This window comes from Coptis chinensis, chromosome 9, assembly GCF_015680905.1.
Source record: "Coptis chinensis isolate HL-2020 chromosome 9, ASM1568090v1, whole genome shotgun sequence".
Taxonomy (NCBI): Eukaryota; Viridiplantae; Streptophyta; class Magnoliopsida; order Ranunculales; family Ranunculaceae; genus Coptis; species Coptis chinensis.
Window position 1 is genome coordinate 77,699,798 of NC_141464.1, and position 128,208 is coordinate 77,828,005.

Consider the following 128,208-nt stretch of genomic DNA (forward strand, 5'->3'; position numbering starts at 1 on the left):
TCTCATTCAAATATATATAGTTCTCTTTCATTTGAACATCGCACTATAGAAAAAAATTCAAAGATCAATGAATCAAATACCTTGTTATGTGTTTTACTAAATATCCATTTAGTAACACATTTTTCAATGCAATCAGGCTGCATTATCTCATTCTCTCAATTTGGTTTCCACACGTACTTCTCATTTGATTTCCATATGAACATCTCTAGTGTGATTCTTCATATTGCAAATCACCATTTCTAATCTGTAAACCAGGAAAGCAAGATGCTAGGCCGGACCATTCTATTGTGATTGATTTCATAAAGACCTCCATTTCTACGCCTCTACTCTTTGAAGCAACAGACTTTGATTTTATTTCTTTCCTAGTTAGCTGACACTAAAGGAATGATATGATTCGGAAGCAAGGGCGAGAGCAAAATACAGTTAGTAAAAATGACAAGATCATCTATCTACTGAAGGGCTTGTGGCACCCATTGGGCTTGGAATACGGCCTTGTCTTTCAGAATAATAGGTTTGCACAAATGATTGAAGACAATAACCCAAATCTTGTTTTCTGTGTTTCCTTGTTTTCTTTGATGATACCTTTTGTGTGTGTGTGTGTGTATGTTTTTTTTTTTTTTTTCAGTTTTCTCAATCGTTCCTTGCGTAGTTGCTTGTGTTCTCTTTTTTCTTTGGAAAGTATTTTCCGTTTTCTTGATGAATCTGATTTTCCTTTTTTATGATGTACCTCCATTTTTGTTTTCTTGGTTGGGTGTTGTTAACGGAGGTGTTTAGGAAGATAGAGAAGAGAAAAAGGAGAGATCGAATTGTTGTCAAGTGCTTTACGCGTGTATGAATTTTAGCTTATTTGGCAAAATCACTAACTTTTTAGTGCCACATACTCAAATGAACAGACACATGTTTCACTCCGGTGCCACATGAACAGTTTATTGACCGGAAATGAACTATAATCCCAAAGTGCAACAAAACTAAAAGTATAAGGTACTGCAAGTGCATAGAAAATTGTATAGTAGCCAAAGTGCAAAAAAAGTCTAGTACATTGTATACTATGCTTATTAAGTGTTGTTTGATTGTGCAATGCAATCCTCAAATTCCAGGACTACTTAAACTGAGCATGTCATAGGCATAGTTCGTGATTCCGAACGAAACTCCGGAATTCCGCCCGGAATTTCGGTTTTCCAAAAAAACGGAATTCCGAATATAGCGTCGAAATATCGGAAATTCCAAAAGAATTTGAAATTCCGAATATAATAGGGTCGAAATTTAATAGATTTCGGTTTTTAAATTTATCGGAATTTCGAGAATTCCGAAATCCCGAACTATGGTCATAGGTAAGTCTGTTTTGTTCATAAACTTCACACAACTTGCTATATCAAGCTAAAACTGTTGTTTCGATATACAACAATTGTCATACCTCAAATTTCCAGACAATATTTAAAACAATAATATTCAATCATCTGGAACCCGGGGTGAAACAAAACCCAATACCATGTTATCAAACACGATATTAAAAAAAAACTAAAATCAAAAGAAAACTAAAAGGAACAACTCTTCATCACATTATTAAACTACAAATAAACTAAACAACTCTATTACATCTGTCTCAAAACAAAACCGTACACTTCATAAAACTTAAACCAGAAGACTCCAAGAGCAACTCCAAATCACGTGTCCTCATCCACTGCACTCCACCATCTATGTTTCCAAGAACACACCCATGTTGCAAAACAAAGCAAACATAGGTCAGCAAATTGAATTTGCTGGTATGAGTAAGACTAAATATAAAATAGCAATACGTTCATATCCTTCGAATAAAGAAATATACTATTTAATCATTTCAACTTGGAAGACAAGTTAGTTATGTATTCTCAAAACAGCATGCAGTTTCTTCCCAAGTAAAATTTCAGCCCCCAATATACATTTCCAAGAAATCTCATATAACAGTATTCATCATGCTCACTTTCCAAAATAACTCACAATATAATTTCCACTTACATTCAACTTATTACATACACATATGATAACTTATTTAAATATGAGTTTGATACACTTTATCTTTAAGTCAGCACGTCGTCTTAGGGTAAGACAACGTCTCTGCATAAAAAGTTAATAAGTCCTACTCTCCTGCAAAACAAAGTTAGATTTCCCAAACGTAATCATTTATAGTATACATCTATTTCACTCTCATTGCAACCATCATGGGTATATATAAGCTGGCATAATATATCACCAATATTAACTAACATTCATATCACACCACCATATCCATCATATCACGCTAACCATATTCACATTCCTTCCTAAGAATTTATATGTATCATATCATAATATATCACCAATCATATCCAACAACTCGCTCATACTTAAAGCCAATATTTTTCTTAAAAACCACTCGTCTACTGATGAGAACGAGGAACTATATCACAACTGGGGAGTACATTCATCCCTTGTGAGTATCAACTCATACAAACCACGTATACATTTTCTTGTAAGAAATCATGTAAATCATAATACATAAATATTCATATGCAATAACTCAATCACATGTAAAATTAATGTTTTACTTTAATATCACTGGTCTACTTATGAGAACGAGGAAAAAGTCACAACCAGGGAGTACATTCATCCCTCGTGAGTATCAACTCACACAAACCACATAAACATTTCTCATAAGAAATCATATACATCATATGCAATAGCTCCATCACACGTAAAATCAATATTTTACTTTGCTTATTAATTATCTCGTTGACTCATCTATTAAAAGACAAAGCCCAACCTTTAGTTCCTACTCCACGATTTGCACTACACACATTTGCCAAATCACACATATTCGTGTGCCACTACAAGACATATGTCCCAAGCGGGATATCGCCTCCAGGAAACATACTTTCATCTTGTAAACTCGTAACTTGTGAGTCACAGCCATCTCTGGGTTTTCCATACACATAATCACAAAGCTTCTTTGGGCATTCAATATATCAGGTCATTCATGGCACATTCAATTAATACCTTGGGTCATTCCCGCCACATTCAAGGAATACTCATCATAATACTAACAGGTCATTCATGGCACATTCAATGAATACCTTAGGTCATTCCCGCCACATTCAAGGAATACCCATTATAACACTAATAGGTCATTTATAGCACATTCAATGAATACCTTGGGTCATTCCCGCCACATTCAAGGAATACACACCTACATTTCCGTACATTCAAGGAATACAGCCAACCCGCAAAGCGAATGCATTAGTTCCTCTCTAACGCAGCTTTTCACATAACATCATTAGTCATAAACATTTCATTTCTTTTCTTTTCATCAAAGAGGCGTGGAGAGATCTAGAGATGTGGGCGACACATTAAATTTTCATCGGACGCTTTTACACCGGATTTTAACACTCAAGAGTTCTCATTTATTATAATATTTTCATTACAAAACAAATATCGTCTCAAACAATAGAATCATTACTAAATATACCAAACACAATAACTAATCAACTCACCTCATTATCAATTATATAAATCATAGATATCAAAAGGTTCAATCATGAATAATGCATTAGTTAAATGTCTCGTGAATACATTTTAAACAACCGCAATCACGTACACAATTAAGTACTAACATTCTACATATATAGTTATCACAATAACTAATAACTAATAACTAATATATAATATATAATATAGTGGCTGCACTTTTGCTCAAAACTGCCTACGTATCCAAATCTTTCAGGATTGGAATCAAGCCTTCGTAGTTCTTATCAGCCACATAGTCAATGCTATAGTTTTTCCTACATTCATCTAAATGGTATGTAACTTAATTATTTAGAAACTAAGGTATGTAGATATACTTTTTCATGTAGAACTCGAAGTCCCAACCTCAGCCTATCTAGAAGAAAACTTAGGTCGAAAACGGTAAAAATCATAATTTTCAGCAAACTAGATTTCTGACGGACTATCTTCCGAATGACACAACTCTTTTCACATGTATCCAAACGCATCGAGACTTTTTGTGTTGAAAATCTGACACACAGAACTTACTTTCTCATGTTTTACAAAAATACTCAATCTCATTCTAAATGTGCCAAAACTAGGCTCGAACACAATGCACAGAAACTGATTTCTGACGCACTATTTTCTACCAGTCAAACTTCCAAACACCATAATTAATTACACAGGCCTCGGAATGTGATGAGGCCAATTGAAACAGAAAGCAGACTTACAAATCTTACTTTTTAATGTTTTCATAAAAATCTAGTTCAAACTCTAACTAAATTAAAACTGGACTTGAACACAGTGCGTAGAAACTGATTTCTGACACACTGTTTTCTGTCAACCAAACTTCCAAACATCATATCTACCACCACAGACCTCAGAATGCGACGAGACCAATTGGGTTGGAAAGAAGACACAGAAAACTCACTTTTTCATGTTTTGGCGAGAGTTTGAATCTGACCCTAACTATTTGAAAACTCAATTCCAAACCAGACATAGACCGGATTTCTGCAGTCAGAAAATTCTGACATGCTAACTTCCAAACACCGTAACCATATCCACAAACCTTGGAATGCAACGAGGTCAATTGGGTTGGAAAGCAGACTTCCAGACCTTACTTTTTCGTGTTTAGAGGAAAATCTAACTTAAACTCGAAGTATAATAAAATCAGCTCCAAAACAGGACATAAGTATAAGTGTTCTAGTTTTTAGTTTCATGAAATAAATATATGTATGAACCCCAACAATTAAACCCACTAAGCAATATTCATTGATTCGAATACCATCTCCACCTCAGTCCACATTTCAGTATGACAGTAACCATATATAGGTAAAGGCAAATGATATATGTAAACCCAAAATTTCAAATTTCAAAATCCACAAGAAATTGGTAAAATGATTACTCACAACTTCACCAGCGCCATTCTACCATATGGTGTGTCAAAACAAAAGAGACAACATTGAATAAATACATGGAACGGGATAAAATGCATGTGCATCAGTAAATCATTTATACTCATGATCCATATCATTAATTGAAATAGTATTCGGTAAGGTTTGTTAGCAGAATTGATAGCTGGATATGTGCGAGCTAGTTTATTAAGGCAGCATATATTCTATCTTATTTAGTCTAGCTATATATAGAAGAGTATATTGTATATAGACATAATTGATTGGCATTTATTCTTACCTTACATAGTCCGATGTAATGGCTGATTTTCAGCCTTGTAATTAGCTCGACAGTTTCTATATAAAAAGAGCAACTCTCACAAGGAGAAGATATTCATAACAAAACTCAAATTGAAATGGTATCGGAGCCACAAATTATTTTCGTGGTTTTCTCTTGGCTTGGCTGAATTCTTGGTTTCTTAGAGTATTCTGGTTGTGACGAATTCTTGGTTTCTTGGAGTATTTTTGGTTGTGACGAATTCTTGATGGTTATTATGTCTGGAGAAAGGGAAAATTCTATTGTTCGCTTTAATGGCAAGAACTACACCAATTGATGAGAATTCCAGTTTAGGATGTTTGTGAAAGGGAAGGAGTTATGGGGACATTTGGATGGGTCTTCTGAGGCTCCAACTGATCCCAGGGAACTTAGTTCATGGGAAGGCAAGGATACCAAAATTACTTCCTGGCTACTCAGCTCTGTTGAACCTCATATGGTCAACAATCTTCGTGGGTTCACTAATGTTAAGATGATGTGGGATTACCTTCGTGAATTTATTATCAAGATAATTCTGCCCGAAAGTTTCAATTAGAGTTAGACATCGGAAACTATCGCCAAGGGAACCTCTCTATTAAGCAATTTTATTCCGGTTTTATTAATTTATGGAGTGATTATTCTGGGTTGGTGCATTCTCAAGTTCCCAAAGAAGCTTTAGCAGCACTACAAGCGGTTCACTATGAGAGCCAGCGGGATCAATTCTTGATGAAGCTCTGCCTCGAGTTTGAAAGTGCACGAAGGGTTAATCAATCGCACACCGTCCCCATCTTTGGAGATTTGCTTGGGTGAACTCTTGCGTGAAGAACAAATAGCCTTTGCCTCACAGCTTGGCCTTGCTCAAGACGCCGTGGTGGTTCGAGATGGTTAATATGGCCTACGCTGCTCCCAAGGCAAAGGCGATCCGGATCTCCACCACGTGTTATAGTTGCAAGGAAATTGGGCACATTGCAAAACATTGCAGCAAGAAATTCTGCAATTATTGCAAGCAAGAGGGTCATATCATTAAGGAGTGTCGGTATGCGCCCTCATAATCGATCCGCTCCTCGCTTTTCATCTTCTGCTGCTCACCCACTTTTGTGCCTACATCTTCTGCTCTACCTGCCGTTACGGGTTCTACTTCCAACATTACTCCCGAAAGGGTTCAACATATGATTATTTCCGCTCTTTCTACTCTTGATCTCCAGGGTAAGAAACATCTCCTTACTTCTCCTTGGTTAATTGACTCTGCGGCTTCCAATCACATGACTGGCAGTCCGGTAGCTTTACATGATGTTCGTACGTATGGTGGTAAACAACATATTCAGATCGCAAATGGCAGTACTCTTCCTATTATCAGCGGTTGGAAATCAGGTCTTCCTTCACTAATGTTTTCGTGTCTCTCGATTTATCCGCCAATCTCATTTCGTTGGACAATTAGTAGAAGAAAATTGTTATGTTCATTTTGATCGTTTTGGTTGTCGTGTGCAGGATCAAGCGTTGGGACAGGAGATAGCGAAGGGGCCTAAAGAGGGACGTCTTTTTCCTCTTCAGTCGTTTTCTGTTCCTCGTTCAATTTCTGTTAGTTGATCTGCTATTGCTAATAATAATAGCCATTATTGGCATAAGAAATTGGGTCATCCCAACTCTGTAATTTTGACACATCTTATGAAACATGGTTATTTGAGTAATACAAATGAGTTTTCTTCCTTGTCTTTTGATTGTGCTCCTTGTAAACTTGGAAAAAGCAAATCTTTACCTTTTCCCTCGCAGGGTAGTCGTGCTTCTACATGTTTTGAAATTATTCATTCTGATGTTTGGGGTATGAGTCATGTTCTTTCTCATGCTCAATACAGGTATTTTGTGACATTTATTGACGATTACAGCGTTTCACGTGGGTCTATTTTCTTCGTTCTAAATCTGATGTGTTTTCAACCTTCAAAACCTGTGTTGCCTATGTAGAAACCCAGTTTTCTACCTGTATTAAGATCTTACGCTCAGACTCTGGGGGAGAATACATGTCTCATGCCTTTCAATCTTTTCTCCAACAGAAGGGTATTCTCTCTCAGCGTTCGTGTCCTTACACCCCTCAACAGAATGGTGTTGCCGATCGTAAGAATAGACATCTTTTAGATGTTGTTCGTACATTGATGCTTGAATCGTATGTCCCTCCGAGATTTTGGGTAGAAGCATTATCTATGGCTGTATATTTGATTAATCGTTTGCCTTCTCCTACCTTGCATCTTGATTCCCTATATTCTCGTTTGTTTGGTGTTCCTCCTGATTATAATTCTTTTCATGTTTTTGGTTGTGTTTGTTTTGTTCACTTACCTCCCATTGAACGTCACAAGCTTGCTGCTCAATCAGTTCAGTGTGCTTTTCTTGGCTATAGTAACTCTCATAAAGGGTTTGTGTGTTATGATGCGGATGATAACAAGCTTCGTATTTCTCGCAACATGATTTTTTTTTGAACATCAATATTTCTTTCCATCTCGTACTAATCTTGTTTCTTCCTTTATTTCACTTCCTGATTTTGATGATGTGCCTAGTACTCCTTGTTTTAAGCCAGGTATTGTGTATCAGCGACAGACACGACGTCATAATCCTCCTCAAACCTCCACCGATCCTGTGTTGCCTCAACCCCGCCCGGTCTACTCGGGTTCCCAGCTCCGGATTGGTATGGTTTCTCTTCTTCGCTCTTCGCTACTCTTGATACTACTTCAGGTGCCTAAGTCTTATTCTCGGGCTTCCACTCAAGAGTGTTGGCGCCAAGCTATGCAGATCGAACTTCGTGCTCTTCAGACAATCACACTTGGGACATCGCCCCTTGTCCCTTGGAGTTAAGCTTATTGGGTGCAAATGGGTCTACACCATCAAGCTACATGCTGATGGCTCTATCGAAAGATATAAAGCTCGTCCGGTGGCACTTCGAATCGGCAGGAGTATGGGCTGGATTATGACGAAAACATTTGCTCTCGCGGGCCAAAATGACTACCGCTCGCACTATTATGGCCATTGTTGTTTTGAAAGGATGGTCGCTTCCGTCGGATGGATGTGAAGAATGCATTTTACATGGTGATCCGAAGGAAGAAATATTTATGTCACCTCCTCCGGCTTGTTTCCTTACTCTTCGTTGAGGTTTGTCGCTTGAAGCGGTCTCTCGATGGTTTGAAGCAGCACACCGCTGGCTTGGTTTGAGAAGTTTCGGACTACTCTACTTTGGATTTCACATTTACTCAAAGTCAATATGACTCCTCTCTCTTCTTTCGCGCAAAGAGTGCCCTTGGGATTGTTATACTTCTTGTGTATGTCGATGATATTGTGATTACCGGATCTGATCTCCAATTAATTGAACAACTTCAACAAAGACCTCAAATCTTCATTTCATATGAAAGATCTTGGTCCACTACGATATTTTCATGGCCTTGAGGTTCAACATTGTCCTAATGGCACACTCTTACATCGGCATAAGTATACCCAAGAACTTCTTTCTTTAGCAGCGGGCCTTCAAGACAGAATTCGGTTCTTACACCTATAGAGGTCAATTTGAAGTCGCATCGGTGGTGGTGATCCCTTTATCCGATCCTTCGATGTACCGGCCACCGGTGGGCGCTTTGAATTATTTGACCATTACTCGACTGATATCTCGCTTGTCGCTCAAAGAAAGCCACCAATTTATGCGAGCACCGTGTCACACACATTTGTCGGCGTCCGTCGCCTTCTTCGATATCTTAAAGGGACATCCGGTCGCGACTTGCTTTTTCCTTTAGGGAATTCTTTACAATTGGAAGGTTTTAGTGATGCCGACCGGTTGGTTGTCGCAGATACTTTCGCCGCTCACTACGGGTTGGTGTATGTTTCTTGGCAATGCCCTCATTTCTTGGAAGAGTCGGCGAAGCTCGCTCGTCTCAAGTCATCCATCGAGTTTGAATATCGAGCTATGTCGTCACCGCTCTGAAATTGTATGGCTTAGAGGGTTGTTAGGCTTAACTTAGTGTTCCACGCCTTACTCCTACCCCTCTTCATGCCGATAATACCGGTGCTATTCATATTCCCCAATCCCGCTTTTCATGAGCACACCAAACATATTGAAGTGGATTGTCATTCCATTCGTGAAGCATTTACTTGCAAGGAGATTACTCTTCCACACATTTCCACCGAACACCAAATCGCTGATGTCTTCACCAAGGCTCTCTCGCCCTCGCCATCGGTTCATGGTTGACAAATTGCTTCTCGATCTTCCAACATCAATTTGAGGGGGGATGTTAGCAGAATTGATAGCTGGATATGTGCGGGCTAGTTTATTAAGGCAGCATATATTCTATCTTATTTAGTCTAGCTATATATAGAAGAGTATATTGTATATAGACATAATTGATTGGCATTTATTCTTACCTTACATAGTCCGATGTAATGGTTGATTTTCAGCCTTGTAATTAGCTCGACAGTTTCTATATAAAAAGAGCAACTCTCACAAGGAGAAGATATTCAGAACAAAACTCAAATTGACAAGGTTTGCACCTGTCGCCATCTCATGCATAGCATTCATATCAATCATTACCACTTATACAATTCATTAATAGTTTCAACAGTAGCTATAGTCGAAGCCTTACAAAAGAAATCTAAACTTCTCACATATATAATGAAATACTTCAAAGCAACCAATAGCCTACAGAACACCCATGGCTACAACAATATACCCAAGAATATCTAGATTCAGCAGAAGTAAATCGTTTTGGTCTTTTCTCATGTGTAGGAAAACAAAAACCAAATACACGCTCATATTTGAATTATACGTCGGGGTAATTGAGTAATTAACCACCGAAAATAGAAACAAAACCTCATCCTACTCCAAACTCTCTCAAAATATCAACATATCTCTAATCTCTCTCTCTATACAATTTCTCTGAAGAAGAAGATCTGAAAAATGGCTTTGGACATCAGACAGAAACCAATAAGAAAAGAGATAGAGATCTCAAGAGATAAGGACCCCACCCTCACGGCCTCACTACTTGCCTTGCAAAAAGCAAACCTCATCAAAAAAGGTTATGGAGGAGGAGAAGAGTACTGCAAGTAATGTTGCACGTGCGATAGCTGCAATGATGGATTGGAGTTCTTCTTCAGAAACTAGAAACGCTTTTTTTCTTACTTAGAATCAGAACTTTTTTTTTTTTTTTTTGCTTCAAATCCTTCAATAGTGCTTTTTAATAATAGACTGATCAATACATTTGTTTGTTTGTAGATAAAAGCCGGAGATATTCGGACTCTAGCAGGTACATCCTTTATTTTAGTCAAGAAAGATTGGTCTTCTGAGATTCGGTTGCATGTGTTCAAAATGTTGCAGGTTCCTCCTGTTCCACTATTCTTTCCTGTTTTATTATGATTATTATTATACTCCAAAATGCTGCAGGTTCCTCCTGTTCCACTATTCTTTCCTGTTTTATTATGATTATTATTATATTCTTGTTTTAGTATTATACTCTTTGCTTTTGCTGATAGTATCTTTTCTTACTATGTACACTGTATATTGTGGTTCTGAAACACATTCAAATGCTGAACACTTTATGGAACTAAGGAAGTTAGTATTTGCTGAATGACCCAATTGCCTTTTGGTTAGCTGACAGGAAAATTATTTAGTAGCAGTGAAGGATTCTTTTTTCTCCTTAAACCATTCCACAAAGAAATAGCAGAGGAAAGTAATACTAAGGAACATCGCTTAAGGCTTCCAAAACAGTAAGTGTATATGTACACTATCACTTCTAATTGAATCATCAAATTCTAGATAAAATTAGAAAGTATGTACGTAAGAAAATAAGTCATGCAATGAATAATTTGATGTTTTCTCATAAACATTGTATGGGTTTCCAAATCACTTACTTAGTGGCCAATGACTTGGACAGTAGTGGTGATCAAGATGCTCCTGAGCGTATGAATGGCTTGGAATTTACTACTGCAGACACGAACGCTATTAGTGAAGCTCCACATGAACATAGGACTGTTGTGGTAACTATGAATAGTGATGATTATGAATTTGCTGAGTTTCTTAATGGCGCACTTAAAGATAATCCTGGCACAGAGTCTTCTGCTGATGACCTGGACAAGAATAGTAAAGCTTAAAATGAAGATATGAATGCCACGGAATCTCCCACTAAAATGGACATATTACCATCAAATAAAGGCACTAATTTAGGAGCATCTACTTACAGGGCCAGTGGACCACTACGAATCTGACATGAAAGAGGGATTTGTGAAGTAGGATTTACCTGTAAGCTGATAGATGGAAGTTCACATCCTTACAGAAGACGCAATTCTCCAAACCAAAGAAAGGGAAGTGTTGCAGGTAGTCATAGAAGGTATGTTGACAGATGGCAAACAGAACATACTTATAACATCAACAGAAATTGCGAACGTGCTGCTTGGGTAACTCAGAACAGTGTTGTTGTACCTGAGGTAAGAATTCAGATTGCAAGAGCTTTTGGTGCTCGGTATTGGCATAATATTTCTGTATCTGAACTAAGTTCTCTGCTGGTTTGTGCGCAGTGTTGGAACAGTACTGCTGCAGCTGAAGCACACTCACACCAGATTGTTGCTCAACATAGGAATGATATTAATGCTCCATACCAAGAACACTCGCATTGAGTTTCTCAGTATAGGAACGTTGCTTCATCTGTAATGCATCCCCAGCGGGTTGTTGGTCAGGATAGGAACAATGGGGTTGGGGTGTTTGATCAGTAAGAGCTCATTCGTATTGATCATGGCTATATGAAGCCAAAATGGCTTAATGTTTTTGGACACCATATGGCCAGGTTATTCATGCTGATTTATATTTGTATTCTTTTATTTCATTGTAAGAACTTATGACATCTTTCTTCAACACAAACTTATGAGCTTAATAACAAACATACCCAAAATATGTATCTACTAACGTGGTCTAATCTCTATAATAGTAAGCCTGGCCATAGGACAGGCAGATTAGCTAGTAATAAATTAAAATTAAGTTCTCTTCATATTGCATCTATTGTATTCATCCATCTCTGTTTTTAACATTTGATTAGAGGACACTTAGGAAACCAACACATGGTCTCTTATTGGAGAACTCGCTACATTTTGTCAAACACAATCTCGAAGAACATTTGCAGTACAGTTTCTTGTGAAATTCCTCGCAGATTTATGTACAAAAATCAATGATGAATATATACTATAAAGAACTGATAGGTAAACTTCACCTATATGTTTTTTCCTCTGGGACCACGACCGTCGCAGATTACCATCAGAACAAATATAGTTCTATCTATCCTTCCATCAGTTCCATGGGCCATTTTACCTACAGAAGCTTCAGTTAAATTGTCAAAATGACGGAAACAAATTTGGTGCATATTCAATTGAGGTACGGTAGGATGTTATGTTGTTTATACATAGACTATGACATCAAGTTTAGAAATAAAAATCAAATCGGGTCATGGACTTCCCAAGGATTCACAGCACCAGATGCACGAAGAACCTCAAAATGGTTAATGCGATATGCAACATTTTCCACAGTAAGGAAAATGTCCTTCAACTTCAGTTTTAGCGTGAGTGGTATAGTGTACGACATCTCGAAGTGCTATATTGCATATCTCCCCATAACAAAGTACATAAACCACAAAATGAGTGAACGAGCCATAATGATCGATACCAGAGAGCACTTGATGAGAGTGAGGCTTAATTTGCATATATAAGGCAGAAACGGAGTGGACTTAGTATCATGCCGAGACTTGGTAGCAATAACAAAATGTAATGAATACTGGAAAGCTACATTTCACTCTGTTTATCAGTAAGGAACAAAGGGTACAACTTTTGCTAGGGGAGCCTCAGGAAGGCTATTTATTTATTTTTCCTCCATTTTAGGATCATAGTCCACGGCATTACAGGCCTTCAACAGTAATTTACCCAAATTTCCTAGGAATTAGGTTCACTAGGGTGGTGATACTAGCAACGGGTCGCATCGTGTACTCGTGTGATAACTTCGAGTCAAGGATCCAATCAGCAAACGCGACATTCGGCTATGGTTCACTCTCTTTTCTACCGAAAGGTAGTTGGTCATTTAAATCGCTCCATGAAAGAATTTTTTTGAGTTTTGGAAGATTACTAACTGGATTGAGCGGGCGGCCTCAGAGAGAGCATGGAAGAACTTATTGAGCATGCTTAAAAGTATTAGTGAATTGTCAATGAACCAAGGTAAGAGGAGAGAAAATAATAAAGAAGGCACCAGGGGTTTAAGGTGTGTTTATCAGTTTATATTCTATATCATCACATCAATATTCCATGCATTACAGATATACTTAAGGGTTTGTTAGGGAAGTTTCTGTTGGGTTTGTTGGAACCGTCGAGCTTTGCTCCGGTGTCCGTATACCACACTCACCCTGGTTCTGATGAAGAGGGCGCTATCTGCATGATCGATTGAAGAGGGCGCCAAGCGCCATCTACGCTCTATGATTTAATCGAAGAGGGCCAAGACCCATAGAAGACAATTGAGGCCCAAGCCCATTTTACTTCCCCTTTGTCTATGTACACATATATAAAGAAAATAGATTAGGGTTTTGAGGTACAACTTTGAGAGATTCATTTCTAGGGTATTGTGGGAGCTCATTGAGCTAGGGTTTGAGTTCTTCTTATTGATTCTTGATCTCTTGTAAACTCTCCAATCTTTGTTATAAAGGAAACTCGGCTCTTGTGTGTGGATGTAGGTAACATTTACCAACCACCTAAATCTTTGTGTCTCTTTGCATATTTACTTCCATTATTTATTGTTGCTATGAAGGGTGATGATAAGTTAGTGGTTTTGCTTTGTTGAGGTTGTTGTGATAACTACCAAAGTCTTGGGTGGGTGATTTCCTTGGTGTGAACTCCAAGTTGAAATCATTTGGGATAGAAAGTAACTAGATTGAGGTGTGACTTTCTAGTGAAATCTCCCAACAAGTGGTATCGAGCACGGTTTTGAATCATCGAACAAGGTGTGTGAGGAAAGACTCCACCTTTAGCAATGAGAGAGCTAGGTGTTTGAAGAAATTCCTCCTGAGAAGTTCTCCACCGTTGTTTTGGTTCGAATGGGAGTCATGACGACCGGAAAGGAAAGCTAACAGAACAAACTTCGCTATTGGAAGATGCAAATTGAGGATGTTCTCTATCAAAAGGATTTGATGGAAACATTGATATGTGAGAAGCCCGATGAGATTCCGCAAGATAAATGGGATTTGCAAAGATAGAAAGGCCTTGGCCACAATCCGATTGAGTCTTTCAAAGTCGGTAGCCTTCAATATTAAAACCGAGAAGACGGGCGGTCTCTCATGGAGGCACTTACTACGATGTATGAACAACCCTACCGCAAAACAAAGTCTATTTGATCACCAAGCCGCTTAGTATGAAAAAAATTGGAGGGGACCTCCTTCATGATCACCTAAATGAATTCAACCAAACTAAGGACCAATTGAGTCGGTTGAGATTACATTTAGTGATGAGGTGCTAGCTTTGGCGATACTTGGACAATTGCCTCCAAGTTGGAAGGCTTAACTATGGCGGCTATTAGTGGCTCTCGCTGAATGACCAAGTTGAAGTTTGAGCACGTTGTTAGTATGGTACTAACCGAGGAAATCCGAGACAGATTGTCCGTCATCTTCGGATCAACTTCGTGGTCGGCATCGAAACAAAGTCAAACAGAGTCGAAAAGAAGAAGTGGAGGGGAGATCAAATCTCAAGCCTCCCAATTGCAAAAATTTGAACACAAACCTCGAGACATGAGTGAAGTGGTGTGCTATAATTGTGGTAGGCCCGCCACTATAGCCCCAATTGCCCGCACCAAGAAACAACAACAACATTAATAAGAACAAGAAAAAGAATCAAGAAGCTAATGTTGTTGAGATGGTAGATGACGCTTTGATATGTTCATGGAGCACAAGAAGGAGTCTTGGGTACTTGATTCCGGCATCTTTTCCATGCTACCTCACATCGAGAGTTCCTTGAGAACTACACCGGGCGTGACCTTTGAACGGTCTTTCTCGGTGATGACCAACCTTGTGACATTGTCGGCAAGGGTGATGCGCATATCAAGATGAATGGCTCGCCATGGTTATTGAGGGACGCCGACATGTTCCGGATTTGAGGAAGAATTTGATTTCGTGGGGCACCGGCGTGAAGGATTTGTTACGCCTTTACCGGTGATACTTGGAAGGTCTCGGGCGGTTCATTGATTGTTGCAAATGGTAAGAAAGATGGTACTTCTACATGACTGCACATGGTTGGTTGAGTCGATTGCCGCGGGCACATGGCAAAGAGGATCCAATGTTTGGCACCGCAGACTTGGTCACATGAGGAGAAAGGAATGAAAATCCTTCACTCTTCTCCTTAAACTCCCAAAGTTACAAATGACCGAAATTGACTTCGGAGAACTGTGGTATTTGAAAGCGTGACGGGTGAGTTTTCGAGAACGGGTCGACCAAAGCTAGAAGGCTCGAGTTGATACATACAGATGTCCGGGGCCAGACTAATGTCTCTTCACTTGGCGGAAAGTCATATTTTGTGACTTTCATTGATGACCATACTAGGAAGGTGTGGGTCTATTTCTTGAGACACAAGTCGGCTTTTGAAGTGTTCAAGACTTGGAAGGCCATGGTTGAGAATGAGACAAGCTTGAAAGTAAAGAAGTCTCCGACAACGGTGGAGAAAAGTTTCAGGTTTTAAGAAGCATCGCGGTCGACAATGGCATCAAGATGGAAAAGACTTTGCCGGGACACCTCAAGAGAATGGGGTTGCAGAGCGGATGAATAGAACAACGACAGAGAGAGCTAGGTGTATCACACTAGCAGGCTTGCCCAAACAGCTCGGGCGTAAAGTGTTAGCACGAACCCGATCAATAGAGGACCATCATTTTAAGATTCCGGGAAGTGTGGAGCCGGGAAGGATGTGAACCTTTCCCATTTGAAGGTGTTTGGTTGTGTGTCCTATGTTCACATTAGTGACCAAGCTAGAAAGCAAGCTTGATGCTAAGTCACTAAAGTGCACCTTCATTGGCTATGGCGGTGATGATTTTGGGTATCGCTTTTGGGATGATCAAAATCGAAAAATCATTCAGTGCATGTTGTGGTTTAATGAAAAGGTGATGTACAAGGACGAACAAACCAAGGAATCGGGTACGAGAGAGGCATGAGTATGTTGAGTTGAAGACTTCGATGTAAGTCGGTGGTATAGTGGAGCCCCACGACCGAGGATGACAATAGTAGTGACTCGAGAATGACGAGGATACTACACCACCGAGTCCACCTCCACCTCATGCCCCAAGGAAGACATCCAGCCACATGTACCGAAGTTCGAGATATCCGCCTCCACCTATGTGAATTACTTGCTACTTCATCGATGGTGGCAATGCTATGATGAAGCATTGAGGTGAGTGATGCAAGCAAGTGGGAGCTTACTATGCAAGATGAGATGAAGTCCCTCATCTCTTGTGGGGCACGTGGGGAGTTAGCCAAACTACCCATGGGCAAGAAGGCTCTACGAACAAATGGGTGTTTAGAGTCAAAGAGGAACATGATGGTTCCCGAGAGATACAAGGCAAGGCTAGTAGTCAAGGGTTTTCAGCAGAAAGCGTGCATTGACTTCACAGATATTCTCCCCAAAGGTGAAACCGAATACTATTCGGTCAATGTTGAGTATTGTTGCATGCCGAAGATTTGTATCTTGAAAGCAAATGGATGTTAAAACCGCCTTCCTCCATGTGACCTAGTTGAGGAAATTTATATGCAAAGAACCGGAGGGTTTCATCAAGAAGCGGTAAAGAGAATATGGTATGCAGTTGCTTGTATGGTTTGGAACAAGCCCCTAGGCAGTGGTACAGAAGTTTGATAACTTCATGCAAGGAAATGGCTACTATAAGTGCAACGCTGACCATTGTTGCTACTTCAAGAGGTTCGACTCCAGCTACATCATCCTGTTGCTATATGTTGATGATATGTTAGTAGCGAGTTCTGATATGTCAGAAATTGGGAGATTGAAAGAGAAGTTAGCAAGTGAGTTCTCTATGAAGGACTTGGGCAAAACAAAACGATTCTAGGGATGAGGATCAAGAGATAGGCGTAAAGGTATTCGAGTTGTCTCAGTAGTATATTGAGAAGGTATTGAAGAGGTTCAAGATGGGTAGTGCTAAAACCGGTTTGCACACCTTTGGCGATCACTTCAAGTTGTCCAAGCACTCTCCCAAGATCATCGTTGAGGAAAGAAACTTCATGGCTAAGGTACCATAGCCATTGGAAGTCTTATGTATGCCATGGTTTGCACACGTCCGATATAGCCCAAGCAAAGGGGAGCCGCCGAGATTTATGTCTAATCCCTCGCAAGCAACATTGGGAAGCCGTGAAGTGGATATTGAGATATCCGAGAGGTACTACGAGAAATGCCTTTGTTATGGAAGGGGTGTTGTGAACCCCGCAAGGGTATGTGGATGCCGACTTTGCAGGAAGTAGATCGCGAAGAAGCACTATTTATGTCTTTACAAAGGTGCTACCGCAGTGAGTGGATTTCTCCATTCTGTAAGATTGTTGCTTTGTCTACCACGTATGAGTATGTGGCCGCTACGAGGCAAGCAAAGAGATGATCCGGTTACGTGGATTGATGGAAGAGCTTGGGATGAAGCAAGAGAGAAGTGTGTTACACAAAAATCCGAAAATACATCTTGCCAAGAATTCCGCTTTTCATTCTAGGACCAAGCACATTGGTCTCCTGTGATCATTTTATCCGATCTGTTGAGGATGAGGTCTTGGCACTTGAGAAGATCCAAGGGAGTGAGAATCCGGATATATGTCACCAAGGCCGCGCCTATCGAGAAGTTGAAGTTGTGTTCAATCTTCGCGGGTCTTCTTGCTTGAAGACCATGATGAATGAGCCGAAAGTGTTTCTTTAGTTTTTGGATTTGATTGAGTTGTTACAATTGAGATGTGATATGCATGAAGAATCTCGGCGTTCCAAGTGGAGATTGTTGGGTTTGTTGGAACCGGCCGAGCTTTGCTCCGGTCCGTGATACCACACTCACCCCGGTTCGATGAAGAGGGGCGCCATCCATCTATATCCACCACATGATCGATTGAAGAGGGCCATCCATATCACGGAGTTTCCATGATTTTAATCGAAGAGGGCGCCAACCCATAGGCACAAGGCCTTCGTGGTCGTAATTGAGGCCCAAGCCCATTTTACTTCCCTTTGTCTATGTACACATATATAAAAGAAAATAGATTAGGGTTTTGAGGTACAACTTTGAGAGATTCATTTCTAGGGTATTGTGGGAGCTCTGTTGAGCTAGGGTTTGAGTGAGGCCTCTTCTTATTGATTCTTGATCTCTTGTAAACTCTCCAATCTTTGTTATAAAGGAAACTCGGCTCTTGTGTGTGGATGTAGATGTAAACATTTACCAACCACCTAAATCTTTGTGTCTCTTTGCATATTTACTTCCATTATTATTGTTGCTATGAAGGGTGATGATAAGTTAGTGGTTTTGCTTTGTTGAGGTTGTTGTGATAACTACCAAAGTCTTGGGTGGGTGATTTCCTTGGTGTGAACTCCAAGTTGAAATCATTTGGGATAGAAAGTAACTAGATTGAGGTGTGACTTTCTAGTGAAATCTCCCAACAGTTTCATTGGAGTGCAGCACTCCCTCCAGATCAATGAAGAAGACATAGTTTTATTCTTAAATGTTGAAGAGAACGTTCAAGTTTAATTCGTTGTTGTCATTTCATTTTGAACTAAAATTGCAGGCAGCTTTAATAACAGATTGAGTGGAAAATTAAGCAGTTTTGTTATAAAAGAACCAATTTCATCAGATGAAACCAATTAGGATTTACTGATTGTTCTTATCGAGTGGCTCTGTGTTTTCACAACAGATGAAGAGAAGGCAGATTTTATGATGTCTTTTTGGTATAAGATTTCAAGTTGCGCCTACCACAGGGCGTTGGGTTGCAACAGAAAACATCGAAAATACTTAAAACATTAATCCTATAATGAATGAATCGATGAATTTCTTCATGGTTCTACACTTTACAAGTATATATATCTAAACATACTCAACCGTCCTGCCGAAAAATCGTAATTACAACCAATACAGAAAAACTGAACATACAAAATTTTGTAGAATCAAGAGTGGAAAAGAAGGATCGAAATTAATGACTGGCTCCAGGACTTGAAACCGACTCTACTAAAATCCAGTCGATACTGTCTAGACGCATTTTGAAATGCTTGTCATCTAGGACCATGGCCTGCTCTTTTTGACTGGGGGAAGGTGGTAAAGTTTCCCTAGGGAGAGTGGAAAAGAAGGATCGAAATTAATGACCGGCTCCAGGACTTGGAACCGACTCTACTAAAATCCGGTCGATACTGTCTAGACGCATTTTGAAATGCTTGTGATCTAGGACCATGGCCTGCTCTTTTTGACTGGGGGAAGGTGGTAAAGTTTCCTTAGGGAGGGAACTTGGTATCAAATTATCCTTCAACGAAGGAACTTCAACGTGCTTCATTTCCACACTCACAAGCATTCTGGCTTGTAAAGAAGGAATTAATGAAGGCAATGCAACAGAGAATACGAACAACAAAATGAGTAAACGCGCCATATTGGAATTAGAGAAGAGAGAGTACTTCAGTTGAAAGTGAGGCTTAATTTGCATATTTAAGGGAGATATGGAGAGTGGACTTAGTAGTACAACGCGTGCGGAAGAATCTATGTGGGATCACAGGTTGGTTGGTTAAGTGACTAAGTCAGATAGTTTGTTTTTTGAATATGTTTATGTTGTTGGTTTTGAGTGTTGACTGTCCCTAGTTCTTTGAAGCATTGGAAGCTAAGTACATGTATGTGAGTTAAGTTGCCGGCCATTGTTTATTTATTTATTTTGTTCTTTTCGCAAATTTTAGATGCATCAGTAGTGGTAGGTATAGTCGAAATCTCGATGCCCAATCGATCATCAAATTGCCAACCTCTAAGGTTAGAGTTAGCAAGGATATGATGTGCATTTTGCGAAGTAAAATTTTAACCCTGCTTTAGAGTCGGCGAGTTGGTCCATCTTCTTATGGAGATTTATGACTTTTAGTCTTGAATATTTATTATGGAATCTAGAATAATGTAAAAAATAAATTGAAAAAATAAAAAACAAAAAAGAATAATGTAAAACATTTTGTATCAATAAAAATTAAAAAACAGGCTTGCTCACATCACATTTTTTTACAGGTTCTAACAAGCAAAGTTGGTAAAACTTTTGGGTGATGATATCAGAAGTCTAGTTCAAACCCTGCCAATATCAAAGAGTTAGTGATCTCATTTAAAACAGGTTTGTCAATCGAAAAATAATAATAATAATAATAGTAAAGGGGAGGGATACAGCCACTCCATCGACTTACAAATTGAATTACCCCATTTTTTTTTTTGTGTGGATATGATCTTCTCACAATGGATAGTATGCCTTTTAAATTTCATTATATTTATATATGTCTAACCTTACGAAAACTAGTGTTCATTGGATATATTTAACCTTGCGAAAACTAGTGTTCAATTTTGAACGTTTACGTAACGGTTCAAAATTTTCCGATCTCATAATAACATTTGATTAGGTTAAACATATTTGAATCAGCCAAAATTTATTGGGCATGTTATTTATGGTGGGGAGATCATGTCTACAAAATATCAGCCTTTTAATTCAACTTGTAGGATAAGATATGGCGCGGCTTTGTACGTTTTGGGAGTGACTCTATCCCTCCCCAACAATAAATGAAAAACACATGAAAGGAATTCACACTTAATTAGCTTTTAGGGAAAATCGAACACCCTCATTCTTTTGTCAAAGTCAAGTTTCAACGCAAGATGATTCCAAAGTCTTACCGTCTGGGCAGGTTAAGCGCCTATTAATCGCTGCTTAATCGGCGCATAAGTATTATGCGTCCCTCAACCGATCCAATCAAGAAAAAATTTAGAAGTCTGAGCAGGTGCCATAAAACGGGCGATTTTTTTCGCTTAATCGGCGATTAATCGGAAAATAAGTATAAAAAAAACCCGATTAATATGTTTACAGTTTTGTTTGTTTTTTTTAAAAAAAAATTAAGTCCACAAAAAAACCGAAAAAAAAAAAAAAACCCACAAATATATATATTGAAAACGTTTCGCTTCACTGAGGAAAAATAATCAAAACTGTAAAAAGTGAAAAACCACCAAAGAAAACTCTTAGGCCAGCTAGCACTCTACCACTCAGGCTTGTGTTTATTTTGTTTTAGGTTGTTATATTACTTATATGTGACATATGTATTATAGGTTAACTAAGGCGATTAATTCCGATTAATCGCTATAAGCTCTTAGAGCGATTTGCTCCCGATTAGCGCTTAAACTACACAGCTTACCGTATATCACAAAAGTTTCGACTATGTTATAGTGTTTGATTGCAAAACTTACAAATTTGAATGAAATTTCAATCAGATAAAACGTCCACACATATGGAATGCCAATTTATGAAAAGTGGCAGGTATTGCCATTGTATGGTCGTCGTGATCTCAAGTAACAATTTTTACTTGCTCAAAAATACATTGAGTTGTAAACAATTTCACAATTGTCTTATTAGAATTGAGACAAATGCATCCAAATATATTCAAATTATGGATACTCCAGTTTTGGAACTTAAAGCAGCATCATTTAAAACAGTAAAACAGGCTTGCCAATCAAAAAACAAAAAAAATTATTGCTTACAACCAAAACAACTAGATATTATCCCTCCCTCCCATTTTTGTAGCATCCAACGATAAACTTTTTTTCGTCTCTTAAGCAGTCCCATCCCGGTCTATATAGTACGAGTCATCACGGTGAAAATGTGCTTAGGTTTTGTCCACCTACGCATCCACGTAAATGTCTACCTGGCCGAAATAAGCTCTGAGATTGGTCGATATAATTATTATACGAACAATATATAAGTGTTTAGGTTCCACTTAATCATCTCAAAGAGTAAGAAACACTTATCTGCGCGCTTTCGATACTAAGTTGATAAGGACTGAATTTATTTATAGAGCACTCTTTATAGACAAAAGGGTTGGTAGAATAAAAAAAAGTCATACTTGAACTAGAGCTTTTGTTAATAGATAGATAATGTGTAGGAATTTCAACTATGGAGTAACCATCCTATTTTCCTAAGTTCTTTCAATAGTATATAAGGGGAATGACAAAATGGGACAAGAATCCACCCTTCCTTTTTTTTTTTTTTTTTAAAGGTTACGAGTTTGAGGCAGACCCGTACTTGTTGATTAAACTTCAAAGAGTTATATACCTCCCTAAGAGTATGATCAGTGGTGGGGACAGGGGGGTCCCAATGTACACCCTGGCGTACCCTCAACATTCTATAAAAAAAAAAAAACTAGTTATCACTTAAGACTTAATCACTGTACTCATCCAAAAAAAAAACCTCAAACAAATAGTAAGCCCATACGTATTTCTCTCCTCCTCTCTTTTAGTTTTCTACCCGATCTCCTTTGCTATATCCCCCCCGCCCCCCCAACACACACACACACAAAAATAATAATACACACACACACACACACACACACACACACACACACACAACAATTTGTCATTGATCACTTTAGATTTTCCCACTAAACTACTAGCCTACTCGTGTGTTTTTTTCAAACAATTAACATCCTTATACGGTTTTATTTTCAATTTTCTTTCATCTCAGTCAAGATTTTCCTGGCGTGAATTATATTTTTACTAAAGGGGTCATTACAACACGTACTAACTAATAGGGTCACAATCTATTAGCATATATACTATGTTTGTGAAAACGGTTTTAGGGTTTGAAGTTTGTATTAATGAGAATCTATCTTATTTGGATGTGTTGGTCGTGGCATTTCATATGTAAATTTTTTTAATCATATACATATGCAAGATTGTTATTCTCATGTGATCTCAAGTTTGGTGTATACAACTTCAGCTTGTATTAATCCAAGCTTGCTTACTGTTAGTTTATTCTTTCTAGTTGGATACATAGATTCCTCCAAAATACTTACTATATATACAGCTTAAACACTGAAACTGTTTTCATTTAAAGGGAAACATAATTGAATTTCATTACTGTTGCTTGTGCGGGTAGGTGAAACATGTTAGATACTACATGCAATGAGCTGTATCAGAAATTTAACTTTTGAAATTAGGATTGTGTGCATCCGTGTATAGCAAATTGAGCTTTGGTCTTGAGAAATAATAATATCATATTTTTAAAGGGCTGGTAGTATTAATCATATTAGAATTGCCATTTTTTTTTCTTAGTCATATATATGGTTCTCTAGGTGTGATTGTGTTGGACATATAATGTAAATGGGGCAGGTCGGGGTTGGCTCACCCTCACTCGATTTCCTGGCTCTGCCACTGAGTATGATTATTAGAGGGAGAATCTTCACTACAATAATACTAGGCTCTAAGTCTTACAATCATGAGAAACTCATGAACATAACTCATTTGGGTATACCCACAAAGAGTTAACAATATAAAAAAATCTAATGTCTGCCCACCAAACAAAAGTTGATCATTCCTTAGATGTTTCTATGCATGCTTGAAGTTGTAGAAAAAAGTCCCACTTTTATTTAATACTTAAAATTACTTCCTCTGAATTACACAAAAAAGACAAGCGGGCCAATCTGAGAAAGCATTGTCCAATACAAAGAAGAATGTGCAGTACTCAACATTGCGAACGAGTCTATGCATTATAATTTATCGAACCAGTTTAAGACTAAAAGTATGTTAAGTTGGGCTAGCTGACCAGCATAGAAGCTAAGACCCCTGTGGACATACTGTTAAATATTGCGCGTGTAACCCAGGGCCTCGTCATCTGCTCAAGGAGTGAGCCCGGTCTGAGGCAGAGACTAATAAAAGAGATTATTTTATGAATAAATAATGATTATTATCAGAGACTGGGAGTTTTTGAGCTCTCATAGTCTCATGTAGACCTTGCAATTCACAACTCCCTAGATTCACATATGGTAGATTGGCAGCCTACCTTACGTTGTATGAAAACCACGTCCCTCATTTGCTATAGCCATACTTGAATCCATCTCTTTTGTATGGTAAACAAAATAATACATGTAGTTGTTGTTTGCTGGGATTATTCAATATATACATATGAACATATTCCTAATGGTTTGTCATCTTGTTAATACTATGTACCTTTACCTTGTCATCATCTCATAATAGTCTGTTTCATGTACTATGGACTAGTTATATTGACATGTTGTTGGCTCTTTGCTAGCTTTACAACAAACGTAGTCTGAGGCCCTCTCTAGATGATTTAATACATGTGTAGTTGTTGTTTGCTGGGATTATTCAATATATACATATGCACATATTCCTAATGGTTTGTCATCTTGTTTTTTTGGTTTGTCATCTTGTTAATACTATGTACCTTGTCATCATCTCATAATAGTCTGATTCATGTACTATGGACTAGTTATATTGACATGTTGTTGGCTCTTTGCTAGCTTTATCATCATGTCTGAGGCCCTCTCTAAGATGATTGCTAAAACTGGGGCTAAAGAGCAAGTATATGGGATTAAAATCAGGAGAGCCTCCCCTATATCTCATCTTCTCTATGCTGATGATTTAATTCTGTTCACCAGAGGCAATCTTGAGGAGGGGGTCATCTCAAGAGGATCCTTCAAGAATACTGTGATGCCTCTGGTCAGCTTATAAATTTTGATAAATCTAGCATGTTTTGCAGTAGAAATATCAAGTTTAGAAATAAAATCAAGCTGAAAAAGTTTTGGGAAGATGAGATTGTTTGACCCAAAAGATAAATATTTGGGCATTCCTATCATGCTTTCACAAAAGAAGGCAGAGAACTTTGATTACTTAGTTGATAAAATACATAATAAGATTAAAGGGTGGAAAGCTAAGGTTTTATCTCAGGCTGATAGGGCTACTATGATCCAGTCTGTGATACAAGCCACCCCCTTGTATACTATGGCTACATATATGCTTCCTATGTCTACTTGCAACAAAATTGACAAAGCTTGTAGAGATTTCTTTTGGCATGGGACTGAAGATTCAAAAAGTGTCCATACCATTGGGTAGGATAACTTATGTAACCCAAGTCTGAAGGAGGCTTGGGGTTCAGAAAGATGAGGGAAATGAATCTAGCAATGCTAGCTAAACTTCCCTGGAAAGCAGCTATAGATATTAACTCTATATGGACAAAAAACCCTAGCAAGCATTTATGGGAAAAACTGGATTTGGGATGTTTGGAAACCTCCTGGGTATGCCTCTTTCTTTTGGAAAGGTATACACAGAACTTTCAATCTCATTAGTGGTGGTTTGATCTGGGGGATACATAATGGAACCTCCACTTTTATATTGGATGACCCTTGGGTTGTTAGCAATGGAAAATCAAAGACTCTGAGAAAGTTAGGAGTGGAGGATTCCAGACTAAATGATCGCCATGTGGCTGACTTGTTAAAAGAGGACAGGACTGGATGGGATGAGGCTAAGCTTACAGCCTTTTTCCCTCTTTTGCTAGCTGTAAGAATCAAGGAGGTGGTAATCAAACCTTTGGGCCTTGGAAAGGACAAGATGGTCTGGAGTGAAGAGAAGTCTGGGAAGTTCACTGTGAAATCTGCCTACAAGTATCTTACCAAAGATAATAATGTAGGGAAGAGTTCCAGTTTCAACTCTCATTCTGCTAAGCTCCTCTGGAAAACTAGATTACCAGCCAATATCCAAATGTTCCTTTGGAAAGTCTATATGGAGGCTTTACCAATAGGGGATAGGCTGGCATCTAGGAAGATGTTGGGGGACTTCTCCTGTCCTTTTTGTTTAACTCTGTTAGAGAATGATGCTCATTTGTTCTTTGAATGTGAATGGTCAAGAGCCATGTGGTTCTCCTCATGCTTGGGTCTGAGAATGGAGACTCATGGAAAGAACATTGTCAAAGATTGTGTTTCTAAGTTCCTAAGTTGGAGCAACAGCAAGAGGCAACATGTATCCCAAGCTGGGGTACAAGCATGTTATATGTTATACAACATCTGGAAAACCATAAATGAAACCAAGTTCGAGCATAGACCACCAAACAGAGAAAGAACTATCAAAAGGAGTGTGATGGAGGCAGACAAGTGCTATGCTAGCTTTGCTACAGGCAACCTTGAGAATAGAACTTCTATTGCTCATGGACCTACTTCTAATCAATTTGATTTTGACTCTGTGTTTCCTATTATACCAAATGAATGTATTAACACTAGGTTTGATGCTTCTTTCCAGGTTGCAACAGGATAGGCAGCAGCTGGCACAATTGCTTGGAACAATGAAGGAAAGATAGTATGAGCTGGCACTAGAAGGTACCAAGCCAGATCAGCAAAGGAAGCTGAGATGGTGGCTGTAAAGGTAGCAATAGGGCTGGCTCTAGCTTCAGGATGGAATGATGTTTTGATAGAAGGGGATTGTTCAGAAAGTATCAAGGCACTTAATAGCCAAACATGTTCATGGCTTTATGAGAGCTTAAGAGACTATGTGATTAACTTAAGTTCTTTTTCTCTTTTTGTAAGTTTAAGTGGATAAGCAGGAGAGACAATGGAGAGGCACATTTTTTGGCGAAATGGGCTTACCATCAGCAGCAAGCCAGCAAGTGTGTCAACTTCCACAGTGTATTCTGACAAACAATGTAGTGCCTGTTATGGTTTAGTTTTGATGATATATATATAGGTATTAATGGGGAAAAAAAACAACAAACGTAGTCACAAAAATATCTGATTTTTAAAAAAAAACGTAAAAAATCTCTGAATTAACAGATTACTAAATTTCAAAACAAATAAACAATAAAAACGGTAAAAGTCTCTTAATTCTCAATGTTTACCGATTTTTAGCGATTTTTTTCAATTTTTTTTTTTTTTGATAATGGATCATTTTCAATTCATTTATTGTAATATTTTATTTTCTAAATTATAATTATCTGTAGGATATCGTAAGATATAACAAGACTTTATATATACATTTGCAAATTTTGAATTTGATATATGCTTGAAGTAATCCTGACATGATACATAATTACACATTGTATACTATTTTATATTTTAATTATTTATGGTTTTTCCGATTTTTTTTTAACGAATTTGTACGACTTAACGATTTCATCATTGTCGAATTGATGCCGAATTCTGAATTTGTGACTATGACAACAAGTGCTTTAATTTGTCTTGGATTGTTTAGTAGATAGTTACATGGCCATTGGCAAAGGAGTCCTTATGCTCGATTTGACTACGGCCCAATGTTTTGGCACAACAAGTAACAATATTTTTAGTTTTTGTTTTTTTGGGTAAAATAATATTTTTAGTTAAAAGTGAGTTTGTCACACTCCGAATTTCGATAAAATTATAAAAACAATATTTGTTTCCGACTCCTCGATTTTCGAGGTGTGATGTATTCTCAACTTCCAAAAACCCATAATCTGTTTAATTATTCCAATAATTTGAAACCAATAAAAAATTTAAATAAACAAAAGTCATCTTCATTACAAAAAATCACAAATATGATTAAGTCGCAAATTTTCTTTCAACAACTCTTTAATTATAATTACAATTGAAAATACAAAAATATTGTCTCAACTGAAAATCTATTGCACCTCAAGCAGCAATCAACCTTCTTCAACATTAATCCTATCAAGACTTATCGACTATGTTCATTTTATGAACACACCCGATAAACAAACATGCAAATCGGGTCAGCATTATAAATAATGCTAATATGAGTAGCCCTAAAATACAAATCATACTTATACATATATATACACAATCAATAAGGTAGTTAGTTCCTCCACCGAGACGCCTTAACATCCAACGAATAATACAACATTCTTAAGTACAGTAACTGTAAAGTCCTGAATTATTATTAAGGGTATTTTTGTAAATTTCATATTAAATCTAGGGTCATTTATGTAAATTGGTCGTCGGGTTTATATTTCAAACGTACGAAACTTAAGGAAACTTAACTCCGACTCCTAAGCCCCGTTAGATAAACAAATCATATGCGAAAATTTGACAAAATGCCGGTTAGCGGTTTTCTGCGTGCGAAGCTGGCACGAGTTAACAGCTTACACGCATGAGTGGGTTATTGTTATAGCTTGCGGTGAGATAGAATATAGAAGATTAAATTTAGCGGGATGGGCCGGAAAAATAATTACGACGCGACGACAAACGAGTTGGCGGTTAGGAGTATTAGGACCTTAAGCCTAATTGGAATATATTGGGCTTGGGCCTAAATATATCGGCCCGAATAGAACAAACGAAATCGCAAAACAGGAAAACCAAAAATCGTGATACCGAAAAATCGCACTTAACTTCTCCTTCTTCCCCAATTTGATAATACCCAAACCCTAGGAGAGAGAAACCTAAATTCTCTCAATTTCCATCGATCCAACCCTCAATTCTTCACACTCAAACCTAGAAACACTAAAATGAAGTGAGAGAATTCGAAATCTCTTGGAAATTCGAGCATACTGAAGCCAAATCGCGGCGACAGGTGAGTGAATTCCTCTCCAATCGATTCAAACCAACAATTCTTCGCACCAATCTTAAGAAACAGTGAATTCAAGTGTGGAGATTCACAAAAATTCGGAATTTTGCCGTAACACAGCGAAAGGTGAGTTTCATTTTCGTTTCAAATAATTATTTAGACTCGATTTAGATAGCTTGGGATTGTAATGCTGAAATTGATTGTATTGGGGGTGTTGAAGGTCGGCAGTGGCAGTTTTGAGGAGCTAAAGTGGAGGGAATAGTGGTGGAGCCGAAAATTCTTGGAGTGCGTCGGGTTTTCGCGAAAGGTCAGTGAATCTCGCCTACAAATCGATAGTGTAAACTCGATTTCGAAGTTAATTAGTGGTATTTGATGAAAGATAATTGAATGGGTGGTTGTTATGTCGACAAATTTGTGGGTGGCGATAGAGTGGAGCAATTTTTGGTGGAGCAAATGAGCTAGGAGCCGATTTTTGTCACTTGACTTGGTAAGAATTTGGTTATTCATTGCAAATTCGAGAGATTCATGACGATTTATAACTGTTAATGTGAAGTTCGAGAGATTCATGTCGATTTATAACTGTTAATGTACATTTCGAGAGATTTAATATGAATCGAAGGGCGTGGGATTGGTTGTAGTTGAATTTGGAATTTGAATTGAGATGTGATAGGATTGGCGTCGATATGAGGGCCTGCCATGGCCCGAAATAGCCGTAGAGACCGTCAGAGTAACATTGCCAGAAATGGCATGTAGCTCTGTTAACGGTAGTTAGATGAAAATTTATCCGAAACCAAATTCTTAACGTCGGGATTTCTTCTCGGCCTACGCTAGATAATAATTCCTCGTTGTTCGATCAATTCTAATAAACGATGTATATATATATGCTGTTATAGGAGTGAATTCGAGTTGACTCGGTTAAGAGGGCTTGATTCGGATAAGTGGGCTTAAGGAGAACGGAGCTTGCTAAGGTAGGAACCTACATACCAATATATGGTCTGCTTATTTTCATGCATGATTTGAATTGTTTAAAATAGGAAATAGATAGTTGTGTATCAACCATGCATGTATATATGATATTCATGTTTTGCACTGTATTTCCTCGATATAAACTGTATATATAGATAGCTTTCATGTGAAATATTTTTTTTGGTAAAATCGGGGTAGCGGAGATTTGTTTTCTTTGTTAAAAGAGAAAAACTGGTTTTGGGAAGGGTTCGCGTCTCTTGTCTCAATAAGGAGACAGAGAGATGGATTTTGTATGCGGGTGAGGATTACCCGGGTGTTTGTAACTAGGTGTGAGGTTCTGGATTGTTCCCGGGATAGGTGTTGTTATTTACGATGATTCGCCGTTTGGGAATCATCGGTTGTTATTTAATATGACTAGCCCGTTTGGGAGTCATAGGTTGTTTTTAATCGATGGTGGGAAATCCAGGAACTCATACCTACAGAATCAATGATTTAAAAGGAAAACTAAATATGTAATTATAGTATTTTAAAAATAACTGGTAATACGAGTATATATATATATATATAATACTACGCTTATCACGAGGGGATTTGGAAAAGAATTGGTGAATTCCTATAAAGAAGGAACTGTTGTCGTATTTCCGGAGACGGCAGTTCGCTCTAGGATTCCAACTGTGGTGTACACCTTTCGAGGTGGTGGACCACCTTTAAAGGGATGCATCACTGGATGTAGTCCGGGAATTCCTTTTCTACTTTTCTAGATAACCATGCTTTATGCGTCACCGTATGGTGATTAGCTTGTGGGTTACATGCTACCTCGATGAGGTTTAGACGCCGGTGAGTGAGAGTTTAGTCCACTCCGGATGTGTGTCGATCCCGAAAGCGATCTGCGGTCGTCGAACGGTTGAACCGTAAGTTAGGTGACAGCCCGTATGGGGGTCGGGTCACAGGCCCACCGAGCCCTAAAAACTTTGGGGATTTTGTGTGTACGAACACAACAACGGTATTTCAGCTCCCCTCACCGGTAAAATCGGAAAACAACGGTGCATGGTTCACACTTTGAAAGTAATCTTGAACCGAGATTGCTCGCGGATCGGGCGACTACCGGTCGTACCCTCACCATTCTAATAGGATGCAAATGACCACAATAGTTGTATGATGATGACCGTGAAAAACTATATTTTGAATATTCAAGAAGCATGCCGATATGATTTATGCTAGCTAGTGATTTATTGTATAGTCAATGATATTTGGATATTATTATAAAACCTGCATGTTTTAAATGTTTTGTTATAAGTAGTCTAGTATTGGTTATGTGCGCTTCTCTCGGGGCATAGTTGTTTGCTCATCCTACTTAACATTTCAATTTGAGCCATTCGTTGGAGAGGGTTTCCCCTAACCCTAGTGATGACCGGTTATGGTGATTTGGGAGGATTTCCTTATGCTTGACGAGGACAGAGTCAAGTTCATACTTTTGGATGTATAGAGATAGTTTAGTCATTTTGGTTGTATATATATAGAGCTCCGCTCATTTTGATGTAATATTTGATGTATTTAAGTAGCAGTTACACTTACATAGTTGGTGGATGGGATGTGATGTTGTTTAGAAGGTTGGTTTGTATATATATGGTTGTTGGAAGGTTGTAGTTTAGGATTTCCGGTTATGACAAGTTTATGACAGGTTTTAGGGTTTACGAACGTCGATTAAACAAAAGAAACTCTGCCGAAATTTCGGTAGAATCAGGGTGGTGTCGGCCTCGAGATTCATTCCACGTCCTCGGGATGTGTGTGTCTCGGGGCGTGACAGTAACTAATGTAGATAGTTCCTCTACTGATGTGCCTTAGCTTCCAATTCAATAATAATAAAGCATTTAGTTCCTCCACCGAGATGCCTTAGCTTCAAACCGTACTAGATCAACTACATCTAATAATAAAATAACAACACTAAAACTTACTCTATACTTACACTGGTGTAGTCCTGATCACAGAGTGGGTCATACCTGCATAAATAATCAATTCAACCCACCCTTCTGCAAAACCATTGTGAATACAACATAAATTACAATAAAACAAACATATCATATACATAATTATAATCATCTCATTGAACCAACAAGAACAATCTCAATGACCAATTTCACAACCACAATTCATAATTTATTATAGATTTAACGTACACTTTGATATATCATCGTAATTATTGTTTAGAGTTTCTTCAAGTGTCTCTAGAATCACGTCGTCTCTATGTTTTACCTAGTTTTCTGTCTACCACAATCGCTCCCCTCAATCGAGCCAAACATGCACATCCGCATGCCTCTCTCATATAATGGAACCACTCCGTGCGAAGTTACCCTAAGCGGATATCGCATACCAGGTAACCCCCACACGACGCCAAAACTATGTGAGTAAGCCTTCATTAGGCATAACATATCGCGCGTCTTGTACTAATAAATTGGCGACGAGATAAAGAAAACCATCATTTAGCTACAATGGCTCCAAGTTCCCTTGAAACAAAATCACATTCCCTTTACAAGGGTAAATTAGCATCATATAATCAAATGAGTTGTGGTAACTAAAAACTAGGATTTTTGTTACGTAACTTATTCAAATATAATTTGCTTGTATCTCATAACCATTTCACTCTATCACGTGCATGCCAATTAAATTATTGCAATAAGCCACAATATTTAGAAATATCTCCATGCATCTTATAACAACTTTCATTCTTTCACGTGCCAAATAAATCGTTGCACTAAGCCACATGATTAGAAACATTATTATATCAATACATCTCATAACAATTTTCATTATTTCACGTGCTAAATAAATAATTACACTAAACCACAAATCCTTTAAAAATATTACAAATCTCCATAACCACTACAATAACTTTTAGTAACATCTCAAAAATATATCTAATCATTTATTTAATTATATCATTATCAAACAACAGTATAACAGAGAATAATATTTAGTACATAAATTCCAACTTACAATGAAATGTCGTAATCACTCCATAAAAATATTGCACAATACTTTTAAAGCATTTTAACAATGTCATAATATTACACCAAAAATATACTTACATTTTGATTCATGGCTAAATAATTTCTAATCCATTCCAAACACCTTTTAAACACCAAATACATGTCTTTACACTTAATACATTTCCCATTACAATGTTTCTACACATATCACGTTGTAACAAAATAAATATCATTTCCCATACGAAAACAACACCTAATGCATATATTATAATAAATCTAAAAATCTATCATTTATTCATTTCATCGTTAAAACAAATCGGCTAACTACTACGTACACATTTTTCTTATCTTATCCTCTATTTTATATTATACAACGGTAGTAAGGACTATGGACTACTAATTAACTTCATGTAATTAAATGTAAAAGGGTTATTTAGGCTTTAGTCCTACTTTTTATGGGGTATTTAGGCTTTAGTCCTAAAATTATCGATTATTAGGTTTTAGTCCTACTTCCATCTTCAATTTTCTGAAATAACCAAAATACCCTTAGAGCATGTTTATCACGTGACTTGAAATTGCATAAAAGTAGGACCAAAACCTAATTTACCCAATTACAAGAGGGGTAAATCCTAAAAATGATATTCGACTACGCAACACAATGTTGTGTTCATTGAGTCCTTTGAATTGGAGTGCTACATTCATGGGATTGAAATCCGTTCTGTCTTGGAAGACAATTGTTCATCAACCTTGAGCACCGAGAGGGAGCAAATTTGTCTTAGTAAGGACACAGTGATTATCACTAGGATCGAATTTAATCATTGGTAAATTAAGTTAGTTTGTTGAACTAAAGGTTTGTTCATGACATATTTGTTATATCAATTTGATATTCTTGTTTACTTAATATTAATAAATATAATTTTATAATAAGTTTCCTACATAAATTACATCTGCCATTCGATCATTGATAGTTTTCATCTTGATGAATTAGGTGAGATAATGAGGGAAAATTCTTCTCACTCCCCTCATTTCGTTCAGATTACCAGTGCGTGAGAGAAGACGAGTGGGCGGAGATTTTGATTTTTTTTCCCCGTTTGTTTAGCCCTACTGGAGCACTAGTTTAATACATTAATGTCCATTTAGTTTTAATCATAAACATTTTAAAAGCGGGGCTATACTTGTAAAACCAACTCTGTGTAGTAGATTCTGGGCTCACTAAAACCATTTATAGGCTTGGGCATTTTTGAGCTGGAAGGTCTCTCTATCTATGTAGCACTCTCTTTAAAGAAGAACCTCAATTCGAGCGGTAAATTATTCACTATATATTTGTATAAACACGCGACTCGTCAATATTTTTATTTTTATCCTATGAATATAGCACTCCAATTCAAACACGCGACTCCAATATTTGTATTTGTATGTGTTGCGTAATTGAATCTCATTTTTAAGATTTACCCCTCCTGTAATTGGGTAAATTAGGTTTTGGTCCTACTTTTATGCAATTTCAAGTCACGTGATAAACATGCTCTAAGGGTATTTTGGTCATTTAAGAAAATCGAAGATAGAAATAGGACTAAAACCTAATAATCGATAATTTTAGGACTAAAGCCTAAATACCCCATAAAAAGTAGGACTAAAGCCTAAATAACCCAATGTAAAACAGGATTGACTCCATCATTTCATGATAACTACAACTATACACAAACTAATATTTAGCATTCCACGTACCAATATAAAATTAAATCGTGCATCTTTGTTTCTCAATTTAATTAAATTGAGAATCAATAACCAAATAAATAATTAATTAGTAAGGTCTACTTACTAATACAATTTAATCATTTCCTTTTATCTTATTAAATTGAGAATCAATAACCAAATAAATAAATAATTAATGAGGTCTACTTACTAATACAATTTAATCATTTTCTTTTATCTATTTTACGTTATTCAACGTTAATAAGTACTTTGTAATATTAAATTTGATTCATGCAAATAAAATGTGAACCCTTATAATTAAAACAACTATTTCAAGACTATTAATCATACACTAATATTTAACATTTCAAGATATGCAACATATATTTCTTTGTTTTCTAATTAATTGAATGTAATATATAGGGATCAACAACCAAATAATTAAAAATAACTAATTAGTGAGGTCTACTCACGTTTTTATTGTTGTCATCGAAAGAACAATTATATAAAAGAATCCACGCCACGTAAAATCTATATCACCAAGTAATAGAAATACTCCCTTTCTTCATTATCTCTTTTTCCTTATTCCTTATTCCTTCTAATCTTCTTTTGATTTCTTTTTCTCTTTTATATATTTTTTTTCTTTTTGTTTTGTTCTAAGTAAACTATGTTCTTATTTAGATACAAAGAAATAAACTAAGACAATTCCATAATTTTAACTTATCTACACATTAGTTTCTTTAACAACTAAAAACTTTTCATTACTTTCCTTTGAATAAAAATTAACTTTCCATAACAATAAAATTCTCTACCATATTATCTCACCTTAATAAAGAAATTTTCCTTTTTACCAAATACCTCTATTCATAAATATAGAATATTATTCTCTATTAAAATTACTCTATTTATTATATACCTTATATTAACATCTCTTTTGAAAACTTTCCAAATATTAAAAATCTCTACAAAAACTTAAAATTCAAAATATTAAATTCCTTTAATACAAATTTCAAAAATATTCTCTTGTTTTTCCTCCTTTATCTTTTTATAATAAAAGTCGAACCAAATTTTCTAGCATATTGACCATGCATTAAATATCTAATCCAAAATACTAAATATTGTAAAATAATAATGTACAAAAAAAAAAAAAAAGGAGCTTTACAGAGTTCTTGAGTCCAGACTCTAAAATGGAGTGAACAGGTAGAACTAATTTTTGAGTTTTTGTTGGGTTTTTTTTTTTTTTTTTTCCTTATTTTTCCCCTTGATTAATGGGAACTTGTTGAATGTAGAATCTAAACTTTGATTCAAACCACAAGTTTTGATGTGATTGGTTCGTCTTGATATTTTCTTTAAACAATCTAATTGAGATTTACGCAGTAATTTGCATATACCAAAGTCCATGCGATCACAATGTCATGTCTTATGTTGCACAAATTTCAAATAAATAATCAAATTGCGTTGCACAAATTTTGAAATTACTATTGGTCCTTACACAAAATATCCACTATTATCGTATGAATCAATTATAAGACCTTCCTTTGAATTCACTATTTTTTGTGAATTCACTATTTTTGAAACTATAAGACCTTCCTTTGAATCCACTATTTTTTTTTTTTGCTGGGTTGTTAAGCAAAATATCACAACACCATAGTCCTACTTCTCCTTTGTTGCTATAGTTCCTAGAAAACAAGTCGTTTATCCGTATGATTAATCACTACACCATTTGGGACAAATAGGAATGGATAGAGTCCGGTTCTGTTAGGCCCGTCTCAAAATTAGGCTACAAATCCAGCAGTTTTCTTCATAATTTAAGAACGGGCTAACATAAACGAGATTTAATCCTTAAATTACCACTATTTTTTTTCCTTTTTATTGCTGGGTAAGTTAAATTGTATTAAAAAGAAAACAAAAAAAGGACAAAAAGTGTTTAGGGAGGCAATAGGCTGCCTCTCTAAGGTCAGACTCAATCAAGCATCTGTTACTTCCATTTATAACTATGGAGTAAAGTACATTTCACTGAAATCTATAAAAAGTTTGGAAAGACCCTTCCTATTTGTGAATCCACTCTGGTTTGCCTTCACAAACAACTCTCTCATTCTTTGTAAGGATTGTAGCTAGGGGCGGAGCCAAAGGGGTGCAAGGGTGGGCAGCTGCACACCCTGAACTTCCAAAAATAAAAAAAAAAAAAAAAAAAGTAGTCTAATGTGTGTTGCCGTGTTGGTGTTGGTTTTAAAATTTGCCACCCCTTACCCCTTAGAGCACCGTATCAAAACTTATTAGAACAAAAACAAAACCCCTCGCTTCTTTCTTCTTCGTCAGTTTCTGTTTCCAAATTAAATCAAAAACAAAACTTGCTGCTGGTTCCCGTGATTGATTCATCAAAATCTTTGGTAAATACTTCTTCTTCCTTTCTCTGCAATTTATATTCTTCCTCAAGTTCACAATTTTCAATTTACACACTTCATCTTTAATTCCCCAAATCTTCAACTTGAATTGGAAAACTAATTCAGATTGTGATTTTGATTATTTTACTAGCTAGTAATGGTGAACACACTGGAGAAATACTTGAACAAACGGAAAGCAACCATTGATGAACAAACTCCTAGCACATCGAGAGATGGAAGCGGTGAAGCTCAACCTATTCCGAAGCAAACTCATAGAGAAATTGACTTGCTGAACCTTGCTATAGATCCTGGGTTGCGATACCCAATGTCTAATTATCATCCCAATGATAGAGAAACTATTGGAAGAGCATACTTGTTAAGAGGTCCTTGTCAACCTCGAAATCACAATTTTTCTGTTACTACTCATGGTCGTGCTAATCGAAAGTTCAAGTGGGAATGGTTTGATGAGTTTGGCGACTGGCTAGAGTATAACATAGATAAGGATGTTGCATTTTGTTTGTATTGTTATCTCTTCAAATGTAGTATTGGATCACAAGGGGGTGGAAATTGCTTTACTCTTAATGGATTTACTAATTGGGGAAAGAAGAACATATTGCGAGAACATGTTGGGAAATTTGGAAGTGCTCACAACCAAGCTTACAAGTCAGCTCAAGTCTTGATGAATCAAACTCAGTATATTGGAACCTTTCTCAATAGGCAATCAAACCAAGCTCGAAGTGACTATCGAGTTCACTTAAATGCAGTTGTTGATTGTTGTAGATTTCTTTTGCAAGAAGGGCTAGCGTTTCGTGGTCACAATGAATCAAAGAAGTCAATTAACCAGGGACATTTTCTTGAACTTTTGAAGTATACAGCTAGACATAATGAAGCTATTGACAGTGTTGTTCTCGATAATGCTCCTGATAATGACCAACTAATTGCTCCTGAAATACAAAAGGATATCGTAAATGCAGCTGCAGTGGAGACTACGAATGTCATTCTAAAAGATTGTGGAGATTCTTTGTTTGCTGTTTTGGTTGACGAAGCTCGTGACGTATCAATCAAAGAACAAATGGCTGTTGTCATCCGTTATGTTGACTCACGAGGTTGTGTGATTGAAAGGTTTTTGGCCATGGTACATGTAAGTGATACAAGTGCTATTTTGCTTAAGAACGAGATCACTCGAGTGTTTACAAAGCATGGGTTGAGTATTGCTAGTTTGCGCGGGAAAGGTTATGACGGTGACCAGCAATATGCGGGGAGGGTTTAATGGCCTCAAATCACTCATCATGAAGGAAAATGGAAGTGCATTCTATGTCCATTATTTTGCTCATCAGCTCCAGTTAGCTCTTGTATCTGTTGCAAAGAGTGAAAAACTAATTACATTACTCTTTAGTATTGTTTCTAATATGACAAATATTGTTGGAGCATCATGTAAGCGTCGTGACACTCTTCGAGAAAAGCAAGCTAAAAATATTCTTGATACACTTTTGAAAGGGGAAATTTCAAGTGGAAAAGGTAAGAATCAAGAGACAAACCTGAAACGTTCAAGAGATACTTGTTGGAGCTCGCATTATGGATCACTTTTGAACTTTATTCTTATGTTCTCTTCAGTTCTTGATGTCCTTGAAAATGTTGCTGAAGATGGCTCAAACACAGAACAAAGAGGTGAAGCATATGGATTGTTAAATTCATTGCAATCTTTTGATTTCATGTTGAGTTTGTACTTAATGAAGAACATCTTAGCAATCAGCCATGATTTGTCGAAAGCTTTGCAGAAAAGGACCAAGACATTGTTAATGCAATGGGACTTGTTGAAGTAACTAAAACACGATTACAAACAATGAGAGATAGTGGGTGGGGTTCTCTCCTAGATGAAGTGTCTTCAGTATGTACTAAGCATAACATTTATGTTCCTCAGATGGATGATAAGTTTGTAGCTCCTGGGAGACCTCGACGTAATACTGAAGAAATTACAAACTTACATTACTACTGCATTGGACTATTTTATGCTTGCATCGACAGACAGAGACAAGAGCTAAATGACCGTTTTAACAAAGCAAATACTGATTTGCTTCTCTGTATGGTTTGTCTCAGTCCACGTGGGTCATTTGCTACTTTTTATAAGCAAAAATTGGTTCGTTTCGCCCAATTTTATCCCTCTGACTTTTCTGAATTGGATCTCATGGTACTTCATGATCAACTTGAGACGTATATTCTTGATGTTAGTAGCTCTAATAATGAGTTTCTAAATTTGAAAGGGATCAGTGACCTTGCGAAGAAGATGGTTGAGACTAAAAAGAACATTGTGTTTCCATTAGTTTATTTGCTCATTACTTTATTACTTATTCTGCCAGTCGCTACCGCCACTGTTGAGAGAGTATTTTCAGCTTTGCATATTGTGAAGAATCGACTCCGGAATCGTATAGGAGATGAGTGGTTGAACGATTGCTTAGTAACATACATTGAGAAAGACATATTTAAAAGCATTGATTCTGAAGCAATCATGCAACGCTTTCAGAAAATGGATACTCGTCGTGGAAACTTGTAATTTTTTGTTTAATTTCAAGTTTTAGGAAAACTTTCTTTTTTGGATATGAATGTACACATGTTTGGAATTTCCAATTTCTAGTGTAATGAATTTTGAGTTGCATATTAATTTGCCCACCCTAAAATATAATCCTGGCTCCGCCACTGGTTGTAGCAGTCTTTGGCAAGGTGTCAGCAGTGAAATTGCCTTCCCTAAAGATAGTGGTTATCTTAAGTTGATGTGTGGCAGCACTGTTTTTTTTCCAATTCCATCCATTCCTAGATTTTTTTTGTTCTTATTCTCCCTTCGTTCTCGATCTAGTGGCCAAAATTTGAGGTGTGTGTAATGATCGCAAAGTCGTATAGCATTAACCCTGTCTGTCCTACACTCTGCACTGATTTCTCTGTCTTCCTAGGTTCCTTGGTAGTTCTTTGCAACATATCCTCATAGTGTATGTACTTCTCGACCTTCGGATACAACGCATGTAACGTAGTGACTTCGATTTTGGATACAGATTCGTGGACTCTAGTTTCCTATTTCAACCCATGCTGGAATGCTATGACCGCGGTGTGCTCATCCAAATTCTCCACCTTCAACGTCTCTTCCTTGAATCTACACAAAAATTCCCTTAGTGTCTCGGCGGATTTCTGTTTGACGTTGAAGAGGTCTGCGATATCCACTACCCTCCGTTTCTGATGAATGAAATGGTCCACAAATGCCTGCTCCAACTCCTCGAACTTATTTATACTCCGTGATGTCAATCAGTAATACCAATCCGAAGCTCCCCCTTTCAAGCTGGCAGGAAACATCATGCAGCGGAGTCCATCATATTTATTCTCTTGCCACAGTGGCATCTGCTGCCTGAAATGGTGTAAGTGGTCCGCAAGATCACCCTTACCGTCATATCGCTCGAACCTCGGCTGCGAGAACCTTTTAGGTACCTCGGAGTTCCAGACAACATTTGCTAGCGGGTTCTGATTGAGTTCTGCCACCACCTTCTTCACCGCCCCTTGGTTCTCCTTTTCCGCCGCTCGATTTACTTCTCTATCCTTTTCGATCATTGCTTAGACCACCTCCAGCATGACCCCTCCTTCTAGATCACCTCTCAACCCCTGAAATGCTTCCTCTTTTTGGCCTCCCACCTCACTATTCTCTGGCTCTCTAGTCCCCTCCTCTCTTTGTGTAGTTTCTCTCTCTCTTCTAAGACCATCATTCTCCTCCCTCAGTCTCACTATCTCTTCCTGCAGAAGTTTGGTTGCCTCCACTACCGCATCTTGAACTTCCTCCTGCGTTTCTTCCATCTCTACACTCAGGGTTTCTTCCTCTCCGATTTCCGCTCTCACTTTTTTTGGTCTCCCTCTTAATTTCTTAGCTATCGTTGCCATTCTGTAAATTTCTCTTCCTATCACTAGATCGCAGGTCACCTCGTTTCCCCACAGACGGCGCCAAATGTATAATCAGATTTTACAACCCTTGAAATCATAATGTAATCTCTGATCTTACAACCTCTCTTTCTCCTTTTCTCTCTATGTTTCTTTTTTCTTTTCCTCCTTTTTTTCTCACTTTCTCTCTCTCCTCTTATAGCCTCTAACCGCTAACTGCTTCTTGGTTCCATGATCTCCACCTCTCTCTCCCCACGATCGCTAACCGCCCACCTACCATCTTAGGTATCGCGGCCTAGATCCCCTACTCATGACGTCTCTTCTACTAACTTGCATCCACTCTAGCTCATGAACCCTCCTTTTTCTTCACGTATCTCTTGAGTCCACGTCCTTCTAATATTTCGTGGACTCGATCCTGTGCTCTCCCTCTCTCCTGCCCTATACTACCTCGATCCATGAGACGTGTCATCCTGTTGGTCCTGAATTTGGCTGATACATTATCCTCTATTTAGGCTTTAGTCCTAAAATTATCAATTATTAGGTTTTAGTCCTACTTCCATCTTCAATTTTCTTAAATAACCAAAATACCCTTAGAGCATGTTTATCACGTGACTTGAAATTGCATAAAAGTAGGACCAAAACCTAATTTACCCAATTACAAGAGGGGTAAATCCTAAAAATGATATTCGACTACGCAACACAATGTTGTGTTCATTGAGTCCTTTGAATTGGAGTGCTACATTCATGGGATTGAAATCCGTTCTGTCTTGGGAGACAATTGTTCATCAACCTTGAGCACCGAGAGGGAGCAAATTTGTCTTAGTAAGGACACAGTGATTATCACTAGGATCGAATTTAATCATTGGTAAATTAAGTTAGTTTGTTGAACTAAAGGTTTGTTCATGACATATTTGTTGTATCAATTTGATATTCTTGTTTACTTAATATTAATAAATATAATTTTATAATAAGTTTCCTACATAAATTACATCTGCCATTCGATCATTGATAGTTTTCATCTTGATGAATTAGGTGAGATAATGAGGGAAAATTCTTCTCACTCCCCTCATTTCGTTCAGATTACCAGTGCGTGAGAAAAGACGAGTGGGCGGAGATTTCGATTTTTTTTCCCCGTTTGTTTAGCCCTACTGGAGCACTAGTTTAATACAATAATGTCCATTTAGTTTTAATCATAAATATTTTAAAAGCGGGGCTATACTTGTAAAACCAACTCTGTGTAGTAGATTCTGGGCTCACTAAAACCATTTATAGGCTTGGGCATTTTTGAGCTGGAAGGTCTCTCTATCTATGTGGCACTCTCTTTAAAGAAGAACATCAATTCGAGCGGTAAATTATTCACTATATATTTGTATAAACACGCGACTCGTCAATATTTTTATTTTTATCCTATGAATATAGCACTCCAATTCAAACACGCGACTCCAATATTTGTATTTGTGTGTGTTGCGTAGTCGAATCTCATTTTTAAGATTTACCCCTCCTGTAATTGGGTAAATTAGGTTTTGGTCCTACTTTTATGCAATTTCAAGTCACGTGATAAACATGCTCTAAGGGTATTTTGGTCATTTAAGAAAATCGAAGATAGAAATAGGACTAAAACCTAATAATCGATAATTTTAGGACTAAAGCCTAAATAACCCATTTTATATTATACAATAGTAAGGACTATGGACTATTAATTAACTTCATGTAATTAAATGTAAAATGGGATTGACCTCCACCATTTCATGACGACTACAACTATACACAAACTAATATTTAGCATTCCACGTTCCAATATAAAATTAAATCGTACATCTTTGTTTCTCAATTTAATTAAATTGAGAATCAACAACCAAATAACTAATTAGTGAGGTCTACTTACTAATACAATTTAATCATTTCCTTTTATCTATTTTACGTTATTCAACGTTAATAAGTATTTTGTAATATTAAATTTGATTCATGCAAATAAAATGTAAACCCTTATAATTAAAACAACCATTTCAAGACTATTAATCATACACTAATATTTAACATTTCAAGATACGCAACATATATTTCTTTGTTTTCTAATTAATTGAATGTAATATATAGGGATCAATAACCAAATAATTGAAAATAACTAATTAGTGAGGCCTACTCACATTTTTGTTGTTGCCCTCAAAAGAACAATTATATAAAAAAATCCACACCACGTAAAATCTATATCACCAAGTAATAGAAATACTCCCTTTTTTCATTATCTCTTTTTCCTTATTCCTTATTCTTTTTATTTCTTTTTATTTCTTTTTCTCTTTTATATATTTTTTTCTTTTTGTTTTGTTCTAAGTGAAACCATGTTCTTATTTAGATACAAAGAAATAAACTAAGACAATTCCATAATTGTAAATTATCTACACATTAGTTTCTTTAACAAATAAAAACTTTCCATTATTTTCCTTTAAATAAAAATTAACTTTCCATAACAATAAAATTCTCTACCATATTATCTCACCTTAATAAAAAAAAAAAAAAACTTTTTTTACCAAATATCTCTATTCATAAATATATAATATTACTTTCAATTAAAAGTACTCTATTTATTATATACCTTATATTAACATCTCTTTTGAAAACTTTCCAAATATTAAAAATCTCTACAAAAACTTAAAATTCAAAACACTAAATTCCTTTAATACAAATTTCAAAAATATTCTCTTGTTTTCCCTCCTTTATCTTTTTATAATAAAAGTCGAACCAAATTTTCTAGCATATTGACCATGCATTAAATATCTAATCCAAAAATACTAAATATTGTAAAATAATAATGTACAAAAAAAAAATAGGGGCTTTACAGAGTTCTTGAGCCCAGACTCTAAAATAGAGCAAACAGGTATAACTAATTTTTGAGTTTTTGTTGGGGTCTTTTTTTTTTTCTTATTTTTCCCCTTGGTTAATGGGAACATGTTGAATGTAGAATCTAAACTTTTATTCAAACCACAAGTTTTGATGTGATTGGTTCGTCTTGATATTTTCTTTAAGCAATCTAATTGAGATTTACACAATAATTTGCATATACCAAAGTCCACGCGATCACAATGTAATGTCTTATGTTGCACAAATTTCAAATAAATAATCAAATTACGTTGCACAAATTTTGAAATTACTATTGGTCCTTACACAAAATATCCGCTATTATTGTATGAATCAATTATAAGACCTTCCTTTGAATTCACAGAGGATAAGAAGAAAAAATTATGAAATTAAATGTTAAGCAAAATATCACAACACCATAGTCCTAGTTCTCCTTAGGGCTGCTATAGTTCCTAGAAAACAAGTCGTTTATCAGTTTGATTAATCACTATACCATTTGGAGCCAAACAGGCCCTTTCTGTTAGGCCCGTCTCAAAATTAGGCTAAAAATCCAGCAGTTTTCTTCACAATTTAAGAACAGGCTACATAAACGTGATTTAATCCATTTTTGTTTGGCTCAAATAGTGTAGTGATTGCCCATTAATGCGGTCTAAAATGAATAGCCTTACCAAAGAATTAATCTCTTAAATTACCACTGTTTTTTTTACCAATTCCATCCCTTCCTAGATTTTTTTTTGTTTTTGTTCTCCCCTCGTTCTACTCTAGTGGCCAAAATTTGAGGTGTGTGTAACGATCCCAAAGCCGTATAGCATTAACCCTGTCTAAAAGCATCAAGAAATTGCGTTCAAAACCTTATGTTGAAAACAAATCAAATATCTAAATCCCTAGTTTAGTGATGGACATGACTTTAAAGTTTAAACTAACAGATCTTAACTCTTATTTTATTATACATTTACATCGAAAAATCACATGACTTACCCACTCTTGAAACACAATCCTTGTGTGAAATGAAATAAAAATGCAATATGAACCATTTGGAAATTAATGACAAGATTAAAGCATTTTTAATTTCACCAAATTATTATTATTAAGTAAGAAGAAAAGAAAAAAGAAAAGAAAAGAGCATAATAAAGAGAAGATAGAGATTCTACATGGAAGTCCAAAGCAGTGGTAAAGTGGGGAAAGTGGTCACATGATTTAAGGCGGGCGTTTCTTTTAAATGCAAAGCCAATATCAAGCCCACGTCTCTAATAACAACTTAATAACTACCTCCCATAACTGCTACCCTCTCTTCCTCTCCCTTCATTTCCAAACCTCTTCCATTCTCCCACTCTATCCTGTATATTTCAGAAGAATGGATTGGAGAAGAAAGAGTCCATCTTCATCTTCATCTACCCTTTCTTCACTTTCTCAAGTTTTCCCTATGTCTTGGTTCTCTAAATTCAAGCACCTTGGCAAAAAGCGCAACCACGGAATGCCATAACCAAGCGAAAAACTAAGTCTCATTCACCTTTAAGTCCATCTCTAAGTCTCAAGTCCAAAAATACTACACAGTTTGTAGGGGAAGACTATAATGATGACGACGAGGCTTACTCAAAAATTTCTTTTGGTAGAGTTGGTCCTAAAGGTAAGAAAACTAGAGGGGTTTCTGATTCTGTTTTGTATGATTTTTCTAATGAGATTGAGTTCCCCACTTCTAGTTGTCAAAGTTGTAGACAAAGTGTTAGAAATGTAGCTGTGGAAGAAGACGCTCGGAATTTTGATGACATGGTTAGCAATGTGAGGAAGTTAAGAGATTTCGGCTGTGTAGATCGAGAAGAGACCGTGGTTGAAACACCGCGAAGAAGAATTCAGAAAGGTCAAAAGTCTATTAAAATGAATAGAAAAATGTTGGAAGAATTCTTCTTGGAGTCGGATAGAGAATCCACTGAAGCAAATAAAAGGACTAGTGAAGACTTGGTAAAAAGAAACTACTTGGATGTCGAGCTAGTAGAAAATTTTCGAAAACTTGAGAATGAGTACCAGTGTTCTAAGGAGCTTTATTCAGAGAAATCTCAATACATCTCACCCCCAAAGTCAAGAAATACCAAGGAAAGAAGAAGAACTAGTAGAGACGATCAAGAAATAAATCGAAGCTTCGAGAAATTAGACATTGTCCAAGAAGAAGTTGTGTTGGAACAAAAGTCAGCAATAGACGCAAAAATCAAGGAACTCATGTTGAAGAGCGAGAAACAGAGGAAATCAGTCTGTGTAAACAGAGAGCCAAAGAAAAGCAGAGCAAAACAGAGTTACAAAGTCAAAGTTCACTCTCCTAGAACACCTCCCAAGGCTGAAATTTGCAAAATTAGAGCATTGGAAGAGATGAAGAAGGCCAAGACCAAGAAGAAAGATTTAAAGGTTGAAAAAGGACAAGTGTTAGACAGTTTCGCTGTGGTGAAATGCTCGTTTGACCCTCGAAAGGATTTTAGAGATTCTATGGTGGAAATGATCATGGATATTGGTATTAGGAAACCAGATGAGCTTGAGAACCTTTTGGCTTGCTATCTTTCTCTAAATTCAGATGAGCATCATGATATCATTGTGAAGGTCTTTCAACAGGTATGGTTAGATATGAATCAGTTTATCTCATCTTCTGAACTACATTAGGATTGATGTTGTAAATGTGAACTGCTGGCCAATGAGTAGTCATTGATCAAATTGTAATTTTCTTCAAGTTGTATATACCATCTATTATAAATTAAGTCACTAAAATCAAATTCGATACTTTTGCTTTTTCCGCCATCAATGCTTGTATTAATTGTAGTCTCACTCCCGGCTAGTTCAATTTATGACAAGTGTTGCTACTATCGTGCAATAATTATATACTTTTGGGTGCCAAGATGTCGAGGTTATATGTCCATTGAGGAGAAGAGTCAGCTTTGAGTAGTTGGAAAAACTCTTGCCATGCATGCTTAATGACGAATATGAAAGACCGATTAACTTGCTTCCTTCAGTAGATCTTTCCAGCTCAACATACCAAAGGCACAAGCACAAAAGCAATCGAAAAGTTGATTCGTGTCAGTCCCAAATTATTAAAGCATCAAAGCCATTCATCAATTTTTCTCACATGGTATCAGAGCGAGTTCTAACAAAGTTCTTGAGTTAGAACTAGTCTAAATCCATGTGAGAAATATCAATATGTTTCTTAGCACACTGGAAACATCTATGTGACAGTATTAAAATGTTAGTATTGTGTCGATGTGGGTATAACTATAATGTAAAAAGTACTGCACGCTATGCAAACCAGTACTGGCTCAATGTTTATTCTTATGCCAAATTCTCGTTAAAGTACCAGTGTTTGGCGATTAAAATCAAAACAAAAGGACAATGCTCAAAACAAGCTTAATATGGTCTCTGGCCGATGACATTGCCATTGATGCACGACAATAAACTAGTATTAGTTTCTATTTTCTTCTTTAGTTCTAGAATTAGTCTTATATATCTAAATAGGTTATGAGTTCTAGTCTTATATGTCTAATAGGACAATGACACTGATTATGCAACCTCATGGTTATTTATAATTCTGGACAATACTTGTAAATGTCAAATGCTTAAAATGTATATGTTAGCCATAGATTGGCTGCAAAATGGTCAAACAGAAAGAAGCTAATGATTGCACGAAGACCTCTTGCATGGTAATACATGCAGTTTTATTTAGCTTTTCGGATAATCTAATAACATTGACAACGGATTAGACTCTATAATTTTGTTTTCAAATTCAAGGTTTAGTCTAGCAAGTGCTAATAAGAATATAAAACAAAACTGATCTGCCTACGACTCGTTTATTCAGAACTGCAATGGAACAACCTGTGCTAAGCTTCCCAAGTACATGAATAAGATGTTTATCTTGAGTTGGAGTGACCACCTCAAATTGGGAGTGTACAGGCTCTAAGCCAAGTTAGAATCAAAACTGGAAATTGTTGGTTCTTCCATACATTGACCCAGTTAGCAACATGTCTCGAACTTTACTTTGACTAGGATCTGATCGACATTGCTTGGTTAGACTTGGAAATTGCTTTACCATTAATACCGATCCCTTTCATCGAAGTACAATATGGTCTAGAGTAGAGCAATGCGAGCCAAGTTCCAGTAATGTACTTTAGTTAGGTTTTTCACATAAACAGATTTAGTAGTCATTGGTGGTTTTGGAGTATAGCATCTTCCTCCGCCATGAGCTTATGCCGCCAAATTTGCCAAGTTCTTTAGAATAGTTGTATGAACACAGCAACTAAAGTAGAACAGAAGGAACAGTAGCAATAAAGAAACAAGGACAAGATGGCGGAATAACCAAGGCGCTGGATTAGGTCACCCTTAAGGAAAGATTTCCCCCTTCCAATGGTGCGTAAAGGCAAAAAAGCGTCTTCCTCACAAACAAAGACTGACTTTGCACTAAAACGTACTACCCTCTAGAACAAAGAATATAACTCTCTCTCAAGAAGAGAAGAAGAAAAGGATTTAATTTTAGTTTTCGTTTTTCCGAGTTGAGTTTCTCATCAAGTCTATTTTCTCTATGGACTCACAAATCCTATTTATAGAGGTTAGGAGAAAGAGAGACCAACTCCTAATAGAACACCAAACTTGTTTGCTCAAGAAAAAGGCAAAACAAGTTTAGGCTATTGGTCAAACCACTACCCACAACAAGAAGCCCAAGCCCGGGCCCAACCTTACCCGATGTGGTGGATAACCAATGTAGGACTATCTACTATGCACTAAAAGTGGAGAGAACACATATGGTTCATCTCCTCCACTTTGCACACACTCACAAGTATTTCAAATACACTTAGAGATTCCAACAATCCCCCACTATTTCAAAATACTAATAGTCCCCCACTATTTTGGAATAGGATATTACAAAAGAAAAAGGGTTAACGAAATGCCGAGAGAAATCGAAAAACAATGCATAAGATCTTCTTTTAGTTGAACCTTCATCATAGGGTAACATGTCTTATAATACATTGAAAGTGGTGGATTAAAAATCTTTGAACCAACATTCCCTTGTAGTAAAATAATGAGGACATGCACCCACATTGCTCTTTCATTATATGCTTACTTAGCGGTGTTTAACGGAATGCCATAACGTGTTATGTGAATGCTCTAGAGTACTTGCACGAATACTCATAAGAACCGACCCAGTTCTACATTCACGTAGGTGGATATCCATCAAGTGTACATAGCGGTTAAAATACACTATCTCATAAAAATAATGGACCATGGATTCCATTAAGAGTAAAATAACTCATCCTTTTCTCATTGCTATTCAAGTTATACAAAGTATACAATAATGCTATCTAGTCATAGGGTGGGGCGTCTCAAAGAAAGACAATAGCATACCGTAGCTGACGGGTGACTTGTTTTTCCCTTTGAACCTACTTCATGGGATCTCCAATCACATAGGTGGGGTTCTTGTCCGGTCAAGTCCCTTTATCTAAGGCAAAAGTCCCATCCCCTCGACGATAACCACTTGCCTCCAAAGAAGTGGTGCGGTTAGACATGTGGCCAAACTAAGTCCAACCTAACATAATCTCGTGGTTGATTAAGTTATATCTCAACTTACATGTATTCTTTTCCATTTGACATAAGTTAACATGTCTTAGCTATTGCAATGAGAAATGTTGCAAAGCATATACACATTAGGAGGTCTTTAGAGCCAATGGGAAGATTTGCCAAGAGGTTGCTAACCCACTCAGCATCATCACATGCCTTTTCTAAGGCGATTAGCTTGGATGATATCCAAGACACTCAATTTCCACCAAAGGTAAACACATAAACATTACTGGATCCAGTTTATAACATATTACCCTTCTAACAATGATGGAAATCTACTAAATATCAGTCCATAATCAATGGCTCTGCTATAGTACTTGGATAATCTGACAATATACATCAAAGTTCCTTATAAGGACACAATGGGTTATCAGCTCAGTATGCCATTAATGTAGGCAATGTCATGTCTCACATACATTATCCATCAAGTACCAATGAGTTTATCATGGCTACCAATGATATTGACTTATTTAGTATGAGAAAACACAATGAGATTATTTTTCATAAGATGGATATTTGCCACAAAAGGTGTTAACACATGCTTACTATCATAATATCCATACTTTTCAATGAAAAATATTTCTACTAAGTGCTATAACAATATAATGAGACCAACATGAGTTTTAATTCCTATATTCACCGGTCATTCAATTACGTAGTGCCCGAAATTCCCTATACCATCCGGGCCGGTCCGGTTTAAAAGGTGGCCTTCAACCATATTCAAACGTCAACATCTTGACAACTGAATATAGCGATTCTGAAAATGAGTTTAACAACATAATAAACTATCATTTTCAATGACGGTTTATGATGTGTTTTAAATAGGAATTTCTCTGTCTCATGCACATTCTCAATGCTAGCACTCATGATATTAAATCATCTAAACAAAGAGAGATTAACACATATGTCTTGCTTTGCTCTAAAGAAAGTACACATTTTTTTTATCAACAACGGTGCTTTGACATCCATATGACACTAATATGTTGTTGAATTGCTCATGCCATTTATAGGCGCTTGAATCAACTCATACAAAGATTTAACTAAATTGTATAACTTCAGCTCATCACCTGGTACTACTTAGTATTGTAGTTCCGCACAACTACTCAACTAGAGTCTTTAGAATTCTGTAGAAGAAATTCTAGTTATATGAGCAAGGTTTCAAAATAGTATAAATCTTGTCTCTGATTGAAACCCCCTCGCTATTATTATTATTAGCATTGTATTTTGCAATACAACTATCACGTTTTAGTTTTCTTTTGAAGATCCAATTCAACCTATAGATCCCCAATAAATCAAGAGTCCAGTTTAGAGGAGTTGTATCCTTCAAAAGGACACTTCTCATGTAGGTAATTTCCTTATAGGTTAATGAATCTTCCTCAAAAACATATAAACATCATCACCGTGAATGGTGGAAATACTCATTGATAGTCTTCCAAATTTCTTGTTAATGGGATTATCTTATGTAGTTCATTATGCCAATTTCTCGGAAAGCACAACCTCAAATAAAATTAGCATATAAGACATTCAATAATAGTGTGGTATCTACAAAATTGTTATCACTTGACAACCTAAAACAAACATCACTATTATGAGTTTCCGGCAATGAATATCTACTAGATAATTCTAGGTCTCAAAAGACTTCTTTTAGATTCATTCACTATAGCCTTGGCAAGACACCCCCACATTTTGAAGCATTTTTTGGATAGGCCCAAGACCTTTCCATACTTTGTAGTTCAGTGTCTTTCCAATTATCTTGTGAGATGAACTATGGTAAAACAGTGTTATGCATATGGGTCACCACCCCCACAGTTCAATAGTTACTCAACCTAATCAAACTTTCATGCAAAACACATTATACCGCTATTAACACTAAAAGAAACAACAACAATAAAATGCACTCTTATGACAAGAATATATTTTACTCAAGTCTATGATTATCATATAAACATAGTCATATTATGTTCATGTTATCTATATGAAAGGAAATCTACAAAAGATTCTAATGAATCTTAAAGAATAGAAGAATCAGATGAAAAGGGTTTTACCCGAGATAATATCATTATCATCCTTCTTTTCATCATTCAACATTCCAACTATCATAGGGGAGACAATCCACACTTGTACATCACCTTAGCTATTTATCCATAGTCATAGGAGGATAATGCCTAATAAGACAATCCACAAACATCTCTTTGTCTAAAATAGTCTTGGAGGATATTGTCTAAGAAGACAATCCATAACCTTACATCTCCTTGACTAAATTAGGTTTAGGAGGATATAATTGTTTCCCATATTGTTTCCTCTCAGTGAAACAAAGTTCATTACTTAATAATATATGACATGGTTAAACTTCATGTCAATGTTAAATAATGCATTCATGCCAAACATGGTAAATATCATATCATAGGTTCAGGAAAAGTAAACTTTAACTGTACCCTCACAACAAAAAAGTATACGATATTTAAGCAAATCTAGCCAAGTAATATGCAAAACAACTGGGACTTCACCTCCTCTTTTTACATGAGCTCAAGCAAGATAGGATACCCTATTAACAAGACCTCAAGTACTACCACAACATCTAATGGCTCAACCCATTAATGTCTTCAACTAGAAAAATTTACCAATAAACTATTATCAAGTTTAAAGTAAATCCATCCACGATGATTAATATCCAAAACTAGCATGCTACACAACTTTTAACATATGCTATATTAGATATAAGCTACAAGTTACTTCATCTAACATGTATTTTCACAACGATGACATTACAATTATACCCATCGTCTAACAACATTTTCTATTTTAAAGGTAAGTTATGCATTGAATACATTATAATTACTATCCAAGATTTGAGTGTGGTTTATATATTAGCTATCTTAAGGTCACTCTTAGACCATCTACATACATCTACATATGTACAAAGAAAATAATATCAAACTACTTCTAGTCAAACCAATTAATATCTTAGTGATAAACACATAATTTGTTGACTAGGTTATTAAAGAAGTTTAAGCTTAGGGATTTTCCTCCTAAGAAAAACTAGCATGCAACTCAATGCAAGAATATCATCATATAATCAAACCAAAAGAATTGCAATGAAGAAAGAATAATACCTAACCGATTGAAAAATCGGATTACCATATTTTCCTCCTTCTAGAAAAAACAGCTCAAAAGAACTGTAATTCGGAACCAGCTCATGAAGAATTGGGTTTTAGCCTTATACCTATGGAAAGCTCTTTGAATCAGCTATCCAACACAAAAAGCGGATTGCAAAACCGAGCTCTAGCTGAAAGTTATAGCAGTTTCCGTAAATTCAAAAAAGACGAACTTTACGTTTTTCTTGATAGAAATCTCATATTTGACTCCCAAAACGTAAGAAAGGTCTACAACCATATAGGGTTTGATAAACCACAAAAGATCAATAAATATTCAATCTTTAATTGGTTTCCCTACAAAAACTTATTAGAAAATTTCTAAAGTCATAACCCAATAACACAAACAATAACTCAAAGTAAAAGACTTTATTTTGATTGTTGGAGTGAGCCTCTCCTTTGTTCTACTACGTAAATCTTTCCTTAAGATTGTTAGAATAGTTGTATGAACAGGCTAAAGTAGAAACGAAGGAACGAAATAAAAAACAAGGACAAAGATGGCAAATAACCAAGGCAAGTTAGGTTCTTCCAAAAACATTTAAGCCCCCAATGGTAGCAACATGCCTTCCTCACTTCAATGGTTAACAGCTTTGACTTTGATCTGAACGACTACCCTTGCAAATGAATATAACTCTCTCGAAGAAATTTTTAGTTTTACCGATTGAGTTTCTCATCAAGTCTATTTTCTCTATGGACTCCACAGTCCAATTTATGGTCTAGGAGAAAGAGAGACCAACTCCTAATAGAACACCAAACTTCCAGAAAAAGGCAAAACAAGTTTAGGCTATTGGTCAAACCATAAACAGATTTACCCGTGTGGTGGATAACCAATGTAGGACTATCTACTATGCACTAAAGTGGAGAGAACACATATGGTTCATCTCCTCCACTTTGCACACACTCACAAGTATTTCGAAATACACTTAGAGATTCCAACAAGTTCTACCTACCAGCTGTCAGTAGTTAGTGAAATCAGCTAAATATGTTTAATGTGTCGTGTCTAATGTAAGAAGCAGGGACGGAGCCAGGAATTTGGGTTAGGGGGCGCAGTAGTACACTATCCTCAAAAAATTTGGAGGGGCAAAGCCTTGTAGAAAGGGATTTTTGCACTGATTGTAGGGTAAGAAGCAGTCGTAGACCTAAAGTGCCTGTTGAACATGGTATGTATCACTGAACTCCCTTGAGAGTAATTTACAATACCCATAATTTACTCAGCTGTCTGAAAAATAACTCCAGGAACATCTGGAGAACCTTTGAGCTTACCCAGGTGTCCTCAACAATTTTGGTGCGTAATCCACAAAATACTCGTCACATTTAATCTAGATTTTCTCCTTTGCTCCTTCACTTCTGACAACAATAGCTTGAGTTTGCATAAGATAATCAATCCTCTGTTCTATAGAAGCAAATTCACCACCAAGTTTCACCATAGCAATAAATCAATATAATGTTTAAGACCAAACCTCACGCTTCATTCAGAAAATCGCATTATTGCCAAACATTGTGAGAGACTAGATTGAGTTGCCAGATTTTTCAAGACCATGATCCTTAAATTTGCATTATAAATTTAGTCATCGAAATCTTCCAAATCTACTGTCATGTTTCTATAGTATTGTTGCATTCTGTGAATGACATATTGAGATCGGTGGACACTTTAATTTGAATCTAAACTATAGTTTTCCAATAGTCAAGTACCTTAGCATTTTCAAATTTTTTAGTAGAATTGTATATCGAATGAAATACATTATCTGCCGTTCTTTTCCCCTGGGAATTTATTTCCATCCAAATGCCTAACTTGTGTAGGTAGTAATGGAGGACCTGTGTTCTATATCTTAAAAATCTTTGACCAACAAAATAGGCACTACATTGTATTTGCTCCCACCACATTCTCATTAACTGTCAAGTATCTGATAAATCAGTATACTGTTATGCTCAAATGCTTAGTAAAATAGATTAAATGTAATGTATTGCGGAGATCAGTCAACTCAATTGAAATGGTATGTTGTTGATTATAGGGAACAGATTTTAATTCGTTGACAGCAAACTAGAAAGTATACCATTGTCTTCATTTCTGTCACGCACGCAATAATGAAAGATCAGATAGACGAAAAATAAACTGTTCATAAATTTGAATGAATAATTCAACATACAATGCTTAGAGAAGGGTGCTACAAAAACAACACGGGTAACTATACAGAATGTCTAGATGTAGTGACCACCACTTCTTCTCTCCTAACAGAAAAAATGAATCCTAACGTACAACTTGTTACTGGATATTGCTATAAAAATTGAAGCCAATATGGTCTCTGGCCAATGATATTTCCGTGAGGATCATAATTGCAAGTAATATAAGTATCACCACTCGTGCATATAATCTTAGCACAACCAACCCTCAATGTAGTCCTCCAGACCAATTGTGTAAAATGCAAACAATCTTTTGAGTTACAATTAATCCTATTGTAGTCATAAGGAGACCTCTCGGCAAACCAAGCAGCAACAGCGTCAGCTGGCTTCCATCGTTTTCCCTTCCCCCAGAAGATATTCTCACCATAGTTTGAGTTTGAATAAATAAGCTGACAATCCCCTCTCCTCTGGTTAGCATACCACCTGGCATAACTGGCGAGCTTTGCATCCCATTGAAGGGGTTTCAAATGGTACTGTGACCTGATAATGTTGTGTGGAGTTAGAAAATCTGATACGGTACGACTAGATTGAGTACTAATGAAAAATGATGAAAGAAAGAAAGTAACCATGAGTAAATATGATACGAGACTGGCGTCTGCCATGAACAGAAGTGGTTATGCCGTTATGAGAAATGAGGTTGTTGTAAAATCAAGTTTCTCTATGGTTTTTATAAGGACTCTGAGATTAAGAAATAGAGTTTTGCAATAAATTAGTTTATAAAATGTTACAAGTGTGATAAGTGCACAAGGCATTCTATGTTGAAACGAGTTGTCTCATGTTGTCATGTGTGTTGCTCCTAAATGAAAGGCTAAACATACAGCCTCTAGCATGCAAGCAATCATTTGAATGATGGAAAAGATAATTCTTCCAAATAGATAAAACCAGAATTGAACTTCCCAAAGATGATATCAAGAGAACTAGGGAAGTCCATAGTCCGTACTATGGAATAAAGAAATGTTCAGGCCCTTCAAGTTTCTGGTGCCGTAAGGAAGAGGTCTCTGAGCCTCTGAGGGTGGGTGTTTGCCGTATGGCGCGACTATTTTGCTCACCTCACAAACCGCTATGTGGTTTCAAACAATCCTAAGCAAAAGAATAAACGGTACAGTAATAACATGGAATGACTAGTCATCTACCATACAACTTGTCTTTGTTAAATAATAAGTACTTTCACAGTTTCACATCTTATGCATTCTGCCTAAGAGTTTCCACATTTTATAAAACTACAGTAAAATACATGAGCATGTCTCGGCACAAATACAGCTTTCAACACCAATTCTATTGAGTGCTTTTCATTTCTTCCATTTGATTGTCAACACAAGATTCCATTGCTGCTAATATTTCTGTTTCTTTAATTATCTTTCAAAAAATGAAAAACATTTGGTATTACGATCATACGATGGGGAATTGGGCTTAAAAGGCCGGGCCAAACGCTATGGGCTGGGCCTGATATTGGACTTTCATTTTCTACCCGACCCAGATCCATAACCCAAAAGTTTTCTCTCTCAAGCTTTCATGGCTTCTTCTCCTTCATCTCACTCCCCATCGCCTTAAACCTGTACTCAAAACTTACTCACTCTCCAACATGGCTTTACTCAAAACTCTTTCTTCTTCTCATCACTTGTACACATTCCTCAAACACCAACACCCTTCACTTTGTTCTAGAAACTCTCTACATAGTCCATCTTCAATTTTCATCTCAAATGTACCAGAAAGTATTACTACTTCAAAATATCCAATACCCTTTTCATTATTTCAAAGAAAGATTACTTCTTGTGCAGAATTAGTTTGTAGAGAAGTCACTGAAGATCTAAAACCTGATGTCAAAATGAAGAATGAGAAGGAAATGAAGAAAGAGAAGTTTCCTATTGATTTGAAGTTGATGGAAATAGATGAGTTGAAGAAGAAAGTGAGGAAATTGGAGATGGAAGTGAGAAGCATGAAAACTAAGAAGAAGGAAATGAAGAGTGAAGAACAACCACGAGTTCAACTTAAAGGTATTAGGTTATCTTCTTTGTTTGAATGTAAAACAAATAACAAGCAATATGTGAATGTGAAGAAGATAAGTGGCAACAAGCCTATTGTTCCTAAGGAAATGCAAGTGTCTAGCAATGTTGAATGTACTAAGCAAGAACAGAAAGTTTCTAGGAATGTGAAATCAAAACGTTTGAAGAAGGATGAGCCAATGTTTAAAGACATTTGGCCAGAAATGCGTTTGTTTGCGAATCGTTTGTATGAAGAATGCTACTTAAATGAATTGAATTTCTTGAGAAAGAAGGAATTCGATCTATGTACTCTCGGGAACAGAAATTACCGCGAGTTCTTGAGGTTCGCTGCAGAAAAGTTTGGCCGGGATCATCAGGAGATTGCAAAGTAAGGACAGTTATTATTTAGCTTGTTATTGTAGAATTTTTTCTGTTCTCTAGTCCACCATGAATTAGTCGTTAATGTGTGTTGGATTATTTGAAGCTTTAATTACACAAATCCACAAGTATAAATAAGGTCAATGATGTTGTTGATTTTCATTGTTCGAAAAGAGGGTGACTGAAATTGGGATAGACTATACATGAACACGTAGGTCCTTGTTACACTTGTGGAGTTCCCTACTTCCCTCAAAGCAATCAAGCTTTCCATGATACTTAGTAACTAGCAGGTTGACTTGCTTTTGACCGATTATTTAGGAGGCTAGGATGACAGTGCTGCTTGTTTCTGTCATACGATGTTTTACTGGGTTGGTCTACTTTAAGTTTTCAGACTCAAACCTCATGGATATAACGTAACTTGATACCTGTTAAGCACTATCTTTGGTAAGTAGAAGTTTGTTGAGTAGTTAACCCTCTGCAGCTTTGTGGGAGGGGGTTATCTCCAACTTGTACAAAATCATGTGCAGAAATTGTATTGAAGTGGGAGTTTTAGCCCAAGTATAGGAATATTGTCCCCGTCCCTATCGTAGTATTGAAGTGCTTACAGAGCCTCTCTTTCAGTTGTCGTATATTAATGTTATGAATTGTATGCATGAAAATTTGAAAATTTGGGGAATGATCTTGTAGAATTTAAGTTACATGGGGGGAAGATATGATTGGGTCAACTTTACATAGAGAGACAGATAGTAATGTAGATTGAAGTGGCGGAAGCAACACTTAATCGAAATCTACACTTTATAGAACCCTAAAAGTCTTAACCTTTTATTGAATCTCACTCAATAATTCATAAACACAAACACAACTAAACAACTCCGAGGACCCTTTTTTTTTTTTTTTTTTATCAGCAAGCAAGGTTGTTAACGGGGGCCCCTACCCGGCTACCCCTTTATTCATAATAAAAAGCTTCTGAACTGGATTACAATCTCTCATACTCTCTTCCTATTATATCATCATCTATAATTTTCATTACATCATTAGAAAAAGAGTATATACTAATATCTACATGTGCCTCATCAGGAATAGTACTAGCTAAAGAATCCGCTAGTTTGTTCGCTTCTCTGTAAATGTAGACTATACTGAACTCCTCCAATTTTGTCTCCATTCTTCTAATGTTTCTCATCATCTTGTTCGCTTCCCATGGAAAAACAGATTTATGTATAAAAGCTATTACATTTTGAGAATCTGTTTGTGCCCGGAGTTTCCTAATGTTCTGCACAATTGCTAACTTCATACCTTGTTCCACGCCTTGAAGTTCCACCAAAGCAATAGTGTTATATTCTGACTTTCCTTTTGCTGCTGCCGTGACTCTCCCCCTTTCATCTCTGAGCACAACTGCCCATGCCCCTTGCTGCCCTTGCATAGTCCCTAACTATAAGCCCTTATTTATAATAACCCTAATAAACAACAAACCAATAGAAAACAGACATGTGGCAAATAATAACTAAAGGACTCCTAATTGCACACACAAAACACGACCATGGGCTTGGACTTGAGCTATAGGCGCACGCCAATGTCTTCAAAACAACGAACTCATGTTCTACATCAGATGGACTCAACACAACTGGCACCAAATAGTTAACCTTTGCTAGTGTCTTAAGTAGGATCTGTACATAAACAATTTGGAGCTAACACACAATCTTTTTCAAACTCAGAAACTCAAAGCAATTAGAAACAGTTGATTGGAAGTCTTCTAGTGTTTAAATGATCAGTAAAATACTAAAATAAATTTCACTTACAGAGAACGAAGGAGCCTGAGAAAAACGGGAGAGCTGCAGAACAATACGAATTTAGCAAGAATACAGAGGAGGACCACATGCAGTCCATGCCAACAAAATACACCTTAAATCTAATATGGTTATGTTGAAGGAACTGATAATGGTTCCCATGTGAAAGATGATGGTGACCTCCTGCAAATATTTCATCAAACAACCACCTGCTTAAAATTTATAGTCACCTTGCCCAACTCGTAAGTTCTGTTGTTACTAAACCTTTTATGTGTTTCTTCCCTAGGACCACAACAATTGCATCTGGGATATGCTCTGCTCCCAGACTCATAATATTTAGGGTACAGTAGAACTTTGGCCTTTCAGCCAACAGATAAAGCAGTCCAGGTGGCTAGATTTCAAAAGAATGGAGAAACGCCTTAGATTCCCCATAATATATTAACTTATTTCGGAAGTTGCTTATAAAACTACCAAATCTTTCATTCAAGACCTAAGATGCAGTATAAACACTCATTCTAGATTTGTGAGATACTCTCAATAAGATAATATGCTAGAGAGTGTGTCACTTTTCAATTGTACATAAGTTTTAATAACAACATCGTCTTACATGTTCTATTCTTTTGTTTGTGAATCTAAATATCAACGTTTAATACATACCGGATTTGCAAAAGTGAATATCGTTATATAACCCCCCCCCATATATGGCTATATTTTCGAAATTTTTTCTATTTTGTTAACCATGGTATGTGGCAATCTAAAAGATATGTGAAGATAAGTGATTAACTTTGGTATCAGATATCCCAAAAACATTATATATACTATTGCTTTATCTTCTGCTAATTGTCTTCTCATTCATACTTGCCAAGGAAATCAAAATCGTGCTCAAGCAGTTCACTTGTAGGCAACTAGTGCAATAAGTTTAGATTGAATTAGTTTTGAAGATTTTGTGTATGAACAAAAAAGGAATGAATAGGGACAGCCCGTGAACCCTGTGGTCTATTCTCCCTTTTGTTTGTTGATCCAACTGTGCAATCTGGTTATGCAGGTGGTTGTCAGGCAGGGACTTAAAAAAAGTTGCCCTTTTTGGTTGTCCTTCTGTTGATAAGAAATCGGTTTTTGCAGCTAAAAAGTTACGTCATTTCTTCAACATTCAGGAAGACATTGTAAGCTAAATTTCACATGCATATAATTTCTCATTGCTTTCTTTGTAGTCTGACAAGGATTTTTTAGTATTACCCCCCTACTAGATGAGCCAATTAGGATTTCCCCCAACTAGATGGGGAAATTAGGGTCTCCCCCATGAGTACACACAAAAAAAGTCAACTTGGGGGACCGTGTTTTTTTTTGTGTGTACTCAGGGGGGGACCCTAATTTCCCCATCTAGTTGGGGGAAATCCTAATTGGCTCATCTAGTAGGGGGGTAATACTAGTTAACCTGTCTGACAATTGTTAGCTCAAGAATATTTCAATTGCTTTTGTTTGTGTCCTTTCAGGTATGCCGTGGTTGCAAATTGAATAGTTCGTGCAAATTTGTGAATAAGACAGCATGGGATAAAACAAGTAATTTGAATCTAGCCGATGCATTGAGAACCCTTACTTCATATTCATTGGACTTGACTCTACAGTTGGCTATACCTAACGAAGTAAAGGTTTCCATAAGCAAATTGCTCAAGGAGGTGGTCGATCTGAATCAGTAAGATATGTAGAGGTCCCTGGTCTTAGTGTTCCAATTAGTGAAGCTTTTCTGAGGTTGGTTGATTTCACTTCATGCTGCTCTGCAGTGTTTGCTGTATTTCAAGTAGCAATGGCAGCAGGAACACCTCCTGTGAAGTGTCTTGCTAATGGAATATTGGAATAGCTTGCACATACACAATGGAGCTGGAGTTCAAGGTGACTGAAGAAAATCTGGTTCGTTTTCCATCTCTAAACTAGCTGCACTTTGTTACAAAATCATTTACAGTTGGTGCACTGTGTAGAAAAGCATGGATCGTTTTCACACAAACTTCTAATTTGAAGAATCCACAGTATATTTATTTCTACTTTTTCGTAAAATAAGCATTGATAAGTTAACATGAAGCTCACAAGCGGAAACTTCCTCTCAACCCCAGGAAAAAACGTAACTCAAGGGAGTTCATTCTACCAATTGGCGATTACGAATCTTTGCTCCATCTTTAGCAGCAATCAGCTGCATAAACGATAGACTTTCTCAACTAACTATTAACAATCTCCGGAAAATATATCCCGACAGTCTGACACTCACTATCGTAAGCTGACAGTCACTCTAACAAACTAACAATTGCTGCAACGGTATCCTATACAAACCTTTCAAGGCTGCCATAGTTACTCAGAGTTTTGAGTTACATCTGTACCATATCACACCAAAAATTATGTTACTTCAAGGGGCTTTCTTCAATTCAGTGAAATTTCTAGCTTGGCATGAAAAGTAAAATGTCAATAAAACTTTGTTATCCTTTTGTTATTCATGTTGTTTACTACACCACGAATCCATGCTATATGCAATCACAAGAAGTGTTCCATAGGGTTAATCATGTACGTATGTTGTACCATAACACTGAGATACAAAAATATTCTTGAAAATGCATTATACTTTTTTCCAAACAACTAAAATCATGAAAGTGTTCAGTGACTCAGTGTGGTACTGTTATCTGTTCTGTGGTCCCTGTTTGTTTTCCTTCCCCCTCATACTTTGACAAGGTCATCATGACCAAACCCAAAAAGCCCTTCCAAAACAAACCATCGTTCACGGAGATCAAACCGTAGTGGTTTCACACGAGTTAAAGCAAATCTTATGCTCGTGTGGGGAAAAAAAAGTAGGACCCACTTCCCACGTGAGTAGAAACTAAGAGTAAAGAAAGCATGAGCAGAGGAAGAGAAAGGAGCATGAAGTTTGCACAAAGCATCTTCGTGCACCACGCCCCAAAACGCCGAAACTAACCTAGACCCCACCACCAACTTTTTTTTATCTAACCGTACACGTGACATTACACTGACACGTGTAATATGGACCCCACTTTTCATCATCAAGTGTACTGGAGGCAGAAGTATCAGAAGCAGTTTTAAAGCACAGGAGACACGTGGCAAAAGCTGGTTGAGGTGTATCTCAGGTTGGAAATAGAATCTGGTCAGAGGAGAAAACGTTTTTTTCTTGCCAGAATTTGTCAGTTAATAAGGACTGGAGTGAGAGAAAGAGTTATTATTGAGTAGCCGATTTCTTGTAATAAGAGGATGCGCCGAAAGTAACAAGTCAGTTCTTGGGATTATTGACCCTGCTGCTGTAGTTGTGAACTTACATGGGCATGATGTATTAATTTGGTTTACTAAGTAAAGTGAAAGTGATGATCATTTGGACATGTGGGAAGAACTACTTTTTGCTCCTAACACCAAATGCTTTCCTTTGGTACTTTGGATTTTGAGCCTAATTATGGATTTGGTTATTATAGAAAAAAAATAAGCAAAAACCACTTGGTCAAATGTTAGCCATTGGGGTTGGGGCGTAAAATTACACCTCAACATAAGTGTGTCATTAGGATTTTACAATTCCCATTGTAAATTATTATAGAATCTATAAATATCCATTCTCTATTATTTCTAATGGAGAAGTATAAAAAAATTCAATTTTAAATTCGGATAATACTTACGTTCCTCTTTAAATTAAAGTGGGATGTCGTCCGAGTTTAAAATTTTCAAATTGTGATTTTATAAATAGATAGGGATTTTCCACGTTATCCGATTTTTTCGTTTTTTTTAGAGGAAGAAATTTCTCACTCTATCAACTAATACTATATTATCTATGGTATAATACCCATATTAGAAAGAATTTTTTTACATTTGGAAGGTAAAATTTCCACTCTATAGGGTTTATACTCCTATTGGAGATGCCCTTAGTTTTTTTATGCTTTTTTTTAAAACTAGATGTGTCTCCCGAGTTAACAATTTTAAATTTTTTTTTCATTAATTTATCTGTGATCAACTAAAAAAATAAAACAAAAATATAAGTTGTAATAATTGTGTTTGGCATGGTATAATACCCATATTTTCTTTAAAGAATTTTTTTATATTTGGAAGGTAAAATTTTATTTTATTTTATTTTATTTTTTATTAATTTCTAGATGTGAAATGCCCTTAAAATAAAAAAATAAAACAAAAAAATAGCATAAACTAATGTGTTTCCAAGAGTTAAGAGTTATGCTAGTTTCTTTTATAAGTGGTTAGTTTGACTCACATGAGATAAATTTAACTACAACTTTTTTGAATTATTACAAATTTTAATTCATTAATTAACTAGTTTAATTAGACTGAGAACTACCAACTCAAACTTCATCAATGGATCAGATTTTAAAATAGTGTTTGTTTCATGCTACATTTAGCAAATTCACGTGACGAACAATTAACGTTCTTTCTTTTCTTTTTCTAAATTTTTTGTCAAGAAATTGATCCACCAAATTACAGCTTATATAAACATCTCATACAATTTTAAAATTTTGAGATCTTAACTAACCCTTCAAAGTCCACTAAAACACTCAGTAGATCAAAGAACAAGTAACACAATCAATCTATGTCTCTCCAAAACTATGGCCAATATAATCATAGAACCAAAATTTATATAAACAAATCAAAGGAAGAACATGATTCTGTCTCTTAAATAATTAACCAAGTGCTTTGACTAATCATTTTAAAAAACCATTAATGTTCAACTTGTTAATCTAATCATAACAAAAAGCCAAGCCAGTCTAAGCTGACTAAAACAACACCACTCCCGCCAATTTGCTAAATATTCTCCACTTTTCCACATCACTCCATTTTACTTATCTACCCCTCTGTCTCACTCCTTCCATCCGTTTTTAAACAATGGTACTCTTGTTATTAACTCTCATTACAAAGGCAAATAAAGTCAACTACATATATTTAGCTCACTCCTCATTTCTCACTCATTTCTTCCTTACATTACTCTGCAACATGAACACTGTCCTTCCATGTTTTCCGAGCTGTTTTACTTAAAACCCATCTTTGCCCAGTGGTTTTCAAGTTGAAAAGAGTGGTTTTTTATAAGAATGACGTCAGGTTCAAGACTACCAACATGGAAAGAAAGAGAGAACAACAAGAGAAGAGAAAGAAGAAGAAGAGCAATAGCAGCAAAGATCTATGCAGGCTTAAGAATGTTTGGAAACTATAAACTTCCTAAACATTGTGATAACAATGAAGTCTTGAAAGCTCTTTGTGATGAAGCTGGTTGGACTGTTGAAGAAGATGGTACTACTTATCGTAAGGTACAAAAAATGTTAAAAATCATTTCTTTTTTTTTTTTCCCGTCTATTTTTCTTATGATAGTGTTCTTCAGTTTTGCTAATGTGCGCTGCATATAGGGCGCATATTAGTATTTAAGTTAAATTGTTAAACTACCATGACTAAAATGCACCAAATGTTTATGCGCATGTTAGCACGTCTATTTGTTTATGTATGTTAACATGAGCTGAGATTCGGCGTATTTTAGTGTATATTTGGTATAACATGCTTGAACCGTTTGTTGTTTGTTTTTTGCGTGCCGGCACACGTTAGCCAAAGTCACACACTACATAGTGTATAGTACTGTGTTGTTGTTTCAGTTCTTCTGAGTTCTGAGTGAGTGGTTTACTCTTTTTTCTTGGATGCTTTTGGAAACAAGATTCTTTCTGCTATTAGTTCTGAAACTGCTCAGATAATTTTTCTAGACTATAATGGCCTTAATTATTGTCAAAACGATCTTTATAACTAAATAAGTGGTAAGAATCTAGAAAATTGGGTTTTGGGGTGGGTAGTTATGCCATTTTGAGCTTTCATCTGTGTCATGGATTGAAAGAACTACTTTACTGATGTTTCTGTTTTCAGTCCTGGTGAACTTTCCTTGATTGTGAAGGGTAGTGAGTTCTGGACTTGAAATTACGTAGCTGCCCTTTGAATTGGTAATAGATTTTGTTCCAAAAGTGGGGTTATTTTTGGTATTTATGAGAAAGAGTCACAAGTCACAACAGTACATTAACTGGGTCACTGGTCAGTAGTGGTTTTGGGGATTGAAGTTTGAACTGTTCTTTGGTCTTAAAGTTGAAGAAAGTGAGATCGAATCCTTGGATCCTCACTTTGCATTACTTTTTTTTTTTACTTTACTTATTGGGAAATTGACCCTTTAAATCCAATCCAACTGCCATATGATGGTCCGAAAACGCTTCATTTTGGGAAAGTTGGAGACAACAAAATCTATTGTACTGGGATTTCTAGGGATTTGCTACTGTCTCATTGAAAATTAACAAAGTGGCCTTGATTAATTTGTTGCTTTGGGTGTATTGAGTATTAGAGTTTAGTTGCGTTGAGAACTCGAGGTTAAATTAGCCGTTTCTGCTTGTGGACCACTTGACTACTTGAGTAACTTAGCAAGCAATCTTAAGTTCTTAAACTACAAGCTTATAAATAGCATGCTTTAAAATCCAGATTCTTATTGACAAGTGTTAGGGTAGAATAATTTCATAAATGAAGAATCAGGGCAATGTAAAATGTTGAGTTTGCATCTAGCATAACATAAATACCACAGCATTTGTCTTTCTACCTTTACACTTAATCAGCCAATATTAAATTCTGACTTCTAAAGTTTCTAGTTCATAGTGAGGAGTCAGTGCATATTATAATCCAGAAACAATAACACATTTAACACATGGTATAGATATTACAATTAGTGCAACTGTTTTCAATCACGCTCTCAATCTATTTTCCCATATGTATTCCCATGCTCATAATCTATTTTTCCTAGCTTTTAGCGGAATCTGCATTTCAGCACCATTTACTGAATATGTTAAACCTTTTGACCTCTTGAAATATGTAAGGCAGATGATTATTATTGTTTTGTCTACCAAAATGAGCAATAATCTTGAGTGTGTAATGTCTAAACCCTGAAGGAAGGAGAGTTGTATTGTGTTGAAAACAGGGGTAAAACATTGTGAGATTTGTAACATGATTGCAAAATTGTAGGAAAATGGAAATGTATTAAATAAAACCATTGGACCTGTAATATGAAGTTACTTTGGTACTTCTCCAGCTTAGTTGGTTTATATTTCAAGAAGTCTAATGTCTTCTCTTTCTCTGCAGGGATGCAAACCCTTGGAGCGCATGGATGTAATTGGTGGATCTACTTCAGCAAGCCCTTGCTCATCATACCACCAAAGTCCCTGTGCGTCCTACAATCCGAGCCCAGGCTCATCCTCCTTCCCTAGCCCAGCGTCATCATCTTATATTACCAGTGTCCAAGCTAATACTGATGCCAATTCCCTCATTCCTTGGCTCAAAAACCTTTCATCTGCATCATCCAAGTTACCTAACCATCTCTACGTTCATAGTGGGTCAATCAGTGCCCCTGTTACTCCACCACTGAGCTCCCCAACCGCCCGTAGCCCTAGGATCAGAACCGACTGGGCTGATTCCACTGCTGGACCTGCCTGGGGCGGACACCGTTTCTCCTACTTACCCTCTTCCACCCCACCAAGCCCAGGTCGTCAGATCATTCCCGACTCTGGATGGTTTTCGGGGATGAGAGTTCCAAATGGTGGACCAGCGTCTCCCACATTCAGCCTTGTCTCCTCAAACCCGTTTGGCTTCAAGGACGACGCCTCAGCAGGAGGTGGTTCTCGAATGTGGACACCAGGGCAGAGTGGAACATGTTCTCCTGCTGTTGCTGGTGCATCTGACCAACATGCTGATGTTCCAATGGCCGAAGGATTTGCAGATGAGTTTGCATTTGGCAGTAGCATAACAGGCCTAGTGAAGCCATGGGAGGGAGAGAGGATCCATGAAGAATGTGGATCAGATGACTTGGAGCTCACCCTTGGAAGCTCCAGGACTAGGTAAGTTGTGTGGTCGTGGTAGATTTCAACTAGCAGTTCTTGGCTCGGCTACATAATCAAAAATTAAATGAAATCTATAATTGAAACCATACCAAAAGATATCTCGCTACAAAATGGGGAAAAGGTGGACTAGTACTAGAAAATATTGTTTTTTTGTATGTGTGCATGCTAAAAATCTTTCAAGCGATCGTGTCTAGTAGATCAAGAGGCCCTACATTGGTTGATTTTGTTTTCAGTGTTGCTCACTTTGCCCATGATGAATTGCAGATAAGAAAGTGATCAGCAAATGAGAGTTGAAATTCACCATGCTTGCTTGAAGATCTACATGTAGCCTTCAAATTCTCTAGTTCATGGTGGTGGCATGGTGTGGAGTTATCGAAGTTCTTTGTTTCAGTGTTACATCAATTTTGAGCTTCCCATACTTGCAAGTGCTGGATCTGAAAATTTTTGTTTTTCCACTCCTTTGCAATTCTATAGGAGAGATATCGTTGAATGGGTTTGTTGTTTATCTATTTAATGAAACTGACCAAAGATGGTTTCCTTAACAATTTTATGAACGTGGAAAATTTAACACTCAAGTTATTCTTGTTTAAAAACAACTTTAAGCATCCACAATGGTGTACTTACGAGTTTTGTTTAGACCCAAGGACTACCAATATTGCGAATCCTAAATCAAAACTCCAATCCTCAGTCAAAGTTTAAGGCCAATGGCTTGCTTCTAGATATAAATTTCAGTAAAGCTGATATTTATCCAAGTTAGCCAGGAAGTTTCTGAAGTTGTGTGCAGATAGCAGACTGATTCTCTATTTTCAGTAAAGCTGATATTTATCCAAGTTAGCCAGGAAGTTTCTGAAGTTGTGTGCAGATAGCAGACTGATTCTCTATTGATGCTCTCGCTGTCTGCGAATACTAATTTACAGTGAAACAGTAGTATGCCTTCTTATCATCTTTGTCTAAACTCATGACTAGGAAGACTAGGATGTTATCTTATGTATGAAGCCTGTCGGTATAGTGTCCTTGTGTTCCTCCTGCTTGGAAGGTTTAACCTTTTGCAATAATAACAGGTGGGGGTCTGTTTTAACCCCAGCTTAATTTTTCAAAAAAAATCTTTGTCTAAACTCCTAAATTTTCCTGGAGATATTTTCCATTCCGATTCTCAAACATATTCTTATCACGTCTGCAGCTGCTGGTTGAAGCAACAATCAGGCTCCTAGCTTTTACCTCAAAAATTCTAAGGTGATAAAACATATATAAAAAGTTGTTCAGTTGATTGCAGAAAATATAATTCACAAAGAAAAAATTGGGTATTAAGTACTAAAGCAATGAGCCAAAAAATTTAGATCTACGTTGATCTCTCGATATAGCATAATACATTGACCACTATAGCTGAAGACAAAATGAACATATAAAATGATAAATGGCGCGACATATGATGTCACACCAACTCGCTTAATCTAGCAAAACTCTCCTTGTGATTCTTGATCACGACAGAGCGTAGTCCAAGGCCAGTAATCTGAATCCTCTCGATTTGGCCACTCAGAAAACTAAATAAAAATAAGTATTCGATGTTATGGTCGGAAACTGCTATTAAAATTTCACCATTCCTAGCCAAGAAGCGGAAAGCTGATTGAAATTCAAACAAGTTTGTGCCTTGCAAAGGAAGTGCAATGTCCTTCTTGTTAACTTCCTTCAACATCCACACCCTAATAATATCTGTATCACACCACATTTCCCGTTCATTTTCTCTTACAGGCCAACAATGCCTACATGTTAGTTGTTCTACCAAGCACAAACATCCTTCGAATTCGAACATAGTGTGATGATTTATATAACAGCCCTTCCAGTCTAGAGTGTTGTCTGGGAATTCAATTTTTCTAAATTCCTCAGTAGCGAGATTGAAAGAAATAATTTCCTCGTGTCGTGTTAACCAAAAAATTGTTCCATTTGCAGTAACAGACTCGCTTCTCAGAAAGTCAACGAGAGGTTCGTTACTCATTGGTCTCCACGCACTTCCCTTTTCAAGAGTAAGGACCTGGAAACTCCAATGAGAATCATCATCTCTATCCATGTCCATCCAACCTAAAACTTTATATGTCTTCGATGAGGGATCAAAGCCAAACTCAAACCTGTAACAATAAAATCTACTATCAAAAGTATCCATATCATTGCTATCATATTGTGGTGGTAGATCCTCCCACTCTTTGGTAAGGGTTACGAACGCTTAGGTATGCTGAAATATTATAATGAGAGTAACAGACTAAGCCATTGCAATACTTTAGACGGCAATATTTAAATTCTTCATACGTACGCCGATGTGTTGATATTCCATTCACATCAACTGAATAAAAATATATACCCTTATCGGAAAACTCAGTACTCAATCTACATATGATATCCCATTCAAACGGTGTTTTATCAACAAACACTGGATCCTGGATTAAAGAATACCAAGACTTGGAGACACACTTAAATCGACAGAGAGACTTGATGGGGAGTTTACTCAGTATCTCTATAAGTAGGTCATAGGGAAGGCTGCAATAATTTTTCGTTTCCTCCATCTTTGCTGTAGTTTTTCTTGTTGCCCAAGCCGTTATATTAGCAAGGATTATTTTAGGACTCCTATCGTCTTACGGGAACTGCAAGTCCTATATTTTGTAGAGTTCTGTTACTGACGGACCCATTTTGTGTTCGGCAGACCCGGCCCAATTTGGGGCGGTTTGTAATTATGTTGGGCACGCCATATAGTGTTGGGCAACCCCATCACCAAATCCCGAACAAAAATAACCAGTAAAATTTCATTTCATTTTAATAAAAAAATTCTCATTCGATGTGGTTGGGAGACTCACCCAATTCGATGTGGTCATATCGTTTGGGACTGAAGCTAATCGATGTGAGGGGCTCGTTTAAGAAATATTGCCTCTGGAGCAGTCTGTTCACATTGTTTGAAATTATTGGTATATACGATGTGGTTGGGTCGTTTAAGACTCACCCAATTCATTGTGGCCATATCGTTTGGGAATGAAGAGAAACGATGTGAGTGGGTCGTTTAAGATTTCCATCTGGAATTTTGTCTCTGGGCGGTCTGCTCACATCGTTTGAAATAATTGGTCATACGATGTGGCTGGGTCGTTTAGGACTAAGAGAAGTCGATGTGGCTGTGTCGTTTGAGATGACCAAATGCGATGTCGTCAAGTCGTTTGGGACTGAAACTCTTGGGTAACACAACACATAATCTAGGTTTACCTTATTAATTAGTTGTCTTGGTCGTCGACGATTTCTTGGCATCTCCATTGTCTAACTAATCGTATCATCTTCGTCTTCACTTCCCATTACAACTTATTCACTTTGGTTATTTTTCATTCCTCTCTCTTCTTCATTATCTCTCATTTCATATCTATTTTCCTCTTCCCTCATTTTTCTAATTTGTTTTTGTACATCAAACATTTGTTCATTAAATGGTTCATCTTCATGTTTAGAAAAGTTGGAGTCTTCCATTTTAGTGTTTCGAAGTTTAGGACTTAGGATATAGTTTAGCGATTAGGAATGTGGGAGAAGAGAAGAAAAAGGATAAATAGGTTGGCAACAGGTTATCTTGATGCAGGGATAGGGGGTGCCCAACACAAAATATAATTTTTAGGTCAGTGGTAAATTTGTAATAAAAACAAAATTATGGGATCGACCCAACACAAAATGAAAGGTGCCCATAGCGAGTACCTTTTTTTTGTAATGTATACTTGACTGTAAGGTTACATGGAAAAAAAAAAAGGAAAAAATGAAGGATAAATAATGGGGTTTTTTTACTTAACCCCCCACAGATGTACTCCCTTTTGCGATAACCCTCCATTTTGAAAATCATTAATGATTGCCCCCCACTCCGTCTGTTTTGTGAGTACCATCAGTTGATATTTTTCATATTGGCCATTTTATCCCTATTATAAAGCGGAATATTTTGGGTTAATTTTGAAAGAGAAAGAGAAAAAACCCACAATACAAACTTTAATTTTGAGAGGTAGCCTCAAATTGTAAAATGTCAACAACACCATTACCCAGAGCTTCACTAGCTCCAACAACACCACCATCACCACCAGCCCCCAATGCAACCTCCTCACCACCAGCTACAACACCACCCTCCGCCTCTCCACCGCCACCTACGGCAACACCACCGCCCATACCTCCTGCCACCTCCCCACCACCTCCTACAATGCCTACAAGCTCTCCGCCGCGCCTTCGGTGACACCGACCCCGACCACGCCTTCGCAATCTCTACATACCGCCACCTCCTAGAAATATAAGCAGTCCACCATCACCTCCCATGCCAGTTTCTAGAAGACCACCACCCTCGCCACCATCGCCATTGTCGGGGCTATCACCACCATCTCCATCTTCAAATGGGATGTCGATTGAAACGGTGGTTGGGATTGCTATTGGTGGAGTAGTAGTGCTTGTTGTATTGAGTTTGTTGCTTGTTTGTTGTAAGAAGAAGAAGGTAAGAAGAGATAATAGACCATTGGATTATTATGGTGGTGCTCCTCCTCCTGGACCTAAATGTTGGATTTTTTTTTTTTTATATAGTTTGGGTCTTGATTGCTTTTGATTTTACTTCTTTTGATATGTTAAGTTAATAGTGAATTCATAAACTTTAACATAAATTTGGGTTTCAAGCTTCATTAATTTCTGATTTTTTTCCTAATTTTTTTATTTTTTGAGAAGGTTGGTTAATGGTCAAAGACATATGTTAAAAATGGGAGGTTTTTACAAATTTGAAGTAGGGGCAAAATTGTCAATATAGAAAATATCAACTGACGGTACTCACAAAACAGACGGAGTGGGAGGCAATCAGTAATGATTTTCAAAATGGGGAGTTATCGCAAAAAGGGGATACATCCGTTGGGGGTTAAGTCAAAAAACACCATAAATAATTAAAAAGAAAATCTAGCAAAAAGAGTACTTCTCATAATTAAATAGAGAAAAAGACCAAAAAATACATCGAACTTTGCAGTTGGTTTCAAAACAGACAACGTATTTTTTTTTATTCAAATAAACATTATACTTTCAAAACATTTCAATTTAGTCATACCGTCCAATTAATTGGATGGCGTGCTGACGTGGGATGTTAAAAATTTCCCCAAATCTAATTTGCCCATTTGGCATTAGTTTCAACCTTGAGGTGGCATTAGTTGTATATTTCACCGGCACATTGTCAATCACTTTTCCCGCCTAAGCTCTTGGTAGGATTAAACTGGAAAACTTGGAGCCCACGGGTGATGTAAACTGAGTCTTCCCAAACCCTTGACCTTTTGACTTGCAAGAATTTCCCAGATAATACAGAACGTACTTGAGATCGAAGTCAAGGTGGCGAGATTATTACTAGGGCGAGGATGATTCAGGTCAAAACCATAAGCAGCTCCATGAAAGTCGACGGCATAAAATGCATCTATATTATGCACAACATTGATAATCGATTTGTACTTTCGACAACGACTAATGGAAGTCTAAGCATTGTCACCGGGCTTCCAAAAGGCCAACACTCTTCGACCACCATATATTGCCATAACTTAATAGTTGGGATCCAACATTGGATCTGCTGACAAAACTGCCTTGTACATTAACATACCGTGGATTACGTCGTCTTCATCAAGTTCAAAAGTTGAGAAAGGTGAAAGCTTAATTTCACTGTTCAAAAAAGGATTAAATATACTAACATCAAAAGTAACATCGCGTACTATCACCAGCCACCCATAACTGGAACCTTGGCAGAAGAACTTGTAGTTTGGAACTTGTAATTTTTTTTTTTTTTTTAAAATTGGAACTTGTATAACTTGAAATTGTAAACTCTCTTCTAAGAGGGAAGATGAGTTTCTCTGGTCAAGTGTCGGGTTTTAATTTTATCTCGCCTTTTATTTCAAATCTCAATTTCAAGCATCTTAAATTTTGATTTCACTACAGTATCGGATTTTCAGTTGACATTTCAGGAATTAGTGTGTTGAAATGGTATGTGGATGCCACCTCAAGGTTGAAACTAATGCCAGATGGGCAAATTAGATTTGGGGAAATTTTTAACCGCCCACGTCAGCACGTCGTCCAATTAATTGGACGGTATGACTAAATTGAAATATTTTGAAAGTACAATGTTTATTTGAATAAAAAAAAAATACGTTGACTGTTTTGAAACCAACTGCTAAGTTCGATGTATTTTTTGGTCTTTTTCTCTAATTAAGTATCTTTGCTGCATCCACGGAAGGAAACCAAAAAGAAACGTTGAGCTATAGCAATATTTGCAGGAACGAATTTATTCAATGTTCCCGTAAGAACAAAAACCACTCTACAGATTACAGAACCACCTCCAACATTATTGATTAATGGGCGATAATGTCATCGAACTCGTTGATATAGCAAAAAGCAGAATTTCCTTTTGTTTAAGCATCTACAAAAGTGTTGTTCTCGTATAATAAGGATTTATCAAAAGCGAAAAAATATTGCTACAAAAGCAAGCATACTGTTCAAATTTTACTCTCGTTCCTGACTAAGATGGTTTGGAACTTGGAAGTGATGGAGCCATTAGACATGAGTACATGAATTCGCATTTTTGCAATGATACCCTGTAAGCATAACCACGTAAAAGCCACAGGCAAGATGCTATATATAAGAGGATCCTTCTTGAGTAAGCAGACTTTACTCATGAACACAGACAAACAATGTTAAGTATGAAGTACATCAAGAGGAGTGAATCAAACATTTAAATCTATGTTGGTTACTCATTCTAGTTGAAGGCAGAATAAACAGGAAATTATGTCACACAAACTTGCTTAAACAAACATAATTCTCTACGTGATTCTTAATCGTGACTGAGGGTAGTCCAAGGAATAGTCGTTCAGAGATTTGAATCCTCTTGAATTGTCCATTCAGAAAACTATATAACAACATGTCCTCTTCCTTGCCATTAGAAACTGCTATCAAAATTTCACCATTCCTAGCTAAGAAGTGGAAAACTGATCGAGGTTCAAGCAAGTTGGCGAGTTGCAAAGGTAATGTGATGTTCTTCATCATCATGACCCAGACATTATTGTTAATATCTTTCATCATCCACATACCAATTAGTTTTGAATTTTCATATTTTTCTGGTTGCCAATAAATTAGGTATTCTACCAAGCACAAGCATCCTTCCAACTCAAATATAGTGTGTTTAACGACATGACTGCACTTCCGATGTAGAACGTTGTCAGGGAGCTCAGTTCTTCTAAATTCCTCATTAGAAAGGTTGAATGAAATAATCACATCTCCAGCATCTTCTCTCCCATCATATTCTAACCAAAAAAGGGTTCCATTTGCAGTAACTGCGTCTCTCAGATATTCAATATCGGGTGTGTTCCATACAGATCTCCACACACTACCTTTTTCAAGAGTAAGGACCTGGAAACCCGAAATAGCGTAGTCTTCCAACCAGTCTTTATTTTTAAAAATTCTTGGCCGTTCCAACCAGCCTAAAACTTTAAATCTCTTCGATGAGGGATCAAAACCAAACTCAAACCCGTAAAAACAAGGGGGGTGATCATCATCACCATACTGTAGTGGTAGGTCCTTCCGTTTCTTGGTACTCAAGTTAACAATGCTTAGTTGTGAAAAAGATCTAAAATAATCATAACAGACTAAGCCATTGCAGTACCTTAGTCTACAATAACTAAAATCTTCATATCTCTTCTGATCTGTTGTTATTCCATTCTCGTCAATCAAATAATAATGAAGGCCACCGCAAACTCTACCTATAATCTCCCACTGTAATGGGGTTTTGTTACGAAACATTGGATCTTTGATTGAAGAACAACAAGACTTGGAGACACACTTAAATCTACAAAGAGATTTGGCAGGGAGTCTACTGAGTATTTCAATAAATAGGTCATGGGGAAGGCTGCAAGAAAAAGAACTATCTCCATAGTTTTTCCTTTTCTCCATCTTTGTTTTATCTTTTAGTATGTTAGCGAAGGTAAACATCGATCTTATATAGAGAGAGAGTCCGGTTTTGGTAGTGCAAGGATTATATTGTCAAAGAATTTATTAGTCGAGCCTAATGATGTAATGGATACTTGCCCTAAGAAAGGATAAGTAGCAAGGAAAAAGGATGTTGAGCATATTACAGTCTAGTAGTCCACCAATAGGAATATCAAACACCAATACAGACCTCAAACCTAAATGTTAAAGCCGTTTGTCATAATCATATACCAAAGAGCAAACTTTGTTGAACTGACCAGAAACAGTATGGCTAAATAACGATGTATTCTTGCATGGTGTTGCTACTAGCAAGGGGGTTCATGTCTATATCAAGAAATTTTCACCCAAAAAGAAAAAATGTTACTTCTGCATCAGTGCAATTGTTCAGTTAACTCTATGACCATCAAGGGTTTGACGTAACGGAGCCATTAGCTAAAGAATGAACATGCTACGCAATGATATCCTGTATAAAAACAAATGTTTAAGCCATCAAGAATGTATAAGATCATCATAGCTATTTTTAATTTCACAGTTAAAAGAGTTTTTCCTTCTCTTTTAATTTTTTTCTTCTGAATTTACACCATTCGGATTAAAAGTCGGAAAAGGAACATCATGTTCGATCAACACCAAGTTCTATGTACAACGAAAGAGTTGTGGGCTAATGTAACCCAGGAGAACCTTTCTCCTCAAATCCTGAGTTTCCAACTTCAATTTTCATCTGTACTCTGTACACAATCACTTATTTCCCAATTGCTTTACATGAAACCACCGAATACAGCTGATTCTGTAGAGATGAAAGCCATTGCCCCCAAAATATCTACAAGTCATGGGTCCATGAACAGATGGTCTTCAGTAGTATTGGCTGCACATTTGTGGCACAAATCCAACAGTTAAGAAGCCCTAAGAAGCCTAGAGCTTCTTAAATAAATCAGAAAGGGCATTATAGAGGATTGCAGCTGCAGGGGGCTTAGGTAATGAACCAAGAAGAATATCTGATGCACTAATGGAAGAACTGCCATAGAATCGAGAGTTCTCTAGTGTGCGGGTGGTAACTATACTCCCTTCCAATGAACAACCCACAAATGCACCTGTATAACAAATACCATAATTGTAAGAATCTAACAAGAATACCTAGCAAGAATACCTAGCAAGAATACCCAAATGCATAATTAGGAATATCCTAAAAAGAAAGTAGCCTAATTAATTATTGTGAACCTAGGTTACATGGACACGCCATATTTTGAAAAAAATCCGTGTCGGATACGTATCCACGTGCCCGTGTCGGACACATATTGCATGTAATTTAACTCGAATTTTGATATTTTGCCGTGTCCGACAATTCGTATCTGTGTCCGATACGGTGCGTCAATGTAACCTAGTTGTGAACCCTAAATCACATCACTAAGAGACGAACCTAATAGTCAATAGTTAGCAGTTAACTATTGTATTATAAATAGCCGGAAAAATGACAACAACGTTTTACCATCCATATTCCTTGTCTTGAACCATCAATAGGTCAAGGCTCGTGAATATTGACTGAACCATAAACATGTCATCTGGAGTTGTTTTCTTTACTTTCCTTCTTTTGTCATTTATTAATCAGTTCCCTTTTCAAAATTTAATAGGATATTCTTGATCCTCTCTAAGCGAAGGAAATACAGCTTTATGAAAATTAATCGCTTAATGAAATTTACAACATTTGTGATCTTCAATCTCTCCTGATTTTATTTTCAAAGTCTTTTTATTTTTGCTTGGAATAGACCAGGCTACACAGACTTGAACAAATTGAAACAGCAACAACTACCAGTCTACCAAGCACGATTAAGAGTGGGCATTTCTGGCCTGCCAACCAGTGCTCGAAGGTGAATTAAGATATAAATGTAGCACATTTGTTTACCTTTACTGCAACTGTATGTATAACAAGCAGCATAACCACCATCACCGGCTCGGACATCAGCCCCAACGGCTCTTCCAACAATGCCAGCAGCTGCACTCAATCCTGCTCCAACTGAAAAATGTACGTTCCCACTAAATGTCTTGACTGCATCTTCCGTTCTCAATACAATGATAAAATCAGTCAGCTCCCCACCAGCCTATAATAAAAGCAACAGAGTAAAAAACGGGAGTTTTCATCAAAATGGAATGCAAACACAAGTAGATTGTAGAAGATAGCGCCTAAGGGAACAAAGAAAATGAGAAAATACTCATGATTTTAGATTTGTCCTAATTTCCTAAAATACAATCATTTCGATGGATAAAAGATTTATATAGGTGCAAGACTTGGTATACTCAATTAAGGAGAAGGATGTCTCACAGACATTTATAGACAAATTGAAAAGTTATAACTACTTTACCTGAGCTCCCCATCCAACGCCAAATGAAGAAATTGCAGAGGGTGGGGACCATGACCCATCTTCTCTGCGTGCTATCACAATCCCCGTACCAATATTGTAGGTAACAACCACACCAACCTTTGCAACAGTAAGTATGGCAAGGCCTTTTGCTCGTTTTAGAATCACATCGGGAATCAACCTTTCAGGTTGTAGGGAACCCACCTGAAAAATAAATCCAGCCAATTGAGGGCCTTACACAGTTACGAGCTTCAATCAATTTCAATGACAAAGTCATTGTCAAACATGAGTGAGGAGGGGGGGAAAGACCCTCGAGGTTGTTCCAAGAGATTTTGAGGTCGAGCTCAACCATGATGAGTAGGAAGAGGGCATGGGTAGGAGTTTAGAATATTTCAAAAAATAAATAAATAAATCATTGGCAAACATCAATATTTCAATTTTTGTGAACCATTCCCAATACATCTAATTCTGAAATGCTTCTAACTTGATATTTATTATGGGAACGTGGAGCAACATGGTTAGCCAAGACCACATAACTATGACTATGCCAAAAGCAAGAGAAACTCCATTCCTCTCTTTCCTATATGAGATCAGTACTTTTTTCTCTTATAAGTTTCTAAATACCAATAAGAATCCAAAAAAAAATACTAATAAAAAAAGACAGGATTTTCTAAATTGTCATAATCTCTAACTAATCGGTTTAGTTCTTTTGGGTACGAGAATGACACTATATTCTAATCTAAAAACTTAAAATGTTTCCAAGCTTGGTGAAATGATCAACAAAGTAACAAACAACAAGAGAGAATATTCTCAGATTGTTCTAATTCTATATAATCTTTTGTTATTTCAAGCTTCACAAGTGTCATGAAGAAACATAAGACAAAGGAGTACCTTACTGTAACCACGAATTGTATTTGCAGCCTTGTAGATTTCATATTCCATGGATTGCCCCCACGGGAAATTTACCCAAGATCTCAAAGTACTTAGGTCTGTCAGATCATGTGTTGGCAACTGTGCAGCTCGACTTACTTGGTCCATTAAGTGTGACTGAACCGAATCAAGACGAACACAGCAGACATCACAAACACGTTTTGGGTCCCCTGAGCGGAACTTCACTGGCAACAAGCTTCTGCCTTTGGAGCACTCACCACAAAATATACCACCACAAAACCTGCAGTGATGCCTGGAGCACATGATTGGATGGAAACGCACATTACAGAGCATACATGAAGAGGAAGCACTGTCGGCCAACCATTTTGGAGGCTCAGTTTCAATAATTTCTTTCACCTTATCAAGGTTCGCCTGAGATAAGGTTTGAGAAACGTCTTTCCAAGTCTGCTCAAGCAGATGGCTAGATGCCCAGGATATCATACATCCTTGGACATCACCTGAAGCAATAGCATTCACTTTCCCCCTAGCTGCAAGCAACATCTCAAGTACCACATCCCACATGGTTAGCTCCTTATCTTCTCCAACATACTGACTCCATCCCATGTCTCCATCTGGGAAGTAAGCACCACCATTCGAACAAAAACCTCTATTCCACTCATCATGCTCACTTTCTGACATGGGTGGAAGTGAAACAGGTATCCAAACCCCAGTTTCTTCCCAAAGTGGTGATTCATAATAAAAGTATTTACCATGCTTCTGCTGTCCATCATCTGAACTATTATGCTCTTCATTTGCATTCCCACTGTCTTCAGGTATACCATTATCACAATCTTCGACTTGAGTCCTTTCTCCATTCTGAAAATCACTTCTCACCGTTGTATCACCATCCACAATTTCATCCCCATCATCTGATTCCGAATCGTGAGGCACAGAAACATCGAATTCTTCATGACGAGGATCAATATTCACCGTGGAAACAAAATCGTTAATCAGACTCCCCGTTTCTACCGAAACCTAAACACCAAATACCCAATTAATCCTACTCAATAACACAGTATTACCCAAGCTCTAAAATGTATGAAAACACTCTCAACTCCAACTTTTCATCAATAACACATCAAAACAAAACACAACACTAAACAAATTTTACTACAATGAATAACCAAAGCTCAATAAAACCAATATAATATTCTACTGCATAAATCAAAAAAAAAAACAAATCCCATTAAAATTGCACTAACCAATAACAATAAAGTAATAAACTTTGTCTCAAAAATTACCGTTTTTTCTGAATCAAACTTTTGGTCCACTTGTTTGGACGAAATTAAAGACACCCTTGATTCCAATTCTTCATATTCTGTCTTTGGGTACATCTTGTTTTCTTCTGTTAATTACTACGTAGATTATTATACAGAATCAAAAAATTTGTATCATCACCATAGAAAGAAGGAAAAAAATTGATTGATTGATTGATTGATGTTGTTTTAAGGAAAGTACTCAAATAATAATAATGTTGATAACGTGTTTCATATGGAAACGTAATATAAAACCAATTCATCTCGAAATATCGTTTATATACCGGAAAATAACTCATATCGGTATATATCGTTCTTTGGATTTACAGATTTACTATTTATAAAATTATAAGTAGTAATAACTGATAAGTCTTTTGTTTATGTTCTTCTGAAGATGGATTTAATAAAGCGATGGATAAGCTGGAGAAATCAAGGCTCAAAATATCAATATCGATAAATATATCGGTGTACCTATATCAGATATATCCTTTTTTTTTGGTAACAAATCCAAACTATTTAAAATATCGAGAATATTGAATATATCGGAAATATAATATCGGATATATATCATAAATATATTAGAAATATTGGATTTATATTAAAAAATAGTCAAAAAATCAACTGATATATATCAAATATATCGATTATATCGACAATATAAAATTTTATATCGGAAATTCCAATATATATCGGAAAAAAAAGGATTCTATATTCGGTGGATATATGTCAGAAATATCAATGTTGGTATACCAAAATATATATATATCCAAGAAATTGGGCTAGAGAGTCTCATTTAAAAAAAACAACTTATATCCATAATTTTTGGGTTTTAAAACATTGTTTTTATTCGCCATAAGTTTTTTTTATAGAAAATCTTTAGAATCTAAGCTTTTGACTCGAGACTAGGTGCCATATATTTTTAATATAAATTATTCTCTTTTTCACCCTTCCAAAATAACTACTTGTAGATAAGATACTACCGAATAAAGATTGAATAAGATAACTACTTTTAGATAAGATAACTACTATTTTGGGTTTGAATAGAATTTAGCAAAAAGTAATGCGTGTATTGCTCCAAAAGTTAAATTTGACACTACTACCGTTTTCATCCTAATGTGGGCGTATAAACTTATACATTTTAAAAATGCACCATGTTATAAACTTATATATTTTAAAATCAGTATATTTTAAAATGATAAACCTATATATTTTTTTAAATGCATACACACCATTTTTTAAAATATACAAAATGCATTTGATTATTTATTTTGTGGGTTTGATTAACTACTATTAAATGAAACGGGTTGGTTTAGAGTTTATTGTTTATAAATTTAGAATATAGGGATTAGGGTTTAGTGTCTTAAGGTTTAGGGTTTAGGCTTAAAAGGGGTTAGGGTTTAGTGTCTTAAGGTTTAGGGTTTAGGCTTAGGGTCTATTTATAAAGATTTTGGGTTTAATGTCTAGTGGTTTGGAATTTAGACTTAACGACTAATGTTAAATGCCTCCACAAAATATTGGAGACATAATATTTTTAGTTTTTTCATTACCTAAAAGCTAGTCTCATGAGGGGTGTACTTTCCAGATAGCATCCGGGCCACTCATATAGGCACAAGGCAAAGAAAGAAAGTATTGTCCATATTTTCATTATATGCATTTTTAAATGTGAAGGCGTAGTTATAAGTGAATTTTTGTGTGAAATTTAATTTTTTATTTTGTATCCCACTATATTACTTCGGTAGATAGTCGGTTATGTTTGTTTCCAAGTGAGGATATTTTTAAATCTATTCTTGGTAAAGTTGGATAACAGGGGTTAGTTCCATATTCTGGTCAAATTGGGGTATTAAATTCTAAACAAATTTAAGAAGAGTCTTAGGACTACTAAATATTTATAACTAAGTCCTCTAGACTAATTTTCTGTATATATATCTTGGTGCTGGCATTGAAAGAACCAAAAAACATATTAAGCGTTTAAGTTTTTGGCTTGGTAGATTCATGGTTAGCTTTACGTCCATTAAAATTTTAAGCTATGCTTGTTCAAGTTGTTAGATTACAATGCTTTTTTTCGATGAATACATATTATGTGCTGCAATGACGCATAGCCTTAGTTGCCAAGTACTTTAAAACTGCCTAAAAATTGACATTTCAAAAGACCATGTTTTTTACTGAATTTTTTTTGAAACTTACTGGAAAGGGTTATATAGTAGCAACTATTGTGTCCACACTCCAGAGGTGTTGTGAATCAATGTGGACATCAAAATAAGCCACACACTGGCAGGTTTCCATAATCACTGCAAACTTCACTGACAAAGATCTGAAATGTTACCTCTAACAGATTAACTGATGCACACAATTAGAAAAATCTACAACAATTGCTACGCTTATTGTCATCTCGAGTCAATCATGGAGAAAGTAACAATGAAGCCCAAACACCATTTCATTTTCCCCATTAAAGCAATTAGAATTGTAAGACAATAATTCAGGCAAAACAGTGGCTCATATAACAACAAAAACTGCCAAATGGGAGTCTGCACATATTTAATAGGTCAAAATTAATGACAAATCAACGGATCAAAACACTATAACATATATAGCCTTTACGTGCAACTGTGGTTCAACTTCAGATAAGAACAATCTCTTTAAGTAATGCCTTCAATCAATTGCAATGATGAGAAATCCAACAGAGACATACATGAGGAAGACAGGATAGAGTGCAAGGGCTTTTCTCCCAGGGCTTACAGCTGAACTCATGAATGGATAAGCAGCCCAAGAGCTCCAAGCCAAAGCCACAGACACTACAACCATCTTTACTATCACATTTCCCTTCAGCATGCAGATTATGGCTCCAACATCGAGAGGGAACAAGCAGTAACCAAGAAGGCTAATACTCTGGAAAAAGATTATGTGCCCACCCTGAAAAGATAAACAATGTATAACCTAAGCACTTCGGTATATATAGATAAGCAACTGTGGATTTGATAATTCTACAATTGTGGTTCATAAGAATAATCCTGGGTCAATGGAGGAAATCATTTCTAACCGTGACACCCACATTGAGAGACATGGTCTCACAGAAATAGAACCTGCCCTTTTTGGCGGTTGAGAACAAATGTATTCCCAATCTCTCCTTCTGAGAATTCTTTCACCATATGTCATCTAGATTAGATGAGAAAACCTTGTATTCATAACAAAAGAAATAAAACCGATAAAGTTCTTTTGGATTGTTGCACTCCATTACCAGATACCAATTGGTCTTAAGTTGGTTTAATGGCAAAAAGAAAAAAATCATACAAGAAATTACCATACATAAACACACGAACTAGAAGAGAAAAGATGCATACCAAAAGTAAAACATTCAACGTCAGTATTATGGCACCCGCTGCAAGGAGTGCAAATGCCACAGCGAAAACCTCAGACTGGTAAGAGGTCAACAAAAAACACATTAGTTCAAACTTTTAACACAGATTTGTGACCTTCTTAGAAAAAATTATATAAAAGGAAAATCCAAAAGTCAATATCACCCATTAATTACTTATAGAGAGACCCATTTAATTCCATATACCAGTTGTGTTTACTACCGAGGTTCTTTATGCATAACATAGCATCACAAGCATTTGATCTTTAAAACAAGTGAGAGTTGATTTGCCTTTTTCTAAACTTTCACAGCATTGACAGACAATCATTATATCTAGAAAACATTCGGTAGCCAGGACCAGAGTATCTTCACAACAGAAGTCTAATTGGACAAGTACAGGATCCATAAGCACACTGTAATCTCATGGACACAAGTTAATTCCTAATCGTCTCCCACGACATATATCAAAATTACCATATCCTATATAATCATAGAATTGCCGAGAAATACATCAGTTTCCTACTTTTCATTTGTATATGAAACAAGCCTAATCCACTAAACTAAACAGATTAGCTAAAAAAAATGTTTATACCTTTTTAACAGATGCAGACCAAGACAAAGTAAGTCCAAGAAAAACAATGAAAAAAAAAGGACCCCAAAGATCCCAATCTCTCATAGCTTTACCAGGATCTTCTCGAAACGGATTCGGAAACACAACAAGTTTCAAATTACTAACAATTCTAGCCAAATCTCTTTTCACCGTATCCCATACCGGTTCCGTCAACGTATTAGGAGCTGACCCAAATCCAGTAACCACAATATTACTATTATTATTATTATTATAGTACCATTATTTGTAGGCAATGCTGCAGGTGGGACAGGGATGGGAATTTGAGTTTGAGCTTGGGGTTTTTGGTAATTTGGGGTTGTTGGTTGAATGTTTGAGGAAATGAATGGGGACGATGACGACGAGGAAACTGGAATTGAAGCTCTTTGGGGGGGTTTTGCTGGTAGAACAGATGTTTGTTGATTTGATTGAATTGAAGCGTGGATTAAGTTTTCTATTTCGTCTATGTCGGATTGAGATGATGGATGGAGTGGTACTGTATCATTGTGTGACATTTTTTTTTTTTGGATCTGGTGTGATTTTGAGAGGAACAACCCTATATTTTGATTTATTTGGAGGGACTGTTTGATTTTTCGTTTTTTGTTTTTGTTATTTGGGTTTTGAATTTGTGGGTACCCGTTGACCTTTAGTGGGCATGGGTCTAAATTCTAAAGTATGAATTGGGCTTGGGTCTAAAGTTAAAACGCTGTGTAGAAATGATGGAGATAAAACAAAGTATAATTCATTATATAGCATCTCTATTCTCTAGGTGGAGATAAAATTCATTCCAAATTTCGTAAAAAACCATTTTTAGGTAAAGATAAATGTGGAAGTATCACCTGTCACAGCCACATACGTGGATGCAAATTTACAGTTTTGGATGCGGATGGGGATGCGGCGCGACAGTGACAATGTTGTGTGGGTTTTTTTTTTTACTTTTTCAATTTGGCACGACTTGGGAATGTCGCATTTGGTTGTTGTGTTTTTTTTTTTAATTTTTTTCAACTTGGGGCGACAGTATCAATGTCACGCATAGTAGATCCTACTCCAAATTTGCGACTAATATTTGCCTCCATCTAGAGTTGGTCAAATTTTGCAAATACTTGCTTCAAATTTCAGCCTCAAACATGCAGGTGATACATCCACCACTTAGAGATTCTCTTAGTAGTATTATACAATTATCATTCTCTTCTCTAAACATTATCCATCCAACAATCCTTTTGTACGTGTATTGACAGTTCAATTCTAGGAAGATAAAAAATATTGTATTTGGTGATATAAATAATGTCATATATTTATCGCATAAGCTTTAGATCTCATGAACATTAATAATGGAAATGTTTCAACACAATGCATTTCTCCATGTCGTATGTGTACTCCACCTGCATAATGCGATCACTTATTCATCTTTGATTCATTCATAAGTTATTACTTTAAGTATATTTGGTTTATGTTTTTTTCTCCAATTGATCAAAAGTATTTTCATTTGCGTAATTTCAATGTTTTAGTTTTTTTTTTTTTTTATATAAAGCTACATGCTAGTGAGCTAACCCAGTCCCTACTACAATAAAGCTTTGCAAACTATATCCATGGGGATGGTGCTTTAAGAGATTTCAACAAGCTTTCTTTGCAAAACACGGATATGTTGGAAGAGTCTTGGTTGGACAAAATCATTTGGGACACAAGTGAAGTTGTTTCGAAACCCAAAATGATTCTCAATAATCTTCGAGACGAGGATATGATTTTTGAAATTTCATAATCCAAGGAAGCCCTACATCCAATACCAGCTGCCCCGAAGTTACAGCTCATTTCTGAAGAAAATGAGAAGAAGCTACCAACTACAACTACATAAACAGTGAAACCTATTAATATTGGTATTTGCGATGCTTCGGTTCACATGGAGAAATCTGGGGAATCTATTGCCTCATTTGGGTTGGCTGTGTTTCATAATACTGGAGAATTTGTCAGTCTGTGGTTTGGGGGCCTTGTGGCCATCGACAACAACGCAACTGAGGTGGATGCCATCGGTTGGTCCTCTCTAATCATCAAAACCAATTTCAAAGACTCCCCAAGCCTAATTTTCAATGACAATGATACCATGGTTACAAAAATTAATGGAACCGGGAAAAAACCTAACAAAATATCAAAAGTCGAGAGAGAATAACAAAAAGGTTGAGCAACTTAAGATGATGAAGACTCTCCTACCGTTTCAATTGGAGATGTTACCTGGAGCTTTGATGCCTACAATCGCCCACGACTTGGCAGAGATTGTAACTGCTAAAAAGGAACCTGTGAGATTTTTTCCAGCAAACAAGATTGTTGCATTAAAAAAAAAGTACCCACAGCTGGTTCCCAAGGTAAAGATGTGGCTGAAAGATTTTGAAATTTTTGTGAGGAATCTGGGGATGTAGTTAGGAGCATGTTAACTATTCCATTAGACATTACATAGTTTAGGTACTCTAAGATGTTCATTTCTAACTATAATGCGCATGGCAGTTTATTTTTTTGTTTGCCATGCACATATATCGGTATAATTTACTGTGCGGTAAGATTTAATGTAGAAATGTGATTGATAAATCATTATGAATAAATCTTGTATGTTTTCTTTTGAATTGTCATTGGACTTATTGATTATATTTTTATTTTTAAAAGCTATGCAAAACCATTATAGCTAGAGATCGATGTTCATTCTTACTAAAAATTATATACAGAGCCTTTAGAAATCTAATATATACCTTGATCAAAATTGCATGAGCATATTTTATTCTTGTTGACTGACGTCATTTTGCATGGTCTAGTAAACTACTAGTGTTTTATTATTTGTTCTCGTTTAAACAAAAATAAAATAAAGTAATAAAATGAATTAAACTTGATTGTTCAGTATAAAGAATGGCCTTAGACAAATTTCACCTGATTAATCCATGTTTAGAAGTAAAACAAACAATCTTCTAAAAAAAGAACAAAATTTCCTTAATAGTGACTTACCTCCACACACCTTATATACATCTTGCAAATCAAACCTTATGTCCAAACAAACCCTTCGAATAAATAAATTCCCAATTCTTTCTCCCCTCTCGTAACTCTAAATATTTCAAATTGACTTAAAACCCATATAGCTTTCGCATAAGAGGATGTCTAGTTTACTTAAAATCCATGAAATTTTCATGTAAGGAGATGTTTATTACTCTTGATTTTTCTTTTTGGGGGTAAACATGTAAGAGGATGTCTAGTTTCCCCTCTTGGATATTAGAACCTGGTTCCGGCCGTCCCGCCACTTAGGTAGTTAGACGGTTTTGTGTAGCAAATATAGTACACACCACTATTTTTTTATTCTTCTATTTTTATTTGAAAGGGGTTTACATCTTGAATTGGGTAAATGTATGACTATAAGTACTAGCTACTGCATCGTCTCTACCATTTTCAATTTGTACTGTATTATACAATCATCTTCATCGTGAAACAAACTCTCTCCTTCTACATTTTCTGTATGGTATTTGCAATTGTGGTGGTGACATAAGACTAATTTTTTTGCGTGTTGCATTGACCGTTCAATTATCTTCTTGTCTAGCAAGATGAAAAATACAAGAAGTTGCATTAGTCTAGCTTTGTATCTGGTAACGAATGTCACACATGTTACGAAGCTTTAGACCTAATAAACATTAATAGATTAGTGTTTTAAGAAAATGCATTTTTTTCATGTTGGGCGTGTACTTCACTTGCAGCGATAACTTATTCATACTTAATTCATTCATAAGTTATGACTCTAAGTATATTTTTTCTCCCCGGTTGATCAAAAATATTTTCATTTGTGTACTTTCAATATGTTTTTTTTTGCAAGTGCTAACCCAATCCTTACTACAATGAATCTTTGCATACGTGTGTGTTACACTTTACATTTTGGTATTTATAAGTTATATGCGAAGGTTGAGGAGAACGGGAAACATGTTTGAATGGTGGTTGCAGAGAATATGTGTCATATAATATTCTAGAATGTATAACTATTATAATATCTATTATTTCGCTAAAGATAAAAGCAATCTGAAACACACTTACTTCTCTTAACGTATATATTGTCATTATTCTACATAAATTACAAATTACAGAGGCTGAAAAACATATTTCATTATTTGGTTTGTCTTTAGAAATCTAAACATATTTCACTTATCATTTGACTCAATTATCTTCTTGTCTAGCTAGCAATATGAAAAATACAATAAGTTATATTAGTTTAGTTTTGTATTTGGTAACGAATGTCATACATGTTATATATGAAGCTTTAGACCTAATAAACATTAATAGATCAGTGTTTTAATAAAATGCATTTCTTCATGTTGGGCATGTACTTCACTTGTAGCAATCACTTATTCATACTTAATTCATTCATATGTTATGATTCTAAGTATATTTTTTCTCCCCGGTTAATCAAAATAAAGTATTTTCATTTGTGTACTTTCAATATGGTTTTTTTGCAAGTGCTACATACTAGCGAGCTAACCAATCCCTATTACAATGAAGCTTTGCATGCACGTGTGTTACACTTGACATTTTGGTGTTTATAAGTTATAGGTGAAGGTTGAGGAGAATAGGAAACAAGTTTGAATGGTGGTCGCATAGAATATGTGTTATATACTATTTTAGAATGTGTAATTATTATAATACCTATTTCGCTAAAGATAAAAGCAATCTGAAACACTCTTACTTCTCTTAACGTAGATATTATTACTATTACTATACATAAATTACAAATTACAAAGGCTGAAAAACATATTTCAAAAGTATTTTCATTTGTATACATTCAATGCGTTTTTTTTTTGCTAAAACTACAAACTAGTGAGCTAATCCAATCACCACTTCAACGAAGCTTTGCAAAGCTGTGGAATGTGTTTGACATTTTGGTATTTGTAGATGTTTGTTGTTTACTGGACAACAATTTGGTGATTTGTGTAGTAGGGAATGGTTGCACTCTTATTGGGACAAAAGTTGCCTACGTATCAAATTTTTTGGGATAAACTTGAATCAAGCCTTACGTAGTTCATCTCTCTCTCTCTCTATTTATAGATGTTTGATCTGACCTTCTATATTTGTTCTGGACCGTTATGAAGTGTAGATCTACCTCATATGCTATCTTGATGATTCGTCATTACTCTGCTGTTACAAAGTTAATGTCTCATTGATTGAGGCGATTGATTCTAAGATTAAGCTAGTTGACTTTCTAAAATTGTTATGAGTTGACCTGGACCAACTATAAATGGTAGTATGTGGATACATCGAGTGTAGTGTGGAGCGGAGGATACTTAATTATTTTTAAGCTAAAAAAAAGTGACCTAAGTAAAACTTTGGATACATTGGGGAAATTATGTGTTGTATGTATCTTGTTTATGGAATGGAGGATAAAAAGAAACTTTACATTATTTTTAAGCTATAAGTAAAAGTTGAGTGGAAGGGGTAAAAACTTTGGAGGGCGGTTGGGGAAATTATGTGTTGTATGTATACTGTTTATGGAATGTGTAATTAGATGTACTTTGCTAAAAATAAAAAGAAACACTCTTACTTCGCTTAATGTATATATACAATTATATACGGCGCGAATGCTTATTCTTATCAACTTTCGTACGTATCTCTTCTTCATTATTGTTCGACTGCTAAGTGCTAATCATCTCCCTTGGTGCAACGTCAGGCTGCACGGTCATTTTTTTTATAGTTTTCAACCAAAATAAAATAAACCCAAATGTTCGGAATAAAAAATGGCCTTTCACAACTTTTATCCTGATTGTTACCAAGTAAAACAAGCCGTCTTCTGAAAAACAATGGCCAAAATTTCCTCTCTCTAATTATTAATCTTAAGTCTTAACACTGACTTACCTCCACACCTTATCTACAAATTCTACGCACATCTCGCAAATCAAACCTTTATATCCAAACAAAGCCTTAATAATAATAATAATAAATCCCAATTCTGCCCCCTTTTTCCTCCTTCGCCCCCACAATCACCCCCTTCAATCCCAAATGCAATTTCCATTGCTAAACAAGCCCAACCACTAAATTATTCATTCCTTTCATCTAAAACCATCAAAGAACTGTTTTTTATGATTTTTTATTAGTTTTTTTTTTAATGGAGAGATCAATTGATGCATGGGAAGAAGTACAAAGACAAGGGCATGATTTAGCAGATAGATTTACACAAGGATTGAATGGTTTTAATGGTTTGATACACACTCATATTAATTCCACTTCATTTTCATGGCCAAATAATCAAAAACCAAAACTTTTTGATATTGAATTGCCTAATCAGAATTTTGGAAGAAGGGGTGTTGAATTAAAGTATAATAATTCTGGTGTTTCAGCTATTTTCGATATTGGTAACAGGTTAGGACAAGCTGGGGCAGAATTTGGTGCTAGTTTGAATGCTGTTGTTCAGCAAATATTTCGTAGATTGCCTATGATGCCGTTTCGGCATGATGAGCATGAGATAGGGAAATTAAGGGTGGATTTGGATAGTCAGAGGAAAGATTTGGTAGTGGATAGTAGCCCAACGCAGGAATTTGGAGATATGGCTGAGAAGTTAAGGAATTATGGATTTTCGGAAACATCTACTTCGGTTGGTTCAGAGGATTCGGGGAATGAAGGTGGTCTTGGTTTGGATTTAAAGTCTTTGGGACATTTAGGTAGACCACAGGTAACAATTTTAGTCCATAATTGTATTATTTTTCAAGTAATGTTGTGTTTTAAGTTCTATTTATAGTAGCTTATCTTGACGTATGAAATGTTGTTGTATATCATAACTGGGGACATTGCACTCCACTCCACAAACTTCAATAGTAGGAATTAACTTTCATTCATTATGGAACATGTTATATTTATTGGTTTATATATTGAATTATCTACAGTTTAATGAGGCTGGTTATTGCTTTGCTTTTGTTTTTCGGGTGTCAATTTATTTTCTATAATACAATGTGTAAGTTGATATAACCCGTAAAACCTTGTGTGCATCAATTATAATAGCAACTAAATTTTTTTTTATTTCTTGTTGGTATTAATTAGTCTAATGTTAAGTCGCTTTATCTGGAAAGGAAGTTGTTGGTTAATTTTGAGGTATATATTTTCTTCAATGGACATATGGCATTAAAACCAAAATGTGAGCATGGAATTAGCCATTTAAGAATATGAGGATATGAAATCCCATAACATTATTAATTAGCACTGCCCTTGAATGGTAGAATATATATTTTTTCTTTTTTGGGACAAACCGTTAATCATTTTGTTTGACTATCTATTGCATAGCATTGCACCACTCATGTAATGCAATGGAAGGGTTTAGGCATTAGCTAAAATTTCAACTAAATTAATCAAGGCCTTCATAGAGTGAATTACAAGAAAGATTTCTAATTGAGATGGAGAGGAAATAGATCTCTTCCACACCATCCTTTTGGATAGGTACTCTACAGGAAATCCAAGGAACAAGGACCCTGAGAGGTTAGAGCTAGCCAGTTGCGGTTTATAATTTATTTTAGAGCTTCAGAGGTGGATAATTGGATCTAGTATCTTGCATTTGTGATTCAGCGCTGACATAATTTCTTTCGATGGACATATTGACAATGAGTTTTTTTAGATGGATCAAGATTGACATTTAAAACGAAACAGTCTAATGTATATTGATGCTAAAACATAAGCAACCTTCGCCATCTTGAGTGTGGCTTCGATGGGGGGACTTTGAGGTGTGGTTGGGTCTTCCTATCATTTACTGACCTTTCAAGGAGATGGATATCTTTTAACATCTAAGATGCTATGAGTGTGTCTTATTTCAATTTTGGTTACCCCAGAGCTCACCAAATATTTGGGTTACACTAGAGCTCTCCATAAATAACACTTGCTTTGGTGTTTCAGTTTCTGATTACTGATGGTCTCTTTTTTCTTCACATTTAGTTGTCTCTAGGTGTTTCCCATCTTCTCCTGCATCAGTTTTTTTTTTTATCATGTTGTAGTTATTTAATTGTGAAAGTTAAAGCTTTATTTTTTATTCATATCCAATTGTTTTAGAAGTATTACGGTGTGCTGTCTTAGAAATTCGTGATATTCATTATGTTATGCATATGTCCCCAAGGAAATTGCCAAAGTTATTGATAAAAGAGAAACTGAAACATGGGAGAGTACTGTATGCCTCCACAGCAATTTGATGTGGTTTGCACTGGATGCAGGCTACTGTCAATATGACATCAACGTATGATAGTAGAACACGTGACATTGAGAATTCTTTAGTTGCGAGGGGAGACTTGTGGAGAGTAGAGGCTTCACACGGTGGTTCTACCTCTGGAAATGGAAATTCATCTCTTTTTCTTGTTCAACTTGGGCCCCTTCTGTTTGTTCGTGATTCAACAATTCTTTTGCCAGTTCATTTGTCAAAGCAGCACTTGCTTTGGTATGGGTATGACCGTAAGGTATGGCTACTGGTTCTGTTTTTCCAATATATAGTTCTACAAGTTAGTTGGTTTATACTTGCTTACAGTCCATTATATTTGAAGTTATTATTTTATTTATTTATTCATTTTTTTGCATCTTGCATAGACAGTAAATCTTTGTCTTCATTGTCTTGCATGCACTTGCTTATGATTAATGATTAAGCCTGTATAAGTTGGATTCATGGAATCTAGCACTACACAGAAAAAACATTTCTCATCACTCAAAAAGTGATGTAAAAAATATAAGACATCACTTTCGAGAGTGATGTGAGTGGTGGCGATGTGAAAAGTCTAGGTTTTTCACATCACTTTTTAATCGATGTCCATAAGTGATGTTATTACTTTTAACATCATTTTCTAAGTGAAGTCAGGAATGCCTATTGACATCACTTACAAAGTGACGTTTGATTCACATACTAAATTACTTGTAAAGTGATGTGAAATAACTTCATAAATCATTTTAAAAGTGATGTCTCATTTATCAAAAAAAAAAAACATAATAATAATAATAATAATACTAGCAAAGTTGGTAAAACCTTTGGGTGATGATACCAGAGGTCTGGGACTCGAACCCTACCAGCATCAAAGAGTTACTGATCTCATTTAAAATAGGCTTGCCACAAAAAAAAAACATAATAATAATAAATATTGCTAATATCATTTCATTATAGTACCATTTTCCTGGTCATTTATCATCAAATAAAGATGAAATGTATATTGAAATTATTTTCATCACTAATATAATCTCCATTACAAATATCACAAATATCACGCTAAATACAAAAAAATTGTAATGTCAATTACATATGTACCACCTGATCACCACTTCTGACCCAACAAAATCTAAACTGCAATACCAAAATGAGCCAAGGATAACCAAGAGAACCACAATCACTCAACTAAGAACCTATCAAATTGGTGTGCGATGTTGCCTAGGTTGATGCAATCAAAGTTGAAACTCAAGTGCTTGCATGAACCCTCAAAGATAGACCTGTTGCTATCTTGCCATCTGGGCTTCTTCGTCATACTAATGTGATCTTAGGCGTACAAAGGCATGACCATCCATGCGAGACTAGATTTATAGATCATTCAATCCCATCTTATATGCATTCATCACCTAAACTGCAATCAGATTGATAATCAGGCATGAGCAGGAAGCTAATAGCTAGTTAACCTACTATTTATTTATATTATTGTGGATTACAGAGGATGAGGAGCATACCTGAATTCACAAGCTAGTTGTTATCAGCACCCTTCATTCTTTTATTTTACCGAATGCTGGTGTTATAGTAATACCACTTGTTGATTCATGGTTAAGTTATGTTCGAACATCAATGAGAATCCATGATTTAAATCTCACACCATAAGGCAAAAACAAATAAGCAAGCAATGAGAATATTATCCCATTGTCATTCAAGTGAACAAGAAACAAAGACTACGGAGTTAGAATTTCCCAATTTGATAATATGAGAGATATTTCAGCAATATTATAGATATCCATAGATTTCAATTCTTCAAACCAAGTATTTCAACATTCTAAAATCAGCAACTACCAATGTAAACTTCATCCACAACCAAACCCCATTGATAAAGAAGTAGACATACTTCAATAGCATTAGCAGAAAACTATGCATTATACTCATTCGACTTAAAGCAAGCGGTTCACAATCAAATTGATATACCTACATCAAGGATGTACAATAGAAGGTCCCTGTTTGAAGGTACTTACTCCTGTTAAGTAAAATAGAAAAAAGGTCAGTATGTGGCACAATAAAAGCTTACAAAGTGGAGAATCCATGTCATATAAAACAAGTCAAACAAAGACTCCATTTCCAAATTAAAACGCCACTTGTATGCCCTAGGATCAGACTTACCACGTAAAACAGAAAATAGTGATCATAAATGGTGAATTAATTCACTCTTCTTGGATGTGCGCCATATTGTTACAATAATAAAGAACGAAACATACACCTTGATGCTCAACCAATCAGTTGAGTAAAATTTCAATGGAAGCAATGATGTTCTCTACCAAAATAGAATTCGCCCAAGAAACACAAGCCAAGGAATCTGAATTGGAGTCCTCAAGTTTCGCTTCCCATTTACTGAACTGAAAAGTGTTGGGCTTCCTGAAATGAATTCATGCTCACCTGAAGCAACAACAACTTGGTGGCAAAAACTGTATAAGATTTAAGTAATTGTACGTGACCCATTACAAAGAATCTAATAAACCAGGGAGTTGTTGGTGTTCTTAATTAAGTACTGGGGTTAATTAACTATGTGAATAGGTTTGTGCAAGTGAGTTGCGTAGCAACCACTAGTTGGGTATCTTGAAAATAGTACGTTTTAACACACTACAAAACCCAAAACAAAAATATATAGCTGTTAATCGAAAGCTTTAAAATTATTCCATGAACTAGTGACAAAGAAAATTACTTTTGCTTAAAACACAAAAGAGCAAGGATTCATTGAAATCAGTTCAGTCCATATTCAGCGAACTCAATTGATCAAACAACCAAAAAAGTGCGCAAGGCCAGTGTATTCGCACAATTAACAAATACCACTGTTTGTTTCAACTAATTAAAAGGAAATCAAATTCAATCATTAAAAAAATGAACACACCCATACTATGCTTAAACGATGAAAGAGAACTGAAAATGTAAGCGGTATACCAATGTGGAATTTGAAATATACCAATGTTATCGGAAGTTAAACCCTTAAAACCCCAATTGAAAACCCTAACAACCCAATTGAAATTGAAAAACAATTAATGATATGAAAGGGGAGAGACTTGGGAGAGAGAGAGGTCTAAACCTGTTTGCCTTGCTTCTTCGTCAGTGACTCCTTTAAAAAGCCACCAATAACAATTCTTCATCATCTAGCTGAGAAAATAAAATCAATCCAGCGAACTCAGGTTTGGAGAGAAAAGCGTGCTAGAGGGAGTTAGAGAATGGGAAGAAAGCGTATATGCAGACTGCTGAATCCGTTCGCGTAGAAGGGGGTTTGGGTTTACCCATAACTAATGTCTAATTGACCTAGTTAACCCTAAGTTTCCAAGCTCAATCTTTCGCGAAAAGAAAAATAGTAGTGCCAGTTGACCAGAATTTTAAGTTTTACTTTGAACAATGGAGTATATGGTGCACTTCATATAAAAAAAATTCCATTCAAACAGAATATCACATTTAAAGTGATCATATATTTCTAGTCAGAATATCACTTTTAAAGTGATCTTGTACTTCTAGTTTTAACATCACTTTTAAAGTGATCTTATATTTCTAGTTTTAGCGTCACTAAGCAAAGTGATTTAAGAAGTGATGTTGAAGTATAAAACCACATCACTATATTGATGTCACTTTTAGAATTGACGTTAAAAATCCTTACCAAATCACTCCAAGAAAAAACAATCTAAATGGGATTTAACTACCAATTTTTGACATCACTTTTTCTACAAGTGATGTCATATTGTATATACCACATCATTTTTCTGAAAGTGATGTTAAAAAAATGATGTTATAAGTCTAATTTGTTGTAGTATATAGTGTCATTAAGTATCATTATTATTAAGTATGGGCATCCAACTCAAAACCAATTGGTGATGAGTGGAGGGGCCCCAGAATTCATGTACTTATTGGAGACTCCCAATGCGGGATTACTAATCTCAACAATTTCATTCATTGAATCTTGAACACACTACTCTATCATATTCATAGTACCATGCTCTGTAACATACCATCTAAAAGATTTTATAAGTATTTAACTATCAATGAGTTAATATTGATCTCTGCTGGTCACTATTATGTATATTTGTTAATCTAAATTTAGTCCACCAGACTCTACCCCAGTAAGTTTTACCTAGAGTGTTGCCTATAAGAAAGAAAGAAAGAAAGAAAGGACAAAAGATAGATTGAGAAAACCTGCTAAGCATAAAACTCATACTTTTAGATGCATTATGTCTCATCAGAAGTTGGATGTTTGCTCAGATTTTGAAATTTGTATTGTTGTTGATGTAATTTTTTTTTATCGAATCGTTGTTATGCATAATTTATGTGAATTTTCTTTTGTTAATAATTGTCAGAATGGACTGCATTCTCTCTGTCCAGCTGTATGGTCGAAGCATAGAAGGTGGTTGTTGATGTCAATGATCTGTCTTAACCCATTGGCTTGTGTAAGTACGAACACTATTATATATAAATTAGCATCTTTGCAGTATTCTCTTTTCATTGGTAAAATGTTCATTCTCAAATGAATGCAAATATGCAATTCTTGCAATTTCAAATCGAATACTTTCATTGGTACTTCTATATCTAAATTTTAACGGGAAGCATTTGGTTAAGTTATATCTTCCGTTAGTGTCTGATAGATAATAATTGGAAAAGACAAGCTGTTTAGCTGAATTCAGACTTAGAAATAGGAATTATTGCGTGCTTCCTAATGTACAAGTTAATTGTGCCGTTTGAGTTGATTCAACTTCACATTTTTGTTTCAGTCTTTCATGGACATACAGTTTCCAAATGGACAGTTTACCTATGTATCTGGCGAGGGCTTGACTTCCAGTGCTTTCCTTCCTGTTATGGGTGGCCTCCTTCAAGCCCAAGGTCAATTTCCAGGAGATATGCGGCTAAGTTTCTCATGCAAGGTTAGATAGAAATCTGAGGATCAACTTAATGTAGTAGGTAGAATTTCTAATGTATATGATATCCATTATTTTATTGACCCTTCACAATTTTGATTGTTGGAGTTTGTTACATGCTTTGATGATCTTCTTGCAGAATAAGTGGGGAACATGCATTACGCCATCGGTGCAGTGGCCCGATAAATCTTTTTCCTTGGGACTTGCACAAGCTTTAGCTTGGCAAAGATCTGGGCTCATGGTCAGACCGACCATCCAATGCAGGTATATTTTTATCCTTAAACTCTCTTATTTAGCGAGGTAATCTCCAGGGTGAGATGTATGGATCAGCCGTATAACTTTCTCCTGTGGAACCGATGAAATATGTCATTACTTGAGTCATAATACCTGACCCTACACGCACACACATCATACAATAAAAAAAAAGGACGAAAGATCGTGCAACCTTCAGTAGGCGTTACCTAGTTGGTTTGGTGATAACTATTTCCAGAATTTGACAATCAAAGTTGTTTGCTAATCAGTTTATTGTTCTGTCGTATTTCCATATATTTGAAAAGTTCATGCTAGCTGAAACTATGACCTGGATATGACCGTATGTCAGCCCACTACTATGCATCTAGATACATATTCTGTTTTTGATAACTCTGTTTAAAGCACCTACTTGCCTACTTGAACATGTAGAACTGATATTTTTGGTTTTTTTTTATTTGCTAACAAATTGGCCAATTGTTTGCTCATTTTTGGTCATATCCTAAAAGCCAAAACTTTTCTGCTTCTTTAAGCTGCTTTTGTCTGTAATCAAGTTCAAGTATTTTGATGTTTAAGAGTGCACCGTATGTTTATACGTTTGCATTATGTTACTTTTGTTTGTTTTTATTAGGTTAGTGATCGCATGTTTTGCATCTGTTATTTCTTCATGGCTATTTTTCTAGAATTTGCATGTAAGCGTTCATGTTTATTTATATATAATATTGGATAAAATGTGCAGTGTATGTCCTACTTTCGGTGGAAGTGATCCTGGGATGCGAGCTGAGCTTATTCATTCTGTAAAGGAGAAACTCAGTTTAATATGTGGCGTTGCTTGTACCACACAGCCTTCTGCATTTGCTTCAGTTGCTGTAAGTTGTGTTTAACTGTTTATGCTATACGAGAATAGGAAATTTCACTTGTGCTAAACTGCTAATGTTGTCTGTGTTTTTTTTGAAAATATGATGTACATTTTGCAATGTTAAATAGACATGTATGTCCTGAAAATGAGGATTAATACTCTACATTTCGTACATATTTGGGATTTTTATATATGTTTAAAGAGGATTCTTACTACGTTCAACTGGTAAAGAAAATAACATATCATGCTTCAAATCTCCAATGTTATCTGTTCATCTACCAATTTCACTGTCATGAAGTATTAAAATATTCTGCCAATTGATAGTATATAGAAGGTCCTTTTCCATATATAAGGGGTCAATCGCTGCTATGAGTAATTATTGTTCATTTTTGCTGTTATGCGGCTCGGATTTTGGAGCAATGAGTCGGCAATTATGCTCAAAAGATGCTTGAAACTGGTAGTTATTGTTAATTCACAACCTTCAATATCAAGTAGGGTAAGGTCAAATCACTTATTCAAGGTGGTTCCTGGCATACTTTTTAGTTTATTTATATTTTTCCCAAAAACTTGCCCAGAACAACCATGTTTTATAATCTAGCCTAGAATAATAACTACAATTTCAAAAGGCTATAGCGCTTTGTGTGGATTTTAAAAAATCTTATCATGTTGTATTCTTGATTTTGAACAATTTTCCATTTTGAAAATACAGATTGGCAGGTCTAAGTGGAATGGCAATGTTGGGAGCTCTGGGATAACTCTTAAAGTCGAAACTCCTATTGGCAGCTTTGGCAGGCCTTCATTTTCAATTCAACTGAATAATGGCGTCGAGTTTTGATACCTCCTGACATGTATATAAAAAAGTGTATATATATCTGCAATCAGTTAACAATATTTTTTTTATACACGGTAGTTAATCCAAGTGTATTACAGTCTAATATTTTGTTTTAGATCTTTGAAGTTAGTGCATAAAATCTACAAGCCCATTATATGAACTCCAAATGTATTCCACTACCAAAAGTGAATTTATAAGATGAATTGAGGGCTGATTTTTGGTGAAGATAGTCTTCTCATAAAGGAGAATCTCTTTATTAGACGAAAATGTTTAATTTTGTCAAAAATTATTTTGAAAATTTAAAAATCAGGACTGTCGGATAATTTTATAATATTGTAAGTTATTTTGATACGTCTGAGTATTTTCAAATGTGTTTATTTTTCTAAATATGATTTATATTGTGGGGGAGAACGTCTAATTTTTTTCATAGTGGATTGTTTTTTTGAGTTAATATAAGTGGAGTTCATCTATTACAAAAAAAACAAATCCCTGAGTGTGTATATATATATAAGTTGAGTTCAACGGATTTTCACCCGTTCATTCTTGAAAGATTGAAGTGAAAATCCATAGATTATTCCATTTCATATATGGTGGTCTTGCTTATTTGATGCTAGTTAGTTAAAGTTGAAACACTATATATTCATAGAACAAAAGTTAAAAGGTGGTCTTGCTTTGATGCGAGTTAGTTAAAGTTGGTCTTGATAGGTTTTATGTATGTGCGTAGAAACTGATCACATATTGTGTGCTTGATTCACTAATACTTGTACGATTTAGTTACAAAAAAAAAAAAAGTATGATTCAATCAATTAAGTATAATGACGCCCTATTATAACCCATAAATTTACATCGCCAGAGAGATTAAAGAAAGGCACCACTCGCATAACAAAGTAAGTGGTGATCTCTATGAATTGTGGTGAGGACACGAGAGGGACATGTTATCCTAACAAAAAAATTAAATGAATGAGAAACAACAAAATGGAGATGATGTTGCTAATGATCAAAGAAATTTTGTTTGTAAGATTTGTTTGCACGGATTTGAACACTATCGTGGTTTCATGGCCCAATGTTCTAAACAACGTTAAAAAGCAACTAAAAAATAACGTGACAAGAAAGATTATTCTCGTATCTGTAAACAATATTATAAAATCTAAAAACGTTAAAAACTTAACAAACTAAATCTACTAATATTTAAAATTAAAATATCAATAGTAAACATATTAATTAATGTAACATTATAGAAAATGGAGAGGTTCTAGAGACATATTTTATCTTGACATGTAAACAAACTCAAAATTGTCGGGGTATTTATAAGTTTCGGATTAGACTAATATTTTGTAGATATGATCTCTTAATTATTCTAAATATTGTTATAAATAATAAAAAAATAAAAAAATTTAAATTTGAATTTATAAAATTTGGCTAATTGTAAACCGTTCATTTTCACTATTTTTGATACTATATTTGACAAGTTTAGAATTTTTTAATTTTTTTTGATTATTTATGATAATATTTAAAATAGTTAGAAAATTATATCTACAAAATATTAATATAATCAAAAACTTATAAATGCCTAACAATTTTAAAATTCTTTACCTGTCAAGATAAACCCTTCTCATTAGTGCAACTTAAGGGCTTTCGGACAAAACAAAGAAAGAAAAAAAGCCCAAATAATACATATCTGCTTCACCCTTACGCAATTTAATGGTAAAATGATTAAACAAACACAGTGTCTTTTATTTTTTTTTATTTTTTTTAATCTCTGCTTCAATCCCACGCAGAATGTAAAACATTACTATATAAACACCACTTTCCTCTCTCTCATAAAATAAATTCTCATTCCTCATTATTTTCCCGCTACTCAATTTCTCTCTCCACAAAAACTAAAAACCTCTCCTCTCCACTCTCTCTCTTCAAATTCCAGTCAAGGTAATTAAATTCATCTCTTATTTAATCACTCACTTTGTTTATTAATGTTTGATTATGTTTAATTTGTGTTTTGTTGCAGTGATTAAGAAGAGCTTGTTTGATTTGAATACTTGGTTGTTGTTCTGGTAATTGTTCTATAATTTAGTTTACTTATTTGACCTTGGAGTTTTATTAATTTTAACGTTATTATTGTATTAGGGTTTTCTATTGATTGAATTATTACAATGTTGTATTGTCTCAAAGATCAGTTTTGTCAAACATGTTATATGCAATATATTATGGTGGATTTGATTATAAATAAACAAAGTTAACATTGAATGTTTTGTTGTTTTTTCTACTTTATTTTGGAATTACAGTTTTGCAATAGGGTTTTTTGTTGCAGATTGAAAACTGAGTAAAAGATCTTTTAGGGTTGCAAATAGCACGCGATAATATGACAAGTTTTACTTTGTTTTGAGCTTTTAGGTTTCTGTCTACTTATTATATTTGTTTTGGTGATTTCAGAATTAAACAGAAAGATGTTTGGTTCAACTAGTGGTAAGTTTTTGTTATTATTTTTTTGTTTTGCTTTAGAATATGTTTTCAGTGTGTGTTTCTAATGACTAATGTTATCCATTTATTTTTGCGTCTGATAGCTTTTGGGCAGTCATCGACTAGTCCATTTGGATCCCAATCAGTTTTTGGGCAAAACAACAATGCCAACAATCCTTTTGCTCCCAAACCCTTTGGTAGTACATCTCCCTTTGGTTCACAATCAGGGGGTTCCATATTTGGTGGCACATCAACTGGCGTATTCGGTGCTACACAGTCTTCTTCACCGTTGGCATCCACTCCAGCATTTGGCGCTTCATCAACTCCTGCCTTTGGAAGTTCTGGTTTTGGAACTTCCTCAACTCCTGGTTTTGGCAGTGGTAAGGTTTCAAGTCCTGGTTGGACTGTTTTTAATTTGATTTAAGATCTCCTGCATATCATGCTGTAGCATTGGTAAAGGACTGTTTTTAACATATTTCACATGCACCTTCACCTAGTGAGTATTTGCTATTAGTTGCTTTAAGATTGTTCTGTTAATTTCCCTTTTCTTTTTCTGGAGTGTACACTGTAATAACTGAAGGTTCCATCATTCTTCTCTTTTTCAAAACATCAAAATAAGTTTTACCGAGGTTAATACAATGATATATCTAGAGACTTCTGAGCTTTATAACTTGAAAATGTTAATATATGTATGCTGAAGTCGACTAGTTGGTTTGCCATTCTGCAGAATCTTAAAATAAATTCCACTCACTGTCTGTCAGTTTGTGTAGGATCAAGGTTACAAAACCTCTTCTTTATGTTTCGAAACGCAGGAACTATGTACTAATTTGTTTGAGATGGAGATAAATTAAATATATAGTAGAGCTTTGGTCTGGTCCTTAATCCCTCTCACTCATGATCACCTTGTTTGAGATGTGTTTTTATTTTCTATTGTGTTCAACTTTTTATCGGTTGGAGTAAAATATAACCTAATGGCAAGGAAATAAGTTTCCACTAATAGTGAATTTCTGGTTTGCTTTTTTCCTTCTGTTGGACTTTTCAACTTTTAATTTGGGGATTTTTTAAGTGTTTGACTAGCTCAAGTCTATTTTTTTTTCCAACTAGATTGATGCATCCATATTTTGTGTTCCTTGTCTTGTGTTTAAGCTGACACCTCTCTCTTTGTCACTCTGTTAAGGTAATTCTGTTTTTGGTCAAAAGCCTACTACTACGTTTGGAGGGTTTGGGTCAACGCCTAGTCAACCTACTGCATTCGGGAATTCGTTCCAACAAACACAACCAGCGTTTGGAAACAACAGTGCATTTGGCTCCTCCTTTGGTACATCAAGTCAACCTGCATTTGGTAATACAAGCACCTCAGGTTTTGGAATGACAGGAACACCAGCCTTTGGTGCTACAAGCACCCCGGCATTTGGTTCTACGAGCGGGGCCTTCGGTGCTACAAGCACCCCGGCATTTGGTGCTTCAAGCGGGGCCTTCGGTGCCACAAACACCCCGGCATTTGGTTCTACGAGCGGGGCCTTTGGTGGTACAAGCACCCCTGCATTTGGTTCTACAAGCACCCCAGCTTTTGGTTCATCATCAACTCCAGGCTTTGGTAGCACTAACACAGCATTTCCTGCATCAAATGCACCGGCTTTTGGTTCTGGAGGAGCCTTTGGCGCACCAACAACCCCTGGATTCGGATCTTCAACAAGCTCTGCCTTTGGTGCTACCAGTACTGGATTTGGATCTTCTTCTAGTCCATTCGGTTCTACAAATACTGGATTCGGAGCTCCAAGTTCTCCATCGTTTGGTTTTACTTCCACTCCTAACTTTGGCCAAGGGGGCAGTCCTTTTGGAACGACTCCATCTCCCTTTGGAGCTCAGAATTCTCCATTTGGTGAGTCCCTTTCCTGTGCAAGACTTGAATTTTTCAGCTTAAATCTTCCAATAAATTTAGTGACTTTTAGTGTTCACTACGCATTGCCGTCATCATTTTTACTCCAATTTTGTCTCTGCTGGTAATTATTGCAGGAAGCCAGGCTACGACACCTACATTCGGCTCCACTGGCTTTGGGCAGCCTTCTTTTGGTGGTCAACGTGGGGGAAGCAGAGTCACAGGTTACGTGCCGACAACGGAGGTGGATGGTGGCAGTACCGCTGCGAAGCTTGAGTCCATATCCGCAATGCCTGCTTACAAAGACAAGAGTCATGAAGAACTAAGATGGGAGGACTACCAGTTGAACGATAAAGGTATTTGCCTACAAGTAGTATTTGGTTGGTTAATTTCCTTTTCTACTCTTTTTCAATTGAAGGATCCACAAAGTATTATTCTTAAACGTTTTTACATGTTCAAATTCATTTATAGGTGGTCCCAATCCTGCTGTTCAGCCTGCTGGTGGATTTGGTGTACCTGCTACCCAATCGAATCCTTTTGGAGGTTCGTCAACAATTGGGCAAACACCTGCGAATCCTTTTCCCTCCAACACATCTTCAAACATCTTCAATGCAAAACATCCACCTTTGGTATTGGTACCATATCCAATCCTACTCCACTTGGTTCATCTTCAACACCCCCTTATAGTACTACATCAACACCATCTTTTTTTAATACGACATCCACCCCTGCATCTGGAAGTAATCCGTCCCCATTTGGTGGGTTCACTTCACCTTCGCCATTTAATCCGGGTTCGGCTCCATCACCATTTGGTGGCCTGAATTCTAACACACAATCAGCTGGGTTGTTCCAGTCTACTGCACCTTCAATGGGGCAGCCGGGTAGTATTTTTGGGCAGACTGGTTCAGCCTTTGGACAGAATACTTCTTCCAATTCTCAGTCAAACCCTTTTGGTTTACAACAACCTGGAGGAAACTTGTTCAACAACGGATCTTCATCATCACTGCTTACCTCAAGCAATCAGGTGGGTTTATCAAACAGTTGCAAGTTACTCATGGAAATTTTGTCATTATGTATTTACGTGTATGGGCTCCACTATTTCGGTTATAAGGTTTGCTACAGATTTTATGACATAATCTAGGTTTTGATGGCATCATCATCGTTATGTACTGCATGTTCTTCTAATTGAGTTCATAATGATTTCTCTGTGCAGCATTCGACTAATCCTTTTCAGATGACACCACCTGCTCAGACAGCACCATCATTTAATTATAACCCTTTTGGCCAGTCACAAACAAGTAATGTGCTTTGTTTCCCTATATGCGTACTCTACTGCTATGCATGTATTACGTTTTGCTGAAACCTTTTTTCATGTTTTTGCAGCACCGAGTGGTTATGGCACCATGTTAGGTACTCTTGGGCAGGGTACTCTTGGGCAATCGTATGTTTCTTCTCCTTCTCTACTATTTTTTTTTTTTTTTACTAAATCGTAATTTGGTTGGCTAGTTAGGATTATCGACTTATCGTACAAACACATAAAAGAAAATTAAAGGCTACAAATATAATGCAGGCTTCTGAGTTCTTAGTTGTGCTATATAACTATACACTTATATGAAGTCACATGATAAGTGCTGTTAATTGGTTTCATTTTCCAGACAAAGTGCTGTTGTCATGCAGCCAACACCTGTCTCAAACCCGTTTGGGACTCTCCCTGCAATGCCACAGATGTCAATTGGTCGCTCTGGATCCACACCTTCAATTCAGTATGGGATTTCTAGCATGCCTGTAAGTTGTGTTTCCTCTTTGATTCTAGCTGGATAGCTCCTGGATTTCCGGTCTATTACTTTGGTTGTTTTGCTTATCTTGGATTACACTAGCTTAATTATAAATTTTGACAAAAAACGAGTGAGAAGTTTGCCATGAGCAGTGTGGTAGATCAGATTCTGCATTAGGTGCTTCATATCCTAAACTTGTGCAAAAATGTAAGTGTGTGTGTGGTTTTTTCTAAACAGGTTAAGGACAAGCCTGCCCCTGTCAGAGTTTCCTCGTTACTGACTTCTAGACACTTGTCTCAAAGAAGGATTAGCTTTCCTGCAAGGAAATATCATCCGAAAAATGATGGTCCTAAGGTGAGATTCACACTTTTTTTTTGTTAAAAAAATGTTATTATTGAGTATCCTCCAAATTTTTTGATCAGGATTTTCCATTGTTTTCCGAGAATTAGAAAATAGCAAAGGAAACTTTCATATCTTGTTTCTGCGTTACCTATATTTATAGCATCCTTTGTAATGATCTGTAGTTTGGGAGTTCTAAAATGACTTCCTGTCAGTGTAATTATTATTATTTTTTTAACCCCCCCCAAAATTCGAATCTTTTATTTTCTTACATCAGGAAGTCATTGTTCATGTGTTTCCTGCTGCAGGTCCCATATTTTGTTTGTGATGATGAAGAGGCACCTGGCACGCCAAAAGCAGATGCTCATTTTATTCCAAGGGAAAATCCTCGAGCACTTGTGATTCGTCCAAATGAAAAATGGTTTTCAAGGGTCGGTATGGAGAAACCGTCCCTGTTGAAGGATGCCCATGATCCACACAGAAATGGTAAGTTATTTGTATACTTATATGCTCTTCAGCATTATATTGGATAGGAACAATCTTGAAGTTCTAATATTGGACTGAAATCTTATCAATTGAAATAGTGTCAAGAATTTGTGACTTTATGTTGAACTATCCCTTTTTCCGCGGAAATAGTAGAACATTTCAACAATTTCAAATTTTCATCTTTTAATATAATTTGTTTTTCTTGGTCCTTTTTTTTTATGTACTTATTAAAACCTTAGGTTATCATATTCTGCATGATACTGCAGGATATGTCTAGATTGGAATAAAATAAATTGGCCTTAGATTATGACGGATATGGGAGCATTATAAGTCTTAAATGGTGGGTCCCATAGTTGAAAATATGGTCAGTATGGACTGAAAAAACATCAAAAATTTATTTTTACCTTGGACGAAATAGTATGGTATATTTTGGAACTCAATGCCTCGAACCAAGGAGGCCCATGCTATACTTAGTATCACACTTTTTCCTTTTTTATGAATATTTAAACTAAGACATGTGCTTAGGGAAAGTGAAGATGTGTCTTGTGAGCGAGATATTGACATGCGTATGTCCTGGATTCGAACAAAATGCATGTCATATGATTTGACCCTGTGGTGAACTATGTGTGTATTTCTCAAGTAGCAGATATGGTATAGCGGTATTGATTTCTGTCGTATTGTGGTAGGATTTTATACGCCTCATTTAATTTTTGTAGCGTAATATTGAGAAGGGGTTAGCTTGTCTTGGATATTAGCCGCATTCGATTAACCCTGGCTGCACGTGCTGGTGAATGCTGTGCTATAGAATCCCTCGAAACCCCATCTCTTCTTAAACTAAGGATAAATAGAATAAAAATGGCTGTGGTTGAATGAAGCCAAGACCTTGTTTGATGTCCAACCGTTGGCTCTTTCATAAGCCTGGCTCTGTGTATGTTTGTGGTGATCATAACCACCATTATGGTCATTGGTATGCGATTAGCCACAGCCTACATCCCTGTGGATACAAAAAACCTTATCATGACATGAACAATATATGGTGTAAAATCAGTGCGGACCCAATTTAGAGGTACCATCAGAAACTGCAATGTAACAACCCCAGGCTTTGATCTTCGTCATAAATAACAACCTTATTTCATAATTTTTTCCTTGAGATTTCTTGGGGTTCAATTTGTACTTAAAACAGTTAGCTTTTAGTTTCTTTCATTGTGGTTGTCATATCTTGAAACATTATAATTGCTGCAGAGGGTCTAGCTGATGAAAATGGCTCTGACAAAGAGCATACTAATCTCGACAAAGTCAACCAAAGGTCCAATGGAGTTCAGGAGGACAATTCTACTCACAAGGCAGACTCTTATATTACACTATCTGGGCACAGAGCTGGTGAGGCTGCTATTGTATATGAACATGGAGCTGACATTGAGGCCCTCATGCCAAAGCTCAAGCATGACGACTACTACACAGAGCCTCGAATCCAAGAATTGGCAGCCAAGGAGAGAGCTGAGCCTGGATTTTGTCAACATGTGAAGGATTTTGTGGTTGGACGTGCCGGTTATGGTAGTATTAAGTTTACTGGGGAAACAGATGTTAGGCGACTTGATCTGGAGTTCCTTATACAGTTCAACAACAGGGAAGTGATTGTTTACATGGATGACAGCAAAAAGCCCCCTGTGGGGCAAGGCCTCAACAAACCTGCTGAGGTTACACTTCTGAATATCAAGTGCTTTGACAAGAAGACCGGACAACAATACACCGAGGGGCCAAAGGTGGAGAAGTACAAGCAGATGCTAATGAAGAAAGCTCGAGACCAAGGTGCTGAGTTTGTTTCCTATGATCCAATAAAAGGAGAATGGAGGTTCAGAGTGAACCATTTCAGTCGGTACTGTCTCTGGGATGAAGAGGAAGAAGCGGGTGGACATTCTTCGTAAGTTCGTTAACTACAATGTAATGTGATTATGTGTTTTCAAAGAAGTAAATTTGCAATTGAATAGGCTACTTCATTTTGGAGCTGTTGAATTGGGTTTGTATAGCAACTGTAGGAACATATGTTAATGCCTAGTGGTCTGATCAATGTGTTTGTGTTTTGATGGATGCTTTGGGTGTATGACAAATGGTCCGAGTTTTACTTTCTTTGAAAACGCATTAACTGTTTTCTTCTTTTCAGAATTAAATGCTCTCTCCTTGTACTAATTTATGAGACAAAACATGATTCCATACCATTTAGCATGTCAAGAAGTGAGCATGTCAAGAAGTGCGTCATATATCAACACTGATCAGCCTGTCTAAAAGAATCAATGTTGATAAAAGTTGCTTTACCAGCAATTAGGGGTGTTGTGCTTCACATAATTTAAATTCCCGGTGGCTAAAAATTCCAAAAAATCAATTTTGCGTACCGCATTTGCTCCACGGAATTGAAGTTCTGGAAACCAAGTGAAATAGAGAAAATCTAGTTGTAAATTTGCAATATGAACGTTTGTGGAACAGATAAATTTCCGATCACTGCTTTTAGTGGAAACCAGCTTCTCATCCATGAAATTTTATTTAAAAACACGCTAGCTTTTAGAAGCTCTTCTCACAAACATGTTTCTCTCTATTAAAAACACGCTCGCTCATGAAAACATTTGCAACTCTATCAGTTACTTTGTTATGAAACTTTATTCCATTCTGGTTTTCGTGACTTTCTGGCGAACCAAAACAACCATCATCACAGGAGTCTGTACATAAAACAGCCAAACAGGATCGTGCATGGAGACAGATGAAACATATATACTATTTACAAGTTAAGTTAGGCCAGAAACTACTACTTCGTAGGACGTGATTCAAGAATACTTGGGAGGATCGTGCATGTCTTTATTTTTAGTTGAACCAAGGACGTGATTCAAGAATACTTGGGAGGTGGTGTTATTTACTACATTCTTACAACGATACGCAATAGCAGGTTGTAGGCCGGTTAAGTAGGTTGTCCAAGTAGCACTACTGATTTCGGTTATCCATTGTGAGATGTGACAATGACATTTTTGTCATGAAAAGAACTATATTTTAATGAGAATCTTTGCCAATTTCTTCTGAATAGATTCATTCATTTTGGAAGTTCAAGATCTTTTTTTTTTGTATTTTATATTGTGTTGCGAATATATGAATGCGGAAACAACGTTACCCATAACAAACGGATCAATTCTACACAAAGATCGATCCTTCACACTAAACAAGACTTCAATACCCTCCAAGTACTATCCCAACGCTTCTCATTAACAATTTAACAAACATATAAAGTAAATATAATAATGCAAAAGAGAACCAACCACAAGACAAGGATATATCGTGGTTCGGCAATTTGCCTACGTCCACACTGGCGAGATCCAAGCTTTACTAGAAGTCCAGAGTAACAGATTACAAAAGCTCTCAATTCACTCACAAAGAATGAACACTCAACTCACTAAGAATTTCTCTCTTACAATCTCTCTCTTTCTTTCTTTTTGGAAAAGTTAGGTTTTCCAAAAAACTGATTTTGTTTTTATACCAAAAAACCAAAATCGCGATTCTTATGTAAGCCCACAAAAAAAGGACTGAAGCTGGCGCCTTTCTTCCGAAGCGCTGGTCGCACTAAAACATCGGACCATGAGCTGGTCGCTGGTCGCTTCTGGCCTTGGCAGCGCTCCTCATCATGAAAAAAGAGAAAAACTTTTTTCTACATTCTCCACCATAAAACGGTGAGGTTTTAACACAAAAACCGAACTTTAACACATCCAAAGAAGAACACATCCATCCGTAACTTCGTAGTCAACCGCCCACAAAGGGGCCATGCCCAAAGAGTGTCATGCTCACCAAGGCCACCCACAAAGAGTGTCATGCTCACCAAGAGCCACCCACAAAAAGTGTCATGCTCACAAAGAGCCACCCACAAAGAGTGTCATGCTCACCAAAGAGCCACCCACAAAAGTGTCATGAGCCACCCAAAGAGTCATGCTCACAAAGAGCCACCCACAAAGAGTGTCATGCTCACCAAGAGCCACCCACAAAAGTGTCATGCTCACAAAGAGCTTGCACCCAAGAGCCACCCAAAAAGAGTGTCATGCTCACAAAGAGCTATCTTCTCACAAAGAGCTATCATGCTCATGCTCAAAAGAGCAATCACGCCCACAAAGGGCCATGCCTACGAAAAGGCATCAATCAACAATGCATGAGCCTCCACCATTTGTGGAGTACCCCCAACCAATGTTGAAACTCAACTCCATAGAGAACCTTCTACAACCCAAAACCCTTTTGCCCTTAGGCAATGAAACAAATTCCCAAGTACAAAACTTGTCACGAGCCTCCACCATTTTCTGCATATCCACCGACCAATCTCGTAATGAGCATCTCTAATGACTTCCTTGAAGCTATCTGGCTCATCATCTTCAATATTCAGTGCGTAGGCAACCGAGTCCGGTTGACCATAATGCTTCACTATCTTATCATGCCCGTACTTCATAACTTGTTTCACACTTCTCTTTGGCTTTGATCTAGCCAAAGTTTGCTGCTCAGGTTGTTGTAACTCTACTTCTTGTTGAATAGTTCTTTCACTAAGAACCTCACTCTCTTTAGCATCCTCGAGACGCTTCTTCTATCTCAATCACTTGAGATTGTATAGAATCACTAGTATTTCCAAAATTTCTTCTCCGCCTCGCTAAAAGTAGCACCGAAGTTCATCAAAGGTAACCTCATTGCTGACCAGGAACTTGTGGTTCTCTAGACACCACAATCCGTATCCCTTTCCTCCATTTGCATAGCCCAAGAATATTGCTTTCTTAGCTTTAGAATCAAGTTTACTATCATTCATGTGGTAGTAAGCACTAGATCCAAACACTCATAAAAGTACCATAATCACCGGTTTCCCGTCCACACCTCATAAGGTGTTTTGTAGTCTATCGCCGGAACCGGTGATCTATTATACAAGTAACACGCCATGGCCAATCGATTCGCCCGAACTCTTTGCCAAGATTGGCATTGGAAAGCAAACACTTAGCTTTCTCAAGCAACGTGCGATATTCATTCTCTCTGCTAACCCATTCTGCTGTGGCGTGCCCTCATCGTCGATTAATCCGGCAATTCCTCGTTGCAAGACAAAACTCTTGGAAAGGCCTATAGGTATGCTCAGTACCATTGTCAGACCGTAGAGTCTTCACCTTCCTATCTGTGCGATTCTCAACCCTTGCCTTCCACTTCTTAAATGTCTCGAAAACTCCATCCTTGGACTTCAAGATATATACCCACACATAGCGTGTATAATCATCGATGAAAGAGACATAATACCGGTTACCTCCCTTAGAAGCCACTCTAGAAGGTCCCCAAACATCCGTATGCACATAATCTAGGATGCCTCTCGTCTTGTGCTTGCTTGTACCAAACTTGACTTTGCATTGCTTGCCATAGACACAATGCTCGCAGAATTCCATACTTGGTTTCTCCAAGTCTTTCAGTAGCTCTTGCTTACACAACTCAGACAATCCCTTTTGGCTTATATGCCTAAGGCGCATATGCCACAATTTTGTGCACTCAGAATTATCACTACATGTACCCACTGCTACATCACCTATCACTGTACTACCCAACAAAGTATACAAGTTTCCATGTCTTTGACCCTTCATAATGACTAAAGAGCCACTAAGGATCTTTAGGACTCCACCATTTCCCACAAAATTTTGCCATTTGGAATCCAAGGTACAAAGAGAAATAAGGTTCTTCTTTAACTTAGGAACATGCCTCACATTGGTTAAAGTCCTCACTACACCATCATGCATCTTGACCCGTATAGTTCCAATCCCAACCGTCTTACAAGCAACGTCATTGCCCATCAAAATGGAACCTCCACTCAAGTTCTCATAGGTAGCAAACCACTTCCTATTTGGACACATGTGGTAGGAACACCCGGAATCAAGAATCCACGTATCGGTCATGTGGTCATCGTGTGTGTAGACACCGAAAAGACTTTACATCATCCCCATCGGCGGAAGCAAGACTTGCTTCACTAACATCCTCATTCTCAAACTTACCACTCATCTTGTTACTCTTTTTCGGGCTAGAGCAATCACATAGATAATGCCCATTTTCTTTGCAATTGTAGCACCGTACATGTTTTAAAGGCTTCTTCGAACTACCCTTCCACTTGCTTGTGGAAGTCATCTCATTCGACATCACCCTCGCCATCTTTTCTTTTGTTTCTTTATCAAACTTCTCTACTTTAAATCTAGCATTTGACATCTTGGGAGCCCCTTTTTCAAGTCACACACAATAACCAAAAAATTTATCTCACTCAGGAATTTTATCGAACACCTTGTCTACATAAATTTCGAGCACTATGGTTCTTTACCAAAACTCAAAATCTTAGGTCGTATACCTCGCTCCGATACCAATTGTTGCGAATATATGAGTGTGGAAACAACGTTACCCACAACAAACGGATCAATTCTACACAAAGATCGATCCTTCACACTAGACAAGACTTCAATACCCTCCAAGTACTATCCCAACGCTTCTCATTAACAATTTAACAAACATATAAAGTAAATATAATAATGTAAAAGAGAACCAACCACAAGATAAAGATATATCGTGGTTCGACGATTTACGCCCACACCGGGCGAGATCCAAGCTTTACTAGAAGTCCGTAGTAACAGACAAAGAGCTCTCAATTCACTCACAAAGAATGAACACTCAACTCACTAAGAATTTCTCTCTTACAATTTCTCTCTTTCTTTCTTTTTTGAAAAGTTAGGTTTTCCAAAAAATTGATTTTGTTTTTATACCAAAAAACCAAAATCGCGATTCTTATGTGAAGCCCACAAAGAGGACTGAAGCGCCAAGGCCTATCTTTCGAGAGCGGTTGGTAGCGGCTTCTCCTTCGATGGTCGTCGCCAAAACACTGGACCATGAGCTGGCGTCATTGGCGCTTCCACTGAGCGTAGGCGCGCTCTGAATGTGAAAAACATAGAAAAACTCTTTTTTCTCTACATATTGGTTATTTGTCTTCTTGAATTGTCTTTTACTCTGTTTAATTGACATGATAGGCTAGTATTTGACTATTTGGTGCATATATATGTTTTGAAATGCATGTCTTCCTCACATACCAACAATGATATGCAGTATTAGATACTCAATTAATAGCATAGACGTCAATCTAATGAATGCAAATTTCTACTTGTTCATTTTCTCTTTTGGCCAGAAACAAATTAAAAGATCGGATCAGGACTGTCCCAAAGATTAATATGTCAACTTAACAAATTATAGTTTGCCAAACGTTCTTTATGAGATACCCTGCGTTTTATTTCATGTTGGATCATCTACTTGTATATTTTCTTTTGGCCAGAAATCAAATGAGATGAGATCACTTTGTACCACTTGATGATAAAAGAAAGTGAGTTTTGCCACTGATACTCGCTTTAGGCTATACATAGTCATATTAAGTAATCTTAGTTTCTTAATCACACTTATTCACGCACACTCTTATACATTTATACTTCCATTGATCGAGTAGCTATTGTGGTGAAATTGTATTTCTTATTATTCAACTCTTTTGAGTTTTGGCATTATATAGTGTACAGTACTGGAAGAAAAGTTCCAAGATCCCCGTGTTTATTAAGTAGGTAGGTTTGATCTCTTTTGGCTATAAGTAGTATGAAGTCTTTGAGTGATAGAGTTAATACTCATAACAGTTGTAAATATATCTGCTCCTTTAATTGAGTTGTTTTCTATCTTCTCCAAGTTTTGCATAACCTATTTGTGTTCTTTTAAAGTTTTAGGCTTCATGGCTGTTCCCCTAGTCAATGGAACCACAGACAGAGAACTGCTAGATTTGAAGAGGCTTGAAGGAGGTGTTTATGTTCTCACTTTTGTTGGACACCTACAACACAGGTTCATATCTTTATAATCTCCTTTGCGCACAATAATTGCATGGGCAAATGTATTCTACTTCAAAATTAATTAGCGACCATATAATGATGAACAAACTACTGCAATGTATGCTTTTTCACAATCGACTTGACATGTTATTGGAACAGAATTTAGTTTCGGTATGTACTGTTTTCACGTTTTTTCCTCTAACTACATGTCTAGCTATATCTGCTTTTGTGGTTATCATAAGATTCTTAGATTTCCTAGTATTGAAGCTTTTGCACTGCATTAGTCATTTAGATTTACCAACAACCTAATATTAAATCTTATGAACTATTTGATTGATCCGATTCTATTAAGCAAACAAAGTGAATGAATACATTGAATTGAAATGACAGATGGTGTAATCAAGAGGTGATAACCAGTTGGAATTATTTGGCTAGATAATAATACTTTGGATATTTCCAAAGAATGACATGTAAATACTCTCCAAATAATGTCATTATTCTAATTTTTTTAATTTCTTGTTCATGAATTATATCAGGTTTACGTCAGATACCATTCGAGCAATAAACAACTTTCTCAATCAGGTATCACATTTGGTAACTTCTTTTCACTGGTTAAGTAGGTAAATTGAAGACTACAAATTGACAGAAAATAGCAAACGGACAACAGTAACTGTATGCTGACTCCCAACAACCAATCGTAACTGACCAATAGTGTATTTCGTATTGAGACCCATGACTGAATATCAATGCAAAAAAATAGTATCCATTTAGGGTGTTGGAATAGGGACTATTTTTAGGGAGTCGGACTAGAAGTGCACTAAAAAACTTGAACATGCAAAATCCATCATAAACACTGGGTATGTAGCATATTCCACAATGAGAGTAGAACTGCATAAGCTCAAGATGAGATATTCTCCGTCTTGAATTAGCTAATTGTCCATACATTCTGGGATGCAACGAACCACACACACATCCCTGTAAAAATAGCTTGTGGATATTTTTTCGGATGGCTGGACACAGACCGATTAGGACACCAAAAGTGGCCTTGCCTACAAAAATGTACCTTCTTGTTCTTGTAAGTGTATGGCTATAAGGCACATTCTTGCTTAAGCTTAGCTGAAAGTCCCTAGTGTTTGGGGATCTTGTTTCTTACTTTCAGCTGAAAACTTTGTTTAGCACGTCACATTGTGAATTTAATCTGATTCATGGCAACTTAGGTAGCAAGTGACGTTGGAGCATCTGTGTTGATTACAACAAACCAGGTACCCTGCGAATGTTTTTCTTAGTTACATTCCAAGGGGACAAAATGGGTTGGGATTTGACTTAAAATTTTCAGCTCAGCACGTTTTGTCTAAAATTTTCATTGCATGTGCTATTTTGAATGCAAAAGCTAGTTGCAATAGCAGAACACATTACAACCATTTTATCTGCTATCCTTTTTGCCAGAAAAAACACATAATAATCTGTTTAAACTTAAAAGAGACTGAGTGCAAACTTGATAACATCATAAGTTTTAAAAATCTGAGTTGAAAATAATTTGATGTTGACAAAAGTTATAACCTATCTCATTACAACCTCTATATGTGGACAACTCGCTTTGACCTATGGGATGTTTGCCGAGGTATCTGTCCCCTGCAGTCTTGACACACGAATATTGTTACATTGTTGGTGGCATCTAGCTTTACTAAATAGTTGAGAATGCCTGCTTCAACCACCGTCGCTCTAAGCCAAATACCGCTTTTGTAAACATCTACCCTTTGATTCGGAGCATATGGAGCTCACAATTGCAGTGATGAATCCTTTGGAAGCCTCAATTGGTTCCGAGGAACAAGTTCAATCTTTACTCTGCTGTCACCACCTGGGTTCGGGTCAATAACAACGTTGTTCCTATGCATTACCATTATAGTACAAGTGTTGGACCAGCCATGGGTGGGGAAGATATTCATGGAAACTTAGGTCCAGTGTCCAGGAAATGTTGGGAGTGGATCATTGAATTATCTGATTTGCTTGTTTTGTGCATATGAGTTTAATCAATATGTTGTGTATATATATAAATTGACGTGCGGTCTGTCTTATTCAGGGAAGATTCTTCTCAAATGGAATGGATGTGGATTACTTGAGAAACACTGATAGAAAGGGATGCAAGGTATGAATATATTATATATGTCTATCTTATATATAGATGCACATGCATCATGGTTTGTTCTTGAAGATCTAAAAACGCCAAATTGTGTGTCTTCTGAACAGGAATATTTGCTAATGTTTCAAAAGCTTGTAAGCAAGATACTAACATTCTGTATACCAACAATAGCAATAATAAGGTAATTTAGAACTTATTCTTCTCCATTCTTCACAAGAAAAAAGAAAGGGTATCGAGTTAGCAACTTGTTTTACTAGCATCTCCATAAGAATGGATGATGTTTCAAAATCAGTGTTTAATAAGAGATATATACAATTAATTAGGGGACATGCAGTTGGAGCTGGTTGTTTATATGCCATGGCTCATGACTATAGGCTCATGAGCTCAAGTAAAGGTTATATCTTCATGAACGAGGTAATTAGTAGCTTACATAACACTCTGACAATAATCCTGTTGCCAGGGCTTCTACATGTTCTCAACTTACTCATTTGTAAGATTTCTCCTCGTTTGCGCCCAGGGCTTCTATTTGTGTTACGTTGTATCTTATGTATCTACTAAGACCAAGTCCTGTATTTTGTGTATATACTAAGGATAAAGTTACATGAATATTTACTACCTTATTCAAGCAGGTTGATCTGGGACTGTCTTTAACACCTGGAAACGTTGCTGTTCTGCGTGCAAAGTTACCAATGTCAACATTCCAGGAAGCGATACTCACAGGGTATATCATAATAGTAACCCAATGTCTTCTAATAGGTTTTTATTGGGCATCTAATACTTCAATTAACTTTCAGCTTCAGCCTAAACAAGTTTATATATATAGGAGACGGTACGATGGAAAAGCTGCACTTGTAGGAGGCTTGGTTCATGCTACAGAACCTAGAGAGGAAATCCTACAACAAGGAATGAACAAAGGTTCACAAATCACCATAACAACTCTCCTTGCTCATTGCAAATTATGCATTTGTGTCATTAACTTATTTCTTGTATCTGACTTTGAAATTAAGCCATGGAATACAGAGCTAGGAACTGGAATAAAAAGGTGTATCATGCACTCAAGGTAAAAACTATTGCCTCTACATCTATTTAATTTTAGAGGAAATATGTCCAATGCCAACATAATCTCTGAGTCATGCAGATGGAGATCTTCAAAAGCACAGTTACAGAGCTTGAAAGTGGAGGAGTTGGATTTGCAAGAATGTGAAAAGTAATTGAAAGTGGGGCACGTACTGTCGAGACTTTCCAAGTGGAAAATAACATACATTTGGAGGGGAGGAACATTTGGTGCTGATGCTGCAGCTAGAAAATTATCTACTTATTTTGGGGTGATTCTAAGCCAGACTATGCACAACTGCAGAAAGTAGTTCCCCCTCTCTTTCGCCCCTAGTACCTACTACAGGATTAAATGAGGTTTTTCATGTACTGTAACATCAGTTGTACGTCGTAAATATCCAATCTTAATCTGTTTAATGATTGGCCAATGTCTCCTAGTCAATTGATTTATCTATGCAAAATGATGGTGTGGTCTATTGATCTATCTGCAAATGTTTCCCATTAATCTATTGGGGATTAGGTAGTCGTAGTAGTACAAACAATTGCATCTTATTAAAGATCTCCGCGCGTTACTACTTGTAATTTCGACTACTGGCTATTTATTTCGACAGTGCAATATATTAAGCTTCTCAAATCTTATATATTTTTTTTAAAGATTAAGCTGGGGTTAAGGCAGACCCCCACCTGTTATTATTGCAAAAGGTTAAACTTTACAAGCCTCCCTAAAAGTTAGATCATTAAAAGGAGGAACACAAAAACTCTACCGACATGCTTCAAGCCTAACATACATAATAACATACTACTCGTCCTGCAATCGAACCTAAGAAAGTAGAGATAGTAGTCCTACTTCCTAGTCATGATTTCTTTAACAATCTTAGGATGATCCTTCCTAAGATGAGTCTGCGCTTTCTCATAGTTGCAAAAGAAACCTTGGCAAGCACAACACACATAAGTGAGTTCCAAAGAATCATCCAAATTTTTTTTGGTGTAGTCCTCAAGATTTCTCATCTTTTTGATTTTCAGTAACGACTTTACTTTCTTCATCATTGCCAGCGTAGGCTCTACTTCTTCTGAATCACGCTCTTGGATCCGCTTGCTTCTTTGTGGCTTCAGAGTTGTCCATTGATTTTGATCCTTAGAAGGCGCTACATACCTTGATGAACTCTTTTGCAAAACAATTGTTGAGGATACTGCATCAGTAAAGAACTCAGTCTCCTTCTCTGAGAGATCATCATTTTCATTCTCATTTCCAGCAACTAGCCCTTCATACATGTTTCGTTATCTACTATATGACAATCGGTTAATCGGAATACCTCTAGGCTGACTCTGGATTGGTGTAACCATATTACTTTTATCTCTCTGGTTACTTGAAGTTCCTCTTTGCGAAAAAGTGTTCACATGAGGAATATCCATAGTTTCCCCAATCATATTTACTATAGGAGTTGTTATCTCAGCAGGCACATAAAATACTAGCTGAAGTTCAATGGAAGGATCGGTTCCAGTCTCATGTACACCAATATTGAGCTCTTCAATCTCTGTTCCATTCCCCTGAGCACCACTACTCTGGCTATTTGGTTCATGTTGGATAGTTGTACCAGTGGGTTGCTCCCAGATCTCTTTGCCTCTATCATTTCTTTTGCAACTTGTTCCTGCACCATCAGAGAGGGCACTAGAATGACTCCTAACTCTCCATATTCTTCTATTCACATCTTCTCCACTTCCATTGCCAGCATACGTTACAGTATTCCTCATAGCATTCTCATAGCTTACATTGGCATTAGGAGTCATTCTTTCATTCTTCCTTCCTTCCTGTGAACTGGTTACATTGTTAGCATCCAATCCAGTAGATTGTACAGTATTGAGTCTACTCATTCTTCCACTTTTGTTAGTGGTATTCAATCTCCTTGAATTTGCATCACCCAAACATTTTTCAATTTTTTGTCCAAACTTTTGACACTTCTCACATCTTTTTGGGATCCAAGGGTACTCAAACGAGATGATCCGTTCATCTCCTGCTAGTTCAACTGTAAATGAATCTGGAAGCTTGGCAGAAACATTTACCTCAATACATAGTCGAGCATAATCGATTCGCTTCTTTTGCTTTGTAGCTTCATCCTGACTGAAAGGAATTGTGTTGTCCTAAATTACAACCTATAAACTCCTCCCCTCTCTTCTCTCCTCTTTTTCTTTTTTCCCCCTCCTTCTTTCTTCCTCTATATACTTCCTAACTGCCTCTTTCTTTAACCGCTCCCATCTTCTCTAACCGCTCTTCTGTTTCCATGATCTCCTTACATGCCCCCACGCCCCGAACTGTCCAATGCCTCCTCCTCAGAGATCGTGGTCTTGGCTTCAGATTCCAGCTCTTTTTTCCTTTATCCAACATCTCCCTCAACTCATAATACCTCCACCGATCTTCAAGACTTCCAGGTCCGCCCTTTATAATTATTCGCGGACTATACCGTTATGTTGCCCCAGCCCAGGACACACCAGTCGTCTTAGTAGTCATATATTAGGCTGATACAGATGCCCCCTCTCGGTCCTCGGACCTAAGGTTCGGGGTCCGAGATACTTTCTGCCAACTGAAGCCGCGGATCTCTAGTACCTGTCCTAGAGCCCATCACCTAGCCAGATGAAAGGGTCCGGCTGGCCAGTGTTGGGTCCTTTCTCTAGGGCCACGTGTTCTCCTGACTTTGATTTGAGAGCTCTATACCCCTCGCGTGCCTTGCACGCCTCTAGCAATTATGATAGCGTGCGGAACCTGTCGCCTCGTTCTTAGCCCCTCCACGTGTCACCCCCTGCTGGCCCTTTCTTCTGATTCTTCGGTCTTTGTATTCTGGAAATTACTGCTCTACCCCTGCCGCTTCGAAATTCGTTCAAACACTTCCTTTTCTCTCTCAAACCCTTCCTCTTTTCTCTCACTCCCTTTTATTTCTTCTCACTTAAACCTTTCAACTTCATCTCTCTCTGTTTTTCCTTTTGGGATCGCCTGACTTTCTTGTCTTCCCTCTTCCTCCCGGTGAATCTCCACTGTTCTTGCTCCTGATTCGATTTGTACTACTCTCTTTTGCTCATTTCGCCCGCAAAATCAGTTCGCTTTCTTCTTTCCTTTATCTCTCGAACTTTTATTATACCATTGGTTTGGTTGTTCTCTAGTGTTTCGTGGATTCTTCCACGGGCGTAGCTTAGTCCTTTCATCTTTTCCATTCTACGTCTAGTGTAATTTGCATCATGTCGGCTTCTGAGTCGACAAGCACCTCCGCCGCCAAATCCGTTAGATCTAGTTCTCCTTCCTCCAGATCCAGTAGCCCTGTTGTTGTGAGATCAGAGTCCGCGGCCGTGATTCGTGACTCCCAATCGCTATCCCTTCCATGTCCCGAGATCGTTCAAGCTCCCTCCGCCCCCTTCACACTACCGCCGACCTAACTTGGCTGCGGTCAAAGCGGCTTATGGTATCCCAGACGATGTGATTTTGGAGCATGTGCCCGGGGTTACCCACTTCCCACATTTGGTCACACCTCGCCAGCGCTTTGTCGCCATCATGGGACAAATCGTGGGTCGGTCTTCGGTTTTCCTCGTCCCTATTAGATGTAGAAGTTTGCAACCATTTCAATATCCCCCCGTGTCAGGGTATTGGAAACTTCTGGCGTGTTATGTACGCCGCCAATTTCTATAACAAAACCAACTCCCCACCCATCCAACTCCGCGACATGATCTCCCACTATTACCTAAAGAAGAGTACCAAATTCGAAGTATAGGCTACCAATCCTTCTCAGAGTCGTCCGCGAAAGAAGTCCTTTTGTTCTCAACATCACCTCTTCCGACAAAGTGTGGCACCACTATCCATCAGATGTGTCCGGAGCTTCCTCGTCCACGACCTTCCCAATCAAGTATCTCCGAGACATTTACATTTTCTCTCGAAATGGTATAAGTATAGACCGCCGCCTATGTTTTTTTTTATGTATTCCCATCGCCACCCCAATGTTCTTTTTTGCATGGGCACGGTGTGGAGACCGACTCACACTCCCAAATTATATTTCGTGTCAATTCCGCCATCTTCCGTGAGTCTTCGCGACTGGAAGTGATCGGGCAGGAAGTTCTAGGCATCGATCCGGAGAAAGGCACTCCTCTTCTTCTGGACCCGTCTCTCAAAGACTTCGGCAAGTACCAAGGCCCATTCTACCGTCTACCTCCTCCCAAAGAAAGGTTGCCCAAAGCTTCCCCAAATTCAAGAAGAGGGGATATACCAAGAAGATTTCCCATTCCAAGGCTGCTGCAAAACGGGCTGCGGCCGCTCAACAACCTCAACGCCCCTCTGGAACCTTTCCAACCAGAACCCCCAGTGCCCCGGCCCCTTACTCCTCCATCGCTGATTGGGAGGACGATTTCCAAGCTGCTGATCCTACTTCCCCCACCGCCCCAGCTATGGACGCCACCAAGTTGAAATTGTGGGACAGTGACGAAGAAGATGGCGAGTCTGATTCCGCCGCCAAGAGCCCGCCAGCCAAGCCGCGTTAACGGCGGAAACTCTTCTTGCCCCTCGTGGTTCTCAGACCAAGATTGCCGCCGCGGCACTCATCTTCCACTCGTCGTCCAGGCAAGGAAACTGCCCCTGTCGCTCCTGAGGTTTGGCGCCCGGACTTCAAAGCTAGGGATCGGGCAGTCACCACGCCGACTTCGATAACGCCGCAGCCGCCGCCACTGCTCTTCAAATTTCCATCTACCTCGCGGACTGCGCCTATGGCGACTCGACCTTTCGCACGCCCACCACGCTGCCATCTACACAGTCTGGGAGAAGGTATGTCTTAGTCCGCTATTATCTTGATATTTTTTGTGGATAAGACACTTAACGTCTCCTTTGTGTACAGCTGAGCCTGGATGTAGGCTACGCCATCCGCGGGGTCTCACCAAGCACTCGAAACTCCTGAGAGGCCGTGGAAGCAGAAATACATGGGCCCGGCACCGGAAAAATACGATATGAGCGCCCGAGAAAGATCGCGATAATGCTCGCCGCCCGCTCTAAATCCCATAAGCCGCTTCAAAGCAGAACGCTGGAGGAGGCCTTCAATCAGCAATTTGTCCGAAATTACAAAAATGGAGGGCGAGAAGACAGCCCAAGAGGCGGCGGCCCAAGAGAAACTGGAGCAATCGCTGAAGGTTGCGTCAGATCGTTTCCGGGTTTTGGCTGAAAAGAAGATAGCCCGAGAATTGCAGCAAATTACCGACGATCTCACACCGCTGCTGAAACTCCTCCCCCTCGCCTCTTTCGCCCCCAGCCTGTAGGTTGGTCCTTCAATGGCCTCTTCGCCGCCCCCTGGGGGTGATATCAACACTGGATCCGCGGCTGAGGACGCTGTGGTGGTGATCTCTGAAGGTTCTCCTCATAAAGACATAGCTGGGAATCCCACTTTACCGCATTAATCGCCACAAACATTGAACTAGAAACTGTTTCTTTGTGTTTGCTTACTCTATCCATATTTTGTTCTTGCTCATTTTGTATGTACATTATGTCCCGTATTTCTGGGTGATCCCAGCGGGCTCACACTTATGTTTTCCTTTTAACCATCCCGTTCGCGGTAGTTTCTTCTTTTTTTATTTCCCGCCCCGTGGTTTGCTCCATACTATATCACTGTGTTCACCACTTGCTTCAATTGCCCGAACTTAACCTCTTGTTACATGGAGATCCTTGGGGGCAGCTCAGTTTGCCCCCATGTTGGACACAAATCTCGTTGTCCGCGAAGGGCTCCCCCCCTACTATCTCAGATGGGCTCCTGACTGAGGGCAGCTCAATTTGCCCCCCAAGTCGAATTGACCTCATTGTCCGCTGGCGGGCTCCCCTACTATCTCGGGATGGGCTCCCTCGACCGAGGGCAACCTCAATTTGCCCCCAAGTCGGATTTGACCTCATTGTCCGCGGAAGGGCTCCACCCCCACTATCTCAGATGGGCTCCTGATTGAGGGCACCTCAATCTGCCCCTCGCTAGATTCGACCTCTTTGTCCGCTGGGCGGCTCCACCCCCGCTTAAAGTGGGACCTCCTCATTCATGGGCAATTTTTCTACACCCTTGCAATGAACAACGCAGCAAATAAATAGGCAAAATGATACTCTATTCATTGATAACTTTTATACTCTAAACATTATAATAAAATGTCGCTACATTACTAGAGGCCGCTACCTCGGCCATTGATTCCCACCCATTACATGTTGTCACTCAAGGAAACTCTTTAACATTCTGATGTTCCAAGGCCTCGCGATATCCTTTCCCCTCCCCTGTTCCGCAGCGCCGATATGTTCCTCGCCCCCTTTTCTCGCACGGTATAGGGTCCCTCCCGCTAGGCCCTAACTTTCCGGCCCACCTCCTTTCTAGTCGACGGTGTCACTCTCCCTCAAAACGCTGATCCCCTACCTGAAACCGCCGAGGCCGCGACTCTCTTTGGCATATTGTCTTTGTAATCTTCTATGATATTCCTCCAATCGGATGCGGGGCGTGGTTCTCCTCTCCTCCCCGAGATTCAAATCCGCGGTCAGCATTCATATCATTGATCCCTCCTCCACCGCTTTGTCCGGGTGGTTGTCGCCACCATCTCTACCGAATCATCGCTTCTACCCCATATGCCATGGCAAATGGCGACTCCCCGAGTGGACATTCGTGGTGTAGTTCGATATGCCCACAAAGACATGATTTAACTCGTCCACCCATGAACCCTTTTTATCCTCCGTTTTTTCTTCGATTATCCATGATTGTCTTGTTGAGGATTCTCGCTTTGCCCATTCCCTTTCTTCGGGTTATAAGGAGCCGCTAATCCTTGTTTTACCTTTGAACGCCTGAGGAATTCTCTCGACCTTCCCCTCAGAAATTGTGTTCCATTATCGGCAATTATGGTGTGTGGCAACCCGAACCGCATATTATATTTTCCCATAGGAATTTCTTCACTTGTTCCTCCTTGATCCGCTGAGTGCCACACCCTCTACCCACTTGGTAAAATAATCGGGCCGCTAGCATATATACTTCGCTTTACCATCGCCATCGGTAGCGGTCCTACAATATCCAAATTCCTACATCGCTAACGCCAAGGACTATATACCTTGTGCAAAGGTTCAGCGGGTGCATGTATCGCTGGTGCAAATCTGCATTTCGCGACCTCTTAGCATATTCGTCGCTTCTCTTCTTCAGGGTGGGCCAAAATACCCCCGACAACACCCGATGCGCCATTGTTTTTTCCTGCCGAATGGCTACCGCAGCCCCTCATGAACTTCGCTAAGATCTTTTCACCGACGCTGGCTAAACATCTCAACAACGGTCCATTCCGTCTCAGATAGGTCTCCTTCCATTAAAACGTATCTTTGTGATACCCGCCCATTCTCCTTCGCCTTTGTCTATCATCAATTTCTCTCCCCAATAAGAAATTTTTACGGGTTCTATCCACCCCGCTCTTCCTTCATGGTCATTCCTACCTCGCAATCACGGAGGTACTCGGGCTTGCTTAGCACCCGACTTCAATTGATCTCCGCCTCGCATCAGAAGCAATCACCGCTACATATGCCAATGCGCCAAAGATGTCTATTTTCACCGCGCCCTAAATGCGCCGAACCGGATTTTGCCAAACTCACTCGCTTTCCTCAGTAATACCTCCGTGTACTTTGCCATCCCGGGCATCGGGCAAAAAATTCTCCATTCATTTGACAAATTACCAAGTTGGAATCGAATATATCCGCCGCCTCCTTCACTCCCGTGATCCGTACCAAATCTAGCCCAAATTATCACCGCTTCATACTCAGATTCATTGTTTGAAGCCGCTGGCCCAACTTCATCGATAATTCAAGTCGATTATTCTCCCGGTGACTATCACCACCCAATCCCGCTTCCTCGTGGTCCGCCAAGGACCCATCCGTGAATACCTCCATCCATTTCTCATGTCCCACGGGTCTAACACATCCCCGCTTCGCTCTCCCTCCCCGCTCCATGATCATATTGTCCCCCCAAGTTGGGTCTTCGGCGGGGAACTCTGCCAAAAACTCTGCCATAGCTTGTGCTTTTTCCGCTGTCCGGATTTGGAATTCAATGTCATATGCACTCAACAACACGGCCCATTTCAGCATTCTCCCTGACTTGTCCGCCTTTAACGCTTGTTTGAGAGGTAAGTTAGTCACCACAACCACAGAATGAGCATCGGCGCAAGGCTTCAATTTTAACGCAGAAAACACCAAGGCCAATGCAAATTTCTCAACTTTGTCAGATCCGGCCCTCGTGATCTAACATTGTTTTGTTCGAAATACACCGCCTCCTCCTGCCTTTGTTCACCACCCTTTATTAACACGTAACTAATAGCATATTCCTCGACACCCCCAAGTACAAATACAACTTTTCCCCTTGCCCCGCCGCACAAAATAGAGCCTTTCCCAAATAAATCTTTAACTCTTGGAAAGCTTGTTCACATGCCTCGACCACCGAAAGTCGATGTTTTTCGCAAAGAGCCGCATAACGGTCTACACTTGTCCGACGACTTGAAATGAACCGTTGAGGGCCGCAATTCTTCCCCGCAAGCATTTGAACCTCCTTCACATTTTGGGGCGATTGCATTTCCACCAACGCCTCGATCCGTCCGGGTTAGCTTCTATTCCGCAGTATGTGACAATATATCCTGTAAACTTTCCGTGAGTCACCCCAAATGTGCACTTCGTGGTTCAACCTCAAATTTATATTTTCGCAATATCGCTGAAGGTTTCTTTCAAACCCCCCAGATGTTCCTCCTCAGTCATGCTCTTCTCTACCATATCATCTATGTATATTTCCATACTCCTCCGGATTTTGCATTCAAACATCTTCTCCCCTATCCTTTGAAATGTTGCCCCTGCATTCTTTAGTCCGAAAGGCATTCTGGTGTAACAATACATTCCCCTCGACAATGAACGCCGGTTCACCCTGGTCCGGGCCATACATTACCACTTGGTTGTACCCCATGGATGCGTCCATGAATGAGAAAAATTTGAACTCGGCCGTTCTGTCCACCAGTTCGTCTATCCGTGGCATAGGATAACAGTCTTTCGGGCATTGCTGGTTGACATCAGTAAAATCAACACACATTCTTACTTTCCCATTTTTCTTGGGTACCGCGACGATGTTTGAGAGCCATTCGGTAAACTGACACTCTCGGATGATTCCTGCGGCACTCAATCTTCGCACTTCCTCTCTTATCCCTTCTGCATACTGCGGTCTTATTCCTCTCATTTTTTGTCGGACGGGTTTGGCCCCTTCTCTCATGTGCAGCTTGTGACACGCAAACTCGGGGTCCAAGCCAATCAAGTCCTCAATCGACCACGCCAAAACATCGCCGTTTCTCAACATCTCAACTAACTTTGCCTTCCAACTCTCGCCACCACTCGCCCCAACAGACACCCGCCCTCCTCTTCCCCCTCACCTAGATTCACGGTCGCAGTCTCGTCCAAGGTCTTTTGTCCCACCGACCCATCTCCCTTAGCCATCGCAGTCTGTAATTGCTATGCTGGGGACTCGCTTTCCCCCTCCACTTCCTTCTCCGGAGCGCGGGTCAATTCTTTAACCACCACCTGGTGAATATTTTGAGCGGCGACCTGGTCCCCTCTGATTTCATACGTTCCCCCATTAGTCGGAAAGCGGATCACCTGGTAGTATGTGGATGGAATCGCTTTCATTTCGTGGATCCATCTTCTCCCCAAAATTGCATTATACTGCGGAAGCGGCGCCCACTATCATGAAACGAAAGTGAATACCGCCACCGGGTCCCGCCAAGCATCGGTAATAATAATTCCCCATGGGGCTCGGTTCCGCTTCCATTGAATCCAAACAAATTGGTTCTTGGCGGTTTATCCCGCCTCGCTCGATGCACATCTCCTCCATCGCGCTTTTAAATAGCAAATCTAATCAACTCCCACAATCTATCAAAACCCTCTTCACCATATAATTACCCACCGCAAACCGTAATCACCAAAGCATCCGCGGTGAGGCGCGTTATCGCTTCCATCCTTCGGTGAACTTTATCCTTCCATCGCTTAAGCGCGTTCTCGCACCGGTCGCGAGAGCACATGAAACCTCATTTATCCGCTGTAGTCCGGGCAGTCCTCCGCGACCTTATCTCGTGTGCATTTCTCCCCATTGTCTCCCACTATATATGACATTGATTGTTCCTAATATTCGCCACGGCGCGCCTCATCCAATCGGGTGTATCTCCTTGATAAATTCCTTAACAATCTTTTCTAACATTCTTTCTATCAACCATCGCAGCCACAAAACACTCATTTGTAGTATGATTTCTGATCCGTGGTAAGCACAAAATGGTTTATCTTCTATCTCCCCGGGTATGCTTCATGACCTTCATAATGCCGTGCATCCCTTTAATCGCTGGCAAGATTTCGCCCAGGGTTTGTTTCAACGGTGTAGACTCTACGCCGCGATATGGTTTTCGCTCGCGAATCTCCTCCTAACTTGATCTCGCCTCTCCGATTTTGCACGGGTCTAGGCTCCCCTTCTCTCGCCGCAGCCTTTCCTTTGTCTTTTTTCGGTCTTCCCCGCTTCTACACTCAGACCGACTTCTCTTAACTTCCTCGGCTCCTTAGCATTTCTCTGCAAGCATGTCCTCATAGCGGATGTATTTCTCCACTTTCGATACAACGCATGCAACGCTTGTAACCTCAATTTTGATACATATTCGCGGACTCGTTTCCCGCTTCACCCATGCCGAAAGCAATGATCATGGTGTGCTCTCCCCGCACTTTCTACCCTTAAGGTCTCCTCCTTGAATCTACACAAGAATTCCCCGAGTGTCTCTCCGACTTCGCTTTGACGCAAATAGATCCGCAATATATCCACTACCCTTCGCTTCGATGGATAAAATGGTCTACAAATGCTTGCTCCAACTCTTCGAACTTGGTTATACTCCGCGATGCCAACCTATAATACCACCGATGCTCCACCCTTCAAACCGGCGGGGAAACATCATGCAACGGAGCCCATCATATTTAACCTTCTTGCCACAACGCATCTCGTTGTTCGAAATGGTGCAAGTGGTCCGCAGGATCCCCTTCCCCGCCATATCTCTCGAATCTTGGTTGCGCTGAATCGCTTTGGCACCTCGGCGCCTCCATCGACGGCCAAATGGATTCTGATTGAGTCCAAAACCACCTTCTTCACCACCACTTGACTTTCCCTCCCGCCCCCGATTCATTTCTCTCGCCTTTTCTCGACATCGCTTTGACCATCTCCATGGTAATGCCTTCCCCGTATCGCCTGGTGGTTTATGACGCACTTCCTCATGCTGGCCTTCTACTTCACTATTTTCTGGCTCCCTTGTCTCTTCCTCCTGTGTGGATTCCTTTTCTTTCCTCAGACTCTCATTCTCATTTCTCAACCTTCCTATCTCTTCCCTCAGAATAACCTGTTTGCTTCCCCGCGACTCTCGAACTTCCTCTTCCAACTCCTCCATCTCCTCTATTTCCACACTCCTGGTTTCATCATCAGCCCCCTCAGTCCTCACTTTTTTGGGTCTCCCTCTTGTTTTCTTCGCTATGGTTGTCATCTTCACACCTTCTTCTTAGCACTCACTTGATCGTATGCTTTCCTCTCGGTTCCCCACAGACGGCGCCAAATGTGTTGTCCTAAATTACAACCTATAAACTCCTCCCCTCTCTTCTCTCTCCTTTTTTCCTCTCTTTATTCTTCTCTTCTCTTTCTTTTATATACTTCCTAACTGCCTCTTTCTTTAACCGCTCCCATCTTCTAACCGCTCTTCTGTTTCCATGATCTCCTTACATGCCCCCACGCCCCGAACTGCCCACCTGCCTCCTCGAGAGATCGTGGTTCTTGGCTTCAGCATCTCACTCTTTCTTTCCTTATCCAACATCTCCCTCAACTCATAATACCTCCATCGATCTTCTTCAAGACTTCCGAGTCCGCTGCCTTATAATTATTCATGGACTATACCGTTATGTTGCCCAGCCCCAGACACACACCAAAAGCCTTAGTAGTCATATATTAGGCTGATACAGAATACCCACCTTTGCTAGCTAGGAACCCCAAACCATCATCAGTCCACAGCTTCTTAGGGACGTTGACATTTAACCCACACAGGGATTGTTGTTACCATTGCTCGTTGTTTTTCAACACTTCGAGTCCATGGACTTGTGATAAAGCAACGATCACCAATAAATATTGGACCTTCCTCTAAAACTGATTGGACTAGCTTCATTACTCGAGA

The 128,208-nt window shown here is 37.5% G+C and overlaps 12 protein-coding genes, 1 long non-coding RNA gene and 1 pseudogene across 21 annotated transcripts; 9 read left to right on the forward strand and 5 right to left on the reverse strand.

Moving 5' to 3' along the window:
• Positions 1-36,915: 36,915 nt before the first annotated feature.
• On the forward strand, positions 36,916-38,028 carry LOC147478274 (uncharacterized). Its single transcript, XM_086586201.1, has one exon. It carries the CDS (start codon positions 36,916-36,918, stop codon positions 38,026-38,028), a length of 1,113 nt encoding a protein of 370 aa, XP_086442327.1.
• Positions 38,029-38,047: 19 nt separating this feature from the next.
• On the forward strand, positions 38,048-38,581 carry LOC147478275 (uncharacterized). Its single transcript, XM_086586202.1, has 2 exons — positions 38,048-38,276; positions 38,373-38,581. Exons 1-2 carry the CDS (start codon positions 38,048-38,050, stop codon positions 38,579-38,581), a joined length of 438 nt encoding a protein of 145 aa, XP_086442328.1.
• A 20-nt stretch (positions 38,582-38,601) lies between these two features.
• On the forward strand, positions 38,602-39,309 carry LOC147478276 (uncharacterized). The gene has a single exon (XM_086586203.1). The coding sequence runs from the start codon at positions 38,602-38,604 to the stop codon at positions 39,307-39,309; it is 708 nt and encodes a 235-aa protein (XP_086442329.1).
• A 5,703-nt stretch (positions 39,310-45,012) lies between these two features.
• On the forward strand, positions 45,013-46,287 carry LOC147478277 (uncharacterized). Its single transcript, XM_086583228.1, has one exon. It carries the CDS (start codon positions 45,294-45,296, stop codon positions 46,170-46,172), a length of 879 nt encoding a protein of 292 aa, XP_086439354.1. The 5' UTR covers positions 45,013-45,293; the 3' UTR covers positions 46,173-46,287.
• An 8,250-nt stretch (positions 46,288-54,537) lies between these two features.
• On the reverse strand, positions 54,538-55,011 carry LOC147478278 (pathogenesis-related protein PR-1 pseudogene; annotated as a pseudogene).
• An 883-nt stretch (positions 55,012-55,894) lies between these two features.
• Positions 55,895-60,623, forward strand: LOC147478279 (uncharacterized). Its single transcript, XM_086582638.1, has 4 exons — positions 55,895-56,812; positions 59,632-59,749; positions 60,080-60,279; positions 60,368-60,623. Exons 1-4 carry the CDS (start codon positions 56,025-56,027, stop codon positions 60,426-60,428), a joined length of 1,167 nt encoding a protein of 388 aa, XP_086438764.1. The 5' UTR covers positions 55,895-56,024; the 3' UTR covers positions 60,429-60,623.
• LOC147478280 (BES1/BZR1 homolog protein 4-like) lies at positions 60,368-67,050 on the forward strand. 4 transcript variants are annotated; one of them, XM_086582642.1, is made up of 4 exons: positions 60,368-60,494; positions 63,669-63,874; positions 65,721-66,472; positions 66,740-67,050. In XM_086582642.1, exons 2-4 carry the CDS (start codon positions 63,764-63,766, stop codon positions 66,741-66,743), a joined length of 867 nt encoding a protein of 288 aa, XP_086438768.1. In that variant the 5' UTR covers positions 60,368-60,494; positions 63,669-63,763; the 3' UTR covers positions 66,744-67,050. The 4 variants fall into 4 exon arrangements, with proteins under 4 accessions (XP_086438768.1, XP_086438766.1, XP_086438767.1 ...); XM_086582640.1 differs by having other exon boundaries at positions 60,372-60,494; positions 63,658-63,874; XM_086582639.1 differs by lacking the exon at positions 60,368-60,494 and having other exon boundaries at positions 62,864-63,874.
• A 6,214-nt stretch (positions 67,051-73,264) lies between these two features.
• On the reverse strand, positions 73,265-74,422 carry LOC147478281 (putative F-box protein At1g32420). The gene has a single exon (XM_086586204.1). The coding sequence runs from the start codon at positions 74,420-74,422 to the stop codon at positions 73,265-73,267; it is 1,158 nt and encodes a 385-aa protein (XP_086442330.1).
• A 497-nt stretch (positions 74,423-74,919) lies between these two features.
• Positions 74,920-79,245, reverse strand: LOC147478282 (RING/FYVE/PHD-type zinc finger family protein). The gene is made up of 5 exons (XM_086583611.1): positions 78,981-79,245; positions 77,701-78,714; positions 76,813-77,013; positions 76,356-76,551; positions 74,920-75,546 (listed from the first exon to the last, which is right to left on the reverse strand). Exons 1-5 carry the CDS (start codon positions 79,071-79,073, stop codon positions 75,368-75,370), a joined length of 1,683 nt encoding a protein of 560 aa, XP_086439737.1. The 5' UTR covers positions 79,074-79,245; the 3' UTR covers positions 74,920-75,367.
• Positions 79,246-81,411: 2,166 nt separating this feature from the next.
• LOC147478283 (protein YIP4a-like) lies at positions 81,412-83,547 on the reverse strand. The gene is given in 4 exon segments (XM_086583456.1): positions 81,412-81,905; positions 82,334-82,408; positions 82,940-83,191; positions 83,194-83,547. Coding segments are annotated over 4 exon segments (864 nt in total). The 5' UTR covers positions 83,470-83,547; the 3' UTR covers positions 81,412-81,644.
• A 5,024-nt stretch (positions 83,548-88,571) lies between these two features.
• LOC147478284 (uncharacterized) lies at positions 88,572-98,202 on the forward strand. Its single transcript, XM_086582209.1, has 7 exons — positions 88,572-89,630; positions 91,150-91,389; positions 95,483-95,572; positions 95,894-96,043; positions 96,177-96,301; positions 97,026-97,155; positions 97,855-98,202. Exons 1-7 carry the CDS (start codon positions 89,067-89,069, stop codon positions 97,978-97,980), a joined length of 1,425 nt encoding a protein of 474 aa, XP_086438335.1. The 5' UTR covers positions 88,572-89,066; the 3' UTR covers positions 97,981-98,202.
• On the reverse strand, positions 91,142-95,484 carry LOC147478285 (uncharacterized). Its single transcript, XR_015207499.1, has 2 exons — positions 92,633-95,484; positions 91,142-92,532 (listed from the first exon to the last, which is right to left on the reverse strand). It is a non-coding gene; the product is annotated as an uncharacterized LOC147478285 (long non-coding RNA).
• Positions 98,203-99,758: 1,556 nt separating the features above from the next.
• LOC147478286 (nuclear pore complex protein NUP98A-like) lies at positions 99,759-107,040 on the forward strand. The gene is given in 14 exon segments (XM_086582194.1): positions 99,759-99,903; positions 99,983-100,028; positions 100,408-100,440; positions 100,539-100,814; positions 101,612-102,316; positions 102,451-102,669; positions 102,785-102,922; positions 102,925-103,337; positions 103,527-103,611; positions 103,697-103,754; positions 103,969-104,098; positions 104,326-104,442; positions 104,736-104,913; positions 106,156-107,040. Coding segments are annotated over 12 exon segments (3,021 nt in total). The 5' UTR covers positions 99,759-99,903; positions 99,983-100,028; positions 100,408-100,421; the 3' UTR covers positions 106,839-107,040.
• A 4,917-nt stretch (positions 107,041-111,957) lies between these two features.
• LOC147478287 (enoyl-CoA delta isomerase 2, peroxisomal-like) lies at positions 111,958-116,617 on the forward strand. Of its 6 annotated transcripts, none has more exons than XR_015207863.1 (12): positions 111,958-112,303; positions 112,484-112,603; positions 112,683-112,800; positions 113,324-113,369; positions 114,005-114,049; positions 114,868-114,933; positions 115,035-115,108; positions 115,251-115,341; positions 115,557-115,648; positions 115,722-115,842; positions 115,935-115,987; positions 116,066-116,617. XR_015207863.1 is itself a non-coding variant. In XM_086582926.1 (12 exons), the coding sequence occupies exons 2-12, from the start codon at positions 112,564-112,566 to the stop codon at positions 116,129-116,131; spliced, it is 783 nt and encodes a 260-aa protein (XP_086439052.1). In that variant the 5' UTR covers positions 111,978-112,303; positions 112,484-112,563; the 3' UTR covers positions 116,132-116,617. The 6 variants fall into 6 exon arrangements, 5 of the variants coding, with proteins under 5 accessions (XP_086439052.1, XP_086439053.1, XP_086439055.1 ...); XM_086582926.1 differs by having other exon boundaries at positions 111,978-112,303; positions 115,751-115,842; XM_086582929.1 differs by having other exon boundaries at positions 111,981-112,303; positions 112,484-112,532; positions 115,751-115,842.
• Positions 116,618-128,208: the final 11,591 nt, after the last annotated feature.

Excerpts from the sequence above, each read along its gene's own strand:
- LOC147478274 (XM_086586201.1), top strand. The coding sequence starts at position 36,916 with ATGGTGAACACACTGGAGAAATACTTGAACAAACGGAAAGCAACCATT.
- LOC147478275 (XM_086586202.1), top strand. The coding sequence starts at position 38,048 with ATGAAGGAAAATGGAAGTGCATTCTATGTCCATTATTTTGCTCATCAG. Across the intron at positions 38,277-38,372 it reads GGAAATTTCAAGTGGAAAAG|TTCTTGATGTCCTTGAAAAT; the intron begins GTAAGAATCAAG and ends TGTTCTCTTCAG.
- LOC147478276 (XM_086586203.1), top strand. The coding sequence starts at position 38,602 with ATGAGAGATAGTGGGTGGGGTTCTCTCCTAGATGAAGTGTCTTCAGTA.
- LOC147478277 (XM_086583228.1), top strand. The coding sequence starts at position 45,294 with ATGGTTAGCAATGTGAGGAAGTTAAGAGATTTCGGCTGTGTAGATCGA.
- LOC147478279 (XM_086582638.1), top strand. The coding sequence starts at position 56,025 with ATGGCTTTACTCAAAACTCTTTCTTCTTCTCATCACTTGTACACATTC. Across the intron at positions 56,813-59,631 it reads GATCATCAGGAGATTGCAAA|GTGGTTGTCAGGCAGGGACT; the intron begins GTAAGGACAGTT and ends CTGGTTATGCAG. Across the intron at positions 59,750-60,079 it reads TCAACATTCAGGAAGACATT|GTATGCCGTGGTTGCAAATT; the intron begins GTAAGCTAAATT and ends GTGTCCTTTCAG.
- LOC147478280 (XM_086582640.1), top strand. The coding sequence starts at position 63,659 with ATGACGTCAGGTTCAAGACTACCAACATGGAAAGAAAGAGAGAACAAC. Across the intron at positions 63,875-65,720 it reads ATGGTACTACTTATCGTAAG|GGATGCAAACCCTTGGAGCG; the intron begins GTACAAAAAATG and ends CTTTCTCTGCAG.
- LOC147478281 (XM_086586204.1), bottom strand. The coding sequence starts at position 74,422 with ATGGAGAAAAGGAAAAACTATGGAGATAGTTCTTTTTCTTGCAGCCTT.
- LOC147478282 (XM_086583611.1), bottom strand. The coding sequence starts at position 79,073 with ATGTACCCAAAGACAGAATATGAAGAATTGGAATCAAGGGTGTCTTTA. Across the intron at positions 77,014-77,700 it reads CAATTCGTGGTTACAGTAAG|GTGGGTTCCCTACAACCTGA; the intron begins GTACTCCTTTGT and ends TTTATTTTTCAG. Across the intron at positions 75,547-76,355 it reads TACATACAGTTGCAGTAAAG|GTGCATTTGTGGGTTGTTCA; the intron begins GTAAACAAATGT and ends TTTGTTATACAG.
- LOC147478284 (XM_086582209.1), top strand. The coding sequence starts at position 89,067 with ATGGAGAGATCAATTGATGCATGGGAAGAAGTACAAAGACAAGGGCAT. Across the intron at positions 89,631-91,149 it reads GACATTTAGGTAGACCACAG|GCTACTGTCAATATGACATC; the intron begins GTAACAATTTTA and ends CACTGGATGCAG. Across the intron at positions 96,302-97,025 it reads AGACCGACCATCCAATGCAG|TGTATGTCCTACTTTCGGTG; the intron begins GTATATTTTTAT and ends TAAAATGTGCAG.
- LOC147478287 (XM_086582926.1), top strand. The coding sequence starts at position 112,564 with ATGAAGTCTTTGAGTGATAGAGTTAATACTCATAACAGTT. Across the intron at positions 113,370-114,004 it reads TAAACAACTTTCTCAATCAG|GTAGCAAGTGACGTTGGAGC; the intron begins GTATCACATTTG and ends ATGGCAACTTAG. Across the intron at positions 114,050-114,867 it reads TGTTGATTACAACAAACCAG|GGAAGATTCTTCTCAAATGG; the intron begins GTACCCTGCGAA and ends TGTCTTATTCAG.